The following is a 144,179-nucleotide window of genomic DNA, read 5'->3' on the forward strand; positions in this document are numbered from 1 at the left end:
GTAATTTTTGTTGATAACAACTCCCACAAAAACATTATTACTTGGTTTCTTTTTAAATTTAAGTATGATGTTAGGTTATAAGAGTATAACGTGATGGAATTTGTTTTTCATCAATTATAATAAAAAATGAATTACCTCATAAATGTATTCATTGATTGTGAGATGTGTTTCAGTTTGTAGATTATCTTTAATCTTTACTTTTAATTAAGTTATTAATGTACAGGGTGATTTTTTTAGTCCTGTTACCCAATTGTTAATGTCTGGTAATTTTTTTCTAAGAAAGGGAAATTTTGTTTTGTGACACGAAGTTGGTAGCACTACTCAACCAGTATAGAAACTGTAGTGTGAGTTGATTCTCCTTGAGCTGTGTAAACTTTTGTGCCATTTTCGGTCATGTTACGAACAAAATGTCTTTTACCATAGAACGAGTTTTCATTCTTGAACAATATTTTGCTACGAAATCGTACGCTACTGTAAACGAATAATTTCAAATTAAATTTGTTGGTGTTCCTCCACCAGAAAAAATGTCAATTTCTAGGCTAGCAAACCGATTTTGAGAGACAGGTAGTGTTTGCGACAGAAAATGTAGTGGTCGACCAACTCGCTTGACAGATGACGTTTTAGAGAATGTAAAAACAAGATTGCTCAATTCTCCACGGAAAAGTTAACGAAAACTTTCCATGCAAGTCGGTTTGTCATATTCGAGTGTTCAGAAAGCTGCTAAAAAATTGAAATTATATCCGTATAATGTATGATTAGTCCAAGAGCTTCAGCCTCGAGATTTAAACAAGCGATTGCAATATTGCCGTTGGTTTAGGTCTCTCGTAAATGATAATGGAATCAGATTTTTAAACACCGTGTTCTTTAGTGATGAAGCTTGGACATCCATCTTGATGGTTATGTGAACAGTCAAAACTGTCGAATTTGGACGGTTGAAAATCCTAACACTTTACAAAACTAATCTTTGTATACTGAAAAAATTGGTGTGTGGTGTGCGATATCTCATCATCGTATAGTCGGACCCAAATTCTTCGAACAGACAGTAAATGGTGAAGTATACAGGAATATTGTGCGCCAATTTGTGTCCCTCCGGGAACCTCAAAAACAGTATTGCTGGTTTCAGCAAGACGGTGCTACATGCAACATGTCTTGAGATACCATGGATTTTCTGCAAGAGTTCTTTGATGATTGAATAATAAGCAAGGGGTTATGGCCTCTAAGGTCCTCAGACCTCACATCTTCTGACTACATTTTGTGGGCCTATATTAAGTCTGAGGCCTTCAAAAACAATTCTGGAATAAAATTGATCTTTATTTATTAAATTTTTTTTTTCTGTTCTATAAATTATATTAGTCAAGAATTTTTGAACTTGTTCTGTGGTAGCTGATAGAAAACTGAGGATTTTTCTCCTTTGTTCAAATAATGTAGTTCTAATTGTATTTATCTACTGCAATCTTGAAAAGATTTACTGCAAACTGCTTAGAATCTATCATGTATTTGTTTAGTCTGTAAATTCTTAGTCTTGCATATTTTTGCACTTTCTACACGTTGCCTTAAAAGTGAAGATTCTTCCTTTACCATCTCTAACATCTAAGTAAAAAATGAACCTACATTTCTCCATATTTACTTTGTCTTTCATATCATCAGGAATGTCATAAGCTGTTCCATTCATGCATAATTATATGCATTATACTACATACAAATAGTATATTACAATACTGTATTTCTTTGCATGCTCTTCAATTATCCTATATTAAAGAGCAATGTTTATCATCCGCATGCCTAATGCAGTCAGATTGTGCTCATTTGAAAATCAGATGCGAATTCAAAATCAGTGCTCAGAAGTTCCCAATTTCGACTGCTAGGTGGCGAACTGTATTTTTTTTTTAGTATTTTTTTGGTGAGAGTTTTTTCATGCTGTTTCATTTTTAGCAGATTAAAACTTATTATCTCTGTTACCAGTTTTAATTTAGTATCTTAAGTTTAACCAAAAAGCAATTTTGTTTGTTTTACAGCCCATAATTTGGTTTCAAAATATATGCTTAACGATCATATTTTCTATTTGATGGTTACTCATATCTTCTAGCTTGTCTTTTTGCAAAAGATGGTTTGCTGTTGTCAGTTTATGCTTTTATAAAATGCTAAAAGTCTTATATTGTTTTTTTAGGATTTTCCTTCCCTTCGCTAATAAGTTTTTCCAATCCCCCAATTATTATTAAGTTTTCTTACCTGTTTTGAGATATCTGTAAACCTGTAGTATTGTGATAGCATACTTGTCTTTAATTGTTAGAGTTTACCTAATTAATTATTACAAGAATGCATTTTCATTTACTCTTGGTAAAGAAAACTATACTATGATTTTCAAACTTGTTGTAATATTTAAAAAATTTTAAATTAATTTGAAAATGTAAATGTAATGTTTTTTTGTTTAGGGTAATGAGTGAAAATGAAAAACTAAAAGATGATCTTTGTGAAGTTCAGTCTGAATATGAAGAAGCCAAATCTAACTGGAAAGAGCTAGAAAAAATGTTTATTGATAAAGAGACAGAAATGAAAAAAAAATTTGAATATAAATTTACTAATGTCCAAGAAAATATGGTAAGTCTATTAACCCCAAAATTTATGGTTGCAATTTAAAATTGCAAAATTTAAGGTCCAATTTGATATCTTTAACCTTTTAGAAATGCAATCAAACATTTTATTGTCATTGATGTAGTTTCTACACATATTAACTGTACATTTTTCTTGGTACAAGTTGACAAGGTGAAGTTCATGTTCATGGAGAATCACAGTACTATTGTTTGGCTACAGACAAAGATGGAGATATAACACAACAGCAAAGTCTGGGTTTAGTCCTACTGAATGAAGTGACATGCTTGTCATTCTGTTCTGAACAAGAAATGTCAATTTAAAATAGGATACTGTATTTTGTGGAACCTGTAATTTATTTTTTGATTATGGTAATAATTAAAAATATCAATTTACTGTATTCATAAATGAAGTAGATTTAACCTGTAACTAATTAAATAATTTAAGTAAACATTTTCACTAAAATGGGTATCATAGTTCACAGCATTATATTCAATGTTGATAGTAATAATTTAGACATAATAATAATTTTGAATCACAACTTGTGATTCTGTAGGCCTACAAGTTGGATATAGCTGCAGAATAAAAAACAAAATATTTTTATATTAATTTACTAAATAATTAAACAATTAATATTACCTTAATCCAGTCCCTAATCAGCTTCATCTGCAGTGTCTGTAGGATTATCTTCCGTGATAGGCCAACTACCCCTCGATTTCTGAGCTTCAGTCGGTTTCACTTTTACTTTCACCAGAATTAATTTCCCATTCATCTTCACTACCTGATGTCTCATCATCATCCATCCCATAAATTTATAATTATGCTTTCAATGGCATCTTCATTAATCCATCTGTTTTCCAGTAAGAATTCATTATCTCCTGAACTTTCGACACTGATATTTTCCAGTCTTCTACAGAAATTGACAAAATTGCATCTAATGTAATGGCTGTCAGTTCTGTTTTAGCATGTGGGACATGCATGTTTGATGCAGCTCTCCAAGATTACCTATCTAGTGCTAGTCGTTTCATTTCGGTATACCCCCTACATCCTACATCTCTAACAATTTGGTTTACATATTCCAGACGTGGTCTACCTACACAATTTTTTCCTTCTACCTGTCCCTCCAATATTAAAGCGGACTATACCAGGATGCCTTATTATGTGGCCTATAAGTCTGTCTCTTCTTTTAGCTATATTTTTTCCAAATGCTTCTTTCTTCATCTATTTGCTGTAACACCTTTTCATTTGTCACTTTATTTATGCATCTGATTTTTAACATTCTCCTATGGCACCACCTTTAAAAGCTTCTAATTTTTTCTTCTCAGATACTCCGATCGTCCACGTTTCACTTCCATATATAGCGACACTCCAAACATATACTTTCAAAAATCTTTTCTTGATGTTTAAATTAATTTTTGATGTAAACAAATTATATTTCTGACTGAAGGCTCGTTTCGCCTGTGCTATTCGGCATTTTATATCGCTCCTGCTTTGTCCATCTTGAGTAATTCTACTTCCCAAATAACAGAATTTCTTCTACCTCCATAATCTTTTCTCTTCCTATTTTCACATTCAGTGGTCCATTTTTGTTATTTCTACTACATTTAATTACTTTTGTTTTGTTCTTGTTGTTGTTGTTTTGTTTTATTCATGCGGTAGTTCTTGCGTAGGACTTCATCCATGCCATTCATTGTTTATTCTAAATCCTTTTTACTCTCAGCTAGAATTACATCATCAGCAAATCGTAGCATCTTTATCTTTTCATGTTGTACTGTTACTCTGAATCTAAATTGTTCTTTAACATCATTAACTGCTAGTTCCATGTAATGATTAAATAGTAGCAGGGATAGGGAACATCCTTGTCAGACTCCCTCTCTTATTATTATGGCTTCTTTCTTATGTTCAATTACTACTGTTGCTGTTTGGTTCCTGTAAATGTTAGCAATTGTTCTTCTATCTCTGTATTTGAACCCTAATTTTTTTTAAATGCTGAACATTTTATTCCAGTTCTTGTTATCGAATGCCTTTTCTAGGTCTATAAATGCCAAGTATGTTGATTTGTTTTTCTTTAATCTTCCTTCTACTATTAATCTGAGGCCTAAAATTGCTTCCCTTGTCCCTATACTTTTCCTGATACCAAATTGGTCTTCTCCTAACACTTCTTCCACTCTCCTCTCAATTCTTCTGTATAGAATTCTAGTTAAGACTTTTGATGCATGATTAGTTATATATATATATATATATATAAAGTCATTGTTCTATATTCTACACATTTATTTGCTTCTGCTTTCTTTGGTATCATGACTATAACACTTTTTTTGAAGTCTGACGGAACTTCCTCTTTTTTTTATAAATATTACACACCAGTTTGTATAATCTATCAATCGCTTCCTCACCTGCACTGCGCAGTAATTCTACAGGTATTCCGCCTATTCCAGGAGCCTTTCTGCCATTGAAATCTTTTAATGCTCTCTTAAATTCAGATCAGTGTTGTTTCTCCCATTTCATCCTCTTCAACTTCCTCTATAACACCATTTTCTAATTCATTTCCTCTGTATAACTCTTCAATATATTCCACCCACCTATCGACTTTACCTTTTGTATTATAAATCGGTGTACCATCTTTGTTTAACACGTTATTGGATTTTAATTTATGTACCCCAATTTCCTTAACTTTCCTTTATGCTCCGTCTATTTTACCAATGTTAATTTCTCTTTTCCCTTCTGAACACTTTTCTTTGATCTACTCTACTTTTGCTAGTTTGCATTTCCTGTTTACAGTATTATTTAACTGTCGATAGTTCCTTTTACTTTCTTCATCACTAGCATTCTTATATTTTCTATGTTCATCCATCATCTTAAATATATCGTCTGAAACCCAAGGTTTTCTACTAGTTCTCTTTGTTCCGCCTAAGTTCGCTTCTGTTGATTTAAGAATTTCCTTTTCAACATTCTCCCATTCTTCTTCTACATTTTCTACCTTATCTTTTTTACTCAGACCTCTTGCGATGTCCTCAAAAATGTTCTTTACCTCCTCTTCCTCAAGCTTCTCTAAATTCCACCGATTTATCTGACACCTTTTCTTCAGGTTTTTAAACCCCAATCTACATTTCATTAGCACTAAATTATGGTTGCTATCAATGTCTGGTCCAGGGTAAGTTTTTTAGTCAACGAGTTGATTCTAAATCTTTGCTTAACCATGATATAATCTATCTGTTATATTGCAGTATCGCCTGGCTTTTTCCAAGTGTATATTCTTCTATTATGATTTTTAAACTGGGTGTTGGCAATTGCTAAATTATACTTTGTAACTCTACAAGTCGGTCCCCTCTTACATTCCTTTTGCCCAGCCCGTATTCACCCACTATATTTCCTTTCTTGCCTTTTCCAATGCTTGCATTCCAATCTCCAACTATTATTAAATTTTCATCTCCTTTTATGTGTTTAATTGCTTCATCAATTTCTTTGTTTACACACTCTACATCATCATCATCATGGGTGCTTTGTAAGCATATAGACGTTAACAATCGTTGTCAGTTTAGGTTTTGATTTTATCCTTATTACAATGATTCTATCACTATGCATTTTGAAATACTCTACTCTCTTGGACATATTAAACGTGGGACATATTAGATTCCAAATATTTACATTGTCTATGACTAAAATACATAATTTGTTAGTAGGCCTGTGATTACTTTCTTTTCAATATATTATAGGATTTTTTTAGAGTGATAGAACTTTGAATTGAAATAAAACAGTTTAATTTGGTTTTTATCTGAAAGATAACTTTCTGACATTTAATTTTTAAAAATAATTTCCGGCATGTCTACCACGACTAGCTTTGATGAACCGGATTCGATCAGCTCAATATTGAACCACTTTTTCAAGTAATTGGGGAAGTATTGTGTTAATAACACAAGTTATGTTTGCTTTCAAAGCGTCAATTGTTGCTGGTTTATCAGCATAAATCAGACTTTACATATCTCCAAAGAAAATAATCCACTGGTGTTAAGTCACATGATCTTAGAGGCCAATTTACTGGACCATTTTGTGAAATAATTTTGCCGCTAAATTGCTGTTTCAATAAATTGATTTTCGGTAGCAGTATAAGGTGTGGCATCATCCTGTTGAAACCAAAAATTTTGCAGGTTGATGTCAAGTAAATTTGGAAACAAATAATCACTGATAATGATCTGTGACGATCACCAGTGACAGTAACATGCGCTTCAGCCTCATTTTTAAAGAAATAAGGACTGATAATGCCTCCAGCATGTAACCCACACCATACAGTGCATTTTTACACGTCTCCGATGGAGACGTGTAAATTTTTCCTGAGCCTTGGTCTTACTCCATATACAGTAATTATGCTTGTTGACATAACCATTTAATTAGAAATGAACTTTGCTAAACAAAATTTTTAGATAAAATGGATCAGTTTCCAATTGATTTAGACACCGTTAACCAAACAAATGATGCTTATTATGGTCTTGTGGCTTCAGTTCTTGCACCAATTGCATCTTGTATGGGTCTAGATTAAGATCTCCTAAGGACTTGGGATGATGAGTATGCCCAGATCTTCCTGATGAATCATTTCAAGGTTTCTTTTAAAACTGGTTTCAAAGGATGAATAAGTATTATGTGTTGTTGAAATTATTTAGAAAAATTACAAAAAATAGTCATTGCAGAATTTTCCCAGTGTCCTTTGTTACTGTATATAAACAATAAAAAAACATGAAACATGCTGATTCAGCAGCCAATTTTTGAACTTGTTGAATATGAAGATTTAACAGTACATATTAAAATGCAGCATTGTTATTTTATTAGATTTTGGATAGAAAGTGTATTGATTATGTATTAATATCCAGGCTAAAGGAAACAAAATGAAAACGTTTTGAGAAAATTACTGTTTTGTTAAAAAATATTAATTTTTATTAAAATAAAGAAAATGCTACAATATGATTACATCAATTTTTAAGATTTTGGAAAAAATTCCTTTACCTCTACTTGTTGACTTTACAACAAAAGCTTAATAATAATAATTCACTCTTGATTCAGTGTATGTAAAATATACAATGTTGAATATGTTACTCTGGCAAATCTATTGTTTTAAACTTTGTTTGGAAACAAGCCAGTGAATTTTCCAAGCCAGTCTTCAAGTTTTTTAATAGTAAACTTTTTGTTCTTTTTCGATATTCTTATCATTTTTTCATCTTTCTTCATGTGCAGTTAGTTTTATTAAAATTTTTAGTTCAGTGGATGAGTTAAGCTATTGAATTCTTCAGATTTTAGCAGAATATTTTGCACTTATGTTTTATGGCATTGTTTCTGAAATTCTTAGACTTTTAGCAATTTTTAGCATTTTTCACAATCTGTTTTTTTACTTTCTTGCTTCAATGTGTGATGCAAATAATTTTTTTACTGATGTGATCACATATTGGTTGTAATAATGATGTAGGAAGCAAGTGAACAACTTATATACTAGGATGAAAATCAACTGGCTGTTGTGGATGGCCTGGAGCATTATCTTATAAATTTCTGCATTTTTCACCTAATGGATAAAATTACAGTAAAACTATTCCTTTCCAGATTTGCAGATTACAGCTTGCATTATTCTTGTGCAATTTTACAAAGTATTTACAGAGTGCATTTTACAGATCTTGGATTATCAGCATAACATACGAAAATCATTAATATAATCCTGTTCCTTGCAGCTCTATTATCATGTATGGTTTCATTTTCTTTGGAATGTAATAATCAGACATTTTCTATTTTGTATAAAGCTCTCATTTTCAAGAATACTGGGTAATTTGACCATGGCAAAATCAGGACTACCAGCTTTATAGTTATTTTTTGATATTATGAGAAATGTAACATATTTTAAACTACTGGAACCAACCATTACTTGTAAATGTTTCATCCTTTGAACTTTCACATTTTTTTTGTCTTTGCTCTTTTTCCTGAGTGATTGTAAGTATTTTTTCCCCTACATCCCTGGGCCGGACATCCAATTAAGTATACTCGGCCCAGAGACGTGTCTTTTGACTCTAAGGCGGTCTTCCCGCCCACCGGTCTTCCCGCCCACCGGTTTTACACCCGGCACGGCAGGTCAACCGCCCCAGTACTAGATCTTTTCTTGCCTGCCTCTAATTCCCGCCGACGAGGGCAAAGCCCGACTATGCCGTTCCCCACCACTGCCGACAGAAACCGGGTCTTGGTCTTTATGCCATTTGCCTCAAACCGGCGCGACCAGCACAAGGAGCGCGCGCACCCCTAAAACCAGCCACGCTGGCCGGGTCTAGGTCTTTTAATTTTATCCCCGCAAAATCTCCCTGGAGTCCCCGTCCCCTCACCGAAACCTGCACGCCAGGGCATACAGGCTCTCAGAGACGGGGCTGTCCACCTATCCCTATTAACGATTCCTTCGTCGCGCCTCCTCTTCCTTAGTGCGAAGAACCGTACCGGCGAAATTGTTAAAAACATTCCAGTTCTGCTCCCCCCTTAGGTTCAGGTTATTGACTGCTATGAATTGTCTGTATTGTGCCCATCTTTGGCATTCGTTTCCCTACTGGGAAACGAATGCCAAAGAGTGCCGGGAGTGATCACCTTGCGGTAACGCAAGACATTCTTGAATAAGGTGCCCCGCACCGCCACAGTTGTAGCATAAGCTACCACGGTCAGGACCCTTGCAATTTCTGCTACCGTGCCCAGTAGCCCAGCATCGATAGCAGCGCTCATTTTGTGTTCTGATATACGTCTGACAGTGGACTCACCCCACCCGAAGCCTGGAGGCAACCAGCTTGGTCGCCCCTCTGCGAGTAGTGATGACCGTAGCATTTTTTGTTTCTCCATATGCACCTCTTAGAGATGTTATTCTATAGCTTTCCTCTTTGCCAAGGACCCTGTCTAGCGCCTCCTTTATTTCATTTTCCGTGGTGTCATACTCCAGATCTTTAATATGCATCACGGTTCTTCTGTCGCCTCTCGTACGAAGATCCACCTGTAGATCTCCCACTCAGTCTCTTAACATATTTGTAAATTCGCCGGCCTTCTTGGTTCCTTGGATTCGGACCTCTATTTCCTGGTTGCGGCCCTTTCTAATTGAGAGGACTTCTGCTTCCTCCCTGGAGACTCTGTCCTTGACTGTTTTTAAGAGGTCAGCATACGACTTCCCAGGTGCTCTCACCACCACTGTCTTACTCTGTCACCGGTGGGGCGGCCCTACGCACAGAAGCCGATCACGATCTGGCTCGTGTTTGATCCCCCAAATTAGGAAGGATCATTTTTGGAGGCGATTTTTTTTCTCCCGTGACAGGTAAATAACTATTTTCCTTATAAATATACCCTCCGGTCCAGGCGGTGTGACGAATACCACTTCCTCGGGTTTACTGATGACCCTCCTCATCGCCTTAATCACTTGCGCTGCGGCTGCCTTTTCTCCTTCTTCGGTGCTGTACACCACCGTGTACCTTGTATCCCTTGAGGTAACACAGTTATCCTCCAACACGGTGGAGTCCTGGATGATCATGGCCCCTGGTTTGGTGCCATGAAACTGGCTGCCGGGTCTCGTCTTGGTCAAGTTAACATAGTGGCAGCTGTCCTCCCCAGGCGTTAAGTTGGTCACCTGGGTAAGCCTGTTCATCGCCCAGGTTGACCATCTGCTTGGCAGTCTCTCTAATAGTTGGTTATCAGTAAGGTCTTGTTCTAGAATATCGTCCTCCCTGTGGGGTCTGTCTGTTTGTGTCCCCTGCGTATTTGTGTCAACACCAGCCACTTCCTCCTCTACCAGTTGAAGCTCCTTGTAAATCTCAGATAATTCCCGCTCATGCGCTTTCATAAAAGCCGGGCTGGATTTACCCCTAGGCCTTGGCGTAATTGTAGTAGGGCGTGTCCCAGTCTACATGCAATATTCTTAAGAGTTAGCGGGGCATCCTCCTCCTCGGATGAGCCCGCCCTGGCCCGTTTAATGCTCTTTGTCTCTGTAATCCTCCAAGTTTTCTTTTCCTGTGCCCTTGAAGACTCTGAGGTACTTACCTCCATCCCCTCCTCCATGGGGTTGATGGATATTAACTATTTTAGTGTTTTTGGGCTCTCTGCCCAATTCCTATTACTGTAAGACCCCACAAGGGGGGGTTCAAAATTTTCAAATTTGGGGGCCCAAAATTGGGCAAAACTTTTTGGGGGCACCAGAAGATGTACAATCTTATGATTCGTCCAGAACCGGGAGGATTTTCCTCTAGGCCCACCCAGTCAAAAGTTATTTGGGATCAGTTTCCCCAATTACTAGGCGGTTTGACAAAAAAATTTCCCAATTTGGGAAAATTTTTTTGGGGGGGCGCCAAAAGATGCACAAACTCGTGATTCGCCTAGATCCGAAAGGATTTCGTTCTAAACGCACCCGTTCAAAAAATATTAAGGTTTGAAGTTTCCCTATTAACTGAGCAGTTTGACTACGAAATATTTTCTAAGTTGTTGTTTACTTCTATTGACAGGTCTGTATTGTCCTGCCAATCGACTTAGAAAATTTTCAGCTGTATATCTTACAGCTATAACCAATGTTTAACCTATAAATTATTTTAAATATTTATAAATAATTTTCCAGTTCACCAAATCTCATGAAACTTTACGTACGTTTCTTGAACCCTTCCTCTTGAAAACTTATTAACTTCCAGAACCTGGCACCAAAAATTAACTGTTCAAAAAACACTTCTCCAGTACTTATATTCTTCTATAAGCCAAATGGCTTCGTAACCAAAAAAACGTAATAAAATTGTAATCCGTTGACCAAATCTCACAAAATTTTAAACACTTGTCCGTTAACCTTTCCACTATAATCCTATGTACTTTTTCGATAAAAAATCCGTAAAAACCAACCAAATTCAAAGTATAACGCGGAGCTACAAACACAGGTCCAAACGGCTCTAGTATCCAAACTCAACTTGATTGTAAGTCTTAAACAGAATTAACATTACTGTTGATCTTCCTACAAATGTACTTTCCACGTCCGCCATAATTGAAACTTTCCTCTTGGATTTAATAGTGTGAAGGAATTTAACTGTGAAAGGATTTTTTTTAAGTTGTTGATTTTTCATTCCTTTCTGTTTTAAATTTGTAAATTACCACTTGAATAATTATGTTCTACATCGTCAAATTATTTGTTTTAAATTCCAGTCTGTCTTCCTCTAAACATAAATATGTTAGTGATATTTACAAGGTTTATATCAAGATACCTAGTTTGATGACAAATTTCTCTTCTCTTGTAAATGTATTAAGAATTCATTTAGAATTTTATTGACCTACTTTTATTTGACCTTATTTTATTTTTACTTGACCTACTTAATTTTCAAAATTCTATTGTAACATGCTATGTTATAAGAAAATGTTTTTCCTTTTATAGTACACCTTTTAGACTACCTTTTTTTAGCATTGGAAAAGGCATGGAAGAAAAATATTATGAGCAAATACGGGCTGGGGAAAAGGAATGAAAGAGGGGATTGACTTATTGAGTTTTGCAGGAAGTATAATTTAGTAATTGCCAACACCCAGTTTAAAAATTATAATAGAAGAATTTACACATGGAAAAAGCCTGGTGATACTGCAAGGTATCAGATCAACTCTTTGATTGCAACGGATATCCTGCAACAAACATTGGTAGCGATCATAATTTAATGATACTGAAATATAGATTGGGGTTTAAAAACCTGAGAAAAGGTGAAGAAGCTTGTGGAAGAGGAGGTAAAGGTAATTTTTGAGGAGGATATTGTAAGAGGTCCGAGTAAAAACAATAAGGTAGAAAATATTGAAGAATAATAGAAGAATGTTAAAAAGGAAATCTTTAAATGAGCAGAAGGGAATTTAAGTGGAACAAAGAGAACTGATAGGAAAACTTTGATATCAGATATATTGCAGTTTATGGATGAACATAGAAAGTATAAGAATGCTAGTGATGAAGGTAAAAGGAACTATAGACATAAGAAATATTATAAGCAGGAAGTGCAAATTAGCAAAATAAGAGTAGATTAAAGAAAAGTGTTGAAATGGAAAGAGAAATGATCATTGGTCAAATACAGGGACAAGGGAAGCAATTTTAGCACCCAGATTAATAGTAGAAGGAAGATTAAAGAAAAACAAACTAACATGCATAGTATTTGTAGACTTAGAAAAGGCATTTGATAATGTAGACTGGAAAAAATTTAGGGTTCAAGTATAGAGATAGATAGATAATTAGCAATTGTTGTAATATTTACAGGAACCAAACTGCAACAGTAATAATTGAAGAACATAAGAAAGAATCCATAATAAAAAAAGGAAGTCTGACAAGGATGCTCCTTATCCCTGATACTAGCAGTTTATGATTTAAAAAACAATCTAGATCTGGAGTAACACTGCAAGATGAAAGGAATAAGATGCTATGATTTGCTGATGATATAGTAATTCTAGTTTAAAGTAATGAAATGTAGTAGAAATAATGTAGATGGACCACTGAATATAAAAGTAGAAAGAGAAAAGATTATGGGGATAGAAGAATTTTGTTATTTGGGAAGTACAATTCCTAAAGGTGGACAAAGCAGGAGCGATATAAAATGCCAAATAGCACAAGTGAAATGAGCTTTCAGTCAGAAATATAATTTGCTTACATCAAAAATTAATTTAAAAATCAGGAAAATATTTTTGAAAGTATATGTTGGGAGCATAACATTATATGGAAGTGAAACTTAAACAATCGGAGTACCTGAGAAGAAAAAATTAGAGGATTTTGAAATGTAGTGTTATAGGATAATGTTAAAAATCAGATGGGTGGATAAAGTGACAAATTAAGAGGTGATAGGTGATGGGGATATACTGAAATGAAACAACTAGCACTAGATACTGAATCACGGAGAGCTGCATCTAAACTAGTTAAATGACTGAAAACAAAAAAAAATATAGAAAAAGAAGACTACCTTAGAGTAATACAGTGTTATTCCTCATAATTGTTGTCAAGAAGTTTTCTATGATTAGATCTAATATACTTACTGCTACCAGAGTTTTGCCAAGGTACTTTTGGTGACTATCTTTTGTAATTCTACTGTATAACAGAATTTTCTAATTTCTCATGTGTAGATAATTCCTCATTATCTTCCTTTGTTATATTTCATTATCTTTAGTCATTCTTTTTTAAAATTAAATTTCTCCCAACAGTAAATCATTGCCATTCATTTCCAGCATTAAAGTAAATCATTGCTGTTTTGGTTTCCATGAAAAGAACAGGATTATCAGCGAATCTTTACAAAAGTGCTTTAAATAACCTCAAACCAATTGTTAATGTTTGTCAAATTTGGTCAGTAAAATGCTTCTACATCGTATTTAAATGATTGTTGGATTAAAATATTGTAAATTCTGCCTTTGCAATAAAGTTTTTTAGTCAAACTAATTGGTTAGATTTAGTTGATGAATTGTTTTCTTACTACAATGTACACAGTTATTTATGAGGTATTAAGCTTTCAGCTTATCTTTCATTTATCTTTTAATTTCTCCATTCAGATATAAAAATTGCTTACATTTGATGGTTAAATCAAAGCTGCATGGCTTCAATGAAATGTGGCACCGTAAATTTTGTAGTCATTCTGGAAAGGGCTGTTTGTGTTTTTCCGAGCTAGCCCTGAGAAGTGTTGTTGGGTTCGGAAGCAGGTCTTTGATAATGTTGGCTTGGCTGCAGTCAGGGAATTGCGGCTCGTCCACTGGAATAAGACTAGAGTCTCCCTCAGCTGCCGTTGGTCACTACAGCATGGCAATGTTGACCCACAAAACCTATAGTGTCAGCATCAGTCGTCTTCTTCTGCTGTTCCAGTCGAGGCAGTTCTCCACAAGAGATACCACACTGCTGGTGAGCCTGATGACCGCTGACCAGGGTGCTTGAAGGTTGGAAAATTTGGGTGGGAAGGTAGCGTTCGCATCCAGCGGCTTGCTTGGTGGACTGGCCAGGTCTGCTGCTCTAGCGGGGATGTTGGCGCCTGCTTGGAGGTCCCATGTTGGGCTGGCCATCTTCTTCCATCTTCCATCTTCTTCTGCTCCTGGTGAAGGTCCATGACGGAATAGCTCTCTCAGTACTGGTACTGCTCTTTTGTAGTCGTCTGCGAGTGATTGGGGTTGGTGTGGTGGGAGGGACGCATGTGTAGGTGTACTCTACTCTCACTGACTTCTGAAAGGCCTATCATCGCATTCGTTGATATGAAACATATGTATGGCAACAATAATGGCCTTATGAAAATTATTTTTTCTTATTTAAAAATACGTTTCTTTATTTGCTGTTTATTCACTTTATATTTGTTTTAGTTGATGGTACATACTCTACATGGTGAAGTAGTGGCTACAACTGCTGGTTGTAAGTACTCTGAATAAGCAGAGCCTGGCTTAAGCCCAACCCTAGTCCTGCTTATGCCTTTTGGAGCAAGGGTCATTATCTGAGCTTTGTGATTGCTCAGGCCAAATATTTGACTGATCCGGTAGGCTTGGTGATTGTCAGAACCAGAGTCTAGGAAGCAACCTAAGCCCAAGCAGGGTAAAATTGGTGAGGTCGCAGAGAGGAGGGCAGGTGATTTCTCTGCCTCCTCTGCTGATGATTGCTCAAGTGCAACCACCATGGATCAAAGGAAGATGTTATTGGTGATTTTTTGAAGGCCAATGGGAAGGCTGGTAGTTCTGTTCTTCTTGTGGTAGTATTTGAAGACCAATTTGAACGATTGATGGTGTTTTTAAAGAACCCTCAAAGTGCCTTTGCCAATGTTTGAAGTAGAGTCATTCCAATGATTTAGTTTAAAGCAATTATGTTAGTTTTGGCTGACAACTATAAGACCTTAGACTCTAAGCCTGCTGAGGTAAGAGAGGTTTAGTCAAGAAGATGGTTTCTGTTCCAGTTGCTGCTCCCAAGCTTGCTGTTAGTGCACAGCATAGGCATTACACCAAGGTTTTAAAGGATAAATGAGAGGCTAGCTTGTTCTGGAAGTCCAAGGTAATCTTCCTAAATAGGAAGGAGGGTTCGGCAAAAACAAACACAGAAATGAAAGATGAATTTCAGGTTGTGCCATGTAGTAAGAGGTCAAACCTAAAAATACAGAATATTAGGTAAAAAACAAAAAGGATTGGTTGTCATTGCTGATGATAAAGTGACAGTTAGGGTGATTTTGTACTATATTCGAAATGAAAGATGTGTATAAGAGTTTATTACCTGTGATATTAACAGTCATCTTGCTGAGGATAAGCTAATGGCTCTTAGAGAACAGAATACTGAGCTAGACAAGGTGACCTTTTAAGACAGGAAGGTGTATGCAGAGCACTACCACAGAGTTTTGGAGGTTAGGTCAGTTCTTAAGAGATTTATTTCTGAGTGAAGGTTATTTATTGACTTCACATCTTGCAGGATCAAAGAATATTGGATGTGCAACGGGTATTATGCTGATATAGTTCAGGTTGAATTGGGAGAGATTGCTGTTCGTAGGAGTCTTGATATTGTTCGTCTACAGCATACTTATGTAGTGATGGTGACATCCAGGATTTAGTGGTTGGCAGAAGTTTCATTGTTATCCTGGAAGAATGTCTGCTTTTTTGTGCAGAATGGAACTTTATTGCACCTTCCAGTATCTCTCTCTTCAGAACTTTCATCTTTATGTTGTAAGTTCTTAACTCCAGTATAGGCACTGGTAAAATGACATTTGTAGGTATGGGCTAAGATCCTTAGATTTTGTAGCAATAGTCTGGTTGTGTTGGGTGTAGATGTAAATGAAAAGTTTCCTATGTGGCATAGTGATTTTACTTATGACAGTGGGGAATAGGTTGAAGGATTTATTGCCCAGTATAGTTTAGAAGTAATTTTTCTGGTGAGCTGCTCACTTATGCTGGGATGGCGGATTTTAGTGGCATTAACATTGATGTCACTGTTGGCAGGGATTTCTCTGGTAGGGTTTGTAACTGATCAGTAGTTTGTTGTTTGAGGCATGCCTATAGATATAATAATGTTACTGTTCAGCAGAGGCATTTCTTGCACAGCAGGGTAGAATGGAGAAAATTTGTTGATATTATATTAATTCAACCAGACTCTGTGTCTTGGACTGGGGTTTGGAAGGCTTGGAGTTAGTAGACCTGGCAGAGAGATTATCTTGGGCATTCATCTACACTGCTGAAAGTTCCATTCCACAAAGTTCTGGTCGAGAGAGGATTGCTCCATGGTGGAATAGGGAGGTCTCTTTTGAAGCTGTCAGGAAGTTGTCTAAAGCGAGCCGTTCAGTGTGAGTGTGATCTTGGACAGTGAGCAGATTTGGTGGTTGATTATCGGGAGAACTAAGGTCTTTTTACTTTGATAAAGTTTGAAAAGCAAACATGGATTCTTGGCGTTCCTTTGTTAAAGGAACAAGGTAATAAGGATCAATGGGGGTTTTTTGTATACTGTGCATTAGGGCATAAGCGAAAAAAGGCATTCTTTTCATTGATTATGAGAGGTTGACATCGTGAATTTGTTGAAAATCACTATAGTTTTTGTTCTGGCAAGGGAATTGAGGACACAATATTATAATTAATATTGTTTGAAATAGTAATATTGGGTATTTTCTCAATTCACATATCTGGTGCCTCCAACAATCTGTGGTGGCCCTCTGCCTTATTTCAGCAACAGTGTACTAGTAATGAAATGCAGGTTATATCACATAGTTGTTCCAGTCATTGAGGTGATACTTTGTGGATGCTTATGAGGTAAGAAGACACTTCAAAGGCTTGTTCCCAGAGCAGTGTGCTAGGCCCTCTGTTGTGGGTTGTTGAGTTTGATTCTCTGATGGGGCTGAGCCTTGCCCAGCGGATGTTGTGTCATTGCTTATTTCGAAGATTGGAGGCTTATGGAATGAGGTTGAACTCAGGACAACCCGTGCCTGCAGGATACTCAGAGCTGTTGGGCCATCAACGCAAGGTGCATTCAGACCGGTCAAAACCATGATGATGCTGCTAAAAGACCAATTGGCTATGATGTGACAGGTACTATCACATCGTACAAGTACTGTACACAAGTAGTACTGACACAAGTAGGTCAAATCTACTGTAAGTAGTACTGACACAAGTAGGTCAAACCTACTGTAAGTAGGTTTAACCTGGGTGTCAGGGACCTATTTGGGTGCTCTTTCCATCAAGATCTTTGCAAAGGTGTTTGCATAGGTCTTTGCATTTGTGCCCTGGTTAACTAGATATTTGCATAATTGAATTGTTTTTTTGTGGGATTTGAAAACTCTGATGGTCTGACATTCGGTGTGGGGCTTTGTTGGCCTTGATCCCAGGGCGGTCAGGTTGGAGCAGTAAATAATAATAAGCAGTAAATTTATTTGGATATAGTGAAAATATTTGCAAACAGATCTGTAGCGTAAAATGTTGATATTTAGATGCTGGCTGTTGAAGAAAATGTTAAATTGTCAAAAGAGATTTCCATTTGGCAAGAACAGATAAAAAAACATGTGCAGCACCAGGAGACACTAATGGCAGAATTAGCTGATGTTAAACAGAGCCATAAGGTGTGTTTGGTATTATTGTACTCTTCTCTTAATTTAACTTTTTCATTAAATGGATTTTATTATTTAATACATTATGTAATGAAGTTGAATATGTTAATTGTAATAATAAAACTTAATTTGTGCTGGAATATGTTTCAAGTAAAACATGTTTATTAATTCTTAGTTAATGATTTATTAACTCTTGCCAAAGCAGTTCTATTGATTTTTTTTACTAAGTATCATTTTTTCTTGTATCCTTAACAAATAGATCAGTTGAATATAATTCTTATTAATGAAATATATTTTTTGAAATATTCACCCAGAATACAACCTTACTTTTTTTTACTTCTCAAAGCCTTTTCTTTACTTAATCAAGTCACATATTCGTGAAAACTGTTATCACTTAACATATCATGAATTTTTAAAAAAGCACTGGGATGAAACTTCTACATATTTGTAGATATTACGGAATTTAACAATTCTATTACACCAGCTTATAATTTTTCACCCTTTGAAAGGACCTTTTTTAATATATAATATATGGCAGAAATTTTACATGACTGTCTTTAACTAATGCATGTATGAATAGTTTATCTCTGATTGCTCATTACTTGATGAATCTGCTCTCATGCAAAATAAGCCTAGGTTTGATCAGCTTTTTCTATTTGTCCCATTCAAAATTTATTTTCTTGTAACTGAATTACGTGTTGGAAAAGCTAATAATTTTTCTGATAGGTGTCTGTCAAACATTGGAAAATAGATATAAATTTTCTTATTGGTAGTGTAGTAGTTTAAGCATATTAATGAAACAATGTAGCATCCTTAAATTTTTCTTCTTTTGATATTTGAAGCTCTTTGCTATTTGTGCGGTCTTTAGTTGTATAATTTCTGTGATATAACTAACCATTAGTGGTGGCTATCATATACAATATACATTGTTGGTGATTAGGGAGTAGAACAAGACTGCTGAGCAAAAATTACTATTTGGAGAATATGTTAATGGTAATTACAACTATGGGATCAGGAATGAGATGTGGAACTGTTAACAAATCCTATTACTTTTATAATGATTTGTATGATGTACAGCTAATTGTGTGTAATGAACCAGAACAATGACATGTGAAGTAGTGCTGAAAGTTATGATTGAATTGAAGGGCAAGAAGGATACAGAAGATGATTGAATTAGTAAAAAAAAATCCTAAAAGCAGGAGGAGTGGCCCTGGCAAAGATTTTATCCTCTCTTTTGATGAAATACTGATCAATGGAAGCACTTTAGGATCATGCTATTTCATAAGGACATCAGGAATAAAGTGTAGAAAATTATAGGCTTGTATTATTATCAGCATTGTGAAGACTGATAACAAGACTGCTAAATAATAAAATATTAAATGTAATAGAGTTTAATGCCAGAACAGGATGGTTTTAGGAAAGGATTTTCAACAAGAGCTTGTTTATATACTATGTCAGTTAATTATAAAGGCTGAGGAATAATTTTACTTTTTATTTATGTTTTGTTTGTTTTAGCTTCATAGTATCTCTCATAATAGCAGTAGGTCTGGAAAGTAAGTACACAAACATAATAAGAAAGTTTTATAGTAGAGAACTGTTTTATTGAGAATGAGTCTAGAGGTGAACTGTCTCTCCTGTATGTGTAAGTCCCTTTCTTATTGACTGTTTTATTATTGTAATGAAGTCCTTCAAAGGTGTAGTGACAACTAAAAAAGGAATAAATGAGAAGGGTCTTAATAACTTGAAATTTGTTGTGACATAGTGCTGAAGGTCCTACCATAGAATCCTACTGTAGACGTCAGAAACATAGCATGACAAATTACATTCAAGAAAATTCAGACTCATAGCCCTTTATGGAAAAGTTTTGGTCACTGAAGAAAAAAAGGGCCTACGTGGAAAAACCATGGTGACATAAAATGCCATTGAAAAATAAAGAAAAGTGTGGTATTTAATTATTTATTCTTCCAGTATTAATGTATGGGTGTCAAATTTGGTCTGCTACAACTTGAGTAAGAAAGAGTATGCAGAGGATATTGATTGTTAAAAGTTTGACTGTTAAAAGGTTGGGACAAAGTCAGAAGTATGATTGTAAAAGGAATTGTGCTAATAAGAGATGCCACAGGGTTTAATAGAAAAGTGAAATGGGAGTAGGCTGAACATTTGAGTAGAAAAAAAATTGTCAGTGGAGTAAGATACTGATGGAATGGACATTTCTAAAAAAAATAATTGTACAGTTTAAAATATGGCAGAATGAAATTAGAAAGGAAGGAGTAAATTTGCATTGTTTGGCAGGTTTTAGTGGATAGTGGAGGATGAAGTTCAAGGAAGTGGAAGAGTGGTGAATGTTGGATTCCCCCCAAAAAAATTAGAAGTACCTTAATGGAAGGTCTACATATTTTACCTAAAAGAAAAACGTTTTTGTAGATATCAGTCATGTAATTTTTGGGTCTTTTCTATTTTTACCCATAATAGTTTTTTTGCTTTATGATTTACATCTTAGTAATTGCTCATGTAATAATTATATACTTTAAGTATAAAATCTAACCAAACTTAACTTACACTATCTTTGCTCGCTAATCTTAACTAGCAAGTGAAGTGAGCGTAGGTTAAGTTTGGTTAGATTATATTTATAATTTCTCTGCAAATTATAATTATAACATGAGCAATTACTAATACATAACATTAAAAAAATCATTGTGGGGGAAAACAGAAAAGACAATCATTTTTTTATGTGAATGTCTGCAAGTGCTCTATTATTATTATTATTATTATTATTATTATTATTATTATACTATTTCTCGAATTTTAATAATGTCCAATTACTTTGAGCTTATTTTTAAAATATAATTATTGTGTACGAATAAAACTTATTCATGAAAGAGTACTCACTTGTCATATAATTATAAAAAACCTGCATTATAATGGAGAAATAGATAATTTATAATATTTTGTTACAGAATGATGAAATTGTTAATAAAAAACTAAGACAAGAACTTCAAGAGATGGAGAATTTATGTTCTTCAAGGCAAAGAGTAATTTTTGAAGTCACTGAAAAAAATTCTTTACTTACAGAAGAGTTACAAGCAGTTAATTGTGAGTTGTCTGGTATTATCAGGAAAACAGAAAAACTACAGAAAATAATCTCTAATAATGAGGAAGAGTTTGCCAGTTTTAATCGACAAATATTATCAAATAAAAAATTAATTACCCAACTCAATGATAGAAATTTTGCCATTATAAAAAAATTAGGTACGTTAAATTTGGGGTTATGTGACTGTATTAAGAATGCAGCAAAAGTAGAAAAAAATGTTGCTAGCAAAGAAGTAGAACTGAATGATTTACAACAACAAGAATTATTAGATGGACGAATAATTCATGATCTCAATGAAAGAAATTCTTCCCTTATTCAAAACTCAGAGTTACCTGAGAGTAGTCAGAAAACCACAGAATTAGTGAATGTTATTTATGATAATGAAATAAAACTGCCTAATTTAAATGAACAAATATCATTAAATGAAAATTTAAATGCTAATCGCAATGAAAAAAATTCTTCTCTAATAGAAAATCTAAATAAATTAAAATTTGAGTTATCTGATAGCATTAAGAAAACAGAAGAATTAGAAACAATTATTGCCAATCATGAAGTACTGTTTATCAACTTTAATACACAGATGCTATCAAATAAGAAGATAATTGAAGAACTCTATGAAAAAGATTCATTAAGCATTAAGAAAATACAAGAATTAGAGAAAGTTATCATTGATGAAGAAACCCAGTTTATGAATTTAAACACACAAATATTATCAAATGAAGAAATAATTTCTGAACTCAATCAAAGGATTTCTTCTCTTATTCAAAGTTCTGATAAATTAAAATCAGAGTTATCCAGTTGTTTTAAGGAACGAGAAGAGTTAGAAAATACTATCAATAGTAATAAAATACAATTAAATAATTTTAATGAACAGGTTTTACGTAATGCAATAACAAATGAAGAACTCAATAAAAAAATTTCTTCTCTTATTCAAAATTCAGAAAAATTAAATCTAGAATTATCCAGCAGCATTAAGAAAAGAGAAGAATTAGAAAATATTATTGCTAATAATAATGTGAAGTTGAGTAACTTAAAAAAAGAGGTATTGTCAAATCAAAAAAACCTTTCTGAAATCAAAGAACAAAATTCTTTACTTACAGAATGCTTAGACACAGTAAGATCAGAATTATTTGTCGTTGTTAAGAAAAGCTATGAACAAGAAGACATAAGTGAAAAGGAAAATAAACTGAATAATTTGTTGGACCAAATATCATCAAACGAGAACTTAATTAAGGAACACCAAGGATCTGTGAAAAGGCATGAAGATGCTTTTCAAGAAGACCTTGAAAAATGCAGTAAAACTAAAGCTTTATTGGAATTGGTCAGAGAAGAACACATGAAACTAATAGAGGATGTTCAGTCGTATGTATTTCTTATGCTAATTTTTATTATAAATGTTCTCTTTCTGAAAAAAATTTGTTTGTTTAAATGTTTCGATTCAAGAAATATTATTTTTGGACTGGTTAAAAAATTATTGTAATGGTTTTGCACATTAAATATAACCCTTAGATGACGTGCAGGTCAGGATCATGTAGCGAGCTAAGTATAATGGTTTATTTTTCATTAGTGTATCTTTCATTTATTTCTATCCTTGTGGTTATTAATAAATACTTTTATGTTGTATTATTCTTCTGAAGCTACTAAAATGATTGATAACAATAGTTTTTATGAAAAAAGCAATTTATAATTGCTTTTTTAAATAATTGCTATTTTTTAAAAAATAACATTTTTAAATGCATGTAGATAATCTATTAACTTTTAAAGTTATTTTTGGTACTTAAATCCAGGTACACTTAGCTGTGATAATTATGATAATTAAGTTCTTTAGCATCTGAAAAATGCCCAGCATGACTACTTCATACCTGCTGGATGGAAGGAAGAGATTCTACTGGAAGTTTTCCAAAATATATTCTGTTATGATAATCTGTAGTGAGTGGTAATGAAAGAATACAAATTCCAGCAACATCATTATGTATTCTAATTTTATTTCCATGATTAAAAACTTTTTTGTAAAATCATCAAATATTATTATTAAAATTGTTAGAGCCTTTCATCTGATGGTTTATTTGGAAAAACTGATCTGGCTAAACATTTTGAATTTTTCATGATTTGGGAACTAATTAACAATTGCTTGTGGTTTGTACATGTTATCAGCAGTGAAAATTGTAACAAAGTATTATTCAGTCTTAAAAATTTCTTTTATTTGAACTTTATTTGTTCATTTGATGTATTGTTGAAGTTGTAATGATCCATTGTGATAAATTATTTTTCTTTGTTTGTGTAAAATATATTAAGGTTTTAATGTGGGTGGCTGTTTGATGTTAGCGTATGTTCAACTACATAATGAATGCTATAATTTAACATTTATCAGCTGTTTCATAGAGCCAAATCATAAATCCATTGCCACTAAAATGTTACATACATACACAGAGAACTATGAAATTTTAATACACTAGTATTGTGAAATATAAAAGCACAGTATACAATATTAAAACCATGTAACAATATCTAACAACCATTCAATATCAGCCTTTTCAAACTTAAATTAATGTCTTACTCAAAAAACCTGTTAGCAGTAATATCAGCTAGATTGTAAATCAGTAGCATCAGTCACTAAGTATTGGTATGAAAGTGGTGTATGACATGAGTTGAACAAATGCTGCAATAAAATTTGTTTGGTTCAATTTGTCATTAGGAATAATAGGTTTGATTTATTCCACTTGAATATTCCACTAGAATATGACTTGCAAACTAAGTTTGTAGTTAGCAAGGATAATTTTTTATATATCAGACAACATATAATTTTTGTCTATACTTATGTTGGAGATAAGATAAAAAACATTTTTAGCTATCAGTGGTACGCAATGACTGTATATGCAAGCAACTCTTGCTTCTATCTTTCCAACATTCTGTTCACATAAAATATAATTTTATTGCCTACATTCAACAAACTTCTCAATAAACTTATTGAAAACTGTATATGTAGATAGGGAATCTTGGAGAGCTGCATCAAACCAGTCAAATGACTGAAGACAAAAAAAAATATGTAAAAAGAATCAGTTAAATTATTTATTATGAAAATATTAAAACAGTGTAAATTTTCAAACATTTCTTTGCTTAATGCCTTTGACTACTTGTTTTACATAATATACTTATGTCAACAATGGTACCATTAGCAATCTTTTCTCTGATGAAATGATATCTCATATCTATGTGTTTCATACATGTATGATTTTCAGGATTGCAACTTTAAATGCAAGACAGGATTTTCTTATATATTAAAACCACCAAAATAAATTAAAATATTTCTTAATCACGCTTCACTAGTTACTGTACTTAGTGTCACATATTCAGCTTTAGTACTTGAAAATGAAACACATTTATTAACTTTTAAAGTTATTTTTACAGAGATAATAATTTCAAGATACTAATTTACAAAAAAAATTGAAGAAGAGTAACCAGTTGTCAATCTTTTACAATCCACCCCAGTCAACATCCGCATATCTAGAATTGTATCAGTCTCAATCCGTTTATAAATTAAAACTAAATTCAAAGAACTTTTAAAGTAATAAAGAACACATTTTAGTGTTCTAGAAAATCATTCAAAACAGTAATAGCATTAGTTTCATTTGAAATCTTCATCACCATGTTTCATTACTTCCGCACAGGTCATTGGTTTGTCGTTGTGTTGACATTAAAACTTGTTTCATAATCATTCAATAATGTTAAATGATCTTAATTTAATAAAGTTACCTTGTCTTTTGTCTTCCAAGATTATTATTTTCTTCTCACATTTCTTTTTTTTTCCTTTTGGGTCGCCATCTCATTCCTCTCTTACAATATTTGTCTTTCTTCTGTTATCTCTTTCTTCTTCTGTTATCTCTTTCTTCTTCTGTTATCTCTTTCTTCTTCTGTTATCTCTTTCACTTCATCTGTATTTCCCCTCATTCTTTTCATACTGAATTTCATTGATAATTTCTGGCATTTCAATTATACTTTCAAATTCTTTTCCTTCTTTTTGTTGATAAACACAGTCTCTTGCTACTTCTATGTTATCTTGGTTTCTTATATATAAATTCTATATCCCTTGGTTTCTTCATTGTATCCCATGAATACTGAACTTTTAGCATTCCATTTCAATCTTTTTTTTTTGAGATAAATGTACATACACTTCTGAACCATAGATGCATGCTGGTTTATCTCAAGATGTTTACTAAACCATAATTCAAACTGTGTTTTTCCTTCTACTGTACTGTACTGATTCTATTTAAAATATAAGTAGTATTCATTGCTTCTGCCTTAGAACATTTCTACAGTGATTTTGCTTATAGTGTAGTTTTAGCTGCCTTCACCATGGTTCCCATCTTCCTCTCAACCTACCATTCTATTTAGGAGTATATGTTACTTTTTTGATGAACTAACATATTCCTTCTTTCAATAGTAGATGATTTTTCATTTTCATTTACAATTTCATACTGTTGTCTAATCTTAAAAACTTATCTCATTATCTGTGATGTTCTTTGATATTAAATATAATTTTAATTTTTCATATACTTCACTATTTTGTTTAAGAAAATACAGTACTTTGTAATAAGAATAATCATCTTTGATCAACATTGAAATATCTACAACCTCCAAGGTATTTTACCTTGATGAGACCATATAGATCAATAAGTGTGATCTCACATGTTTAGTTGGTTATCGTGTTGCTTGGACTGAATGAAACCATATGTTCTTTGTCTTTTATACAAGCAGTACACAAATCTTGTTCATTAGATGTAAGTTTATGGTAATTGTTTTTCAAAAATATTATGTTTTCAAAGTTTTGCAAAAATGCTCATGCCATTGTGTGTAACACTAACATTATTATTTTTTGTAAATTTCTATACATTTTGGGGTACATACGTATTAACACCACCGCAGCTACAGCTTTATTTAAAAACAAAGTAGTCAGTTGGATTTCGATGGAAAATAGGCCGATATAGAGTTTAACATAGATTCAAAACAGTCTCTTTATTAATCTTAATAAATGGTTATTTATATTTATTTATTTTATAAATATAATTTAACCAAACTTAACATATGCTTGCTTCGCTCGCTAACCTTGACTAATTAACTGTAATTTTTTGAGTATTTATTTAATAAATTCAGTAATTATTGCAATTATTTATTATTTTTTAAATAATCAAAACACTCCTGTTAATTAGTCAAGGTTAGCGAGCGTAGGTTAAGTTTGGTTAAATTATATTTATAAAATAAATAAATATAAATAACCATTTATTAAAATTAATAAAGAGGCTGTTTTGAATCTATCGACCTATTTTCCATCGAAATCCGATTGACTACTTTGTTTTTAAATAAAGTTGTAGCTGCGGTGGTGTTAGTAAGTACCCATTTTGGTCCAAAATCATATTGTATCCCATACTCAAAATACAATTCACTGAAAATTAACTTTGTATCCAATACATGCAGAACGTTATTATTTAATGATGTTTAAATCCATTCAAGATAATTGTAAATACCTATGACTTTTATTTTTGATCATCTCTTGTTACATATTTTGGAGTTTCAATTTTTTTATTATCTTTCAGTAGTTCTTGTGACTGACATGCTCATACCGCTACCCAATATTCTCCAGACAAGCCACCAAACATACTTGTATTTTTTTTCTTTTTCTAATCTAAAATGTTCATTAATCAAGAATCCTTTTTTTCTGCAATTAAAACATTTCCTTTTACTGCATTACTTGCCAAAGCAACTGCTTGTTCTGTGCTGACTATTATTCAAACATTCCTCTTCAACTAACAAGTTGACAACAAATCATTCAGTTTCTGATTTTCAGTTGGAACTGATTTCCCATGCAGATATCAAATGTTTAAAATTATCATGCAATGACATCAAAATTTTTGTTATAGTCATCTGATCTGACGCTGTTCTACCAAATTGCTTATATTGATTAACCATTTCTTCAACTTTACTAAACAATGTAACTACACCTTAACCATCATATTTATAATTTAGAAATATGTTGTAATAAGTGAATACTTCTGGTTGAATTTTGCTCAAATATAATATCCAATTTTGATATTTTTTTTGTTCTCAAAACAATTTGACTTTACATCTTTGTTTAACCATGTGATATTTTCATTTTCTGGTTTTGGTGTAGTTTTTGTCAACAACATCAAATTTATTTATCCTTTTAAATATTAGTTTTTTTTTTAAATTTCTATGTAGTTAATTACTGGCACCTTCCACTTAATAATATTAATCATTTTACTCATTCCTTGTAACATTTTGTTACAAACCAACATTAAGCATTACAACAAGCTTAATCTCATACTGACAGTTTTCTAAAAATTTTTTGTGTGACATTCTGGGTCCATAATCTATTGAAAATGAAAAAAAATGTACACAAATATTTAATGAGGTATGAACATTTGATTAATCTTCCAATAGAGAATACAATAATATAAAAAACGTTTTTAGCCATTGATCATACGCACTGATTCTACATACAAAATATATATCAGTAGATCTTGCCAAACTTAACATTATGTGTGCATTGTATATATAAATTTTATTGCAATCTTTCAACAATGAATTTCCAGTACTCTCTAGTTTGTAGAGGTTTATTAACGCACTATTAACTGTTAGAACTAGATTGACTTGAGTTTGAACAACGCCTCAGTAATTTTATGCTATATTTAAATGCAGTAGAATGATTTAAGTATGTGTAAACACTGGTACTATTTTTCAAAGATTATATAAAGTAATATAATTGTTTTAATATAGATTGATCTGTTTTAGTTTGAAAAATGATAAAGATAAACTTCAGTTAATATACAATGAAGCTGTTGAAAACTGGGAAAATTTGAAAGTAGAACTGGCTGACAATAAAAAAATAGAAATGGATTTAGAAAACCAATTGATTTTGTCTAATCAAGAAATGGTAAGTTTTATTTTAAATTATCATTTTGCAGTAAGTTGTGAGATCATTTCTGCCAAGGTAGATTATCTATTAATCATGTAGTTACTCTGGAACGTGTTATTCAAATTACCTTTTTACTTTGCCAATTTCTGGTAGGAATAATTTTCAATTTTCAAAATGTATACGACATGGCATAGAGGAGAGGAATCCTTAATATACTTCATGAATGGAATGCAATTTTGTTGCATTTATCAGGGGTTTCCTTAGTAGTTGATCCTTTTAAGTTTTGGAGAGACTGTTCCAAAATATAACACATTTAGAATCGTGGTGTAAATTGACTGGATTCATGTTTTCCCTGAAAAAAAAGTGCATTTGCTTTTCATGGTTGAAGGTAAATGTTTTTATATGGTGAACCAGTTGAAACGTGCATGTGGATTAGATTTCTAGAATTATGGTTTGACGAATGACTGATATGGGTAACACATTTGAAGGAGCCGAAGGTAAAATGTTGGACATGCTGAGAGTGATATAATACCTGTTGGGGAGCCGGTTTGTATATGCATGTTGTGCTACTACTGAGCTTTGGTCTGTTCCTGCTTAAACTATGGCTACATGGCTTATTTGTCAGAACGGGCCACTGCTCTAAAGATGCTCGATGTTCTCCATCATTCATTTATCTGTCTTGCTACAGGTGAGTTTCTCTCAAGCCCTGTGGTATGTCTGATGGTGGACAGTGGTGAGCCATCTCTTTGGAATAGATGAAAGCCAATGATATGCTCCCATGTGGCTCTCATTAAAATGCAACCTTTGATGTGGTATTCTGCAACCAGCATGTTAATCAATTTGAGGAATAGCCATCATCTACTGTTCTATTTAGCATCAGCGCTCAAATTTACAATTACCTCCAGTAGCTTTAGCTGCAACAGAAAATTGTAATTTCAGTAGAAATTGCAATTACGTAGCTCTAAATGTACAGTTACCTCCAGTTCTTACTGTTGCTTCATGTTATTTACCCCTGGCAGCTTTCTCTAGTAAATTATTGCTTTAGTCTTTGTTGCTATCATAAGTACACAAATTCGGTTAAATTACAAGAAAAATTCTGTGATGTTATAAATAGTGTGAATCAATTCGTTGGTTGTGGTTTTGTGGTTGGCAACAAAACATACATGTTTGGCCTATCCAATATCTTCAGTATTTTCAATGCGGAGCTGTGTGCTATTAATAAGGCCTTAATATAATCAGCCCAACATTTTGACATGTAATGGTCTGGTATGTTTCCATGAGTGCCTTAACAGGCGATTGGTGACATCCTATTGTTTGTGAGATTCTGCTGGATCCCCAGCTATATTGGAATTTCAGGCAATGAGTGTGCTGATAGCGCGGCAAAAGGAGCCTGAAAGAAGCCTCTTTCAGTCTCCTTTTGCTAATCACGTTGTGTTGAACTATCTTGTCTGTTTTCTGAAGAGGATGGTTTATGATGAGTGACAAAGTAAATGGAATGCTACCGTCAGTAATAAACTTCATCCAGTTAAGTACACTGTGTCACTGTGCAGCTCTTCATGTAAGAGTAACTGTCGAGAGGAGGTAACTGTACACCACATCCTTGTGGATTGTGTTTGTTATGCAGCACGGCGTTGCAAGTTTGAACTAGATGCTAACATGCTAAATATGCTAGGAAGTAATGAAATGATGTTATATCTTATGTTCTATGATTTCTTAGGGTCATCCGTTTGCATTCAGTTATTTGAATTTTCTGTAGTATGTTTCAGCTGTCTATACCAATGTTAATTTTTAATATTTATTTATTTAAAATATAAATATCATGTCTGGGCGCTGATAACAATTTGTTGTGCGCTCAGGAAAAATCATTTAACTTAACATTTGTTCAGACCATAGATCCGCAAGAGGGCTGTAGTAAACCTCTGTGCTGGATAATGTGTGTTTGTGGTGTAAACAGGTATTGTTTTGATTTAAATAGTAGTGTTTAAGTATTCATTTCTGTTTTTTAACTTTACATCTCATCAGGTAAGTGAAAATTTATTATCTGTTGTAAATCATAAATTGAAGCCTGAGTACAGATTAAAAAACTATGCTGATGGATAAATCTCCCTTTTACCTTCAAAAGTTTCATAAAAAATCTGATCAGGGTTAACCATGTTTGAACTGTTTTGCAAAGTGCTTGTAGAGTAAAATGTTTTAAAAAATAGCTTACAGGGCTGAAAATTAAAAAATTTAGGAATATGATTCTTGAAAGAGTATTTTTTCCTTTAAATTACCTAAGTCACAAAGTTGACTAATGTAAAATAAAGTATGCATTAAAGTTTAATATCTTGACATTATTAACAGTTTAAAAGATATGTAAATAAAGTACGCAAGAATCCATAAATTGGTTCATACTAATAGGGATAAGGTAATGTTTTCTAGGAATGGTTATATACATGAGACTGTACCCCCTACCAACAATTTTGCAATTAGAAATGATGTTTTGTACACCACTTCCCCGTACAAATCATTACGAATTATGAGCAGGTTGCACTGTGCCAATAATCTAGATGCATGTCCTGATGATGATAATAAACAAAATTAGGTCTAAGTAGATGCAGTAGTTTTTAATTTTAGAATGGCCTTAAACCTTGTTATGTATGTGCATTAATGAAAGTGTTACACCTTTATTGCGGCTCATTTACTTGAGGCAATATTTAAAAAATAAATGCCACAGATATGGCATAAAAGTATTTAAGATTTGTGCTAAAGATTGTTTCACTTTAGAATTCAAAATATATTGTGGTAAAGACAAGGAAAATAAATGATAGGGGATAGTTTCCAAGAGAGTACTGTTAGAACTTGTTGAACCTTACACTAACTGTGGTAGAACTGTGCACATGGACAACTGGGTATGTCAGTGTTCATTTAGCTGAAAGCCTACTAAATAGGGAAACACATTTGATTGGTACAGTTAACAAAAAAGAACATTAAATCCACCTGATGTTAGTACCCAATTTAAAACTATGGTTGTTCATCAAAATAAAAACGTCTTAAGTGGAAAGATAAGAGACATTTTAGTGCTTTCAATGAAGCATACTGACCAAATGATGAACCGTAAAAGTAAATATAATGAAGTTCTGAAGCCTCAAACTATTGTTGATATAATAAGAGGTAAGTCATTCATTAACTGATCAGGTGGGGTCTTTAGTACTCCATTAAGGAGAACCCTTAAAAGGTATAGGAAAGTTTTACTTGATTTGCTACTCACCATAACTATCATTAATGCATTAAGCATTTATAAAACTGTAACTGGAAAGAAAATAACTATTACTTAGTTCAAGGAACAGCTAGTTGAAACATTATAAATGTGAGATGCAAATACAAACTGTTGTTCCCAAAGACCACACAATAATTAAAACTCTAAAATCAATTCAGTGTAAACTACGCTAAAAAAAAAGTAACTGCTCATGATAGGTACTATGCACAAAGAAAAACCAACAGTCAAAACAAAGTGCAGTGGCTGTGAAGTCGATGTATGTGCGAGTGCTTTGGAAAAACATATTTCCAAAAGTAAAAAAGCCAACAATATTTTTACTGTTTAAAGTATTTTTAGTATTAGGGCTAATTATTAGTATAGTGAAGTTGCTAACAGTTAATTATCATAATGAGTAATCAGCATCAGATTCCTGTTTACATAGAAAATGGAGTAAGTTATTTCTAAAATGGATACTATCTTATAGGAAAGATATACTATATATACTTTTAAACATTTATTTTTTGTTATTACTTTTATTTTTTCGTAATGAAATTTGTTGGTAATACATACATGTCACAACCTATGATGTATCCTCCATCACTAAGAGATGAATTTATCTCTCTCTTTTTTCGGGATAAAATACATTTGTTAAGCACAAATTTCATACGTTATATGTAACATAAAAATACATTAATTGATAATGTAAAGATAGCAGAAATGACCAGGCTTAAATTCACCTTAGCAAGTTGGCATAGTGAAAGATAAATATATCTCTCTTTGAAGTCGAGAGTTCAATTCAAATTCTAGTAAAGACAGTTACTTTTATACGGATTTGAATACTAGATTGTACATTTTTGGTGGTTGGGTTTCAATTAACCACATATCACAGAAATGATCGACCTGAGACTGTGCAAGACTAGACTTCATTTAACTCATAGTTATCATCCTCTGAAGTAATACCTGACCGATTTCCAGAGGCTAAACAGGAAAAAATATTTCTAATGGCAGTGAACCTATTAATCATTACATAGGTTTAAATTCTATTTTAAAACAAAATTTTAAGTCATCAAAAACATGCTTAAAAAATTTTAATTAAAATATATATATATATATATATGTTTGTGTTTGCTCTTAAGTTTTTATTATCTGCTTACTGAATTCTTGTTATTAGTTCATTGAATTTGACTGTTTATTGATTGAAGGTATTGTCTCTTAAAAAGAAAGATGTATTACAACAGCAACTTTCCTCCGAGTGTGAAGTATTAAAAAAAAAATTGGAATTGTTTGATGCACTGAAGAAAGATCTACTAAATGTTGAAAAAAATTATCAGGTTTTGTTATTCATTATTATATTATCCAATATTACTATTTTTTATAAGTTTTAATGCTAAGGTTATTAGATCAAGCAGTAGGTTTATTTGTAATTATGATAAAAATTTATTTAGAATATATACCCATTATAAATTGCTTTTTTTGGCATCAATTATTTTCAGTATATTTTTGATGTTTACAGCATTCTATAAAAATATTTTTGAAATTATTAGCAAAACCAAAATGCATGTCTGACTTCAATTAAGGGACAGCCTTTTTTTTTATTGTGTGTAAAGCCAATATTTGGGGAAAAAATTAATTTTATACTATTATAAACTTTTTTTAAGTAAATTTCTCATTTATTAATGTATTTTATCGTTTGCAGTTAGTAATGAACATTAGTTTTTATCAAAGGGTGAATATTTATGATCCAACAACAAAACTTTTCTTGGAAAAACTTTCCTGATCTTGGAAAGACTTGAATTCTAAAGTAATTCTTTATTCTCAAGAACAAACTAATATTATTGAGTGTTAAAAATTTGCTCCGAAAATATAAACAATATATTTTTAGATTCTGGATCTAGTAAATAATTAAATTAAAACCATATATATAAATATATATATATATATATATATTTGTCATGCTGGTTATACTGCATATCATATGTTTAGTGTATTTTGTTATGCTTTTGATGTAGCAAGTATATGCTTTTGATGTAGTAACGTTATCTAAGAAATATCGTAAGATACATTCAATTTATACTTGGTAGTAAAAATAAAATAACATAAACTTAATATATTCTGGTAATCTAGTAGTGTAGTACTTGTAGTGTGGGAATATACAAAGGCTGCTGAAAAAAATTCTGGTGAACATTTCAGAGTTTGTGCATGTTTGTATATATTATCGGATGAATAATTAGCAGTGTGTATTTACTAGAAGTAAGTTTTTTTTACTTAAGATTCAAAATTTTTTTTTTATTTTTTGTTACAGCATGAAAAAACAAAAGCAGAGAATTTAAGTGCAGAGGTTCATAAATTGGAAAATTTACGATCCTCAGATCAAGATGTTATATCTGACATCAGTGAAAAATATTCTCTTTTAAAGAAAAACTTGGAAACTGTAAAATTTGAGTGTTCTAATAGTAACAAAAAATCAGAAAAATTAGAGAAACAAGTAGCTGATTATAAAAATGAAATGGCTAATTTAAATACTCACATATTATCAAATGAAAAAAGAATTAAAGAACTTGCTGAAATTGACAAAGAGTATAATATTCTTCTAAAATCCCACAAAAGATGTGGTGAGATTAAAGCAGAATTAGAATCTCTTGATGAGATGTATGCAAAACTGTTAGTGGAGAATGAATCGTATGTATTTGTTATTTGTGGATTTAATTTTTAAATTAATTATTTTACTATTGTATTTTTCTTCTGAATAATTATTAAAAATGGGGAAAAAATTGCTAATAAAGCATTATTTATTTTTAAAAAGATCAGTCAAAAGTTAAATTTATTATTTAACACACATGGACAGTGTTTTATTTTCATAACATTAGCTCATGAATTATGATGTTTACACATAGATGTTTGGATGGACATTAGATAACATTATAATCGAAGATAATGTTCAGTTATGATGTTTGGATACATTGGATGATAACATTGTCTGTCTATTAACACAACCTAATTTATCCACTGATGCGTTGTTTGAGTATGCATAATTGGCTTAATTTTAAAAATAATAATTTATAATTTACTCTTTTAATTCTCTATTTATTATTCTGATGCAATTGAAAATATCAAAGTTCAAATAAGATAACTGATTTAATAAATGAGGAGTATCTGGGAAAAAATTGCTGTCTGCACATATCCCTCCAGCAGTGTTGCAGCAAACATGTTTATGGGTGCATGCGAATAAAATAAATCCTTTAATGTTAAGAAATCTATCAGCCAACTTTGTGCAGAGCTGGGAGAGATTGTTATACTTTTTATCAATGTTTTAAAAAATTAATATACAAACAACAGTAGAATTGTCAACACAATACTCAACAAAATTGTTGAGATTCTGTATTTAGAGTATGCCAAAGTAACTGGTACTGATAAGGTATATCATGACATTGTCTGTAGAGGCAGTTACTGGGAGATTAAAGGGATTGTGAAGCAAATATATTTCAAACTTGCACATCCAGCTTAATGGCCAGTAGGGGGTGCTATTGCAGTTGGTAAGTAAATTTGCAAAACATACTGATATACTGATATGAGTGAGCTATGATACTGTCAGGATTGTTCTCTATCAAACAATTCTAGAAATATTTAAAAACTACCTGTACAAAATATATGGAAATGTACTTCCAGGGATTCTTTTCTACATTTTCACATCCTGATCTAAAGTAGTACCAAAATTGCTGGGTCAACCATATTGTTGATGGCTGAATTTTAAAATCACTGTGGACAGTACATACTAGAAGTTTTAACTTTCTTTTCCAACAAAGGAATAATTTATTTTTAAACCATCAAATTAATAAAAAAAACAACCTATCACTTTGTATTATTGGTACTCTGACTTCTTCAGCCAAGTATAAGTATGAAGATTTTATGTATTATGCAATATATTTTTTTATTACATATTTTTTTTGGAAACTGGTGCTTAATATTTAGCTTCTCTTATTTTATTCTATTAATATGAAAGTGCTACAAACGCTAAAAGATTATTTTTAGTAATCTATTTTACTGATGAATTATTTTTTTTTTATTAGAATGGCTGTTATATTATCAAATTTCTTTCATATTATACCTGACTTGTTGAAACCATATGAAAGGGAATTTTTTACTCTTAATTTAAGTTTGTTTTACATGTTATGACAATTTTATCCTAATTTATTAAACCAATTCCTGTTTTGTAAAATAAAGAAGCTATATTTTGTTAATGTAAATAACCCTGACACAGTGTAGTCTGAAATTGAAAATTTATATAACAAATTTTTTTCAAAAATTAGCTGACAAACAGCAGTCACTGTAAGAGAAACATTTGTATGCAAGTGAAAGTGGCTGATGCAAAAACAGAAACAAAATTTCATAGAAATACACATTTGAGCTATGCATAGGTAAATAGATATGTTTTATCTTCAATTTCAGTATCTACAAATCATATTAGAGTACACAAAATACTAAGGACGATACTATTCATTGAATTCCACATATTTTACTTGATTTATAATTGTTTACAATAACTTAATTGTTTACAATACAAACATCTGGGCTATGGATTGATATGACAAATTAAAATATTTCTGCTTAAAACAGTACCGCCATAGGACCAGAAATGTTAAAATGAGCAGCTGTCCAACATTCACTTAATTGAAAATCTTGGGGTTACAGAGAATGATGGAAAATTGCTTACTGAAAATTTCCTTTACTTGAAATAACTAATTATCCTGTTTACAGGTTTATTGACATTCTGTCAACAGATTGCTCAATAAAAGTGCACAGTTAAAATGTGTAAGTTGTAAATAATCATTTATAAAAAATGATTTTTTTATTTTTGTGTGAAAATTGCCTATTAAGTAAACTGAAATTATTAGCTTATTAATATTGTCTGTTATTAATTAATATGTATATTAGATAGTGCATTTATTTTGCATAATTCAGGTTAAGGAATGAAAATGGCACGCTAAAAGAAGATAAACATAGACAACATACAGAATTTGATGAAGCTGCCAAAAATTGGACAAATTTAGAAAAAGAGCTTACAAATAAAAATAATGAGATTAAAGTTGAGTTTGAAAAGCAGTTGGGTGTTTTGAAACTGGAAATGGTAAGTTTGTCAGCCTTGCTAAGTGCTTTTATAAAAATTGAGTTTTAGATTTTGTAATAGTAGCTATATAGTATTATAAATATTTGTTTTTGATCAGATTCACATATTTAAAATGCATAGTTATTTTAAAGTTTGGTTTTACATTTTGTTGAGGTGAACTAAATTTGCTCTGTTAGTCATTGCATCATACTTCATCCACTTCCACTCATTTTATTTCCTTTTCATATTTAATGTTTGAAAATGCAACCACAAGCTAAGTAATAAAGCAATTTTGAGGTAATAACATAATGAGTATTTTCAATTTAAAAAAAATATTTGTATGAAATTGATATTGAAGAGCTAACTTTACTGGATTTCAACCTTATGCTTTAAAACCATATCATTTTTGATGACATAATACTGAAAATTTTAAGATATTGAAAAGATAAACTCGTGTAATTTAATGCAGAGTTCAGTTAATTCTGATATATTTGCTTCTACCCTAAATGGTTTCTTTCTTTCTAATAGAAAGAATATTATGGCAGTAAAATTTCTTTCTTGATTTGTCTAGAGCAGGGGTTCTCAACCTTGTGCCTGCAGGTACACATGTGCCCTCAGAGCTAATTACATGGCGCCTGCAACAAACTGTTGAAAAAATGAAAAAATTAAATTTTTAAATTAAATAAAATAAATAAAAAGTTAATTTAGTTTTTAAAAATCTTGCTAGTGAGAAATTTTCTAAACTGGCTACACTGACCGCCTATTATAATCGTGTATTAGTAGTATGGTATTAGTTTTCACCACATGCTGTTGTAATCTTCTACTGTTGTCATCTTGCACTGTTGTCATGCCTTACTATCGATGTGTTGTTTTTTGAAGTTATACTTCTTTTACATGATTAGGGGAGAAAGTGAGAGTGAAATTTTAACATGCATATGCTCACCATCACATGAAAAACAAACCTAACAAAGTTCAGTCTGTATATACTTTAGCTAAGTTCTCTCATAAGAGGCCAAACTGATATAATATTTTATATTTTGAATATTATTGTTGATATAACCTTATTTATTTTCTCTTAATAAAATTATTCTGTACATAAATATCTAAATATCATAAATATTCATAAGTATTTTGAAATTTGAGGTTAACTCTTTGTAACTTTTATAATTACTATACAACCTGAAAATAGTAGACGTCCAGTAGTAGTTAGATATTTTTTAACAAAACTTAAATTAATATAAAAGTTAAAAATAAAGATTTTTAAAATGTCTACAACTAAAATTTTTTAATTAATTTATATTTAACTTTGTTATTTAATTTATTTATTTAAAAATTTAATATATTATCATATGTTTTGCTACTTGTATGGTCATTTATTATTATTTTTTAATTTTATTGTTTCTTAATTTGAAAGTTTTTAATATATAACTTTGTTTAAAATAAAAACAAGTCTTCGATATGGCTAAAACTAATGCTGAAACCTTTTATTCATGCCAAAGAAGTATGTATAATTTCAAACACGCTGTAAGTACTTTTTTTTATATCAGCATTTCACTCCAAAATGAGTAATCCAAGTAAAAAGTATAAGAACCTATCATTTTAACAAAAATTGGGAAGAAGACTTTATTATTGAAAATAAGGAGAAATGTGGTGTTTGCTTAATATGTAACAGTGTTGTCAGTAGCAAAAAAACATAACGTCAAACATCATTACAAAACCACTAACTGCTTCCTTCAAAATTACTTATTTTTTGGCAAAACGAAAAGAACCATTTTTAGAAAGTGAACTAATTAAGAAAGCATTTCTTATAGGAGCAAGATTCATTATTTGAAGGCTTTTCTAATAAGTGAAAAATATTTCAGCAATACAAGATTTACAGTTATCAAACGATACAAGTTCAAGAAGAATGCAAGTACAGATCAGTAAAAGTACAAATCAGAAGAATGTGAATATTTCTCATTACAATTAGATGAATCAATAAGATCAGATCAAATACAGCACAGTTGGCAGTAAAGATAAGAAAGGTGTTCAGTGATTTTAGTGTGAAAGAACTATTAAAGTTACTATGAATACAAGAGTGAACAAAGGTATTTTTATAAAATCTTTAAAAATTACTCAAAAGAAATTAATATGCCTTTGCACAAGTTATCAGAAATTATTACAGATGGTGAACCAGCAATGGTGGGCTGCAATAATGGATTTATTTTACATTGCAAGAAAGATGAATCCTTTCTGAACATTGTGTTAACACTGCATCATACATCAAGAATCATTGTGCCAAAATATTTCCCTTTGAACATGTTATGAATGTTGTTAAAATAAGCAAAATTTGAGCAAATCCATTGTCACACAGATTGTTTAAAGCCCTTTTGAAAAGGATGATTTTCCCAAGCTGGCCTTATCTTCCATATAGATATAAGATAGTTAAATAAAGGCAAAGCACTTGAATTTTTTTATGTTTTGGAAGAGTTAAAGAAATTTTTTATTTAAAAAAAAAAAACAAATTTTTCGACAATTAGATAAGCTGCTGCAATGGTTGATCGACTTATTTAACAGTTAAACCTGTATCTCCAGGTAAAAAATAAAATATTTAGCTGAAATTATTAGCTCTATAAAAACATTCATAGCCAAAGTACAGTTTTGGATAAATAATTTGTCGAAAAATTCTCTTGTACACTTTCCAAAGATGAAAAAAATGATTGAAAATAATTTTAACCTAACATTATTTATCTCTCTATCTTAAGAAATATTTACAACAGTTTAGAGTGTATTTCAGCAATTTACCATTATTAAACTAAATGCTTAGTTTCATTGAAAAAAAAATAGAGGTTTCAGTTTTATGTTTTCAGTTAGATTCTTTTGCAAAATGGATAAATTTGTGAAAAAATGCAGTAAGCCCAGATACATCCAGTGAATTGATAGGTAAATTAACAAGATTGTATAGTTATTTAAATTATGGTTTTACCTAATTGGTTGAAAAGCCACAGTGTGTTGTTTGCTTTCAAGTTCTCTCCGATGAAAACACGAAGCCATCAAAATTAATTCGACATTGGAAACTAAACATCCGGATCATAAAAGCAACCTTACAAAAGAAAACTACGTACTTTGAGAAATCAAAATGGTTATATTTGTAAATCAAGTCATACTGATAAAAATACCCTTGAAGCATCTTATCTCATGTTGAGATGTTCAAACCCCATACAATCACAGAAATCTTAATATTGTTTGCTTGAATTGGTATGTATTGATATATATTATATCTAATGACAGTATCAAGGTGAATTTATGATGAAATGGCTGTCGGGTATTTGCAACATATTTCAACAAGTGAGTTCAAGTGAAGTTTTTAGTATTCAATTTGATGAATCAAAAAATTTCTCAATTCTTGTTTTGTGAGTTATGAATGCGATAGGTACAGATAAATGAAATAAAATGTTTTGTTAATCAATACATATAATGGAACAAGGGTAATATCATTTTAATCTTTTTTATGAAGCTACTAAAAACTATAACATAGATTAGACAAAAATATATTTCAGTATGTAGTGACTGTGCAAAGGTGTAAACAAGAAAGAACAGGTAGGGTTTTGAAAAAAATTAAAAGATTGTCTTATACCAAGGGCCGAATGGACGCACTACTTCCTTCACAGACTCTTGCTGTGAAAAATATGCTAGAAAATCTCAAATTATTTTTAAAGCTGTAAAAACGATTAATTTGCTAATAGTATAAAATGGGCAAAAAGAAAAGCTTTTCCATACAAAAGTCAGATGGTTAACAAGGAAAGTGTTAACCTGGTTATTGGAATTGTGAGATGAATTAATATTTTTCCAGGATAAACAAACGCCATTCTCAATGTTTTTACAGGATAATGAGTATATATTGCTTAGTTGATATATTTTCACATTTATGTTAACTTATAAGGATGTAATGAAGACAATGTTCATGCTTTCATTAAGAAGCTTGACATCTGGATTATTTGCCTTCAAAGCAAAGAATTTCACTTACTTCTGATTATATTGAGAATATTTGGATGCGGAAGATGCTATTATTTATCACAGTTTAAAGATATATTTGTGTGAGCTAAAAATTCACTTCCTGGAAGATAAAAATGATTTCTTGAAGAGATGGGAGTAACAAATCCATTTAGTGAAAACATTGTTGCAATTACTAAGTTACCAGTAGAGATCCACATCCAGCTCAATGAAATATCTGCCAATACAATTACAATTCATATCTGAAGATTTAGATAACTTTTGGCTTGGTTGTCAAAATGAGTATGGAAAGTTAGTCACAGAAGCATTGAAAATATTAATTCCTTTCACCATGTCTTACCTCTGTGACCCCTGTGTTGTTGCGACTCCCAGATTAAGAAACATTGGTCTAGAGCATGCTGTCAGAATGTCCTATATAATTTTGCTAACATATTGTATAGTTTACCTTTGTAACTAATCCTCATTATAGAGAATGAAACAACTGTCTGATATAAATATTATGAAATAAAAAATTCCATTTTGACAGGCTTTGTTTTTAAACGGGTTCACAGGCTCAATTTTGAACCTATTCTTTATTAAATATGTTTTTGAACTTCCCAAATTGAAAAACAGTAAAGTAACTTCAACTATTTTTGCTGTTGTATTTTCAGTTGATGCTAGGATGACAGTAGTTATACTGTGTTAGTAGTCTTTCTCAGCTTTACAAACACTGGTTGAATTATTTATTTTTTGTTGCCAACAATCTTAAAAATTTTATTTTTTAATTTAGCTTAAATATAAAATCAGTAGTTACCTATCTTTAATGATTAGTTATAACCAACATAATTCTAAGAAAATGTGTAATTGTTCTAAACTTGATGTACAGACCTAAAATCCATATTTATGTGTTAGTGTGTAAGTTCCAATCATCTCTAAAAGTCAGTCCTGATATAGTTGAGTTATGAGATTGTGTTCCGTTGTTTGATTTATGGGACTGAATTTCAGGGTTTAACAGCTGGTACGCATATTGAGTAATTCTGCTCCAAAATTATAGGATGATATTCTGCTTAAAACGTAAATGAATTTTGTAAATTTTTTAAGAAAGAACTTTCTGATTGTTTACAATTTGTATTTCTATGTCTATAAGCTTAGTTATTTTATAAAAAATAAACAAATTTCAGATAGGCAGTGCTGTACAGATTGTTCTAAAAGGTTCTACAAGGTCTCAGAAGTTCTGAAAGTTTAGTTGTGATAAGTTACACAGTGATAATTTAGCTGTGTAATCTTAGTTGTTTGTTTTTTATTATATTTTTATTTTGGGTGATAACGCAAAGGTGTTTTTGTCCCTTCAAAAAAAAAAATTAGCTACCACTTGTGACAGGCTATCCTCATACTGCCCACATATGTGAGTTGTTGAATCATATAATACATAGTGTTGTTCAGCACTGCCAATTACCGAACAGTCAGAACACTTTCAGCATACCCACCTGGAGTTGTATGAATTAGCCCTCCCCACTACTGGGGCTTGATGTTGAGAGTTCTGGAGTTCAATATAGGCTTATAGCATAACAAACCCCCGTACTTTTCTATAGACTCTTCAAAGAAAAACTATACAAAGAAAAACTGATTTTTATCAATGAGCAATCAAATAAGGTTGAGTCAACATTTGTAATTTGTAATTGTTTTGGTAATTCAAATTTCCTGCCTGCCTACCTGCCCATCTGCCCTTAGGTGTCAGAGGGCCATGATTCCAAACATCATACCTTACGTGTTTGTAATTAAGTTAGCTGACAGTGAATGTTTTGATGCTACTTCCCCATCCCTGGGGTGTAATAAATGACCATGATTTCAGAAACTGGTCCATTGTTTTCACACAAGGAGTAGCAGCCTACAGGCAAGGAGTAGTATAGCTTATCTGCATGTTCCCTAAGTTTGGTCTTACATGTGACCACATATTGGGCTGCACAACCATATTCTCAGTTTTGTTTCAACCATATACTAAATGCATCTTTATGACTAAAGAAATACATTAGCTGACATGAAGGTAACAACAGTAGCACAGTGATTGAAGATGACTGTAAAGCAAACTAAAGTGTTGTGGTTTTTAGAAAATTATATTTAATTAATCTGAAATTAATCTAGAATTTTTAAGGATATTTATCTTGAGCATATTGCTTATTTATTGTCTACTTTTATTCGTTGTGATATCCCCAGAAGGCAAAAGTGTTGGCTATAAGCTATATGCTAGTTGTACATGAATATTACTGGTATTTTTATACAAATTAATTATACGTATATTAGTTTGATTATTTTTTGATTCAAGGTTTCATCTCTTGAAATGAAAGATGGATTACTGCAAAGTCTTTTCTCTGAGTGTGAGTTCCAGAAGAAACAATTGAAATTATTCGAAGCAAATCTAGAAAGTGTTCAACAAAATTATCAGGTTTTGTTATTTTTATTATAATTCTTTAAGATGTACCAATTTAATTTACAATTTTTAAAAGAATTTAAATAGATTAATTAACAAGCTTGTTAGCTTTTAATAAACTGAATGTGTAAAGCGTAAAAACTGATCTCTCATTCATTCTGATATCTCTTTTATTCTCTAACTCATCCAATCTAATATCTCCAATGAAACTGTAATATTATATTTTTAGAAAATTACACAAAAGGACTGGTCTCCAGCTGCTCTCAAACTGCTGTCTATACTCATGTTTGTAAGATGAAGAATACAACTTGGGAACAACAATCTTTTCATCTGTACACACTTTTTCTACAGGCTTAAAATAAGATTTATATTTCAAGGGCCATTCTGAATCTTCTAAATCATACCACTAACTAAAAAGGAGCCTAAGCTATATTAACAGTTCTATATATCAAGTTCAACTTATGTTTGAATCAAGTTCAAGTATATTTGAATCAAAATTTAGTTAGGTTAATTTTTAATGAAAAATAAAATAAAAAAATTGCTAATTTATAAATTTGAAATGGAATAGAATCAATTTAAAGGTAATGGATGAAAACCACACTTATTTTGTAGAATAAATTGCAAAAAAAATCTGAAGAAAACTTCACTAGTCGTAAGTCATCTACTACTCGTTAATCAATATTAAGAATAATGAGTGTTGTTGCTCAGTTTGGAATGTTTAATATTAGCATCTTCAGTGAATGCCTTGCTTAGAATATTAATTAGAGAAGTTATTTTTGGAATACAGAACAGGAAATAATTCATGAGAATGATATAAAAAAAGAAGAATTTGTTGGAAATACTTACATATTTGTTCATTTCTTATCAATATTAGGAGTTATAATATCTTATTATTGCTGTTTAAACAAGAACCTTGTTATACAATGTGTTATTTTGTAATACATTAATTTTTTTATAGACCAGTAATGATACTTGTGGCGTACTTGTTTGAAATCTTGAACAAGAAGGTCTTGTGAAGGACTTTTCTTTAACTTTTACAATTGAAAGTAGTGTTATAAAAGATATCTTTTTTTTTTTTGTTACAGCAAGAAAAAACACTTGTGGAAAGTTTAAGAACAGAAATTCATGAGTTAAAAAATATACAAACGTCAAATCAAAATGTTATATCTGAACTTCATGAAAAAAATTCTCACCTAATTCAAAACATAGAAGCTTTTAAATCGGAGCTGTGTGATAGTAACAAAAAAGTAAAAGAATTAGAAAAAAAAGTTGTCAATTATAAAAACCAATTGACTAATTTAAATGAAATAATACAATCAAAAGAAAAACGAATTGAGGAACTTATTGTAATTGATGAAGAGTATATTGATCTTTTAGAATCCCATAAAAAGTGTGATAAAGTTAAAGTTAAATTAGAATCTCTTAATGAAATACACACACAGCTACTAGTGCACAATGAATTGTATGTATTTTTATTATTTATTATTATTAATATTATCATTAATATTATATTATCTCTAAATTTTTTTAATGAGCCTTGTCAGTTTAAGATAATTATTAAAATGTTTCTAAGGTATCCTCCTTTCCTTTCAAGAAAATGATCTCTTTCTGTACTGAAATCATTTACTTGAACCGCCATTTCCACTTCCTTAGAAATTGTACATTTGTTTAATGATTAAAATAATTTCTCACAATTTTTGACTGTTTACTCATCTTTGTATCTCCCACGGCTGGGGGTAGAGGATTGTGCCTCTTATAAATTATGTTTTTTATTGTGTCTCTTATAAATTGTTTTTTGTACTGCCTTTAGCTCTTTTACAGAGATAACAGGATGTTCTACGCACTGATAAAAAGTATAAAATTTGAGCATTAGTTTCAAGTTACTAAATTTAATTCAGGTACAATTTAAATTTGTTACAAATATTCATCAAAAGAATTCAAAACACATGAAAATTATTTGCTTTAATAAATTTAATAAACAATATCTATTAAGACAACTAGTCGTTTTCAAAAAATAGCTAGATAATCATCTGAAAAAAGATTGTTATGCAACCCCTTCTAATAATAAACTGGTTTTAATAACCATAAAAAGACTAAAAGTAAAAACATTTAGATGGTCTATTTACTTTATACCTAATAATCGCCACCATCCTCATCATATCACTGTCTATCTGTGATTTAAATTTGACTTTGTTTCATGTAACTCAGTTTGAGAAACGAGAATGATGCTCTAAAGGAAGATCAACATAGACTACATGTAGAGTCTGATAAAGCTGTGAAAAATTGGGAAAATTTAGAAAAGGAACTTAAAAATAAGAACTATGAAATTAAGATTGACTTTGAAAACAAGTTGGCTGTATTAAAACAAGATATGGTAAGTTTAAATGCACTGCCAATATTATTTGTTATAATTTCCTTTGTTTGTATGATTTCATTAATAAACAATATTTTATTTTTTCAAGTTTTTCCTTTTGTAAATTTTTTTATATTTTTAAATGAAGTTTGTTTAAATGTAAAAGTGTTTAATTTTGCAGCAATCTTGCAAACTACTTTTTGCAGCAATAAACTATTTTTATTTCTGCAAAATCTTACATAAAGATTCATATAATGATATTAATTGAATAATTTGTCGGTTGATAAGCGGAGTTTTAACAAAAATATTCCTGTAGAAAAGAATAGTATATTTTCAAATAACAGCTTACCAGGGCATGGTTTAACATAAAAAAATGAATCTAACAAAAATATTTTTTGACATCTTTATATGGATTTATATTGTGATAACTCCCTCTATGAATCATGAGACCTTGCTGATGGTGAGGGGGCTTGAGTGCTCAGTGATAGAGTAACTGGGCCGAAGTTGCAACCGTATCGGAGAGGTATCTGTTGAGAACCAGACTAAGGAATGATTCCTGAAAGAGGGCAGCAGTTCTTTCAGTAGTGGTAAAGGGCGTAGGTCAGGAGGACTTAAACAGCCATATAAATATCACTCAATCTTCTGAGTACTGTGCAGCTGAAAGCAATGAAAAACTTTGGTTGTTTTTTTCCAACAAAATGTAGCTCTCTGCATTTTCATGTAACAAAGAAGGAGGCGCCTTACTTGGTAAAATATTCCAGAGATAAACTAGTACCCTGTTTGGATATCTGGGTGGGGACTACTAAGGAATGAGTCACCAGAAAATAAAAAAATTAAAACATTCTACAAGTCTGAGTATGGGATGTTAATTCTAAAAAAAGATTTGAAGGTAAAAAATTTAAAGAGGGAAATGGGTAGGTTAAATGTAGATGTAGGTAGGAATTAGTGAGGTTTGGTGGGAAGAGGAACTAAAATCCACCTGACTTTTGGTCAGGTGATTTTAGAATTAAATAAAGGGCAGGCAGAAGTACATTTTGTAATGAACAAGAAGATAAGGAAGAGAATAGAGTATTTCAAAAAGCTTAGCGTTAGAATCGTGTAAGATTGTTAATGAGGGTAGAGTGTGTATACAAAGATGAGGGTAGAGTGTGTATACAAAGAAATTGACAAAGCAAGTAAACCTATAAAAGGGGATGAAAATTTAATAATAGTTTGAGATTGGAATGCAAGCATCAGAAAATGCAAGGAAGGAAATATTGTGGGCGAGTACGGGCTGGGCAAAAGGAATGAAAGAGGGAAAGACTAGTGAGTTTAGCACGCAGTATAATTTAGTAATCACCAACATCCAGTTTAAAAATCATAATAGAAGAATATACACTTGGAAGAAGCCAGGCAATACTGCAAGGTAACAGATAGATTATATCATGGTTAAACAAAGATTTAGAAATCAACTCCTCCACTGCAAAGCACATCCAGGAGCAGACATTGATAGTGATAATGAATTGTAGATTGGTGTTTAAAAACCTGAAGAAAAGGTGTCAGATGAATCTGTACAATTTAGAGAAGCTTGAGGAAGAGTAAGAAAGATTTTTGAGGAGGAGATCGCAAGATTTTGAGTAAAAACGATAAGGTAGAAAATATAGAATGGGAGAATGTTAAAAAGGAAATTCTTAAATCAGTGGAAGTGAACTTCGCAGAATAAAGAGAACCAAAGAAAGCAGGAGCAGTTAAATCTGAAGAATACAGAACAATTAGCTTAACTACTCGCACATCAAAAATCTTGACTAGAATTCTATGTAGGAGAATTAGAGGAAAGTGGAAAATAGCGTTAGAAGATCAATTTGGATTCAGGAAAAGTACAGGGACAAGGGAAGCAATTTTAGCGCCCAGATTATTAGTAGAAGGAAGATTAAAGAAAAACAAACCAACATACAGAGCATTTATAGACCTAGAAAAGGCATTCTATGCCTTTTGGGATGTGTAAACCTGTGGTATATGGCACCGTGCTTTGTCTGCTCATGCTGTTAGGTAAGCTCTAGGAGCTATTTAGGATACTGGTCTTTAAAACTGTTCGAGGCTCAATTGCTGTTGTGGCACAGACATTTGGTCTTGAGTTTTAGGGTGACCAAATGTGGTATGGTAGGAGAAATACTAAGCACAAATATGGCATAGATGAAGTCCTATGCAAGAACTACTGCATGTAAATAAACAAGAAGAAAATGGAAGTAATTAAATGTAGTAAGTAAGTAGTAAAGTAATTGAGTTGGACCACTCAGTATAAAAATAGGAAGAGAAAAGACTATGAAGGTAGAAGAAATTCTGTTATTTGGGAAGTAGAATTATGAAAGATGGATGAAGCAGGAGCAATATAAAATGCTAAATAGCACAGTCAAAACAAGTTTTCAGTCAGAAATATAATTTACTTACAACAAAAGTTAATGTAAACATCAGGAAAACATTTTTAAAGTATATGTTTGCAGTGTAGCTTTATTTGATATTAATTAAACTCCACTGATTAATAGTAGTATTAATAGTAGAAGGAAGATTAAAGAAAAACAAACCAACATACTTGGCGTTTATAGACCTAGAAAAGGCATTCGATAACGTAGACTGGAATAAAATATTCAGCATTTAAAAAAAAATTAGGGTTCAAAAACAGAGATAGAAGAACAATTGCTAACATGTACAGGAACCAAACAGCAACAGTAACAATTGAAGAACATAAGAAAGAAGCCGTAATAAGAAAGGGAGTCCGACAAGGATGTTCCCTGTCTCAGTTACTTTTTAATCTTTACGGAACTAGCAGTTAATGATGTTAAAGAACAATTTAGATTCGGAGTAACAGTACAAGGTGAAAAGATAAAGATGCTACGATTTGCTGATGATATAGTAATTCTAGCAGAGAGTAAAAAGGATTTAGAAGAAACAATGAACGGCATAGATGAAGTCCTACGCAAAAACTATCGCATGAAAATAAACAAGAACAAAACAAAAGTAATGAAATGTAGTAGAAATAACAAAGATGGACCACTGAATGTGAAAATAGGAGGAGAAAAGATTATGGAGGTAGAAGAATATTGTTATTTGGGAAGTAGAATTACTAAAGATGGATGGACGAAGCAGGAGCGATATAAAATGCCGAATAGCACAAGCTAAACGAGCCTTCAGTAAGAAATATAATTTGTTTACATCAAAAATTAATTTAAATGTCAGGAAAAGAATTTTGAAAGTGTATGTTTGGAGTGTCGCTTTATATGGAAGTGAAACTTGGACAATCGGAGTATCTGAGAAGAAAAGATTAGAAGCTTTTGAAATGTGGTGCTATAGGAGAATGTTAAAAATCAGATGGGTGGATAAAGTGACAAATGAAGAGGTATTGCGGCAAATAGATGAAGAAAGAAGCATTTGGAAAAATATAGTTAAAAGAAGAGACAGACTTATAGGCCACATACTAAGGCATCCTGGAATAGTCACTTTAATATTGGAAGGACAGGTAGAAGGGAAAAATTGTGTAGGCAGGCCACGTTTGGAGTATGTAAAACAAATTGTTGGGGATGTAGGATGTAGAGGGTATACTGAAATGAAACGGCTAGCACTAGATAGGGAATCTTGGAGAGCTGCATCAAACCAGTCAAATGACTGAAGACAAAAAAAAAAAAAAAAAAAAAAGAAAAGATTAATGTTAGATTTTGTGAATACCAAAATTACAATAATTTAAAATTTTGCAATGCTCACTTATATGAAAGTCTAGGCTTCTAGGCCCACTGTTACAAGTAATGATGTTTGTCTACGTTTGAACACAGGCCAATATGTTTTTGGTAATAGGCGCACGCGCGCGTGTGTGTGAACTTCCAAAACATAGTAATTAGATAAGTTAAAAATAATGGTATTGTAAAATAAATGTCCTGTATTTTCAGTTTGTATATAATAATTACATTACATTCCATAAATTACATAATTACATTAAAATTCATATTTTAATTTGTTAATTTGTCTAAATTTGTTTTATGTTTTAAAAATTTTGAAATTTATTTTGAATGAATATATGTAAATTCTATACAGCATTATGGTGGTGTTTATATTTCATAATTTTTATTAACACAGTGGTCATTACATTAATGAATATATTTATATCATTTTATTGAAATAAGCTTTTTAAGATTTACATTATTCCTGTATACTGTTAAATTATATTTTAAATTTTGTAATGTAAACCAGCTAGTATGTAATACCATTTTACTATAATTTTATCATGAAAGTTAGATTAAGGTACAAAAAGTATTTATACAAATCAAATTATAATAATAATTGATCTTATGATGCAGAATTTTTTAATCAGAAACAATATGTTAATATTAATAAAAATTAAAATAGATTTAAACCTAATTTAATACATTCTCAAGAAAATTGGGATATTAACAAAAGTAATAAATTTTTGAACTTTATTTTTAATAATAATCTAATAGATACAATTCTTAGGAATAAAATGAATTTACCTCAATACATTCAGTAAAAATGGTAATAATTTAGTAAATAAATTAAATAGCCTAATTGTAAGTAAAAACACTAGAATGGTTATTTAGGACTTCAATAACATGTATTCCTAGCATACCTATAGACCATTCAATAAAAATAAATTAACCAAGAAGATAAAAATTTATTTATATGATTTATTTATTTGATCTGTGTGGAATTATTAAATTAAATGTAATTATTGTGATTGCATTTTACTAGGAAAAACAAAATAAATCCTTAAGAATAATAATTAGGTTTATCTAATATGGCAGACCATCTTATAAACAATATAAATATTAGAAATTAATAAAGATGACAAAAAATTAAATTTATTAGAAAAATATTTATTTCATAAATCATCACACAATGTTTAAGGGAGACAACCTATATAAAAACAGCAACAGATAGCAGCAGTCATGCAATAAATTAATAACCATTTTTATTATTTTAGTATTTTTTATTTAACATATAGTATTTCAATTATGATTGAGGATGGCAGGATCCTGTGAAAGTACTTTAATGAAAAATTAAGGTAAGAAATGTCTCTCAGTATTCTGTACCAGGTGGTTTATTTAATGGAATTTAAATATTGTTTAAGAGTACAAAGGAATAATATGAATCTTAAAAAGATTAATTTCAGTAAAATATATATAAATGTAAATAATGAAGGTTTTGGCTTTGTTACCACAAAATCTGTGGTTTTATAAGTATGCATTTATTCCAAATTTTTCTTCACAGTGAGCCTAATATACTTCTTTGAAAGTAATGGTTAAAAATAATACTTAGCAGTTGATTGCATGTAGTTAGTGTTATAGAAAAAAAAAATTAAAATTGTTAAATCAAAGATATATCTCAATTTATTAAGAAATATTAGTGTTTTTGGATGTTTCTTCTTTCACATTTAGAGATAATCACTATATAATCTAATTTTAAGTTAAAGATAAATTTAGGCATTTTTATATGTGTGAAAACTTATTACAATATATATACTGACAAATGTGTAAATATATATCAATATACCTTCTGACAAATTACACTACATTAATAATATGACAGTTCATGATCATGTATTGATTACAGATATCATCTCTTGAAAAGAAAGATGCATTACTTCAGGATCTTTCCTCTGAATGTGAATTACTGAGAAAGCAATTGGAAATATCTGAGACACTGCAAGCAGATTTAGAAAGTGCTCAACAAAGTTATCAGGTTTCACCATTATTGCTATAATATTTCTATATTGTTAATTTAATTAATACAAATTTGTCACCTGACATTATTTTATCTATAGTAAATCCACTTTTTGGGAACATCTTCCTAGTGTGCTTTTACCTGCTTTCTGTCACTGTACTAGTGCTTAATGAAATTTTGTTAGTAGTTTAGTATTTTTCAATGTAGCACAGTCACAGTAAATTTTTTGCTGGCCAAATAAAAAAATAACATTGTTTACAAGATTTCTCTTTTCTTTTAATGAAGTGAACATACTTATTTCTTTTTTCATATCTGTAAGTGTACATATTTGCAAAAACATGGACTTTGGGCAAAAACAGATAGGACCAATTTTAATTCTTTTATCAATTGATTATATTGACTGATTTGATACTATTTTCTATTCCTTTCTGATCTGTGCTAATTCTTTACCCTCACATATTCTCAGTTTTATATATTCCAATGTTTGTCTTCCTCTGAACTTTTTAACATTTATAGATCAAATTAACATAACATTGATGTCATGAAAAATAATCTCAAAACAAACTGGATGTCTGCAAGGTTCTGCCAAAAATTTTCTTTCTTGCCTTAAGGCCTCATCTTTATGAATTTTATCACCTACTTGATCTGATTTGTTTTAACACATTTTTATTTTCTTCTAAAAGAACAATGCTATCAGCAAATCTTATTTATCTTCTCATATACTTTTATATACTGATTTTCTTACAATAGAAGTTTTATTTTTATTTTATTTATACTATATTACATTAAAGTAAATAGAAAAATAATATATATTATGTGATCACATACAACCTAATAGTGTTCTGCAACATCACAATAAGTAAACATGGTAATTGAATGATGTGAAATAAAGAATAATACCATTTTACAAAGCTTCATTTGGTGAAACAGTTCCTATTTATGATTGATGTTGTTACTGATGTTCTTGGCATTATTTTGTAGCTCATGACCACGGAATCTGTGATTGTTAGAAGTATATACTTATTATCTTTTATTGGCTAATTAATTTTTTTGAAATGTTAATCTAAATAAGCTTAAAAGCAAACTGTTATAAACCTATTTTTATTTTGTTAAACTGAAACATCACAAAACAGAATAAACAGAAGGAAAATGTTTACAAAGAATAAAATATTTGAAATTTTGTATTATGCAACTTGAATTGTGTAAGAACTAATCTAAAAAGAGAATAATTCATATGTGATTTTTAAAACAAGTGATACATAAAATATTATGTAAATGTATGAAAACATGGAACATTCCTAATGCTTCATAGTTATAAGTCTTTGACCCATAATGCAAGAAATCCTCATAGAAACAGGACATCTATAAAAACAACTACATGTAAATTTTAAATAGTATGTCTGAAAAGTCCTCGTACTCCTAAAAAAATGTGTGTTCTGGACTATTTTGAATATTTTTATACTTTTTACTTATGAATTTTTTATCCAGTGGATTTGTCTGTGAAATACTGTGCTGAATGCACAGATACAAATGTTTCTCCACATCCTCCTTGACATATTGCGAAGTTATAGTTCTAAAGGCTTACTCTACACTTAACACAATTCTTCATTTGTTCTCATTGAAATACATAGGCCTTGATATTCCCCACAATGAGTTGTCAGGTGTGGTAAGGTCTGAGCTTCGTGGTGGTCTTTGCAGTGAAACTGGCAGTGCTTGTGAACCATGGAAAATTCAGCAGCCTGAAAATTTTTCATTTAGGAAATCACACCCTTGAAGAGAACAGTGAGTTAGATCTATTTACATTCTTCCAGTTACATTCCATTATACATTTTTCTTGGTATTGACATACTTCTAATATTTGTAAATGAGAATCACCGTTTACATCCTCTTCCTAAAAAAGACTTTCAAAACAGCAGCATATTTTGCAAAAATTGAGGGCCTGAAGATCACTGTAATGCTTTCTAGACAATTTCTATTTATTAAACAGTATTTTTATCAATGACTTTTCTTTGTACAGGGTGATTCAAAGAAACGGGAAATTTTGAAAGTTGTGTTGATAGCCGTGGGCGATTGGTACCACTTGATAAGTGGCGCCAGCCTCTCTAACCTAATCTGCCATTTGGTTGTCATGGATCCTTGGAGTGGTGCGCAACGTGCATTTGCTATCAAAGCGTTTTACAAAAACAATGACAGTGTGGAGGGAGCGCGTAGAGAATTTTGCCGTCATTTTAATCTGGGACGGCACGACCATGTTCCATCAGCACATGCAATTAAAACATGGATATCTAATTTTGAGCAAACTGGTTCGGCAATGAAAAAGAAACCTCCAGGCCGTGAGCGAACCGTCCGTACACCACAGAATGTTCAAGCTTTACGAGATGCTGTCACACGAAGTCCACATCGGTCAATCCGTCATCTCTCAGCATCTTTACAATTGCATAGTTCAAGTGTTCGAAGAATGTTAGTAAAGGACTTAGATCGTCCAGGAACTGAAACCGAACGATGCAGTTGTGCGAGCGCAATTCTGTAATGTAATGCTTCATAAGATTAATGATAACGAAGAGTTTGTTCACGAACTGTGGATGTCAGACGAAGCTCATTTCCACCTCAGTGGATTTGTTAACAAGCAAAATTTCAGATACTGGGCACAAGAAAATCATACGTAGCTACAACAGTGTCCATTGCACAGCCAGAAAGTGACGCATGTGGTGTGCTATGTCATCTTATGGTGTTATAAGCCCTTATTTTTTTGAGGATGACAACGGTCTTGCGATTACAGTGACGTCGGCTCGTTACATAGCCATGCTTGAAACCTTTGTTGTGGAACAACCAAAGAGATTTCCACCAATTCTTAACACAGCCTGGTTTCAACAAGACAGAGCAACGTCACATACTGCATGAATATTGATGGCAGCTGTACGCCGATTGTTTGGACAACGTGTCATTTCACGAAATGTGACATTTCACGAAATGTGACATTAGATGGCCTCCCAGATCGCCTGATCTCTCAGCTTGCGATTACTTTTTGTGGGGTCACCTTAAAAGCAAAGTGTTGGAAAAAAAGCAAACAATGGAAAAACTGAAGGCAAAGATCCGAGAAGCAATTGCGGAAATTCCAGTTGAGATGTTACGTCAAACCATGAACGATTTAACGAAGACACTTCGTGAGTGTTTACATAAGAAGAGGAGGTCACCTGCAAGATGTCATCTTTAAAAAATAAACTAAAATGTATGTATCCTAAAATGGCAAAATTTGTACAAGTGCATGAAATAAAATTCATTTTCTAAAAAAAATTTTTCATTAACGTTATTTAATTTTTTGAATTCCCGTTTCTTTGAATCACCCTTATAAGTATGTATTATAATGCACTTGTAACTAAATTTGTGCACTTGATGTTTGTATATTACCTCCTCAAAAATTTTATCTTTCTCTCTGGGACATGAGTGAATGCAAGATTAGTTTTAAAAATGAAATAAAAATATTTTAAAGTGTATTTAAAATATTATTATGGGACATTAATATGGGATACATATGGTGTAGCCCCATATCCTTCACATTTTTAAACAGAACATAGGTGTAATTAACAGTCTGCACAGGAAAAAATTACTAAATGAAATGCTATAAAGTATACAAAAATAATTCTTAGCAGTATATAGAAGAATTCAAGTCTGTTGCTGAGAAAAACTACAAAATGTCAATCTTAATGAACTTGTTTCTCCTCCATGCTTTGTGAATTATATAAATTGCTTATGTTATTTCAATAGCTATTTTCATACTGATTTTTAAAGCCGAACCTAGAGAATGTGTTAATAGATATTATATTTTGTTACAGCATGAAAAAACAGTCGCTGAGAGCTTAAAAGCAGAGATTCATGAGTTAGAAAATTTACATTCCTCAAACCTGAATGTTATATCTAAACTTGGTGAAAGAAATTCTACGTTAACTCAAAACATAGAAGCCTTTAAAACTGAGTTGTCTGATAGCAGTAATGAAATAGAAAAATTAGAGAAATCTATTGCTGATTACGAAACTGAATTTACTAATTTAAATGCTAAGTTAATATCAAATGAAAAAAGAATTGAGGAACTTGTTGCAATTGACAAAGAGTATAATGTTCTTCTGGAATCCCACAAAAAGTGTGATGAAATTAAAGTTAAATTAGCATCTCTTAATGAAATACATGCCCAACTGCTTCTTGATAATGAATCGTACGTATTGTTTTTGTTGCTGTTAATAAATAAATTACCGCATATTAAATTTGATGCTATTAGTTGTACAAAAACGTAGATTTTTGATCTTAAACTAAAAATGTTTATGCAAAAAATCCTTGTAAGTTTCAAATTAATTTCTATTTTTTTTTTGAATATGCATTTTGCTTTGTTATTTTTGATAATAACAAAGGAATTTTTGGGTTGACCAGCATGCTGGTGGTTTTTATCTACTCCAGCTATGTCCAACCCAAAATTGTTAATAAGCCAATAAAATACTAGGTATGGAAGGTGAGCCGCACACTGCATAGAGAGGTACAAAGGGCTGGCCGCCTGTTATAAGTAAATTAACTTATTTTATTATACAGTTTTCAGTGTAATAAAACTATTTTTCAAAAAATCAAATTTTTTTTATATATTTTTTATAATGGTGTTTATTATCAAATTCCCATCTAACTAAACTTATTTATATTTTGCATCTTACCTTATTTTTTTTTTCATTTTTATTTAAAACATCTTAAATCTTCTTAAGCGTCATAAGTTAAAAAAACTTATGTTATTAAGCAGTCATAGCCAATATACATAGATGTTCAATTACTTGTATAAAATATATTATAATTTTTGTTAGATATTTTGGTTCTTATCGGTTATCTGCCTGCCATGCATTTTTCCGTTCCAAACAGTAGGTAGTGTAATCAATTTACATGTTAACTCTGTATTATTTACTTGAGGTCATTATATTTTAAAATTAGTAAAACAATTATTACAATTTGATAATTATCTCTATTGACAGCAGCGCTTATCATTCAACTGATATTGTTTGAATTCTTCTTGTTTTTATTCTAGTTAGTATTTCACTTCAATTAGATCGGTTCAGACTTTTGTGCTTCTAATTTACACTGTACAAAATGAACATTTGGCAATTACCAAGTATGGACAGAACACTGTGCAGTTCTTTATTGAGGTTGGGGTTGTACTGAAACATTGCGTATGTCCAAAAAGTCATAAAATATCATTGTAGGTTAGGTTAGGTTAAAACATTGATTTAAACTATTGTACGTGACTGTCAGATATCTGATAAGTACTGATTTTTTTAATGCGTAAAGAAACTACCTATGTAAATTCTGTAAGAGCCATACAAAAGGAACAACTGGGCAGCAGGTTGGACACAGCTGGTCTACTCCTATGAAAACGTTAATTAAAATATAGTCTTATGGAATTATTTGTTTTTAATTAAATCTCATATTTTCAATTTGAAATATATATTGCTCACCAAAGGTTTTCTAATGACAAAAGCTTAACTAAAATGTGTTAATATTCAACATAAAAAAGAATCAATTTAATGGCAGAAAAAATGTGTAAATAAAAACATTACTGTGAGGTAAAATATATAACAATGAAGAGAAGTGCTGAGCCCATTACTTTCTGTACATGTGTATGCTACATAATGAAAATTTATTAAAATTTACAATGATTTTGTATTATGATCTTTAAATATATTTGAAGGTTAAAGTATTTTATATTTATAATATCTTGACACATTATGCATGAAGATGTTATACGTATAAACTTCAAAGACAATTGTAAAATGAAGCACCAGTTTTTCAAACTTTTTTAATCAAATAAGTTAGTGAAATCAGCCACTTTGCGCTTAATCATGAACATTTGTCCTCCTCAAAATGAAATGAGCGTTGCTCATAATATTTGGTCCAGAAACATCACAAATTTGCCTGTGAATTTCAGCTGCAGAATTGTGTTTTGCCACACTAGGTGGGATTGTTGCTAAAGCTGACTATTGATTGAAGTAACTGAGCTATATAAGCATCGTCTATTGGATGGTGCATGGCATATATCTTCTTATCAGGGTATGGGCAAATCACCTGTTTCAACCTCAAGAAATTCTTCATGAAGGCAAATCATATTTACCTTCCTCCACTCATCTGGAATTATGCATCCAAATGGTAACTAGTGATGAAGTCGCTCATTAATAATGTTCCCATATATCTTGTAGGCAGCACTTATTAAGCTTATCCCTCTTTAATTTAATTTCATAGTTCTGTCACCTTTTTTGAAGAGATAAATCACCTTTGCCTTCCTTCACTCATCTGGAATTATGCAGTCTTTCAAACACATATTCAAAAATGTAGCAATCTGAACTTGAGTATGCGCTACAGTATTTGATCAATTATGAGTTTATGCCATCCAACAAACCAGTTGCTTTTTGATTTTTCACAGATAAGATAGCTTTTTCCAGTCCTTCAATCATTAGTGATCTAATATTTCTCCTGCTTTTCTTGGTCTCAACTTCTGGGTCATACCATAACTCTTTATAATGATCGTATCTGTTGCTTTAGTAATTAAATTCAATCTCACTTCTTCCCTTTCCTCTTGATTAAAATATTTCATTATCTTGTATACAACAGTTTGGTGGTCATGTACATAATCTTCTGTGTTGCTAATAAACCTATCCCATGACTGATCTTGCATTCTACGAATAATACTTTTTGTGACATTTCATTTCTGTTTATGAATACCCAGAGCCTCTGTTGTTTGTGTAGGGAGATACTGACGATAGGCTAATTTTTTACTTTCTATTGCTTGTTTTATCTCATTCCATATTCTAAGACCTTTTTTACGCCTGTTGACTACTTTCTTACCTAGCACTTCATCCACTACTTTCACCAGAAGATTCTGTATATTATTCCACTTCTCTTTATCATCACTTGTGGGGATAGAGTTTACATATTCTGTTAACCTCATCTGAAACATGTCGAATACTTTCTTCTCAGAGCAATAGGTTTTATTAACTTCTTTTCCCTTACCCTACAACTGTCCATCTGGCAATAAGCTTTATAGGAAGCAATAGGCTTTATAAACTTATAATTTCTTTGGAGCAGTAGACTTTATAAACTTCTTTCTCTTACCTACAACTGTCCATCGAGCCCTTCTCCACTTAGTCCACAACTCAATCCTGGACATAACCGTATAATGATCACTACGTATACCTTCACCTCTATATAAATGAGGATCCTGTACACTTGTAGCCATCTTCTGTTTATTTACAGTCTCATAGTCAATCAATGATCGAAGATCTCTTGCTGACCAAGTATGTTTGTTTATTTCTTTTTTTTCCCAAAAATGTATTTGTAGCTTTGAGTAAGTTAGCATTTGCAAATTCTTTCAATTTTATACCATTCTTATTTAAATGTTCCTCTCCGAAAGTACCAATCACATTCTTTATAGGTTGTTTATCAACTCTTGCATTTATGATAACCAACTATTACTACTACATGATCTATTTTATCATATAGATCTAGTTTGTTTCTGTAACTAACAATAGAAAATGTCAGATTCTTCCTCCTTGCCACCCTCCAGAGCATATACACCTAACGCACAAAGACTAACCTCAATCGATCTTAAATCCAACAACAATAATTCTGTCATTTACCCTTTTAACTTTTGGCTTTTTTAGTTTGTTACTACTGCTATATTTATTTTATTTTCTGACAGACTGTGACACAATTCAGCTTCCTTGAAAGCTAATACCCTTACATTCCATGTTGTTAATTTTAATATTTCCATTATTCCAAAATCTTTTAATCCCTCATGAGTGGCAATGTTTTATGGTTACGGGCAGAAGACATTTTCAAAAAAAAAGTTCATGCAAAATCATGAAGTAACTTAAAACATACATTCATGCATAAAAACAACATATAACTTGTGTTTTTATTGAATTCTGCCACTAATCTGGTTATGGAACATTGTTTATTTATCTCGCAAGACAAAGCTTATGTGAAAACATTGAGGTCTTTACATGTATTATTATGAATAATAATAGCAACATTGATAGTAATATAATAATAGAAATTCTGAAGTAGTGCACCTAGACAGGGAATAATATAATATGGTTTTATAATAATAATAATATATATTTATTCATTTCTTTCTGAATTTTTGTTTTGAAAATTTTGTTTGAATTCAAACAAAGCAAGCTGAAAATGAAGTTTTGGAAGTAACAGTTTGTAAACAAATTATTTAAAAAAAGAGTGAAAAACATGAAAAAAGTAATGCACGCATCTTGTGTTACATATGCACAGTCATTGAACTCATCTGATAACTGAAGTAAAATGGATCCCAATCATATTGTATCAGGAATTCCATCTCAAAATGATTGAACATCTGCCATCTCTTGGAATTTATATGTAACTACGTGAAGACAAATAGCCGGTCACATTCACAGACTCATATATGGGTTTCTGCCCTCAGCGTAGGTACAGGTAGCCCATATAAGGGTATCCGTCTGCAAAGGGTTAATTTATTCTCTCCGTATTTGTTTCCAGCCTCCCCCAAGGGGCATGTCATATATAGGAGACAAATTCAAAACTTTACTTAAAAAACAAGCCTCGAACAATCAGGCTATTATGATATAGCTTACAATAACTGATGTCAACTTTAAATGACTGATGTGAAATCAAACAATTAGAATACACGCTTCTTATTTGTTTATATTACTATCCATAGTATCCAAAATATGTAATTCATTAGATACTGCACCCTTACTTGGAAATCCCTGTGTATCATGCTCCCCTATAAATTTCATGTTTTTAAGAAAAAATGTGTGTATCATATGCAAGTAAATACTATAATATGAATATTATTCATGAACATTTCTTATTATATCTTTGATTAAAATTAAGTTATGTATATAAGTTTTGGGTACCCTGCATCAAAAATAATAAAATATACTAAAGTTTAAAAAAAATGAATTCATTAGATTAAAAAGCAATACAATTAGAAATTATAAAAAATTATTGAAACCAGTTTAAAAATGACTAAAGGTAATTGGATGTGAAAGGTTGGTACAATCTTTGTAAGTCTAAAAATAATATGATGAATTATATATGGTGCAGATAAAATAAAGATAAGGTGTAGATTTATGGATAAATAATTGCATATGTTGTGCAATTACTAAGTAATAATTGTTTCACACAAAATGTTAATTTTATCAAATTATAAGGATTTCATTTTTGACCTGGTAAATATATTTCTATTAGAAAAATAATTGTAATTTATGATCTTTGATTTGACTAAACTTTCTGAAGACTAAATTACTTTTGTATTTATATTGTTATTTCGATATAAAAATTTAACTCTTTAAAAGAAATGCAGTATTTCTAGACTGCAAAGGATCACTTGAATTTTTTTTTTTAAAGCCCTAGGCTGTGTAAATACTAGGTGAAATAATTCCCTGATTTGTTTAATACAAAAAATCTTTCCTAACATACAGTGCAGTAGTACGTACAGACTACTTCTGAATCTATTTCTCATTCTTGTGTTTGTGTAGAAATATTAAGAAGGTAATTTTGTTATGCTTTCTGTTACAATAAATAAATTATACCCTTACAGACAAAATTGATTGTAGGAAGCTGAAAAATTAACTTTATGCTGTGATACTACATGTTACAATTATTCATTGAGGTAATATAAACTGTGAAATATTTTATGATAGTTGAGCAAACAATTAAAATTATTGTTTAAAAATGTAACTTACTACTATTATCCTGTAAAGGTAACTGTATTTCTTCATTAATAAACTGAAATTGTTTATAATATTGTTAATGGTTTTTATGTTACATTAATGTCAATGTTGTACTCTTAATTTACTTTATATTGAATAATTTTTTATAATTCAGTTTAAGGTATGAAAACAGTGCTGTGAAACAAGATCTTCATAAACTCTGTGTAGATTCTGATGAAGCTGCCAAAAATTGGGCAGATTTGGAAATCAAATTTAAAAAAGATAATATTGAAAATAAGATTGATTTTGAAAAGAGGTTGGCTGCATTAAACCAGGAAATGGTAGGTTTAGATTACCAACAATGTTGGAAATAATTTTGTCTTTTTCAATCTAACTGGTATTTGTTTTTGTGGTTTATTAACAACTAAACACCGTACAGTTTCTTTTGTATCTATTACTATCAATGATTAAAAAAAATTATCTGATATATGAAAGGGTAATAAAGGTAATATTTTTATCGTAGTTTTAATCTGGTTCCCTTGATGATAGCATAGTTTTAGCTATTATTACAGAAGACGCAAAATGACAGGAACAGCTGTAAAAGTATTTTATGAATAGTTAGATGACGTCTCTGTAGTTTCAGTTAACATTGAAAATGGAAGCAACATTTTTTCATAAATTTTTAATTCAGCAGAATTAATAAAGAAGTAAAATATATTATCAATGAATGGCATAGAACATGTGCATAATAATTTTTGTATAATAAAGATCTATTAAAAAAAATATTTTATATATCAGGTTGTACTAAATGTTAAATATGTGCTATTAATAATTTATTACAAACCTTTTCAGTTGTATATATGACATCTTCAGTAGTGCTGCTGTTCTCATCTTTGCCTCATCTGATGTTAAGTGCGAGTGGCGTTGTTTCTAGAATATGTTTGAAAAATGTGTCATTGAATTTAAATGGGCAAATGAAACTTTCTCGCTCAACTTCTCAAACCACGTAGAATATCTGCTTGACCAGCATACTCAATGACACACTCGTTTTTAAGAGTGAATATGCACATTCATACAAATGAATGAATGCACATATTTATTATCTTTTCATGGAGTATATTATTATTAACACTAACCCTTTGTAATTGTTTATTCATTCAAGGTATCATCTCTTGAGAAGAAAGATGGATTACTGCAAGATCTTTCCTCTGAGTGTGAACTACTAAGAAAGCAGTTGGAAGTGTATGAAGCACTGAAGGTTGATCTAGAAAATGTTCAAAAAAATTATCAGGTTTTGCTACTATTATTGTTTATGTATTTAATGTTATTGCTACTTTGGTAGCATTTATTACATAGAATATGATACTGTACTAAGTAGAAACCACAAGAGAATTCAATCGTTATATAATATTTTCCATTACACATAATGTTCAACACATTGGTTGTTTTATTTTGGTGAATTGAGGAAGGTAGCACTTGGCTTTATCACATATAGAATAAGTGCATGAGTTTTCAGTAGTAATTTTTCATTATAGGAAAGTGATAACAGCTATATGTTGTCATGCTTATAAATAATCCTAATGTTTATTTTAGCTGATATAAGTTGGCTTTCTTTGCAAATCACAAAATTTTTTTTCAATATATCTTCAAGTTATGAAAGGGAAAACAATATTACATAGGAAAACTGACAATATACATAGAAAATAGCTAGTTTCATTATCTTCAGTGGGTTCAATAAAAGACAGTTTTTTAAAGTTACACATTCTTCATAAGGATCTGATGTCAAAAATTAGTTGTTTTTGTATTGTAATTTACCAACACTTCAAAGTGATTATGATAGTAACATAAAATTTAAAATGCAACTTGGGATGCAACTTGTGCAATTGCATCCCTTTTATTCCGGAAAAATAACACCTATTTTCTTTTTTCCATTGCAGAATTCATTGGAATAAGCACAGATAATGAATTGTTAATATCTCTGAATATATCTAATTAATTTTTCAATTATTTGAAACTTTTATGAGGGTAAATCAAATATAAACAGGATTTTATTTAAAAAAAGTTTATTAATTGAAAAATAAAAAGACAAATATAGTTTATTTTTCTACATATTTTCCTGCTTTAGAAATACATTTTTCCCAGCGAAAAGGAAGGGTTTGTAGAATGAAGCTAGTTGCATCAGCAGCCAATTGTGCACAAATCCTCCCTCCACATCCTCATCATTGTCAAATAGTTGCCCTCCTAGAGCTTAAGCGATTGAAAGAAATGAAAATTTCAGGGCAGTAGGTCTGGGCTGTAGGGAGGATGATCAAGTTGAGTCCAGTGCATTTCTCCTAGTTTTGAGGCCGTTAGAGCTGGGGGGCCTGGTGTTGTCATGGAGGAGGATGGCCTCTTGAATCGGTTGGTCTTGTCTTTAGCAGTGATGTGCTGCCTTCACCTCATTCAACAGTTTGCAGTAGTAAGCAGCAATTATTTTACGTCACTTATGCAAAAAATCAATGAGCAAAATGCCTTGCTGATCGAAAAAATTGTTGAAAGAACCTTACCAGCTGACAGTCAAGTCTTTGGTTTTACTGGGGCTTCCTCGCCTTTCCTCCACCACTCCATACTAGCTTGTTTCAACTGGGGAGAATAGTGGTGGACCCACATTTTGTTGCAGGTGACAATCTGACCCAAAAATGCATCATCTTCTTTCGCAAACCTTGCTGTAAGCCTCTGACAGACTTCCAAACGTTTCAACTTCTGATCTGCGGTCAAAAGGTGAGGGATCCAACTAGCACACACTTTGGAAATGTAGGTCATTTATGATGATCGGTTGACAGCTCCCATAACTCATTCTGACCTGTTCTGCTATTTCAGATACTCTCACCCATTGATTGTCTTCAAGAATGTCTCTAACTGCACGAATGTTTTCATCTTTAATGCTGGTCCAAGGACAGTGATTGTGTTCCTGATTTTGCACTCATTCTCATCGTTCCTTGGCAACTCTTTATGCCAGGCAAACACAAGAGTCCTTGACATTGTTTGGTCCCCAAACTGTGCAGTCAATACAGAAAATTTCCGTCGCTTGAACACCTTCACGAGCAAGAAATTTTATAATTATGCATTGTGCAATGGAGGGTGCATCTGCTGCTGACATTGTGAACGTTACTGATGAATTGGTTGTGAGTGTGCAATGGCTGGCACTCCTCACTCCTGATGACCCCACCCAAGCATAGTAGAAGCACGGGCCCAGTCTTACCAACCGTAGTTACTCAGGAACAAAAATCCCATTTATATTTAATTTACCCTCGTATTGCATGAAAAAAGTACAATAATAAATTACAATACTTATTTAACATTTACTGATAAAAAAAATTACAACCACTTTTATATGGAAAATCCACTCTTCTTTTTTACAGCTTGAAAAAACAGTTTCAGAAAATTTAAAAGCGGAAGTTCAAGAACTTAAAAACTTAAAGGCCTCAAATGAATGTGTTATATCTGAACTCGCTGACAGAAATTCTCTGCTAACAGAAAATATAGAAACCCTAAAGTCTGAGCTCTCTATTAGCAACAAGAAATCTGCAAAATTAGGAGAAGAAATTACTAATTATAAAACTGATTTATCTAGATTAAATTCTCAGATTTTTTCAGATGTAAAAACAATTCAGGAACTGAGACTGACTGAAAAAGAGTACAACGTATTTCTAGAATCGCACAAAGACTGTGAAGAAATTAAAGCTAAATTAGAATTTCTTAATGAAATGCATGCAAAATTAGAACTGGACAACAAATGGTATGTATTATTTATGATTTTTACATAATATTTTATTAATCTGTAACTTAGGTGTAATATGGCAGTTATTAATTTAATTTTGGGATTACTTGGACTATTATGCCTAGTTATTTTAGCAACAGATCTTTAGTTTTCAGAAAAGTTTTTTATGTAAATAAATTTAAGCAGAAGATAAGTAAAACCTATTAATTGTCGCGCTGGGGTGAAGGGAGCCAGAAGAAGAAATCTTTCTATCAAAGGACAACAAAATGTAATATGGCATATGTTGAAAAGTTACATACATCTTTAAGGTAAAAACGTTACTTTTTTCTAATTGCAGCAATCCAGTATGTATGCAGTCATAATGACTGGCTTATGAAAAATAAGAGATAATAATTACTTAGCTTACTTAAAAAAACTACCAAATTTGTGTATTATTTTACATAGCATGAAGTTACTGTATCTATTTGTGTTACTTTTATAACTGCACTTATATAAACATTATTTTTATGTAAAAATTAGGTCTATGATTTGAGGAAATGATTTTACATAAGTTTATAATGAAAGTGTAATATTCAGTGAGAAAATTTTGACTGAATATTTTATTTTTGAATATTTAAAAAACATTTAGTGTGAATTAAGTGAGGAAATATATTAATTGCAGGACAATATCTATGCATTCTAGTTGCCACTAAAATAACAGTTTTTTCATATCCATAGGTTATTTCAGTAAATTTCCACCAAATTATCTGTCTTTCTACATTTAATTCTGTCAAGGAAATTATGAAAAAAAAGTTATTCTATTTATTATTCATGCTATTTTTTTCTCCTCAGAGACATTTTTTCCAAAATAAATATCTTGGAATATCGCCTGAAACTATGCCTTACATTTTTATAAGAATCTCCTAAAGCAAAGTTTTCCTTACGAAGAAGTAATACAACAAATCTGCCTCTGTCATCACGAAAGGTATTTTCAACGAAATGTTTTGCAGAAAGATTCCTCCTTGGTCGGTAAACGATTTTTGATCTCTTCAGATCTCCAAAAGGACTCTAATTGAGAGGAAAATTGTTCATTGCTAACAAAAAGTGATATTGAATCTGAATTATGTTTCCGTTTACTAGATTTCATAGGGATTTGACCAGAGACTATGAAACAAAGACGAGTTTCTTGAAGTATGGTATGATTAGAACAGGCTTAAGCAATGAAAGATAATATTGAGCGCCTAGAAAAATGTCGATTTGCCCAGGAATATTAAAATTAGGATTGGCAAGAAAAAGTTGAGAAGGAATTTCCCAGTCGGTTAAAATTTACAAAATCATTAGATAGATGCCACCTATAATAGATGGCAGTACAAATTAAAATCTTCATATCTAGAATTAATATTTAAATCAACACTTAGCTTAGATTTAGTGACAACATTACTAATACCTGTGATCGGCATTAAAACAGGTTTGATTTGAAACCCGAGTTTAGCAGCAAAACTTTCAGTACAAAATGAAATCATCCAAAGTGGAATCAAGTAAGACCCTGGCTTGGATGAAATTACCTTTTTTATCTTAACCTTTTTTAACATTAACTATTGCTGTTTCAAGTAAAACAGACTTGTTAGGTTCTGATTTTAAAGTACAATATGAACTATTAGCTGAAGGAGCTTGATTCGGCTTAGAAGATTTAATTGCTGGCTCTTGCAGCATTTTATCTAAATGAATTAGCATATGATGCTTCTGCAAGCATTTTTTACATTTGCAATTGCTTTGACACATTTCTACAATATGCTGTTTACTGATATACTAAATTTTTCTTTTCATTAACATTATAACTTAAAAATTTATTACATCGATACAATGGATGGTTGCTAGTTTTTACATAATATACACATAAAATTATTAGAATTATTTACATAAAACGCATTTTTACTAGAACTTTGTTTTTAATGATCACATTTTTTGCTGCTAAAACCTACATTAGGCGGCTGTACCTTTTCATTACATTGAATCGCGTCAGTGGATTCACGTAGTTTACGCTTTCATTCTAAGAAAGAAATGAGTTGTTCTAACTTTGGAAATTCATTATTTTCCAATGTTTTTTCCCAGTCTCTTAAAGTATTTAAATTTAAATTTTGATTAATTAACTATATTATAATAAATTCTAAATAATCAATATTTATATTCTTCAATGCATTAATATTTGAATTAATTTTATCAATGAATTTAGATAAATTTTTGGAATTTTCTTTTTTTAATGGCTTTTGATTAATAATTTCCATAGCATGTTTAGTTGCAATTAGCAGTTTCATAATTTTCAGATGTTGCTGATAAATTTTTTATTACATCTAAAGCAATTACCCCTTAAGAAATTTGTAAGGTAGTAAAATCTTTCAACATCGGAAAATTCTTTGCGGTTATGGACTGACCTATTAAAAAGATCAAAAAATTTATGTCATTCTCTCACATCACTGTGAAAGGGCTCCATTTGTGTATAGGTTTTAATGTAATTTGATTGGATTTGTCAAAAAAGATTTTCTAGGATTTATGTTTTAATTTAAGTTTATCAAAAATATTATCATATATATATATCCTTATCCTCTAAATCTTTATCTGTTGTATCTTTATGCAATTCTATTTCAGATTGAACTTCAAGAATTGTTTTTTCGTATTTAATAGTTTATTGAATTTTATAGTGAACAGATCATAATCATCTGATTCGGAATTAAAATTATTCATGAATATTTTTAATTTTGCTATGCAGTATTTCATGATACCTCCTTTCTTAATTAAATCTTTAAATTACATTTCTATTGGAATTACAATATTAACAGACATAATATTAAATTTATAAGAAATTAGGGTTCAAATACAGAGATAGAAGAACAATTGCTAACATGTACAGGAACCAAACAGCAACAGTAACAATTGAAGAACATAAGAAAGAAGCCGTAATAAGAAAGGGAGTCCGACAAGGATGTTCCCTGTCTCAGTTACTTTTTAATCTTTACATGGAACTAGCAGTTAATGATGTTAAAGAACAATTTAGATTCGGAGTAACAATACAAGGTGAAAAGATAAAGATGCCACGATTTGCTGATGATATAGTAATTCTAGCCAAGAGTAAAAAGGATTTAGAAGAAACAATGAACGGCATAGATGAAGTCCTACGCAAGAACTATCGCATGAAAATAAACAAGAACAAAACAAAAGTAATGAAATGTAGTAGAAATAACAAAGATGGACCACTGAATGTGAAAATAGGAGAAAAGATTATGGAGGTAGAAGAATTTTGTTATTTGGGAAGTAGAATTACTAAAGATGGACGAAGCAGGAGCGATACAAAATGCCGAATAGCACAAGCGAAACGAGCCTTCAGTAAGAAATATAATTTGTTTACATCAAAAATTAATTTAAATGTCAGGAAAAGATTTTTGTAAGTGTATGTTTGGAGTGTCGCTTTATATGGAAGTGAAACTTGGACGATCGGAGTATCTGAGAAGAAAAGATTAGAAGCTTTTGAAATGTGGTGCTATAGGAGATGAAAGTAATGAAAAACGTTCACACAAACTTTGGTTTGAAAATGCTTTGTTTTCGAGTAGGCTAGCCAAGATTTCAGCTCTTCTAATAAAAAGAAGCCCTACTGTAATTTTTGGGACTCAAATTAAGGAGTAAAGTTGTGGTTTCTTATGTAATCTAAGCTAAAAAATAAGATAACAGATCCCAGAACTGTTCAGTAGTTTTTAAAATATCTGAATTTTTGTGTTTTTAAAACAAAATTCAGTGTCAAACAGCAAGTGTTTTTTTTTATTAGGTTTTTAGGAAAATAATGTTCTTTCTGTAGGATGTGCCACACTTTGATTTTGACAAACCAGTGCGACATGAAAATTTGCTTTTTACTAGTGCTTGGATTACGCTGAATCACACGACTTGGCGTTCAACAGAAAACGAACATGTTGGAAATGAAGCTTTTATTTGTAAATGCTGATACACTGAAGAAAATGTTTATGTATTTGGAATCCGTCTTTGAGGAAATCTGTAACGATATTCATGTCAAGTAGCCTCAACGATATATCATAAGTGATATTTTCATTGGTTCCAGAGTTATGGCCAAATAAAATTTTAATTAATGTAATATTTGGATCTTAAAAGGGGAAGGCACATCGGTTCGAATCATTTCATCTCTTTTTAATTTAAATATATTGATTTATTAATAATTATTAACCTCTAATTGTAAAAAGATTTTTAATGAAATAAAATATTATGTACTTTTCATTTAAAAAAAATGTGTTAATGTAATTCAATAGGCATACAAGGAAGTCATGTGTTGTCCACATAAGATTTTTTATATATGTTTAATGTTGCCTATTTATTCTAAATATTTCCAAGTTTTATATGTTTATGTATTGTTTACATTTTGAATATATTTATAAATGGTTGAATTTAGCTTTTATTGTGGTTAAAATTTTCCTTAATTAAAATCTGGTCTAATGTTTTTTGTTAACCAAACGGTTCCATTTGAAAAATGTTTATTTGTACAATGTGTCTTTTCTTTTGTTCTTTCTTTGTAAATTATGTAAATGAATTCCATAGTTCACCTTTTCAGAATAGTACAGATTAATAATTTTGTGTCCTATCTTCCTTTAAGCTAATTTATAAGAAAATTATTAAACTATTTTTATTTAATTCCTATTTAAAATTGTAATTAGACATTAATTTAGAAAAAGCATACTGATATAAGCAAGTTAATTAAATAAATAACGATGTGAGGCATTTACATTCTTACAAATAACTTATTTTTCTTTTTTATTTGTGTCTATTGTGCAATTAGTTATAGATCTATATTTTTACATATGAAAGATGTAGAAAAAGAAGTAATAGAAAAAAGGTACATGTACAAGTTCATTACTTCACCAAGGAAAACTTTAGTATTTCTAGATTTGCTGTAGATGTTTTTTGTATTATTTTTTAAACTTGATTTTTTTTAAATTTCACTGTCAATCAGAAAATTTCCAGGCTGTTAATTTAGGAAATACTTGGTACCAAGCTTTAACTTTTTGGTTTTATCCTCGTTTAATTATTTGCACACTGTACGAGAGTGGTAATCCAATTTTTTTTCTTTAGAAAATATATTGCCATTCATTTTCAATCTCCTTTTTGGTTGACAACAAAATGCATTTTGTGCACTGTTAATATTTTGAATGCCACTTAAACGTGATATGAGTGAATGGTTGAGTAATCATTTTATTTTGCTTATTCATAAACATTCATGATCGGGATGCAAAACTGTTTCATTTATATTCTTTAAATGAATGTTTATTATTGTTAGGCACCTCTTGTTTCGCGTTACTAAATTTAATCCAAATTACAATCATAATGAACCTCTGTGATGTTTGGTATAAAAACAATCATCACACAATTTATATAGCATTCAAATTTACAAACAAAAATAAAATGCTTTAGTAAATTTAACAAACAATATGAAATTATAATATAGCTAATTGATTGCAAAATATAGTTTAAATAATGATCTGTAAAATATTATTATGCACCCCCTGGAAGTAAACTGTTCTAATGACAGTAAAATGACTAAAAGTAAAAACCTGACAAGTGTCATTAACTTTGTAATTACCACTATACCACCATCATTGTATCACTGTTTATCTGTGATTTAAATTTCACTTTGTTTCATGTACCTCAGTCTGAGAAGTGAGAATGATGCTCTAAAGGAGAATCAACATAGACTATATGTAGAGTCTGATAAAGCTGTGAAAAATTGGGAAAATTTGGAGAAGGAACTTAAAAATAAAAACTATGAAATTAAGATGAACTTAGAAAACAAGTTGGCTGTATTAAAACAAGATATGGTAGGTTTAAATTCATTACCAATATTGATTGTTATGATTTCCTTTGTAAGATTATATTAATAAACAATATGCTTTCTTTTTCAAAGTGTAACATTAACTGATTAACTCATGAATATGTTTTGACTTGTGTAAATTAAGTTTTACTCAAGTGAAGTTAGGTTAGACATAAAAGTTTTAAATTTCAGTTTAGAAATTTTCAGAGTTTATTACTTAAAAATCTTATATAGAGATTCTTATGATGATATTAATTGATAAATCTGCCAGTTGATAGGAGTTTATCAATCTGGAACTGTTACCAGTGTACTTCAACAAAACTTCTGTTGGAAATGGAGTTTATTTTCTCATAGTAGAAAACTATACAAAGTAAAGAAGAATCAGAAAAAGTATTAAACAAAAATCTTTTTACTGATTGTTTTATGGATTTATATTTACAATAAACCACTGGTGATATTTATATTTAGCTTGTGTTGGTACTGTTTTAAATCAATGAAATTTCTACAAAAATTAGTTAAAATTTGGTATGTAAAGTATAAAATAGTAAGTATTTGATCATTTCTTTTAAAAAGGTGATTGCATGAAATAAAGATACATAAAGTTTATAACATAACCTAACCCTGTTTGGTTGTGTGGTATCAAAATTACATTAACATAATTTATGGCAGTGCGTACTGTTTGCAAGCCTTAACTTTGTAGTACAACTACTGATGTTTGTCTTTGAGGACAAAAACCAATAAGTTTTGATTATAGGTGTGTAACAATACAAACAATGAAATTAAGATTAAATTTGAAAACAAGTTGACAGCAGTAAAACAAGATTACCAATATTGTTATATATATATATATATATATATATAGGAATTTAAGTTCTGACTTTGTTGCCATGAAATTTGTGTTGAGTATTATAAATAAGCATTTGTTCCATATTTTCCTCATGGTGACTTTAATGTACTTGTAGAAAGTAACGGCTAAAAATACTACATAGATATTGTTTTCTGTAAAATATGTTTTTCTTTGACGTTTACATATAGCTAAACAGTTGGTTACTTTGGCATTTTTATATGTATGAATACTTGACAAATTACAAATGACAATATAATTTGTCTTGACAAATTACAATATATTAATAACGTGGCAGTTTATGGTCATTTATTGGTTACAGGTGTCATCTCTTGAAAAGAAAGATACATTACTTCAGGATCTTACCTCCAAGTGTGAATTACTGAGAAAGCAGTTGGAAATATCTGAGGCATTGAAGGCAGATCTAGAAAATGTACAACAGAATTATCAGGTTTCACTATTATTGCTATATAATGTTTCTGTATTGTTATCTTAATTAAATAGTTGTTAATACAAAGTTGTCACCTGACATTATTTTATTTATAGTAAATTCATTTTTTGGGAGCATCTGCTTCATAATGTGCTGTCATCTGCTTTGTCACTGTACTTGTGCTTAATGAAATTTAGTTTGTAGTTTGTAGCAGTTACAGTAAATTTTTTGCTATCACAGTAAATTTTATTTATTTTAACAAACAAATAACATCCAATTCATAACACTGTTTAGTACATTATTCCTACTTTGTTAATGATGTAAACATTCTTGTTTCTTTTTACATAACCTTAATGTACAAGTTTACGAAAACATGGGCCGGTATATTATGTGACCTTAAGAAATTTGACTGCACCACATACACGCCCTAATGGTGTTCTGCAACATCCCAATAAGTAAACGTGGTAATTGAATGATGTGTAATAAAGTAAGTATATTATTTCCAAAGCTTCATTCAGTGAAGCAGTTACATGTATCATTGTTATTAGTGGTGCTCTTGAAATTAGTTTATAACTCATGACCGCAGAGTCAGTGCTGGTTAAAACTATATATATATATATATTTTATTTTCTCTTCTCACCTGCTTTTAATCTTTTTTTCTTAATTTTCTTAGCAATTTTAATCTGAAAAAACTTAAAACCAAATTGTTATTAAAAAGATAGTTTTTTAATTATATTTTGCCAACCTGAAACATTCCAAAAAAATGAATAAACAGCAGGGAAATATTTATGAAGCTTAAAAGATTTTAAATTTTATGTTGTAATTTGGTGCAGGAGTTTGTTGTTGAAGGGAATCCACTACATGATAACTGGTGGATTCCTTTCCAACTGTACACAAAATGAGGATTCTTGTTATCCCTGAAAAATACATTTCTGCCTCTTAAATTCTACATTCATCAGAAAGCAACACTTGATAGAAACACCACATTTGGAAATTCTGCTAATAAAACATTGCCTTCAACACATAGTTTAACATCTCCTTTCAGTAATAATTCATCAAAAATAGAATGCATTCATTATTGTGGAATTGTTTGCTCCATGCATTGTCATTCATGTATTCAAACCTGTGACCAAATGCTCCTCAACTTTGTTGAGGAGCATGTCCAGAAAGTAACTTACATTTTGAAATAAGAAACCAAACAAATAAAAAAAAGAAATTTATTATATCCATTTGAAAGGGACAATCTTATACTATTTTTCTATATAGTTGCCATTTAAATTAATGCACTTATCATAACGATGCACAAGCTTTTCAATTCCTTCTCTGCAGAAATCTGCCGCCTTAGATTTTTGGCACCCATCTTGCACAAAACTTGTGAAAACCAAGCTTCCTTGATACAATTTCATGTAGTAAACTTCGTGAAATTTGGAGGAAATGAAGTGAGAGTTCCATAATCGTAATGCGGTGATTTTCACGAATTTTATTATTGACGTTCATTGTCAATTAGTCTCAAGGCAAGGCCGACCACTGCGTTCTTCATCATGAACATTGGTGTGGCCATTTTTAATCTGAATTTACCACTACCTCACTCCACCTCACTTATTATTCCATCTCTGTAAACTTCATAAAGTTGCCAATGAATTTCAGTTGGTATGAGTGAGTTTTTTTTTGTCAGTAAAAACCTAATCACTGAACACACCTCATAACCTGTGGGATTTTCTATTGAAGCACAGATTTCAATAATTCACAACGAACAAAATAGAGAAAGCTTTATGTATACTGAGTGTAGAAACATTTTGATGCCAAAATGGCGGCTCTATCCCCCACCCATCTCCATGCTAGGCACAAACATAATTACTTTCTGGACCGCCCCCTTGTAAATCCAAAACTGACTTTAAAATCATTTCTGGCTGAAATCAATACAAAAATCTGCTTTTATGAAAACAAAAGATAAAATGTTTTTGAGCCTATAATTTAATTACTCTAATTTAATTTACTTTAAATTAATATAATTTAATTTTAGTTCTCTACTATACCAAAACAAAGTGAGTGGCATTGATATCTAGAGCAGCCTATATATGTGTATATATTAGTAAATTTTATGAATACATAACATAAATTTTTAAGTGTTTTTTCTAAAATAGTTTATTAACAAGTAGTACGTCCTGCAAATATATCTTCTTCCTAAATGTATTTTTGATAGCATATATGAAATAAATAATAAAAGTTATATGTGAGTGAAAATAAGCTTATAACATTAATTCATATTATTTACACTTGAATTTGCTTATTTTGAAAAGTTCACCCTCAGCAATTTTTGTTTACTTTAATTGAATTAACAGGTTTTGAATAGAAATAATTTCTATTTTATATATCATGGAAATTATCTTTTTTCTTCACATTTCTGTACTTAGCAATAGCATTTTGTACACAGGTAGGCTCAAATTTATTATTTTAGTTTAAAATGAGTCTGATTTTATTCATCAATCAGTCTGCCTTCATTTAATCCATTGATATATTTAGTCTGATTAATATTATTTTAATAAAATAAAATTTCACACTATGGTTAGTTATTTCATTAGAGAAGTTACTCAGTTATTTACAGAAATATCAAATAATAATAAAAATAAATAATAGTTAATAATAAAGCAATACCCATTTAAGCAGAAAAATTGTTTTATACTTGGTTAAAGTAACTCGAGGGCTCTTTTATTTTGATAAATTTATTAAAATTTCTTTGCAGCAAGTGCAAATAATATGAAGTAAATATATAATAGTTATAAAATGCTTTATCATTAACTGAGCTATGTCTGTGAATACTTTGTTAACAATGATCTTATATTTCTTTAGTTTCAGAAACAAGAATATAGTTTCTATTAGAAACTTGGTTCTCAGTGACAAATTAAAATACTGTGTACTTCCATTGAATAAGTAGAATGTAATTATATGCAAAATTAGATTTTTGTTTCTTAATAATGTTTGATGCTTTGCTTTGTATAAGTATTTTTAGTGGACTTTTGCTAAAGTTATGCCGCTGATATTTGTATAGTATTCCTAAAAAATTTTCTTTCTCTCTACTTAGTAATGAGTGAATGGAAAAATTGTTAAAAAAAGAATAAAAATGTAAATAATATATATATATATAAAATATAGAAGCCCTACATCCTTTTAATTTTTGTTATAGAACAAAAATGAGTTCATTTTCAAGAAATAAAGGTCTTTTGGTACGGAAAACTGCAAGATAGATCAATTATAATGGTGGAGAAAGAAGTCAATTGATGCTTTGAAAATTATATAAATTGCTTCTATTATTTGAATAGCTATTTATAAACTGAATTTTTAAAGTGCGAATCTTGAGAATGTTTTAATAGATATTATATTTTGTTACAGCATGAAAAAACAATTGCTGAGAATTTAAGAGAAGAGATTCAAAAGTTAGAACATTTACATTCCTCAAACCTGACTGTTATATCTGAACTCTGTGAAAGAAATTCTATGTTAACTCAAAACTTAGAAGCATTGAAATCTGAGTTGTCAGTTAGTGATAACAAAATAGAAAAATTAGAGGAAGTTATTGCTGGTTATAAAACTGAATTGATTAGTTTAAATGCAAAGTTATTATCAAATGAAAAAAGAATTGAGGAACTCATTGTAATTGAAGAAGAGTATAATGTTCTTCTAGAATCCCATAAAAATTGTGATGAGATTAAAGTTAAGTTAATATCTCTTAATGAAACACACGTCCAACTGCTTCTTGATAATGAATCGTACGTATTATTTTATTCTTTTTTTTTATTAATTAATGATTTATTTGTAAAAATACTATACGTTTTGATCTAATACTATATGTTTTGGTTGATAAGGTCTAAATGTGTAAAGCAAATCTTTTTGCTTTGTTATGATAAGAATAGTTGTTTCCTGCTGTTAACATTGCTCATTGTGAGCTTCTTGTATAAAACATCAAATTTAAATAAAACACAGAAACAAAATTTTATAAGAATAAATTTTTAATAAAAAAATAAAATAAACTTACTACGTTGGGATTTGTGAAACAGTGTACTAGGACTATGTTGCTTATGCTTCTGTCAAAAAAAAATTACAATAACTCAACACAACAAAAAATATTTCTAACAGCGATGGATAATACACATTATTTATAAAAATAAAGAAAGATGACAATAAACATATTTGACTCTGAAGTCCCATAACTAGTCTACTTAAGTTTGTAGAACCGCTATTACAACAAAATTTAACATATCTTATAATACTTAGGATACTAAGGAATTGACTATCCAAAATTAATTTTAATTACAATTTTAAACATAATTTGTCATTTTAACATGTTGCAATTTCAATAATAATATTTTGTAATGTTATAAAAAAAAATCGACAAATAAGAAATCTTCTGATAAATCCATGAATGTATTTATGGAGTGACCTTTGATATCAAATTCTCATACCTGTATTTTGTACAAATCAGTCTGTGTGAGTGTGTGTATTTACACACACTTAACTCTCTTTGTACAGAAAACGTTAGTACATTTTTCCAGTATGTCATCTTTTTTAAAATTCTCTTTTAAGAAAGAATGTAATAACAAATGAATCATGCTACTATTAATTTAACTTTTACGTTTTAACAAATATATCTTCCGTCAACGTATAAAAAATCCACATAACAAAATAGTTTAATAGAAAATAAAATATAAATGAATTGACAAATTTATGTAATGCAATTTAATTTAATTTTAAATTTAGGCCAGACTTTGTAATGGTAACATCATGTGTTTAACAAAATATTTCCTATTAGCCCTGTTGTCTTGTTTTAGCATCACTCATAACATTTGTCCTGTAAACATAACAAATTTGCCTTAAAATTTGAGGAATATGGACTCTAAAATTTGAGGAACTGAGGAATATGTATAATGAAACTGTGGGATGTCAATAAGTAAGAACATGTCATTAAACTTGTGAAAATAGTTTCTAATTTGCTGGCTTTGTCATTAACCTGTTGACTAATCATTTGAAGAGTAGTTAATTTTTTAATGTTCATGTAATCATGTATCACTTGTACCAGGTACCTGGTACCCATTAAACAGCCATCCTCGTCAAACATTAATTAGATGTGACAAAGACTCCAAATAACCATGTGAGGTTAGGTAAAACCTTTTTCTAACCTTAATTGCAGTAATACACCTTGTACACACTATTTGTGAATCTTGTTTATCGTTCCAGTGTTTGTGTAGAAATTTTTTTTTTGTCTTCAGTCATTTGACTGGTTTGATGCAGTTCTCCAAGATTCCCTATCTAGTGCTAGTCATTTCATTTCAGTATACCCTCTACATCCTACATCCCTAACAATTTGTTTTACATATTCCAAACGTGGCCTGCCTACACAATTTTTCCCTTCTACCTCTCCTTCCAGTATTAAAGCGACTATTCCAGGATGCCTTAGTATGTGGCCTATAAGTCTTGTCTCTTCTTTTAACTATATTTTTCCAAATGCTTCTTTCTTCATCTATTTGCCGCAATACCTCTTCATTTGTCACTTTATCCACCCATCTGATTTTTAACATTCTCCTATAGCACCACATTTCAAAAGCTTCTAATCTTTTCTTCTCAGATACTCCGATTGTCCAAGTTTCACTTCCATATAAAGCGACACTCCAAACATATACTTTCAAAATTCTTTTCCTGACATTTAAATTAATTTTTGATGTAAACAAATTATATTTCTTACTGAAGGCTCTTTTCGCTTGTGCTATTCGGCATTTTATATCGCTCCTGCTTCGTCCATCTTTAGTAATTCTACTTCCCAAATAACAAAATTCTTCTACCTCCATAATCTTTTCTCCTCCTATTTTCACATTCAGTGGTCCATCTTTGTTATTTCTACTTTACTTTTGTTTTGTTCTTGTTTATTTTCATGCGATAGTTTTTGCATAGGACTTCATCTATGCCGTACATTGTTTCTTCTAAATCCTTTTTACTCTCTGCTAGAATTACTATATCATCAGCAAATCGTAGCATCTTTATCTTTTCACCTTGTACTGTTACTCCGAATCTAAATTGTTCTTTAACATCATTAACTGCTAGTTCCATGTAAAGATTAAAAAGTAACGGAGATAGGGAACACCCTTGTCGGACACCCTTTCTTATGTTCTTCGATTATTACTGTTGCTGTTCGGTTCCTGTACATGTTAGCAATTGTTCTTCTATCTCTGTATTTGAACCCTAATTTTTTTAAAATGCTGAACATTTTATTCCAGTCTATGTTATTAAATGTCTTTTCTAGGTCTATAAATGACAATTATGTTGGTTTGTTTTTCTTTTATCTTCCTTCTACTATTAATCTGAAAATTGCTTCCTTTTTCCCTATACTTCTCCTGAAACCAAATTTGTCTTCTCCTAACACTTCTTCCATTCTCCTCTCAATTCTTCTGTATAGAATTCTAGTTAAGATTTTCGATGCATGACTAGTTAAACTAATTGTTCTGTATTCTTCACATTTATCTGCCCATGCTTTCTTTGGTATCATGACTATATCACTTTTTTTGAAGTCTGACAGAAATTCCCTTTTTTCATAAATATTACACACCAGTTTGTATAATCTATCAATCGCTTCCTTATCTGCACTGCGCAGTAATTTCTACAGGTATTCCGTCTAATCCAGGAACCTTTCTGCCATTTAAATCTTTTAATGCTCTCTTAAATTCAGATCTCAGTATTGTTTCTCCCATTTCATCCTCCTCAACTTCCTCTTCTTCCTCTATAACACTATTTTCTAATTCATTTCCTCTGTATAACTCTTCAATATATTCCACCCATCTATCGACTTTACCTTTCGTATTATATATTGGTGTACCATCTTTGTTTAACACATTATTAGATTTTAATTTATGTACCCCAAAATTTTCCTTAACTTTCCTGTATGCTCCGTCTATTTTACCAATGTTCATTTCTCTTTCCACTTCTGAACACTTTTCTTTAATCCACTCTTCTTTCGCCAATTTGCACTTCCTGTTTATAGCATTTCTTAATTGCTGATAGTTCCTTTTACTTTCTTCATCACTAGCATTCTTATATTTTCTACGTTCATCCATCAGCTGCAATATATCGTCTGAAACCCAAGGTTTTCTACCAGTTCTCTTTATTCCGCCTAAGTTTGCTCCTGCTGATTTAAGAATTTCCTTTTTAACACTCCCATTCTTCTTCTACATTTTCTACCTTATCTTTAAAAAAGATAAGGGTTACTCAGAATTCTTGCGATGTCCTCCTCAAAAATCTTCTTTACCTCCTCTTCCTCAAGCTTCTCTAAATTCCACTGATTCATCGAACACCTTTTCTTCAGGTTTTTAAACCCCAGTCTACATTTCATTATCACCAAATTATGGTCGCTATCAATGTATGCTCCAGGGTAAGTTTTGCAGTCAATGAGTTGATTTCTAAATCTTTGCTTAACCATGATATAATCTGATACCTTGCAGTATCGCCTGGCTTTTTCCAAGTGTATATTCTTCTATTATGATTTTTAAATTGGGTGTTGACAATTACTAAATTATACTTCGTGCAAAGCTCTATAATTCCGTCTCCTCTTTCATTCCTTTTGCCCAGCCCGTATTCACCCACTATATTTCCTTCCTTGCCTTTTCCAATGCTTGCATTCCAATCTCCAACTATTATTAAATTTTCATCTCCTTTCACGTGTTTAATTGCTTCATCAATCTCTTCGTATACACACTCTACCTCATCATCATCATGGGTGCTTGTAGGCATATAGACGTTAACAATCGTTGTCGGTTTAGGTTTTGATTTTATCCTTATTACAATGATTCTATCGCTATTAGTTTTGAAACACTCTACTCTCTTCCCTATCTTGTTCATTATGAAACCTACTCCTGCCTGCCCATTATTTGAAGCTGAGTTAATTATTCTAAAATCACCTGACCAAAAGTCGCCTTCCTGTTCCCACCGAACCTCACTAATTCCTACTACATCCACATTTATCCTATCCAAATATCCTTTTTTAATCCTTTTTTTATCCTTTTTAAATTTTCTAGCCTACCAACCTTTTTTAAACTTCTAACATTCCACGCTCTCCGACTCGAAGAATGTTATTTTTTAATTTTCTGGTGACCCCTTCCTTAGTAGTCCCCACCCGGAGATCCGAACAGGAGACTAGTTTACCTCCGGAATATTTTACCAAGGAAGGCGCCTCCATCAATGCTATATGAAATGCAGAGAGCCACATTTTCTTGGAAAAAAAGCAGCTGTAGTTTTCCATTGCTTTTAGCTGCGCAGTACTCAGAGGACTGAGTGATGTTGATATGGCCGTTTAAGTCATTCTGACTCACGCCCCTAAAAACTACTGAAAGAGCTGCTGCCCTCTTTCAGGAATCATTCCTTAGTCTGGCTCTCAACAGATACCTCTCCGATATGGGTTGCACCTTCAGTCCAGCTACTCTGTATCCCTGAGCACTCAAGCCCCCTCACCAATGGCAAGGTCTCATGATTCATAGAGGAGGTGTGTAGAAATATTAAGTGTAATTTTTTTTGCTTTGTTTTACTATAAATAAAATATTTATTTAACTGTAATAGTATATAACTGAAAAATAAATTTCATGTGGTGACTCGCAAATATCATTGTAACACTTTTTGAAATAATATATACAATGAAATATTTTTTCATGGTGGTTTAGCAAAGAATTTAAATTATTGTTTGCAGAAATTATTGTTCTACAAAAGTAACTTTACAAATAATTTCAGTTAATTAATGAATAAGTAAAATTACTTTTGTTAAAGATTTTGTCAATTTTGTACTTTTATTTCATTTTGTATTATTTAATATTAAGTTAATTTTTGTAATTCAGTGTAAGGTATGAAAACAGTGTCGTAAAACAAGATCTTCATACACTCCATGTAGATTTTGAAGAAGCTGCCAAAAATTGGGCAAATTTGGAAAAGGGACTTATAAAAGATAACAATGAAAATAAGATTGATTTTGAAAAGAAGTTGGCTGGGTTAAATCAGGAAATGGTAAGTTTAGATTTTCAGCAGTATTGGAAATAATTTTTTTCCTTATTAACCTGATTGGTATTTTTTCATGGTTTATTGATATAACACCATACAGTGTTGTATGTAGCCATTATTATGAATGAATGATTTAAAAGAAAATAATATCATTTGTGTCATTCTAAATAATGAATTAACATTGAAAATCGAAGGAAAATTCTTCATATGATAATTGGACTTGACGATCTGAAAGCTTAACCATACAGATTTAACCATCATTTCATATTCAGAAAAATTGTAAAATATATTATCAATGAATGGCACAGAACAAAGGGTTAAAAATAGGTGGGGGGTTGTAGGACATTTTAAATGTTGATGAAACATGACTGTAGGTAAGGTAATAAAGTGAAAAACATTTTTGGTCTAACTTTCTAGTTTGAGTGAAAATAAGAAATTTAAGCATGTAGGTAAATTTATAAATCTAGATTCTTTAAAAACATTATTCATTGCCAGAAAAGATATCAGTATTATAAAACTATGTAGTTTGTAACTCTGACTTCCAAGTGATTGAAATTAATGATAAAAGTAAAATTTTGTTTGTAGTCAATAATTACAGCAAATCCAGGTATTTGAGAACTGAAAATAAATAAAATATCTTGTACCAGAAACACTGACTGCAATTCTGCCGATCTCTGGTGGAGTGGTAGCAGCTCAGCCATTCATCTGGAGGTCCATTCATCACACAAAGCTTTGTTTGATCTTATATGGTTAATTAATTAATCAGGCAAAAAAATCTAATTAATACATTAAAGTTCATTTCAACAAAAAAAAAATGCTGCTGATGAGTAAGTGAAATGAAATAAAATTTAGTCTTTATAAATTCTGGATTCTTCTCATTCAGCAGTAACACTTATTTGGGTATTCTAGTTTATGACAATACCAATAGAAGAAGATTACAATCAGGACGGATTAAGCTGTTTAATGTGTGCCGCATTCTTGTGTAAATATTTGTGTTTATCAAATACATTAAGTAAGGTAGCTAGAAAGCTGAATGTAGTGTATTAATATTAAAACCAATCCTTGCTTGTGGTTTAATGAATCCAGATCAGCTACAAACTTCCAAATAAGCTTCGGGTATGACAAGACTAATTACTTAAACTTCAGAAATAAATTATAGCGTTAAAATCCTGACAATTTAAAAAAAAAAATATGAAGCTATTTGAATAAAATTATGTTTTATTTTAATAGAAAAAGGTTATCGCAATTTTTTCTAAACAACCTGATTTTTTTTAATGCCATATCAAATGTGGGGAAAACAAAACCAGTATTCTAAGATTAGTGAATTCCAATTTTCTATTTCAATGAAGCAGTAAAACAGAGTAATAAAAAACAATAGTGTTTTGTAAAGTCCAAATAAGTAACTAGGAAAATGCATAATGATTAATTTTTCTTTTAAATACAAAAGTTATTTAAAAAAATAATCAGATTTGACTAAATGTTTATATTGTTTTTAATAATTTATTCCAAACCTTTTTAGTCATACTTGTGGATCATCTTCAGTAAAGCTGCTGTTCTCACCTTTGCACAAACTGATATTAACTGTCAGTGGGGTATTTTTTTGAATGTGGTTGAAAAACGTGTCATTGAATTTAAATGGACAAATGAGACACTCCTTCACAACTTCTCAAACCATTGTTTCTTAATGTAGAATATCTGCTGCTAGAAAAATTTACTGACTAACAACACATATGCAATTTAGAAATAATATATATTTCAATATTGTGAGACATCTATCTAACTTATACAGATTGATCAGCATACTCAATGATACACTCTATACAGTTTAAATAAAATCAAAGATAAACAAAACAGAAAAAAACCTTTGTTCTAAAAAGAATCTGAAAAACAGTTAGTCGTCACAGATTAAGAACTCTGAACAGAATTTGGTTTTCAGAACAAGCCAAACAAACATACTGCTCACTGTACACTAGATATATGGAAATATTTGACAGCACAGTATTTTACATTAGTTAAATGCACCATGGACAAAAGCACAGCAATTAGCATATTGGTTTAATGTAGTTAAAAAAAACATTTTATTAAATGTTATTTCATTTCATTTTCTCTTCTCTTTATTTTACCATTTTTTTTAAAAGGCTTCTGATTTGATTTAGTTATTTTTTCTTCCATACCTAGGAGGGTGGATCAGTTAATGCATTGAACACTTTCAGAGGTTGCCTTTGCCTCTTTAACCTACTGAGACCCCACGGGACCTGGCTATGCTGTTCCCCGTGGGTATTATTCACCCAATAGGCCAGGACTCAGTCTTTTATATGCCTGCCTCTAACCATACCCTTCCCTAGGGAGGGATCCAGCTGGGTCTCAATCTTTTTTTTTCGCTTAGGTGGCGAGCTGGTCCACCTCAGTGAACCACACCCTCTCATGAGCAGAGCTGCCCCTGTAAGACCCTACTTCCAGGTTACCTCATTTCACTCAACAGCACTCATTTGTGACTAAGGTTGCTACGGCTTCCATTTACGATGTCCCTTAAACATGTATGGTATTCAGTGTCAGTCCTTGAATGGCTCATGTGTGCCTCAGTTCGTCCCACAGTATTGGCAAACCAGTTTGGGCCTTCTGCCAAAGTGGTAGAGGTAAACCCCAAACCCTCCATGCCCAGTCAACAACTGAGAGAGATGAAGCCCACCTCCCCATGATTTCTGGAGACCCAAGAGTCAATTCGTGGAATCATCCTTCTTGTCCCAACAACCGTATTTGAGGCTTGCCAGTATGTCTGCAATTCTTCCAACATTTGATTTCGGGCTTCTTTGCGTGGCACACCATGTCGTATCCTTTTCAGAATCAGGATGCGAAGATGTATGAGAGCAACTCCTGCATTCACCTCGAGTGCATTCTGTGGGATAGTTTTGTAAGCTGATATTATGCTTTTATTCATCCTACACTGTAAAGATGAGACCTGTTGAAGGTTTTGTTTTTTTATCAAAAGCCTCCGCCCAAGCCGGAACAGCATAGTATATTATTGACATGGCTATGGACAGTATCAGTTTTCTCTCAGAGTGGCTTGGTCCCCGGTGATTACTCATCAGTCTTTTTAATTTTCCGATGATAGTTTCTGCACGTTCAATCACCTTGTTCAAGTGTACAGTATGTAATCGGTTTTTATGCAACCATACGCCTAAGTATTTGACCATGTCGTTTGCACGGATGTCTGTATCATCTACTCGGACGATTATGTTTCAGAACCTACGACAGCCAGTTAATGCTGTCACTGTGGTCTTACTGGGTGCTAACATCAACCCTTTGTCTAATAGCCATGCCTGTATTTTGATAATGCCGCATTTATAATTGCGGCATTTGCATACTCCTCCACTTCTTGTTCATAATACCTTGAAACCAGTAAAGCTGTCATCCGCATAGGCCACTAGTTCCACGTCTCCATCAAATTCAATACGTAACATCCTATTGAAAGCTAAGTTTCACAGGAGTAGTCCAAGGACCGACCCCTGCGGAACTCCTCTGAATAGTTCAACTGTGATGTCTCCCTCTTCAGTACTGATGTGCATCATTCTTTGATGAATTTATAATACTTGAGATACGGACTAAAGTTTTTTTCAATCAAGGCCTGATTGATAACAGGCCAAGGGAGGCCTGTCTTTTCTAGTGCCATGTTGAATGCATCCAATATTGTTCAAGGGTGTCTGTACAGTATTTCTTTAATAATTTTGCCTGGAACTGAGTCAGGTCCTGGATACTTGTTAGGATGTAAGGTGGTTACCGTAGATTTAAGCTCATCAATAGTGAACCTATTGTTATGCACTACTGGAATCTCCCTCCATTTACTCTCTGACTGGAAATAATAGTTTCACCTTCTCAATTGCACCTTCACCAGGAAGAGGGGGGATATGTTTACCAAATCGGTCCATCACAGCCTTGTATGCTCCCCCCAAGGATCAGAATCAAGCTCAGCAATGAACTTCTCCCATGCATTTATCTTAGGTTCTCTGATAGCATGAGTTAATGCCTTTCTTGCATGACCGTATTCTCTCTTTACCTCATCCACTCGACCAGTTCTTCGTGTGTCCTGCTGCATTCTTCTCCTCAGTGCGAGTACTGATGCTGTTATTTCTGCAATTGCTGGGATCACCAGTATACCCGGCATCTACTTGGCTCATCCTGCTGTCCTGCATGTCTGCAGGCATTTTGCAAGAATTCAGAAAGATGTTCTGGGTTTATTTGTGTATTTCCGTTGAACATTTGCGAAACCTCATCAGCCACTTTTCTGGCTTCGTAGTCCATTGGCTTCCAGTGTGGGGTTCTGGTATATTTGGACCGTGTGCAAGCCACAGAAAATTTGATGGCATTGTGGTTAATAGCAAGTTCCTTCTGTCACGCGCACCAGTCAGTAATGGTTGGAATTATACTTTCTGTTGCCATCTTTATATCAACGATCGAGCCTGGACCCCGTACGATGTATGTGGGGACACAGCCCCTTTTGCATGTCACAAAACCTACTGCCGCAAACATAATGGCCATGGCATATCTGCATCTTGTTGAGATCCTACCACCCAGCTAACAACATTTAGAATTTTGATTGCCCATTAATACAATGGGTTTCCGATGTCCTCTTATAAATTCAGACAATATTGCCATTCCCGAGTTGGGGGAGATATATGTAGATATTAGTATATAACTCCACAGCAACAAATCCGTTATGTCTAGAAACACCTATCTGTGCATATCGACCTGATATGTTCAGAGTAGCAGTGTCTGTCTGCATTCCTATCAGTCTCCCAAGTGTAGGCATCCACCCTCCTTTTGTTAGGTTCCAAAACCGCTAGAAAGTTTATGTTTTCCTCAATTGCTGTTCTCCAAATCAAGTCTTACGCTAAGACACAATGTTTTGCATTGACTTGCATCAGTTTCATCTGTCAGTCTTCTTGCAGGCCTCGCTGTCAGTCCGTTGGCCAGCCTTATTACATTTTAGGCACTTTGAAGGCTCCGTACAGGCCCATTACATTGAGAGGAGTGACTCATCTCCCAGCACCTAAAGCAGTGAGTATCAGATCTTATCTGGACTCTTATAAAGTACCCATCCTATATGAATTCTCGCCTGTATAATTGCCACTATGTGTGTTGTGATAAGTGACGCATTTTGCGTATTACCGTAAGTGAGTCTTATTGAAGATATTTTAAACTCACCCTGATCGCCAATGACTTGAGCCACCACATCTCTTATTTCATTCTCAGTTGTGTCGCAGTCCAACTATCTGGTGGACCACGGTCCTGTGACTGCCTCTTGTTTTTAAATCAATCTGTAGGTCTGCGGCTTTGTCTCTGAGCACGTTTTTTAAACTTTCCGCATTCATGTTCCTTGACCCGAAGGCATAATTGCTCATCAGCACCCTTACGTAATGCTACGACTTCTCCAGCTTCTTCTCTTGTAACAGATTGTTTTACAGTTCGAAGAAGGTCAGCATATGATCTTCCTGCGGATCTTACTATTAGCATGCTACTGTCAGAAACTGCTGATGACGTTAAGCTGACTCTCTAAACAGATCCACTTTGAGCTTTTGCTGTTGTTTTTGGCAGCAACATTTTTATTTTACAAAAGTCTCCCTCTCAACGTATATATTAACATAGGTTTTATGGCCATACCGATTTTTCCTTCTGGTAAAACAAAAGTCTGTGATGGGGAATCCTCCACTACCTTCCTGATAGCCCGTAAGTTGCCGCATAGTGCATTTTCATCTTCTTCCTCCAGGTCATAGAAAATCTTATATTTTCCTTTAGAGAATTAATCAGCCTTCCTACCCATGATGGTAGCTTCTTCTTTAATAATATCCCCTTGTCTACTGTTTGGGAGCTGTACACCCGCACTTACCGAGTCCTGCCGATGTTCAAGAGTTCTGAATGTGCAGACATCTCTCTTGGCCAAACCTACATTGTCCACCAGTTGCACATGTCCAGTTAGGTCTGTTGGCCAGCGTTTTGTTGCTAACCTGATTGGTTCAGCATCAGTCAGTTTTTCATCTAGGATGTTGCGCATATCAAACATGTGTAGTTCGTCAGTCTGGGTCGCCTGTGTAGTTCGTTTAGTGGGTACAGGCAAGTCAAGCAGTTCCTGGAGATCGCTGAAGATAGCTTGCAGTTCTTTTTCATACATATTGATATAATCATGAAGTCCAGTACCGTGGATCTGTCTCAAAATGTACAGGGCAAGTCCCAGTTTGTTGGTCAAGGTTTTCAGGTTTCCTGATAGTGGATCCTCTTCATCCGTTGATGATTTTTTAACTCCCTTTGCCAGATCTAGCTGGTTTGGATGCTGATGAGCCAGTCGAGACAGAAGAGGACGAGTCGTCTTCATCCATTATGTTTTTTGGTTATTGCTGCTAATAGCAAGGTCAGAAAAATTTTTAAGTAGTACCTCTGTGTTCTACTCTTAATTCCTAGTATTTTGATGCCTCACAAGAGGGTTTCGGGGCTCCGAAAAAAGGAGGCCGGTATTTTTATGAGGGGGTAGGTAAAATGTATGAAGCTAAAAATGAGGTAAAAAAAGGATCAAAAAATTATTTTTGGGTGGTCTGAAAATGTGTTCCCCCAAAAATGAAGTCAAAAAAATGGCGGCCAGGAAGTCAAAAAAATTATGGTGGTCAGGGTGTCAGAAAGGACCTGGAATGGATGGGTCCCAGGGGTTATGGGGGTAGGAAGTACAGGAAGGGATCTATTGAGAAAAAACCGTTCCCCCTTATATTCCTGTCTCCAGACTTAAAAAAAATTAGCGGACTCACCACGGAGATTGAAGAAAATTTTCTAAGTCTATTTACAGTACTTGGTTGCTTGTCGAATCTTGTAAACAGAACAGCCTTTCAAATGTAGTCCTTAATGCTTATGGCAATAGGGTCGACATTAGAAAAAATGTCTTTAAAACACATGCATTATTATATTCACTGGTAGTTCCAATAGTCCAAAATTCTAAAAAACGTGGAGCAAAAAACAACACATCTGCTCTGTTTCAGTGCTCTTACTCAACTGACGATTAGATTCAGTTGTCTTTATGAAACATGATTGGTGGAAGTTGCGTGTATTTAAAAATTTGGTAATAGATATACAGTAACAAAGTTCTCAAACTCATATTGTTGTAGAGGAAATGATCTGATATTGACTGATGTATATTACTTTATGATCCATTAATCTATTTTTAGCAAACAAGCTAAAAATCCATTAACTAGACTTGTTTTGTGATTGATATATTTATAATATTTATTGTCTTTATGTTTATTTGAGATGTTTGAAAACAGTATGTAGAAATAATATGAATTTGAAATAAGTAAGAAAATAATATGCAAGTGAAATCCCACAACATATTTAAATAAATAAATTTGGTGAAAATATATTGCCAGTTTACAGTCATATGATGTTTTTAAGTCATAAAGTTTTTCGTTAATTGTTAAAAAATAGGATTTCTGAGGAATATTTCTCAATCCCCATTGATGTAGAAAATAAATGTGAATGTAGTTAAGTAAATTAAAGAAAAAGAATATATATATAATTTTTTTATGTTCATGTATATCTGTTGATCACAGCTTTACCTGCACTATATGGTTACACGCGTTTCCCGTAGTGCCCTATCTTTCCATTTTATTTTAGGCAGGTGCAAGCCAGTCACACAAACTGTCATGGTGGCAGTGACTGTGTTGGTTGAGGGCGGCCATATACATTTGCACCCTTTAACAAAATCAGAATTACAAAGAACCCAAAAAGTATTTGCAAGCCCAAATCTGCTGATTATCTTGTTTACTATAGTCGGGATTGGGAAAAATTACAATCATTGTTCAAAAATCGTTTTATCTTTCTTTATTCCCTTTCATGATCGAATTTCAAAAATTTAAAAATTAGTTTATTGACTTGAAGATTTCACTTGCCAAAAATTAGGTTGATTTCATTTGTTACCAAGAAATTAAAAAAATAACAGGGTTTCAAAAAAAATGTTAAAATCAATTTTAACCCTTGAAACATTGAATGAAACTCAAAAAATCTAGCAGTTTGGTTTTAAGATGTTCATCAATCAATTGAAACCCAGCTATCGCAGTGACAGACACTCATTATTGAATGTTTAATTCATTAAAGTTATTGTTTCAAGTGGCAGACCTCTACTACTACGTACATATATATTTTTTCAAAATGAATTGTATATCCAGAAACCTTCTCACATATGTCATGAAACATTGATAAAAATGTAGTAGCAATAGATCAGGTAGTTTTTTTATTTATCTTGAACAAAAAAAAACCTGCTTCTTTATATAATAACGTAGATAAAACATGCTTCACTAACGTTTTGTTATTGTTATCATAAGTATATTTCTACTTCAAAAATGAGTAACTCTGGGTATATATTTGGTACTGGATTTGAGAATGATTGAATCATGCACATAGTTTGAAATCATAGTGTGAAAATAAGTTTTTTATATATTCATATATATGCATCACAATTTTTACTGATATTTATTACCTTTTCATAAAATATGTGAGAGGTTATTTCTAAAGTAAAGAAAGTTTCATTGTAAAAAAATTTATTTTGAAAATTTTATATAGAAATTACATACCTTATACTTATTCTTTTTCCTGTTTAGCCTCCGGTAATTACCTTTCAGATAATAAATTCAGAGGATGAATGTGGATGATATGTATGAGTGTAAATGAAGTGTAGTCTTGTACAGTCTGTTCAACCATTCCTGAGATGTGTGGTTAATTGAAACCTAATCACCAAAGAACAACGGTATCCATGATCTAGTATTCAAATCCGTGTAAAAATAACTGACTTAACTAGTACTTGAATGCTGGAAATCTCGACTTTCAAATAAGGTGATTTGGGAAGACGCGTTCACCACTATACCAATCCGGTGGATTACATACTTTATACTTCTTATGTATACTATTGCCACATGAATTAAGACATTTATTATAGTGTATACCAGCTTCAATATACCCTCATCATATTCTTCAAATGGATGCCAGTCCATTTAGCCACTGATTAACAGCATTTTTAAGTTCATAGTTCCTGCAAATTTCATACCATTCAAAAATTCTTTCAATTCCCAAACAAATGATAGTCAGTAATGCTTTTCCCAATCAAGATGGTATATGAGGGGTGATCATAAACCGCCCTTCCAAATGTTCTCAGTAAATCACGTGTCAGACCACAACATGTGGACGTGCATTCTCGTGCACAGTTGGTCAACCACTCATGTCGTTGAGCTTTGCAGTAGGCTTCTGCATTTATAATCATTCCACATGGTATGAAATCAATCAGCAGTATGCCAAACAGATTCCAAAAGACTGATGCCATTAGTTTGCATCCAAATGGCTGTGGCTTGACCTTTATTGGTTTAGTTGGTGATTGAGGATAAATGCCATTCACTTGACTGCTCTCTGCCATGTAATATGAAATCCATGCTTAATCACCAGTAACAGTTTAATTAAGGGACTCGTTATCTTTTTCTGTGTCATGCATCAAAAACTCCAAAGCGGATCCCATTTGGATTTTTTTGTGACGTTCTGTTAAGACGTGCGGCACCCAATGTACACAAACCTTTCTAAAACCTAAATAATCATGAACAATATGATTATTGAGGGCCTCACTGAATGTTCATTATGCATATAAATTCTGTTATTTCTAAACTGCCTATGAATTTCAGCCGGCATAACATTTTGATTTTTTAAAAACATGACTCCACGTTTTTCATAGTCAGTTGGAACATCGATTTTTCTATTCATTTTATAACATAATAAATCAATCAAAGATACTACAATCAATAACTTACAGAAAACAATGCAGTGTGTACATTACTAGCATTGCCAACCTTAAGGAGAGAAATTTCCCAGCGGTCTTTACTTTAGAGATATCCCTCGTATTATTAACACTAACCGTTTGTAATTGTTTATTCATTCTAGGTATCAACTCTTGAGAAGAAAGATGGATTACTGCAAGATCTTTCCTATGAGTGTGAACTGCTAAGAAAGCAGCTAGAAATGTATGAATCACTGAAGATGGATCTAGAAAATGTTCAAAAAAATTATCAGGTTTTTCTGCTATTATTGTTTGTTTTTAATGTTATTGTTACTTTGGTAGATTTATTACACACATGATAATGAGACAAGTAGAATCTACAAGAGAATTCAATTATTATAAAATATTATCTGTTACACACGATGTTTTACACACTAATTATTTTGATTTTGTGGGTTGAGTGATGATAGCAATGGATATTATTGCTATCATGTATGAATGTTAATTAATTTATATTATAGGAAACACATTTCAGCTATATGCTGTCAAGCTTGTAAATGATCTCAGAGTTTATTCTTGCTGATATTTTTAATGCCTTTATCTAATTTTTTTAATGTATCTGAATGTTATTAAAGGAAAAATTATTATTAGTATCTCATGAAATTTTCAAATAATTTGATAGACATAATTTTATTTTGGGAAAATATTTTTTTTTAACCCTTGTTTATAAAATTTATTTCTACTTATGCATTCAAGATATTTTTAAAAAAACGAAAAAAGTTCACCAATGAGTTACTATAATATTACCAGTTATGTTACTGATTAAAATAAAATTAGAAAATATTCATATAACTACTCTTATATGGAAAATCTGCTTTTCTTTTTTACAGCTTGAAAAAACACTTTCAGAAAATTTAAAAGCAGAAGTTCATGAACTGAAAAACTTAAAGGCATCAAATGAATGTGTTATATCTGAACTTGCTGACAGAAATTCTCTGCTAACACAAAATATAGAAACCTTAAAGTATGAGCTGTCTATTAGTAATAAGAAATCAACTGAATTAGGAGAAGAAGTTATTAATTATAAAATTGAATTGTCTAGTTTAAATTCTCAGATATTATCAAACGAAAAAATAATTGAGGAACTGAGACTGATTGAAAAAGAGAACAATGTATTTCTGGAATCACACAAAAACTGTGAAGAAATTAAAGCTAAATTACAATTTTTGAATGAAATGTTCGCAAAATTAGAACTGGACAACAATTTGTATGTATTCCTTATGATTTTTACTAACATCTATTATTTTTTAAATTTAGTTTTAATATGAAAATTATGAATTTAATTTTGTGATTGCTATTGTGCTATTCATGAATAGTTTATTTTGCAAAAGGTCTGTGGTTATCAGAAAAGTTTTTTGCGTAAAAACATTTATTCAATTGCTGGACAATATCTCTCTCTGCATTCTACTCTTTTCTCATAGAAAATTATCTTTTTTGCCCTGTAGATTATTTCAATAAAATAACATTAAATTATGTCCTTTTCTACATTTAATTCTGTCAAGGAAATTCTGAAACCCTACTCATTCTAATTTTTCTTCTCTGAGTCTGTTATAAATTTTATCTTGTTCCCTCTTTGGAAAGTAAAAAAAAATGAATTGTCTTATTTTTGCATTTGTCTTCTAAGGATAGAGGAGGAAGCTTGTTTTAGAACTGATGCTTGGAACAAGATCTACTAGGGCTTTTCAGTTTCTACTTTTTCATTTAGGTTTGTGTAAAAATGTCATGTAAAACTGGCAGCCCTTTAAAAGTTTTTTTGTAAATTGCTATTATTAGCCTTCTATTGATAGGATGACTAGCAGGTAAAATATGTGTTTGTTATGTTTAGATTAAATCATACGATGTATACATTCTATGATAAGGCACATTCACATGAATCTCAGTGTTAATGAATGCTATCACAATTGTTATTTTTAGCCTACTCATGTATGCATGGGACAAAATCTCTTAGTGTAGCCACAAAGGAGGTGTACTACTTAGTAACTCTACCTCAAGGATCAAATGATTATTCCAATTATACATGTTTTTTAAACATTGCAGCAGAGATGACAAGCATAATCAGGAATAAGTATTTTCTGCATTGATTGTGTATAAATCTGTGGAATGAACAGTATGAGATGGGATCATGATGATGAGTTGATCTTATTACTTCTACATTTCGACCGTATCAGTTTGATTCATAGATTACGCACATATGTATTAACATTCCCAACCGGCCTCTAACATATTGCAATAAATTGATTAGTCTTATTCTTCTTAGTAGTTTTGTATACTATAGAGAATTTAAAAATGAGACCAGTATTTCAAATTACAATTCAATTGAAATTAACTTTACCGGTTGAAATTCATTTCTTGAAAGTGAAAGTGCGAAGTCTAATTCAAATTTAGACATTATTGTTTGGAGGTTATTCTTCACTCAATTTTCTGGAGTCTGTCTTTCATTGATTGTTCATTCAGGTGAAAGAGTGTTTTTTCTGCATGCCTTCTGGTTTTATAACTGTGTTGTAGTGTCTTATTTTTGCATTTATTGATGGGTATTTTTTTATTGTAAGTGTAGCAGGTTAATTTTTGAGCTTTGACCAGTTTGTTGACATGAATCAGGTTTTTCGTTTAGGTTTGTTGCTATTTCTCTGAAGTATTTAAATTGGGTTTACTATTTTGATTTTTTTATCATTTATGTTTACTTCTTTTAATTGTGATTGTCTTTTGAATTGATATTTTGAGGCCAATTTTATTTGCAATGTTTTGAAGTTTTAATATCTGTGATTTAGCTTTGTCGATGTAGTTTGCTAACAGTGAAAAGTCTGCAGCAAAACCAAAACAGTTTTGATTTTCCTGCCTATTTGTACTTAAGGGTGGCTCTTTTGAGCCATTCCCTAATTACCATTAGAACAATAGTGATGATTGGTGAGAGCCCATCACCTTGGAGCAGTCCTGTTTTGATCTGAAATGGTTCCAAGAGCTCATCTCTGAATTTTACCTTCGACTTAGTGTTTGTGAGGGTCAGTTTTATCATGTCTGTTAATTTAGTGTGTAGTTAAAGGTGTCTTAGAAGGCATCTCTGTGGATGCAGTCATAAGCTTTCTTGAAATCTACAAATGTTATCAGCATATCTCTGTTTCTTTTCCTGTTGTAATCCACTATTAGCTTGAGAATCATGATCTGGTATGGATAGCTCCTCCAGGGTCTGAAATCTCTCTGGTATTCTGCTAGTTCTCTCTCAAGTTGTGAATTGAACTGATCCTGTTGAGAATGATTTGAAAAAGAATTCTGTATTTTTGTCTAGGAGTGAGATTCCCCTGTAAATTGTTAGTGTCTGTTTTGTCTCCTTTTTTGTGTAGCAGATGAATGATGGCTGTCGGTCCAGTCTTCTGATAGTTCATTGATCCAGATATTAAGGCAGTAAGATAGTAAGGCAGTTTTTTGTAATCTTCCTACAAGTTCCCAGATCTCTGCAAAAGTCTGATTTTCTTCTGCAGCTTTGTAATTCATCATCTCGCCCAGTGCTTGGTAGACTGACTGTTTTCTGGTGGTGTTTGTGTTAAAGTTTTAAGAGTTCTTTTGGTTATTGGAAATTTAGAAGTTTCTTGAAATATTTAGCTAGGATTTCCGCTCAATCTTTATTGCAATAGGCCAATTTACCGTTTTGATTCTTTATTAGAAGGGTTGGGGTTTGCATTTTTGGAGCTGATTTTTTCATGTTTTCTAGTAGTCTCTTAACCGTGTGTTAATGAATTCTTTTTCTGTTGACTTCAGTGTGTATCTGTGTTGTTGTCTTTTTATTTTTCTTAGGGTTCAGGTGGTTTCTTTGTTTTACAAGATTTTGGGAAGGATGTTTCTGATTTTTGGGATTGGTGAAATAGCCATACTCAATGTCTTTTCCGCTGTTTTGTCACATTCACTGTTCATCATTGATTTTTTTACAGCATTTTATTGGGGCTAATTCTTAGGCGATTTGTTGAATTTATCCTTGATTTTAATTTTTTTGGGTAGGGTCCATTATTCTTTAGTTTTTTAGGGGCTTGTTTAGTTTCTTTCTTTGGGAGTAAATTTTGTTAGGTTTAAATTCAGACACTCAGCGCTGCCTATGGGCAGTTTTAGTATTAAGTACATTCTGTTATACTAGTTAGTCGGAGTTGAACAGTGTTAGGGTAATCATGCACGCCAGTACGGCCTCTGCATCATAGTAATATAGTTTAGTATTGTTAACCTTATAAATATAGTATAGTTAGTTCTCAATCAGTATGTAATTATTTATTTATAATACAGTTCATTATTCTGCTATAACGTACAGCCCGTTACATTGGTCCTCCGGGCCGGATATTTTTTATTGTGTGTGCAGAACATAGTTGCGTTTATGTTCTTTATTCTAGACTAGTGCGTAATATTATCGATAAGAAGTGCAGTTAATATCCATGTGTAATACAGTAACTACTATCAAGAGGGACAGTCTTCGCGGCGCCCGTCTAATTCGACTTGGAATGCAGACATCGACCTCGGTGCTAAGTAAACAGCTACTTCGTCATGACCTTCAAGTCAGGCTAGGTGCTGCCAGTCGCTTATCTTAATTGTTTCAGATAAGTAATAACAAATTGGGAAGTATCAGCTCCTTATTTACATTCCTTTCTTTGATATAGATTTACATTTACATTCCTTCATCATTCATATTATTATTTCTTACTTATTTATTCCATCCATATTTTTGATATTTTTAATAACTATTAGTTCCTTATTTTCCTAGAAATCTTTAATTTACGTTGATAGTTATAGGCCATATCTATAAGAATTTTATAAGAATAATCATTATGTCTCTTGAAGTAGAAATTACAACTTTGAAAAAACAAGAGTATGTACAACTCAATTAACACGCATAAAAACATTTGTCGATAAATGTAATAATGAGACACAAAAAAGTAATATTAAAGTTAGATATGATGCAATGCCAAATATTTTAGATAATTTTAATAAAACACAGAGTTTGCTAGAAGTACAGGACGAGAAAAATTACGATACGCATTTAGAAGATAGGTTAGATTTTGAAGACAATTATTATGAAATTAGGGCGCAAATGGAAGAATATTTAAAGGAAACATCATTTTCAGAAACCCAGCACTTTAAATCACACTAATTTTGCATTAACGAAAATAAACCTTCAGTGAAATTACCAACTATCAATTTACCTCGTTTTAACGGTACGTACGAAAATTGGATGCCTTATGCAGATGCATTCAATGTATTGGTTTATGACAATAAAGACGTTAGTCCAATTCAGAAATTCTACTATCTGAATTCTACACTGACACATGAAGCAGCTCAATTAATAAAAAACTTAGCTGTTACTGATGCTAATTACCCGGTTGCTTGGAAATTGTTACAAGACCGATACGAAAACAAGAGATTGATTGCATCGGCTCATGTTAGAGAAATAATTAATATTAAGTTAGTTAGTAAGGAAGACGCCAACGAATTGCGTCAGTTCATCAATACGGTGATTAGTAATTTTAATGCTCTCAATGTTCTAAATATTCAAACACCAATTCATGAAGTCAACTGTATATAGATAGATTAGATGCAAAAACCAGACGAGAATGGAAATTAAAAAATTCTACACAAGATTTTCCATCTCTCTTTTTGAATTTTTGGAAAATAAATGTCAAGCCTTGGAGGCTTTAGCCTCTTCAAGCAGTAATAAACAAAAAACAGTGGATGAACGGCAAAAATATAAACCTGTTCGACATTCTAGCTCATATGTTGCTACTAAGTCCAAAGTATGTAAATGTTGCAATCAACCTCACACTTTATACAAGTGTTCGAAGTTTAGTAATTTAAGTGTTTCTGATAAATTTAAGTTTGTTAAGGATAAGAAGTTATGTTACAATTGTCTTATATTAGGTCATTTAGTAAGGAATTGTTCCTCTGGAGGCTGTCGAATTTGCAAGGGCAAACATCACACCTCATTACGTATAAGTTGACAAAATAATTCGTTTAATTCTAATAGCAATAATGATTCAGATTTAAACCAGAAAATTTCTAGTTGTTCGCAAGACAGTCCAGCTTCACATCATAGCTCTTCTAACTTATATTGTTCGCTCAAATCAAGAGTGCAATAGAATATTCTTCTTTCTACAGCGATTGTTAAGGTCCAAGATAGTCAAGGAAGATTACAACCATGCAGATTGCTTTTAGATTCAGCTAGCCAATCAAACTTCATTACTGAAAACTTTGTTGAACGTTTAGGTTTAAGAAAAATTCGTCAGTCAGTTCCAATTATGGGTATAAATAATACTCCTACTAAAATAAATTATAGTGTAGACGTACAATTATTTTCTACTTATAACGATTTTAGTGCAATTATTTCTTGTTTAATGTTACCACAAATAACTAGCAATATGCCATGCAATGTTATCAACTACAAATCATGGAATCTGCCTTCGAATTTAAAATTATTTGATCCAGAATTTTATAAACCAGGAAGTATTGACATGTTAATAGCCGCTGAGCTATATTTCGAAATTATGAAATGTGATAAAAGGGTAAGACCAGGTGGGTTTCCAGTTATCTTTGAAACTGAATTAGGATGGATTCTATCAGGAAAATATCCATCAGAAAATAAAGTCCTCAAACCACATGTTTAACATTAACAAATGATGAACTTCAACAACAGCTCAAACAGTTTTGGGAATTAGAAGAGTTGGTTGTTCTACCCAAGGCTAAAGAACAAGACGAGTGTGAACAGTATTATCAGAACACAACAACCCGAGATTCTTCAGGTCGTCTTATCGTCAGACTTCCTCTAAAGCCAGATCATTTACCTTTAGGAGACTCATTCGATCAAGCAAGTTTGCGATTTCAAGCGTTAGAGAAAAGGCTTCAAAGGAATCATTCACTTTGTCTGGAATACTCAAAATTTCTTCAAGAATATAAGGAACTCGGTCGCATGAAGCCAGTGCCTCTTCAAGGTAGTGATTGTAAACAACAGTTCTACCTTCCTCATCATGCCGTTTTTAAGCAAAATAGTACCACAACTAAACTTCGGGTAGTGTTTGGTGGTTCAGCTGAAACATCCACGGGAACTTCTCTTAATGACATCCTAATGGTTGGTCCTACTGTACAGCAAGACTTATTTTTGATTATGGTAAGATTTAGAAGGTTGCGTTTACAGCAGACATTGAGAAAATGTACCGCCAAATTAAAATTCATCCAGAAGATTGCAGCTTACAACGCATTCTTTGGCGGGATTCACCAATTGATCAAATTCAATGCTATGAGCTTCAAACGGTTACTTATGGCACTGCCTCAGCTCCATTCTTGGCTACAAGGTCCCTACAACATCTAGCAGGAGAAGAAAACTGTCAGCATACCATGGTTAGAGTTGTGTGGTGCTTTACTGTTGTCAAAATTGTTATGAAAAACATTACCAATCCTGAATTTGTCGATTGAAAGGGTTCATCTTTGGACGGACTCCAAAATCTGCTTGGCATGGATCTCAGCTCCTGCATCGAAGGGGAAAACGTTCGAATCGAACTGCGAATCGAGTTTCGCAGATTCAAGATCTAACAGACATCAATGACTGGAAACATGTCGCTTTGTCAGACAATCCTGCTGATCTCATTTCCAGAGGTTCCAATCCAGAGAGTTTAGATAAAGGCATCTTTATTCCACCAAATGACGATTGTTTGTTAGTTTTCAAGTATTTATAGATTAACACGAGTAGTTACCCTATGCAAGAGATTTATTTATAATTGTCGTAATAAAAAGAAGAAAACAGGAGATCTTAATACTGCAGACATTCAAGATGCATTACAGACATGCATCTGGATGGTACAGCAACAAGTATATTGTCAAGAAGTTAATGATCTTCGATCAACTTCTACCATTCCTAAAAAAAGTGAGCTTCTTAATCTTCATCCTTTTTTGTCATGTCGCCAACTTATAGTGACAACGGCACCAATTTTGTTGGAGCCAACGAGTTATTGAGGAAACCTTTTCATGATAAAGAATTTAATACAGACATTGAAAATTACACTGCCAAGTCACAGCTCAAATGGCACTTCATACCAGCTAATACACCTCATTTTGGGGGCTGTGGGAAGCAGCTGTGAAGTCAATGAAATATCATCTCAAAAGAGTCATAGGTAAAACTTATCTAACTTTAGAAGAATTTTCTGCCCTTTTATCCGATATAGAAGCTCCTCAATTCTAGACCTATTTCTACTTTATCCGATGACCCTTGCGATCCATCTTACTTGACACCAGGACATTTTCCTATTGGTAATCCTTTAATAGCATTACCTGAACCAATTTGTTAGATATAAAAAGTAACAAGCTTTCCAGATGGCAGCAGCTTCAGAAGATACGACAGAGTCTTTGGTCACGATTATGTCCATGGTTTGCAGCAGCCCAGCAAGTGGAAGTCACCCTCTGAAAATCTTCGACCAGGTCTAGTAGTGCTAGTGAATGAAGACAACTTACCACCTCAATTTTGGAAAATGGCTGTAATAGACAGTTTTTCCCCAGGTAAAGATGGTCTAGTACGCGTAGTTCAGTTGAAGGTAGGCGACACTTTTTCAAGAGACCTATTAGTAAAATTGTGCTATTGCCAATAAACTGAGACAATGTAATTAATATGGATCAAAGATCAACGTGCGGGGAGTATGCTCGGTTTAAATCGACACTCAGCGCTGCCTATGGGCAGCTTTAGTATTAAGAACATTCTGTTATACTAGTTAGTCGGAGTTGAACAGTGTTAGGGTAATCATGCATGCCAGTACGGCCTCTGCATCATAGTAATATAGTTTAGTATTGTTAACCTTATAAACATAGTATATTTAGTTCTCAATCAGTGTGTAATTATTTATTTATAATACAGTTCATTATTCTGCTATAACGTACAGCCCGTTACAAATTTAATTTTAATTTTGACTGCATAGTGATCTGAGTCTTTGTCTCACTCCTCAGAGGAGTTTTATCTAGTAGTAGATCTTGTGGTGATGGTGTTTGTACATGCAGACATGTTCTAGTTGTCATTCTCCTTTTGTGTAGCCTGTTTACAAGTTTGGTTTTTTTATAACTCTTCTTGAAATATGTGGATTTTGAGATTAGGTTGTGGTTTCTACAGAGATCGATGAGTCTCTGTCCATCGTTTTCTTTTGGGTTTGGCCCTTTCTTATTTCTCTGCTTAATTGAGAATTGAAGTGTCTGATGTTTAACATGGTTTTTGGGGATGTTATTTATAGTTAGTTTGAGTAAATCCCAGACCTTTCTATTTCTTTATGGTCTTTTGGAGAGTAATTAGTGGGTACATGGGTGTTTATATATTATAGAGTAGATTTTATTAGATGTGTTTAGGGTGAGTGTAGAGTTTCTTGGGGATTGAGACTTGAATTCTTGTTTGGAGTTTATTATTTTGCAGCTGACTAAGAAGCCTGGTCCAAACTGTTGGATATTTTTCATCACTCTTTCCAGGTATACCTTTGACGACCCTACATCTATGGTTGAAGACCCTACATTCCATGGCATCGTGGTCGGTGTCTCTTATTTCCTGCAGACCCATGTTGGAAATTGTGTTGAAAATGTAGGTGATTTATATACATTTGTAATATGCAAGAGGTGTATCAGAAAATAAGTTATACCCTTGCCATGTTCTTGAACTGAAAGAGATATATGTCTAGTGGTGGCAGCACTGGTTTTGTTGTCCCATGCTCCCTCAGCAGCAATTCTGTATGACATTTATTATGTGTGTAGTGTTGTCAATATGGCATGTTCTCTAGATGTTTTGTCCAGCATAGAAGTGCGTTCAGTAGTCAGATTTTTCTGGGCAAAAAATTACAATTGTAGTGAAATTCATCGCCAAATTGTTGAGGTATACGGTGGGAAATGCAATGATCATACCCCATGATCACAAAATAGAGCCAAATGTTCAGAAACTGTAGAATAAATGTGAGTGACGAACTGTTTGGTGGGCATCCTTTAACAGCAAACACGACTTGTAACGTGAAATGCATGAATGAAATGATCTTGAGTAATCGGCTCATTAAAATTTGAGAGATTGCATGTGAACTTAACATCAGTTAAGGTAGTGTGTTTGCAATTATTCAGCTCTGTTACTATATGATATGTGCACAATGGGTGCCACATATGTTAACAGACAACTACAAACATCAATGCTTTGTGTCTGCTCTATCTTTTCTTCAACATTATTCCAAGAAATCCACAGTTTTTGAAACATATCAAAAGTGATGAGAACTCGGTACTTCATTACACTCCTGAGAGTGGTCTCATTCGCCTTAGAGCCCTATCCTAGCACCCTGGGACGACTACCACCTTTCTGGTCCTCTCAAGTGAGACCTGGCAGAGGAGCATTTTCCTAATTATGATGAACTGAAGAAAGTGGTTCTTAAGTAGTTAAAAAATTGGACAAAATTTTTGTGAGAGTGGAATTGAAAAACTTGTCACAAGGTATGAAAAGTGTTTAGAAAAACCATGTGTGTACTAACCAAGTGTGTAGAAAAAAGTGTTTAGTAGTGTGTAGTTTTTCTTTCAATAAAAAAAAATTGTCTTATAAATGTGTTTTTTCATAGAGGGGTTGTAACCTACTTTCTGATCGTCCCTCATTTATATGTGTGTGTGTATGTATACAGGAATGTATTTTTTCATAGAGGGGTTGTAACCTACTTTCTGATCGTCCCTCATTTATATGTGTGTGTGTATATATACAGGAATGTATTTTTTCATAGAGGGGTTGTAAAACCTACTTTCTGATCGTCCCTCATATGTGTGTGTATATATAAAACGCAATATGGTGTCCCATATAAAACGCAACCCAACCTTATATTGGTAGGTATTGAAATAATGGCATGCGTAAATAAATGTAAATGTAATTTTTATTGTTACCATCCAGTACCTTACATTTAGAGTAAATGTTGGAAGTGGCAGCCATCTTCTTGAATACAAGCTTCAATTCTTTTTACAGCGTTCTTTGCAACTTTTTTCAAAGTTTGTGGCTGGATATTTAATACAGCAATATTGACTTTCAATTGTTCAAGTGTTCGTGGTTTGTTGCGGTAGGCTTTTTCTTTGAGGTAATCCTGTAGAAAAAAATCCGCCGCAGTGAAATCTGGAGTTCTCGGTGGCCACAAGCCTCGACCGATAACACGATTACCAAAGAATTCCTCAACGAAATCAGAAGTTGAACCTACGTAGTGCGATATCGCATCGTCATGTTGTAGCCAGCAGTGTGTCTGTCTTCCTCTTCCAAGAGTGCAATGAACCGAAATAAAATATCCTGATATCGTTCTGCATTAATGGTGTACTCAAAAAAATAGGACAGATTATTTTCTTCCATGATATCGCGCACCTCACGCCCAACTTCTGCATGTGTAATTGTTTTTCGTGATAAACATTGGGATTTTCAGCACTCCAAATTCTACTGTTTTGGCTGTTTACATAGCCATCCAAATGAAACCATACTTTATCTCTGAAAAATAACGAATCCATAACATTAATTCCCTCATGCAGAAATCGACGGAACCATTGACAATATTGTAGCCATTTTTCTTTGTTGGGCTCAAGTTGGTGAACCGTTTGAATGCGATAAGGTCGTAATTGTAATTGTTTGGTCGCCCAATGAACAGTTGATATAGACAAATTAATTTCAGCAGACAAACATCTGATCGATTTATTTGGCAAGGCGAGTAATCGGTCTTTGATTTCAGTATCTGTATTCAACACTGACGCAGATCTTTTGTGTTCCTTGTTATTAACAGAACCAGTCTCTTGAAATTTTGCAACTAACCTTAATACTGATGTTTTGTTAGGAGCTGGTTTATCTGGGTACTTATGGCGAAACAAATCTTGCACTGCAACCACTGATTTGGTACTGAAGTACGACTCAACAATGAAAACACGTTCATCTAGCGAAAACACCAACTTGTCTGTAGCAATACACTGAACGTTATGATTGCATTGTTGTTACTGTCGGTAGTGTTCTACTGCGTCGCCGTGATGTTCAGATGTTGGACGAGTCCATTTCAGTAACGAGTAGGGGAGTAAGCTTGACTTTTGAAATTTCATGGATGAGTGATTGATGGGTTGCGTTTTATATGAGACACTCTGTATATATATATATATATATATATATTTGTACATATTTTTTATATATGTTTAATGTTGCCTATTCATTTTCAGTATTTCCAAGTATCGTATATATTGTTTTCTTTTTACACTCATTACAGTTAAAAAGAAAATTTAATACTTCATATTTACTGTTAAAGGTTTCCTTGATTAACATCTAATTAAGGAGTCTTATGTAATTTTCTTGTTAGAGTGCTCCATTTGAAAAATGTTTGTTTGTAAATTGTCTTTTTTTTATATAAATATGTAAATGAATTCAGGGTTCATCTGAATTCATTTCATTCACCTTTTCAGGGTATTATAGATTAATAATTTTGTGTCCTACTTTCCTTTTAGCCACTAATTATTTTTATTTTAATTTTATTTAACATTAATTTAGAAAATTCAGTACACAGTTAGACATGTAAACTTATAAAATAATTTTGTAAATCATTATTATTCTTCATAAATAAGTTTATTTTTGTTTTTATTTGTGTTTATTGTGTATTTGGTCATAAAGAGGTATTTGCACAACTAAGAGGTGCAGAAATTGAAGTAGTAAGAAGATGCATGTACAAGTTTTTTACTTCACTGAGAGAAATTTTAGTACTGTTAAATTATTGGCTATAGTCATTGCTGCTAATTTTTAAAAATTTTTGCCTTTGCATTAAAGTTTTTCATGAGTTTTGTAGAAACAATTCAACTGTAACCTTTTTTTTAATTAGTGTTTTTTTTTAAATTCACTAATCCTTGTTAAATTCTGTTTTTGTTAAAGTCATCATCAGATAATATTTTGTGTGTTTAATATTATAAAGAAGATATTTTTGAGAACATGTATTAATTTGCGAAATATTTGATTCCAACCTTATCTTTTTTCCTTTTTTTGATTATAGGCTGTACAAGAGTGGTACATTATAATTTTTTTTTGTTTTGAAAACATATTACCATTCATTTTTAAATTTCCTTTTGATTGAGAACTAAATACTTTGGTGCAGTGTAAATATTTTGAGTACCACATCTGTGATGTGTGTAAGTGACTTGAGTAATGATTTTATTTTGCTAGATTTTAATTTTTTTTTAATTTGTCAGAAGTTACTACATTTAATCCTTACGAATATAGTGAACCTTTTTTTATTGTGTAAAAACAGTCATCACACTATTTAAATTAACTCACAAAAATGAAATGCTGTAATAAATTTAACGAACAACAGTGATTTAATACAGCGATTGCAAAGTATAGCTTATATAATCATGTGAAAAAAAATTATTATTAGGCAATAATGACTAACAAAATTATTGTTAGATTGTAGAATGACTAAAAGTAAGACATGTTTTATTAAATTTATACCTAGTAATCACCATCACACCATCATCATTATATCACTGTATATCTGTGACTTAAATTTGACCTTGTTTCATGTAACTCAGTTTGAGAAGTGAGAATGATGCTCTAAAGGAGGATCAACATAGACTATGTGTAGAGGCTGATAAAGCTATGAAAAACTGGGAAAATTTGGAGAAGGAACTTGTAAATAAAAACTATGAAATTAAGATTGACTTAGAAAACAAGTTGGCTGTATTAAAACAAGATATGGTAAGTTTAAATGGGCTATTACCAATATTTTTGTTATGATTTCCTTTGTATGATTATAGTATTAAATGATATGCTTTCTTTTTCAAAGTTTAACATTAACTTAACTTTTGAATAAGTTTTTTTTTTTTTGTAAATTATGTGTTACTCTTAAATGAAGTTTATTTAAACATAAAAGTTTTTAATTTCGATTTAGAGATTTTCAGAATTTATTACTTCAGAATCTTATGTAGAGATTCTTATGATATTAATCAATAAATTTGCGACTTGCTAGGAGTTTATCTGTCTGGAACTGTTATCAATGTACTCTCCAACAGAAATACTTGGTGGAAATAGTGTTAAATAATACAAAAAAGTATTAATAACAAATATTTTTACTGATCTTTTAATGAGTTTATATTTTGTGATAAACCACTGGTGATATCTACATTTAGCTTGTGTTTTATTTTCTTTGTCATATTGCTACTGTTTGAAATGAATGACATTTCTACAAAAAATTAATAAAATATGGTTCGTAAAGTATAAAAAAGTAAGTAGTTCATAGTTTCTTTTAAAAATTTGATTGCATTAGATAAATGTACATTAAAAGTGAATAACACAACCTAACCTTGTTTGGTTGTGTGACACAAAGTTGGTTGTGCTCACTTATTTGCAAGCTTTGGCTCTCTGATACAACTGATGTTTGTCTATTCTTGTGGACAAAAACCAATATGTTTTTATAATGGGTGAGTAAATACATATATGTATTTGTATGTATGTATTAAAAATAAAAATAATGAAATGTTTTGATGTTCTAAATGTGTATTGTTTCAGATTTTTTCTTGTGGGTAGCCTAATGTACTTGTTTGAAAGTGATTGATAAAAATAACACTCTGAAATGTGAAAGAATACTCATTCATATTTACAGATAGCTAAACAAAATTGTTTACTCTAATTTTAAGTTAAAGATAGACATTTTTTTGTGTATGAACCCTTATTTGTCTTTGATAAATAACAATTAATTAATAACATGACAGTTTATGGTCATTTATTGGTTACAGGTGTCATCTCTTGAAAAGAAAGATAAATTACTTCAGGATCTTACCTATGAATGTGAATTACTAAGAAAGCAGTTGGATATATCTGTGGTATTGAAGGCAGATCTAGAAAATATTCAACAAAATTATCAGGTTTCGCTATTATTGCTATTATGTTTATATATTTTTATTTTAATTAACTAGCTGTTAATACAAAGTTTTGTCCTGACATTATTTTATTTATAGTAAATTCATTTTTTTGGAGCATCTGCTTCCTAGCATGCTCCAAAAAAATGAATTACCTGCTTTGTCACGGAATGGAACGCAAGGATAGCGGAAGTTTATTTTCTCCCTGCTAATTGCAGAACCTGGGCAAATGTCCTTTGCTGCTGTGTCTTTCTATTTTATCTGGCGTTCCAGTCCTTTAGACCTATGAGTAATTGACTGGGGCTGATTAGAGGACACTAAGTGTGTATGTGCTTTATACTTCTGGCAATATTCCCCTTCAGTCAAACAGGAATTTGCCTGCTGTGGGGGCCCTCGTGTTTGGAGGAAGCTTTCAGATACATGTGTGTTCAGGAAGGCTTTAGGGAGATTGCTTGGACAGTCATTGTGCTGGTTCACCTGAAACAGACATAAAAAGGAGTCATGTTCTGTATTGCAAGAAAGATATCAATTTGACAAACCTCTTATGTTTCAACCTACCTACTTATTAAATTTTTATAAAAATTAATTTTTTTTATGAAGCACGGCAAAATCGCTCTTAACATTCCCGTTCACGCATGCGTGCAAAAAATAACCCTAATAATGTTGAAAAATATTAATTAGCATAGTATGGGATTAGATTCAGATGTTTTCAATAAAATTTGAAAGTTAACAATTTATTTCATATCATTTTGAATAATTAAGTGGTCTACTAGTTGTTAACACTGGTCAGGTATAAGATATATATATAAGTAATAGTGGCTATTAATAAGTTGGGATCAACATAAGACCAAGTCATTGGATTTGGTATAAAAGGTGTAAAAGTTATTTTATTTTATTTTGTTTATTTAACTGATTTCCACTAACTTGACCGTAGACAATGAAAAGGGTCCCGGCCAGGTAGCAGTGTCTTATCTATTTACTGTTTAGGACACCTTCTGAGCATAATACAACAAAATCATGTGTTCAATTATTATTAAGCATTTGTTAGGACATTAGATTTTTTCTATATCTATATTATTGTAGGATATTGTAATAGTAGGGTAGATTAAATTAATATTGGTTCATGTATTTATTTTACATTTAATTTGAATAAAATACAATACAATTAAATGTCTAATTATTTGTTTAGCACTTGTAAGAGTGTTATATTATATTTTATAATTAAGTAGTATTGTCTGATACTGAAATGGAGTAAGTAAAATTGATTTAATTTTGGTAAAAAAAAAATGAACAAATTTACACTCAATATGAGAATTTATGCACACATCTCTTCTTAATGACCTTGCAATAAAGGCCTGCAGTCATTTGTGGGAGTTCTCTGTTGGCTTACTTGATGTAGAGGCTCCTGGCCTGGTTTATCACAAACTCTCGTCCTGCCATTTCACAGTGGTTCATCTAACATGGTGTTGGCAGATGTCCCTAAGATGGCTGTGCTTGGATACAGCCGCTCTCCCGAACAGTCTGTGCTACGCCCACATCAGACACAGTTTTTATGTCCGTGCCGTAGCAATGTGTGGTGCTCCTGACATACCAAGGTGCTCCGAAAATCGTCCGAAGCTCTACGTTTTAGACGGCTTCCAGTTTTATCTGGAATGTAGATCACAACACATCACCCCCCTCCTTGCCGGGTAGGTGTATGTCAGAATCTGTAAGACATAGAGTTTATGTATGAGTATCATAAGTCGCAAGCGGAATGGGGCTGGCTCGATTGAGCACTGGGTGTAGGGGGAAGCCTTGGCGGCCTCTGTCCTCTGGGTAACATATTTTACATGTTTCGCTGAGGTAAACCATTTATCCGCGACTACTCTTAGATATTTAACTTTTGTCTCAAAGGGTATTTTTCCCCTGAGATTTCCAGCTGTCTGGCCGGAGCGCGTCGCTTGCATGTGAATAGCACAGCCACGGACTTTTCCCGTTTGACCCTGATTCTCCACTTATCAAGCCACGGTTCAACTAAGCAAGTTTCCAGCACGGAATCTGTGCCGTGCTGGAAAAGGTCAGCACGGGGTACAGCTGAGTTCGGCCTGTTATATGCCGAGACCAGTCTGAATACTACGCTTAGATGTGGCACATGTATGCAGATCTGTTCCATGACATCGATGTGGACCTTGATCCCCATATGCGTGATTCGTCTGTAGAATAAACTAGCGGTTCCGCCGCTGTCGGGACTTAGGCGTGGTACTACCCTGACGGTTCTGTAGGTGAAATATTTTCAAAGGGTCAGTGATTTGTCTGGCTTGAGGTGCGTTTCTGCTAACAGTATCACATCAATTTGTAGGTCATCGGCCAGACGGCATAGCTCCGCCGTTTTGCCTGCTACGGAATGCGCATTCCAGTGCAGCAGTCGCAAAGTATGCCTAGCTATACCGGGTGAGTAAGGTCATGAGGCATTAAATCTAGGATTGGAGTAGGTCCCTAATAATTTCGCCTGTAATTGGCGGGGTACAGCCAAAATTTCGGGTAGGACGTTCTTTATTGACATTGCCAGAAAGTCGTTCCCGACGCTCCTTCGAGGACGCGGTTTCCGGCTTTTTCCTGTCGGGTCGGCTGGGTGTTTTTGACACCACATTTGGTGGGCGCCGAGCCTCGAGAGCTCTTGCGGGTTTTACGGCAAGAGCGTGAGTTTTGGTTATCATCCGCTGTGGCTTTCCCGAATTTCTGGCTTCTTTTGTCGTCTGTGGGGTAGTTTTAATTTTGGTTTTAGTCGGTTTTGCGGCCGCGACCACCTCGGTTACCGAAACCCGTTGAGCTTTTGCGGTGTGGGAGGAGGTGGTGGCGCCTCTTTTCCCACCGCCGGGATAGCCGCGGGCTGAACCTCTTGCAGCTGGGGTTTTGGTAACCTGGCGACCCGCGCTCAGCTACGCCTGTCAGTGATCACGGACTTTGTGGGGTGCCCTTTTGTCGGGCCAAGTGCTCTTGTAATAAGGGCATCCTCTATAATTTGCTGGGTGAGGCCCCTTGCAATTCGCACACGATGCGGGCTCTTCTTTGCGACTTTAGGCAAGACGTCATTTCATGGTTCCCACCACATTTGACACAGAGCTGTGCCCTGTGGCAATAGTTACGAGTGGCCGTACTTTTGGCATCTGTGGCATTGAGAGTGGCCCCCTCGTGACACAAATGCTGTTACTGTTATTTTACAGTAAAACATACTGTCCAGGTCATAGATGCCCCTGGTGGCTGGCATTCTTTTAAGTGCCGCAAGGCACGTAGGGGTTTCCCTACCGTCCTTTGTGGTCAGCTTTTCACTGTCGCCACGTTATAGCCTAGTGAGGAGAGCTCATTTCAACTTCTTCGCAGATGTGGGGCCACCTTCCTGGAAATCGTCTTCACTGCTTAATTGCAGCCTTACTGAGAGTCCAGTGATCTTGGCCACCAGGATCATGGAGGATATGGCTCTCACCAATGTGGGCCATTCCCTAGGGCAGTCCAACATTATCTGGAATTTTCTCCCTCTTGACCCCTGGAGGTTGTTAGGGGGGTTTCCCCTGTAACTTCCATGGTGGTGGCTGCAGTTTCCAGCAGCAATGTCCATGGCTACCAAGGCCTTGCACTTAACCCTCTTCTGGGTTTCCAAGGTTTAGAAACTCTGCACCAGGAATTTCCAGGGATGGAGAATGAGGTGGAGGGATGATTAGTCGCCATTAGCCTAAAATTATATCTAAATTTTAACACTAGTATAAGTTTAAACTCACAAAAATAATAAATTAACATATTTAAAAAAAATAAAAATTAAGTGGATAACAGCCTACATTAGCCAATACAAGGGGGGGTGGTTTAACGTGGAAAAGTCTTTCAGTGAATGACTAAATAAAATTTAAGTAAAAATGATTTACTTATTACTAATCACTACTTAATCTATAAAATAGTTCGAAAGTAATAGAATTACTTTGTTGTAAACCTAAAAATAAAATTATGTTTAACTAATCATACATATTTAACTAATTGTTAGACACTGGTAGAAAAACAGAAGAACTTATTTAAAATAAAATAAAATAAAAGTAAACTATGATAAAATTTATCGGGTTTGACTGGAAGGTCAAACAAAATATATAATGCTATAGCTGGCTGGACTGGGCATCCTAACTGTATGTTAGTGCGAGATTGGTAATGTTATTCAGGTACACACATGCAACACAGATAACTAGAAAATACCTCCTTTCACAACCACTGCTAGACAGATTTTCACTTTGTCACTGTACTTGATTTTGGTGAAATTTAGTTAGTATTTTAGTGCTTTTCAATGTTGGAGAGACAATAATTTTTTTGCTAGCCAAATAAATTACATCCAGTTCATAACATTGTTTACAAAATATTTCCTTCTACATTAATGATGTAAACATTTCCTTCATTTTACATCTCCTTGATGAAGAAATTTACGAAACATGGGCTGGTGTTTTATGTGATCTAAATAAGAAATTTAACTATATCACATAAAACTTAATGCTGTTCTGCAACATTCCAATAAATAAACATGGTAATAGAATGATGTGTAATAAAGTAAGAATATTATCATTTTCCAAAGCTTAATTCAGTGATTCAGTTTTATACTGAATCTATACTGAATATACTGAATCATATATATATCATATATATGCTGAATATATTGAATATACTGAATCTATACTGAATCATGAGTGTCATCACTCATGACCACGGAGTCAGTGCTGGTTAAAACTATACATCTATTATCTTTTATTCTCTCTTCTTACCTGCTTTGAATTTTTTTTTCTTAATTAATAATTCTAATTTTGCAAACCTGAAACAACACGAAAAATGAATAAACAGTAGAGAAATATTTTCAAAGCATAAAAGAATTGAAATTTTATGTTGTCATTTTGTACAGAAGTTTGAAGGGAAGCCACTACGTGATAAGTGGTGGATTCCTTTTGATCTGTGCACAAAATGAGGATTCTTGTTACCTTTAAAAATACATTCCTGCCTCATAAATTCCACATTCATCAGAAAGCAACACTTGAGCAGAAACACCATGTTTGGAAATTCTGCTAATACAACACAGCCTTCAACACATTGTTTCATATTGTTTCTTCTTTCAATAATAATTCAACCATAATAGTGCATTAGAATGCATTCATTATTTGTGGAATTGTTTTCTACATACATTGACATTCATGCATTCCAAACCTATGACAAGCTTTTCAACTTTATAAATACACCAAAGTCGTCATATTAGTCATGGAAGAAAGCGAGAGAGTCATTTTTGTGACTTTGAGAGCAGTGATACCAATGACGGTAAAGGAATTATTTTTTCAGAACTTAATAACACATCTTACAAAACTGCAGCAAATTAATTGCAAAGAAATATATTAGGTCTATTCCTCAAATTAAGAGTGCTAAATTTACTAAGATGGCTTATGGTAAGGATTGTTACAGTAAAGCCAAATACTTTACTGAAGATTCAGTGGGTTTTTGAAGCCATTAATAAGTTAATACATAAAAAATAAATCCAATACTGATATTAAATAATTTTTTGCTGGCATAAAATTTATTGAAATCTTGTTTTGAGGATTAATACAGAATCTGTTTTTAGGAAAACAGAGGACACGAAGATACTTTTAACAGAGTATCAAAAAGATAAATTTTTAAAAGCTACTTTTTAAATATAAACGTCAGTCTTCACAGGAAAAATTACTGTACTAAGTGAAACAGAAATATTCCAAATTGTACAAAAAGAATTCTGAACAGTATGTGTAAGAAATCAAGGTCTGTTGCTATGAAAAACTGCAGGATATCTATCGTAAGGGTGAAGAAAGCAGTCACTCATTGATGCTTTCCAAATTGTGTAAATTGTTTCTATTATTTGAATAGCTACTTACATATTAAATCTTTAAAGCCTGAATGTGTTATTAGATATATTTTTGTTACAGCATGAAAAAACAATTGCTGAGAATTTAAGAAAAGAAATTCACGAGTTGGAACATTTACATTCCTCAAACCTGACTGTTATATCTGAACTCGGTGAAAGAAATTCTATGTTAACTCAAAACTTAGAAGCCTTGAAACCTGAGTTGTCTGTTAGCAATAACAAAATAGAAAAATTAGAGGAAGCTATTACTGGTTATAAAACTGAATTGATTAGTTTAAATGCAAAGTTATTGTCAAATGAAAAAAGAATTGAGGAACTTGTTGTAATTGACAAAGAGTATAATGTTCTTCTAGAATCCCACAAAAAATGTAATGAGATTAAAGTTAAATTAATATCTCTTAATGAAACACATGCCCAACTGCTTCTTGATAATGAATCGTACGTATTGTTTTTATTCTTTTTTTTTTATTAATTTATTTGTAATAAGATTTAATACTATATGCTTAGGTTGATTAAGATCTAAATCTGTAAAGGAAATCTCTTTGCTTTGTTGCAATACAAATAGTTGTTTCTTGCTGTTAACTTTGCTCTTGTGGTTTAACAAAGTATTTCTTATTGGCCTACTGTCTGTTTTGGCATTAGAGAGCGAGCATTGCCATGCTAAAACAAAATCCCTCAGGATAGCATCACTCATCATTTGTATTTTATATCTCTTCTAAGAATTTTCAATATTTCACAAATATATCAGCATTCACAGTAGTCCTATGATCACTAAATTCAGCAGGCAAGACACAATTTTAGGCTTAAAAAACATTAGCTGTTAGATGTTTTATTTGACGTTTGAACTTGTTACATTTACTGCTACTTTGTCTTTCAGATAAGCACCTTCAGTAACAATGTAATAAACCAATTCCTTCATTTACATAAAAAGCAAGATGCGTTTCCTTGAATATGTAAGTTACAATCTTCAGCAGCCTTTTTATAGCCCAATTTTTTCAGGAAAAGGTTTATAAATCCAAGATTGTGAAAGTTCAAAGACAATTGTATGTGGTGAGGAACTGATTTTTCATCAGTTTTTTCTTTTTTTTTTCAGTTAAATCTCCTATCACAGACGCCCAGTCATGAAAGTTTGTCCTTCATGAAGTGTACTTGTCTTTTGTTAGTATCAATCATAATATTTGGCCTGTAAACATAACAAATTTATTTGAATTTCAGCTGCAGAATTTGTTTTTGTCATCAAAAATCAGATTATATTCCTTGTTCTTCAATTTTGGTGGGATGATGAATTGTAGAGTCATTACAAATGGATTTATATAAAAACTAACCACAAATGACTGAACTGTTGCTGTTAATAATTGATTGATTTAAATAACAGGTCTCTGTGAGCTCTGTTTGTTTACATTATGTATATAGGTGACTCATTCAAAATTCAAAAATATTTATATTGGTGTCAAAAGACACGTCTTTTAATTAAAAGATTATTTAAATGAATTTTATTTAAATACGACATTATATTAATGTAATCTTTACTTCTTTCCATCCATTTAGTTGTGTCTTTAGGCCTAATTTTTCTTTAAATAATGATAAATAATGCATTTTCTTCTTTTACCGGATTATAAGATTGTTGTAGCTTTGATTATAAAATATCCATATATTTAAGATTTGGGTACCCTGCACCATTAACAATGAAACAATTTTTTTTCTTAAATGAATGTGACTGGCCTTGTAAAAATGTGATAGAAATGTGTTTAGTGTTTATGCAATATAACACTCTGAGCTCGAACTTTTTTTCAAACAAAAAATTGTAGTTCTACCACACAAGAACTTACTGATGAATATGTATACTGAAACTATGGAATCAGTAATTAAGAACATCTCATTAAACTTGTTAAAATAGTTTCTAATATGCTCACTTAGTCATTAACCTCTTGACTCATCATCTGAAGAATAGATATTTTTATTCATGTAATCATATATGACTTTCAAGAAAACAGTTTCCCATTAAATAGCCATCTTCGTCAAAAATTAATTAGATATAACACGGACTCTGAATAATCATGTTTTGCTAGAAAAACCTTTTCCTAATATCAAGTGCAGTAATACACGTTGTACACACTTTTTGTGAATGTGTTTATTGTTCCAGTGTTTGTGTAGAAATATTAAGAGGGTAATTTTTTTGTTTTATTACAATAAATAAATATATTATACTGTAATTTTATAAATCTGAAAAATAAACTTCATGTGGTGACTCGCAAACTTCATGGCACAATTGCTTTTTGAAATATGTTACTATGAAATATTTTTTCATGGTAGATTAGCAAACAATCTAAATTATTATTTGCAGAAATGTCTATAATTCTGCAAAAGTAACTTTGCTTATGGATTAATAAAAATTATTTGTATTATTGTTAATGATCTTAATGTCAATTTTTTATTTATTTCATTTTGTGTTATTCGGTATTAAAACTTAATTTTTATAATTCAGTGTAAGGTATGAAAACAGTGTCATAAAACAAGATCTTCATACCCTCCATATAGATTTTGAAGAAGCTGCCAAAAATTGGGCAAATTTGGAAAAGGAACATATAAAAGATAACAACGAAAATAAGATTGACTTTGAAAAGAAGTTGGCTGGGTTAAATCAGGAAATGGTAAGTTTAGATTATCAGCAGTTTGGAAATAATTAGTTTTTTATGTAGCCATTATTATGAATGAATGATTTAAAAGAAATTAATATCAAATTAATTTGAAATTTATTTCAAATTCAGCAAAATTAATAACAAAGTAAATATATTGTTATCAGTGATTGGCACAGAACAAAGGGTTAAAAATATGTGGGGGTTATATGACCTTTCTAATGTTGATGAAGTGGGACTTCTCTAGATTAGACAAAAAGATTTAAAACACTTTTATTAGAAATTATCGAAAGAATACGTAACCATTCTAGTTTGAGCAAAAATAAGTAATTATCAGTTTAGGTAAATTTGTAAATTTAAAAACATTGCCAGCAAAGTATTAGTATTATAAAGCCTGTGTGTTGGTAACTTAGTATCTTGTATCTGACAACACTGACTGCATTTCTGCCGATCTCTGTGTTGGAGCTGTAGCAACTCAGCTATTCATCTGGAGGTCCTGGGTTAGAATTTCTATCAGCCATGGAATTTTCATAACTATGAAAATTCCATTTTCAAATTTTTACACGTAAGCTTTGATCTTATATGGTGAATTAATGAGGCAATAAAAATCTAATTAATTCAACAGATAAATGTTACTTAAGAGTAAGTGAAATGAAATAAAATTTAGTCTATATAAATTCTGGATTCTTCATAGAGAATTGGAACTAGTTCTCATTCAGCAGTAATACTTATTTAGGTATTCTAGTTTGATAAAACCAGTAGTTGAAGATTACAATCAGGAAGGATTAAACTGTTTAATGTGTGCCATTGTTGAGTAAATATGTGTTTATCAAATACTTTAAATAAGATAGCTAGCCGAATGTAGTGATAATATTATTAAAAGTATATCCTTGCTTGTGATACAAAGAATCCAAATCACCTAAGCGGATTCCAAATATGCTTTGGATGTGACAAGGCTGGTACATAAATTTGTTATATTCCATTTTATTGACTTTTGTTTGCAGTTGTTTTTGCTGACGAGTTAATGCAGGTGAGTGTGTATTATTAATGAAAAAAATATCAATGGAAAATATATGCTAGTTTTGTAACATGTGTTTCAGAATGGATATTGGAGTTTTAAAATTATGTAATGTTTATTAAGTTTTACTAACAGTTTATAAGTGTTCAGTGTAAGCACCAAAGAAAGTCTTAGTCACAATGCATCATTTCATCTGCAAAGCTACTATGCAAACCATAATTTCTAGACTTTAGAGCTCACACAGATAAAACTGAGTTTTCTTTAATTTCATGTATAATAATTAATCAGTGTACTGAAACTTGAAAAATATTTCATAGCTTTAAAATCCCAAACAGTTTTTAAAAAAGTAGTAATTGCAAAAAGCCAAAAATATAAAGCCATTTCAATAAAATTATTAAATTAAAAAATAAATTTTGTTAAATTAATTATAAAATTGTTAATTAAAAAAATAATGAGGTTGTAGTAAATGTTATAATGCTTTTAATAATTTATTCCAAACCTTTTCAGTCATAGACGTGACAATTTTCAATAGTGCTGCTGTTCTCACCTTTGCATCAACTAATGTTAAATGCCAGTGGTTTTTTAGAATGTGGTTGAAAATGGTATCATTGATTTTAAATGGATAAATGAGACATGCTTGTTCACAACTTCTCAAACCATGGTTTCTTATGTATAATATTTGCTGCTAGAAAAATTTACTGACTAATCAACACATATATGCAATTTAGAAATCACATATATTTCAATATTGTAAGACATCTTATACAAATAGATTGACCAGCATTCTCAATGACACACTTTGAGAAAAAACCTTGACACTCTCAGAAAAAACATTTGTTGTAAAGATTCTGAAAAAAATTATAACGTAAAAAAAAATCTGAACAGAATTTGGTTTCCAGAACAACAAACCAAACAAACATACAGCTCACCATAATTTAGATGTATGGAAGTATTTGACAGCACAGTATATTCTACATTTGCTGTCTATCCTAACAGTTTATGAATAAAATTTATTACATTATTTCTTTCACTTTTAGTTTTATATTAACTTATCGATTGTATTTCTTGTTTACTGGAATTACTCATGGTATCACCTTAATCAATAGTAAACTTTAATTCATACTGGATATTCGCTCCCTTACTGTCCTCCCCACAGAATGCTCTTGTTGGACTGGTTCGAAGAACTCAGCCCTCACACAACTTGCTACCTGTATTTGTTGAACTGACGTCATAACATTTTGCAGACTCACATCTTGCATTTCCCAGGGAATATTTATACTTCTAGCCTCTTTACTTGCCAGACCAGACTCAAGATGAAAGCATGAGGAACAATGCTTTCGTTTCCATGAATTCTATAACATGGTGTGGTAGCTTTTCTCACGTAGAACAGGTGTCCATTGTGTGTGTCAGCGGACAGTATAAAAAAAGATGATTGTTAAGCAGACTTTTACCTTACAAAAAGGGTTTACCTTTTTGGCCTTTTTTGGATTCCTTCAATTATTATATTTTCTAATACTTTAAAATAATTGGTAGGAATCCATTACTCAGGCCTGCTATACCGGTCGTCGCAGCTTCACTTCTGCTATATGGTTTCATGCGTTTCTTGTAGCGACTGTTTTTTTTATTTTATGTTTATTGGTCAAGTAATCAGATGGGTGCAGCCAGTCACCCATACACTAATACAGCCAGTCACTCATACAGTAATGGTAGCAGTGGCTGTGTTCGTTGAGCTACAGTGCCATATACCTTCACATCCATTAAAAAAATCGGGATTTAAAAAACCCAATTATTTGCAAGCGCATATTTACTGAATATCTCTTTGTATATATCATTGTTCAAAACTCTTTACTTTTCTTCATATCCTTTTAAGGTCGAATTTAAAAAATTTAGCCATTGCTTTATTGATTTGAAGATACATTCACCAAAAATCAGGTTGATTTCATTGGTTACAGGGAAAATAAAATTAAAAAACCATGAAACTCAAAAAATTCAGAAATTGGTTTTTAAATGTTTATAATCAGTTCAAACCCAGCTCACAGTGAGACATTCTCAGTTCACAATTCATTAAAGTTTTTGATTCAAGTGGAAAAGCTCTATATGTATAATATACGAGGTACGACAATAAAGTAATGAGACTGATTTTTCTTTGCAAGATGTGGCAACCCTGCAGCTTGCGTAGGCACACCATCTTTGACCTTGGTCTATAAGCTACTTCTAATCCAAGCGGCACATGATGCAACTGCTCAGTCGTGAGTTGTGCTGTAATAAGTGAACACGTGTGTGTGTCTCTCGTCACAGAAATGAAACCGCAAAATATTGCTCAATGGTATGCCATTTCTTTTTGCATTAAATTGGGTGAAAACGCGACAACTTATGGTAAGCTTCAGAAGGCTTTTGGAGAGTTTTTTGGTGGCATAAAATTTTTAGTGAAGGCAGAACGAGTGTTGAAGATGAAGACCGCAGTGGACGACCATCAACCTCACGGACAGATGTCAACTTGACCAGGGTGCGTGAAATCATACGATCTGATCGAAGATTATCTGTGAAAATGATTGCAGAAGAACTCAACATCAATCGAGAAACGGTTCGTCTAATATTAACTGAAGATCTTTGTATGAGAAAGATTTGTGTAAAAATGATCCCCAAAAATCTCACACAACAACAGCGAGAAACTGTCCTCTGCTTACAGCTTGTTTGTCAGTCTTCTTCAATTGTTGCACAGTTGTTATGCAGTTTGATTTCAATTTTAATTCATGAAGAATTTTAAAAGATTTTTATTAACACCAGATTGTTGAGATAACTTACATAGTGATTTTTTTGGACTGGCAGGTAATTTTTCTTTCAATATTGCCAACGGCTTATGTAATTCTAATGGAAGATAGCCTATTTCATTTTGCATTTGAAACCAAACCTGTTGTACGCCATTTTTGAACTAAATTGTGAATGCTACTCTTTGCTGAGACACAGGCATTCAGAAATCTTTCTACAAATACCTGACGTGATTCTTAGAGTGAATCTAAGAATTAAACTATAGCCTCAACTATAGCTATCCTCACCTGGCTTAAATAAGGCATTTTACACTAACACAACTGCACTCACAATACTGCACTGCAAGGAAACATATAGTGCACTGACACATAGCCACCTGACAAACGGCCGCAACAATCAGCAATAACATATATATCCACTAGTCGCACTAGTTAATCATTGATAAATAGAGTTGGGTAGCAGTTTCATTGTTGGTTTGGATTTATGATGCTCACCTCTGTATAATAGTGTAGATATAACATGATTTGCCAACATTAAGTTAGCATATTAGGAGTAAAAAATGTACAAATGATATTAAGTTATTAACTATTAAGAGTTATTAACTATTCCACATAGTTAATAACTCTGGTTATATTTGGTACTCAGTTTGTGATTGAATGAACCATGCTCATAGCTAAGAGAAAATAAGTTTTTTGTGTATATATATATATATATCTATGTATCATAATTATTACTGATATTTGTTATGTTGTCGTGGAATATATTATTAACACTGTCCATTTGTAATTGTTTATTCATTATAGATATCATCTCTTGAGAAGAAAGATGGGATACTACAAGATCTTTCCTCTGAGTGCAAACTACTAAGAAATCAACTGGAAATGTACAAAGCACTGAAGATGGACCTAGAAAATGTTCAAAAAAATTATCAGGTTTTGCTGCTATTCTTCAGTTTAGTCTAATGTTATTGCTACTTTGGTATGATCTATTTCACACAACATGATTACTGAACCTCCTACTTGGCACATCAATTATTTTGATTTTGTGGGTTGAGTTAGAATAGCACCTGAGTTTAACATGTGTGAATTTTGCAGATTAACTTTACATTACAGGAAACTGATATCAGGTATAGCTTATTTACAAGCTGGACAGCGTCCAGTTTGTAAGTGAGCTCAAGGTTTTATTCTAGCTGATATTTTTAATGGCTTAGCATTAGTTTGTTTTTTTGATGAATCTGAATGTTATGAAAGTAAAAATTATTATTAGTATCGTACTAAATTTGGAAATAATCTGATAACATAATTTTATTTTGAGAAAATACTTTTTAATCCTAGTTTATAAAATTAATTTCTAACTTATAAATTAATAAATTAGTTTATAAATTAATTTCTATGGGTTCAGGATATTTTTAAAAATGAAAAAAAAATTCAATAATGAGTTACAATAATATTAAACGGTTATATTTACTGATTAAAATAAAAATTACAAAATAATCATATAACCACTCTTATATAGAAAATCTGCTTTTCTTTTTTATAGCTTGAAAAAACAGTTTCAGAAAGTTTAAAAGTCGAAGTTCAAGAACTGAAAAACTTAAAGACCTCAAATGAATGTGTTATATCTGAACTTGCTGACAGAAATTCTCTGCTAACACAAAATATAGAAACCTTAAAGTATGAGCTGTCTATTAGTAACAAGAAATCGACAGAATTAGGAGAAGAAATTACCGATTATCAAACTGAATTGTCTAATTTAAATTCTCAGATATTATCAGACAAAAAAACAATTGAGGAACTGAGACTGATTGAAAAAGAGCACTACATATATCTAGAATCACACAAAAACTGTGAAGAAATTAAAGCTAAATTAAAATTTTTTAATGAAATGAATGCAAAATTAGAACTGGACAACAAATTGTATGTATTCCTTGTGATTTTTACCTAACATAAATTAATTTTTAACTTAGTTTTAATGCGACAGTTATTATACATTTAAGTTTGAAATTACTATTGCGCTATTCATATGTAGTTTATTTTGCAAGAGGTCTTCAGTTAACAGAAAATGTTTTGTGTTAATACATTTATTCAGAAGATAAGTGAAACCTATGAATTGAATTATGTCTGGTTGTGAGTAGGGGAGGCAGAAGGAGGAATCTTTGTAATAAATAACAAATGTATTATGTCACATGTTAGAAAGCTACATCTACAAATTAAAAATTCACACTTTTCCAATTTGTCATGTAGTTAGTATGCAATTATAATGGCTGCATATGAAAAATAAGTGATATATAATGTATTAATTCACTTTAATCTACAGACTACTTTGCAAAACTAACACTTTTATTTATTATTTTACATAGGATAAAAGTTAAAATATGATTAATGAAAAGTTAATTGTTTTTACTTGTGTTTTCTGAACTGTTATTTAGCTTGGGGGGGGGGGACATGTGAGTATTGTACTATCTAACCAGATGGCATTACGTAATTGCTAACAACAGGACACATTTGTATATATAAAATACAAGCACAGCAGACTATTACAAAAAAAGGGACAAACTTTCGGTTTATGTATTGTAGGTCACATAATGTAAATATATGATATAATTATTTGTCTAGTATTGTTTATTTATACGTTACAAATTATGTTTACAAAGTTAAACAATAAAAAATGTGCTAATAAAGTGGAATATAGGAGCTTAAAATGCTAACTATATGTTGAAAAATACAAAACTATATGTTAGGAAACAAAAATTATGTATCAGTGTAATCATACAGATTCATATAATTTATACAATTTTTGTGAGATTTATAAAAAAAATGTAATGTTTATGATCACATACACACACACACACACACACGCACACATGCATGTGTGTGTGTATGTGTGTGTGTGTGTGTGTATATATATATATATATATATATATATATATATATGTAATAGTGTTTTTAAAGCCAGTTTTCTTGACTATTCTAGACACTATAAAAATAAAAAGTTGGGTTTCTCTAATGTTGCTGACAATCTTGTTAACATTCTATATATAATTAACATTCTATTTTGATTTTGAAACTAATTTGGAAATAGAAATTAAAAATGGAGGATAAAAATAATAAAAATCATTTGTGAAAAAAAAATTTATATATATATATATATATATATATATATAACTTAGACGGCAGCACAATTTCAGATAAAGATAATGATAATACATAAGTTTTAAAATTATTCATACAGTACTATAGTATTGGCTGGCCAAACAATTGTATTTTTGGTTTTATAATATTTAATTTTATTTTATCATAATTGATGTCATATACATAACATTAAATTTCAGTAATTTTAATTAATATTATTAATTTTTAACAATTTTTATATTTCTTTTTAAAAATTATAAATTAAAAATTTTTAAACTTAAATTTCACTTTAAATTTTTAACTTAATCTTAATTTAATTTTTAAATCATACTTATCATACAAGTCGGTCTCCTGGGCCGGACCTACTTGTTAGTATTAGCCACCCAGGGGAGTGTCTTTATACTAAATAGGCCTTCCCGCCTACCAGCTATATACTGGCATGGCAGGTCGGTCTACCGGTAGCTCTTTTTGAGAGTAATCTTTTATTTTATATGCCCCTTTCAGACACCACGCAATACCTGGAGTGTCATGACGTGGTGTCAAGGTCTTTTCTCTATCTGTTTTATTATTCCCTAAACTAAACTATATCCCCAGGAGTCCCCAGCGACTCATTGGAACCGACACACCTCGGCATGCCGGCCCTCCCCGCTGAGGCTGTCCTCCCTTCCCTAACCTAAATCAAAAACCCTGTCTCCGTTCGTCAATGTTTTTCTGCGATAAGATCTGTCTGGTGTAACACGCTATTTTCTTTCAGTTGGATTCCCGACTAGTCATAAGGTACTATAGCTTCGGGAGTCATCCCATCGATCGCCATGTCAAATCTGAGGGCGGCCCATCTTTCACATATGAAGAAAGTATGTTCTGCATCGTCCATCTCTTCGCAATACATGCAGATTGCCTCTGTTCTCCTTCCTACTTTATTTAAGTAATTATTAAATGAGCCATGCCCGGTGAAAAATTGCGTTAAAAAGTGATCCATCTCGCTAAAACCTCTTCTTATCCATGGTTCGATGTCCGGGATGAGTTGTCTTGTCCAGCGACCCACACTGCTTTTAGTCCACCTCTCCTGCCAGGTAGTATTGACTTCATCTTTGGCCTCTTGATTTGCTCTGCCCTTCAATCTTTCGACTCTATATCTCGTGATGAGTTCTATCAGCAGTACTCCGGCGAGAACACAAAGGGCTTCATAGGACACTGTCCTATACGCGGCCACCACACCTAGGAGCCCTCTCCTATGCACCCTCGCTAACTTCTCTTGTTACACCTGATATCTATAGCGTGACTCCATGCGGGAACAGCATACATCGAGGATACTATCGTTGACACCAGCAATCTGCGTTTTGATGCTCTAGGGGCATTCTGCGTTGTCATTATTTAATGGTAAAGAGTATCTTTACCATTGCTTTAGCTTTTCTACATATGTTACTTATATGGTCAGTGTATCTATAATTCCTCTGGAAGGTAACTCCTAAGTATTTCAAACTATGCACCTTTTCTATAACTTTTCCATTGATGAAAATAGTAATAGGATCTAGTGCTCTTCTTCCAGTAAAGGCGATGCACCTACATTTTTCCAATGACAACTGCTGACCCCTAGAAATCATCTACTCATTAATGATATGAGTGGCCGCGTTCGCCCTCTCTTGGACCTCAATTACCGTCCTGCCCTCAACTAGTACCGTGAGATCATCTGCATATGCCAAAACATTCTGTGCAGGAGATCATCTATAACTAGCAACCATAGCAGCGGCCCCAAGGACCGATCCCTGTGGCACCCCACCGTGCGTCTCAAAATGAGTTCTTCCTTCCTGGGCTTCAATCAAACATCTTCTATCGGAAAGATAGTCTTCAATCTGCCTATATATATAGGAGCTCAATCCCTTTGTGGCCATTGCCCTGTTTATGTGACTCCAACTGATTGAGCCAAAGGCATTCCTTACATCAAGTGAAATCATTAATGGAATGCATCTTGTGCGCTATGTGCCTCTTCTGACTTCATTAGCCCAGTCCGAAATCCTACAGATGGCCTTCACAGTGAACCGCCCCTGCCAGAAACCATACTGGTTTGGGCTAATCCCGACTCCCTGTTCTAGTTACCGAATAATACGGCCCACCAGCATTTTTTCCATGAGTTTCCCCATGGTATTCAAGAGGCTCAGGGGTCTGTAAGTGGCGTCGTCCTCCATGGGTGCACCTTTAGGAAGGAGCACCACCCGGGGAAAACTCTTCTCTCCAAACCGTAACTGGCAACCTCTAATACTTCCCAGGGAGTCTTCTGGACTAAACCTTTGATCACCGCAGCAGGGATTCTGTACGGTCCAGGGCACTTATCATACTTAACTGGAACTGATCCAGTTAAGTATGATTTCTGAAAGTATTCTGAATGTTGTGTCTAGGAGTGAGATTCCCCTATAATTGTTAGGGTCAGATTATCCTTTTTTTGTGTAGCGGAAGGATGAGGGCTGTCGGTCCAGTGGTCTGGTAGTTCTTCTTTGATCCAGATGTTGACAAGTTGTTGATGAAGGGCAGTTTTGGCTGATCTTGCTACATGTTTCAAGATGTTTCAAATTCTTATTTTCTTCTGCAGCTGTAATTCTTCATCTTGTCCAGTGCTTGGTAGACTTCTTTTATTATGGGAGGGTTGATGTTTTCTGGTGGTGGTGTTATTGGGATGATAGGTTTGAACATTAAGAATTCTGCCAGTATTTTGCCATTCAGGAGTTTTTATTTAGCTAGGATTTTCACGTTGTCTTTTATTGTGATGGGCCAATTTACAGTTTTCATTCTTTATTAGAAGGGGTTGGAGGTTCGTATTTTTGGAGCTGGTTTTTTAAAGTTTTGTAGTAGTCTCTCGACTGTTCTTCTTCTATTGTCTCTATGGTGTGTTGTCTTTTTCTTCTTAGGGTTCGGGTAGTTTCTTTGTTTTAAGAGATTTCGGAAGAATTTTATCTGATTCTTGGGATTGACGAAATAGCAATGCCTTATGTCTTTTCTCCAACGTTTGTCACATTCACTTTTCCAGCATTGATGTTTTTTACAAGATTTTATTGGACTAATTCTTAGGCGATTTGTTTAAGGTTGTTGACTAGATCTTTGAATTTATCCTTGATTATTTTTTTGGTTGCCTTTTGGTAATTTTCATTCTTGATTAGTGGGGTAGGGTCCATTTTTCTTTAGTTTTAAGGGCTTTGTTTTATTGCTTTCTTGTGGGAGTGAATTTAAATGTAATTTTGACAATATGTGATCTGATCCTGTGTCTCACTCCTCGGAGAACTTTTACGATGTATATCTCCTAGTGGTGGGGTTTGTACATGTAGTCAAGTTTTGAGTTTTAGATGTTTCTTCTTGAATTATGTGGATTTTGAGATTAGGTTGTCGTTTCTACAGAGATGGATGAGTCTGTCTGTTTTTTTTTTTTTTTTTGATTTTGTCATTTTCTGCTGATGTGCAGTATCTTCTTTCTCTGCCTGAATGAACATTGAAGTCTCAGATTAATTATTTATCAGGGTTTTTTTGGGGATTTTTTTATTAGGTCGAGTAAATCCAAGAACCTCTCTGTTTCTTTATGGTCTTTTGGAGAGTTATTTTTTTCATTAGTGGGTTCATGGGCGTTTAATATATTATTAAACATATTATTAAATGTATAACATCATATTATTAGATGTTTTTGTGTGAGTGTTGAGATAGATTCTTAGGGATTAAGACTTGAATTCTTGTATGAAGTTATTATTGCATCACTCTACCTGGGAAGGTGATTTATATATATATATATATATATACACCTACATTTCAAACACAAAATTCTCATCGTTGGTCTGCAGGACCCATGATGAGAATTACGGTTTAAATGAATTTTAACACTTTACAAATTTACAGTAAAAATTTTTCTTGATTAAAATCTAATTAGGGAGTCTAATGTAATTTTCTTGTTTAACCAGTGCTCCATTTGAAATGTGTAGTACAGATTATTTTATTTAACATTAATTTAGAAAAATACAGTTATTAAGCAAGTAAGCTTATGAAATAAATGTGTAAGGTGTTTTTATTCTTTATTGTTTACTGTGAATTTAGTCATTCATCTATATTTGCACAAGTATGGGGTGCATAAAATGAAGTAGTAAGAAGATACCATGTACAATTTCTTTACTTCACAGAGAGAAACCCTTAGTATTGCTAGATTATTTGCTATAGTCATTGTTGCTGATTTTTTATATTGTAACCAATTCTATTGTAACCTTTTTCAAACTAGTTTTTTTTTTAAATTTCACTGTTTCATTTTTGGAATTCCAAAGCTGTCATCAGATAATATTCTGAGTGTTTAATATTATAAAGAAGATATTTTTGGGAATGTGTATTAATCTGGGAAATATTTTATTCTAACCTTAACTTTTTTATTTTTATTGATTGTAGGCTGTACAAGAGTGATGCCTAATATTTTTTTCCTTTGAAATTATATTACCATTCATTTTTAAATCTCCTTTCAGACGAGAACTAAATACTTTGGTGCACTGTTAATATTTTGAATGCCACATAATAGTGATGTGTACAAGTGACTGTGTAATGATTTTATTTTGCTTATCAACAAATATTCATGATCAGGGTGCAAAAGTAATCCAGTTTATCCTTTAAATTGTTCATTATTATTAGGTACCTAATATATAAATTGCTTCTATTTATATTCTTTTCACTCCTCAACCGCCTTTATTTCTTCTTCAGAAATAATAGGATTTACTAAGAGATTGATAAAAGTTTTAAAATTTAAGCATTTGTCCCAAGTTATTAAATTAATCCTTACCAATATAATGAACTTATATTATTTTTCTTATAAAAACATCGTCATGCTATTATTAACCCACAAAAAATGAAATTCTGTAATAAATTTAATGAACAATATTGAATTATAATACGGATAGCTCATTGCAAAGTATAGCTTATATAATCATGTGAAAAAAATTGTTATGCAACCATTGACTGTAAACTGTTCAGAAAACTGTAGAATGACTAAAACTAAATATGTTGGCATGTTTTATTAACTTTATACCTAGTAATCACCACCACACCCCATCATCATATCACTGTTTATCTGTGATTTAAATTTGACTTTGTTTCATGTAACTCAGTTTGAGAAGTGAGAATGATGCTCTTAAGGAGGATCAAAATAGACTACATGTAGAGGCTGATAAAGCTGTGAAAAATTGGGAAAATTTGGAGAAGGAGCTTGTAAATAAAAACTGTGAAATTAAGATTGACTGGGAAAACAAGTTGGCTGTATTAAAACAAGATATGGTAAGTTTGGATTACCAATATTGTTTGCATTATATATGTAATGTAGATATAGAATGCAAGTTCTGGGATTGTTGTTGTCATGAAATTTGTATTTGCTGTTATAAATAGTATAGTTCAGTCTTTTATTCTGGACATAGCTGTGCAGATCGTAAAATTACCTCCTTCACAAACCCAGTTATGGAATAAAATGCAAATGTGCTACTTCTGTTAACCTTTAACAAATACCTTAAAGCAAACTCTCTGTAACCTTGCGCAGGGGTATGTCTATAATCGAGTTGCCAAAAACAAACAGCTGAACTCTATTTGTTTCAGATTTTCCCCATGGCAAGCCTGATGTTCTTGTTTGAAAGTAATGGCTGAAAATAATACTCTGAAATATGAAAGAATACTCTTTCACATTTACACATAAACAAAAATTGATTACTTTAATTTTAAGTTTAAGATTGAGATATTATTATGTATGAATACTTATTTATCTTCTGTCAAATTACAATATATTACTAACATGACAGTTTACGGTCATTTATTGGTTACAGGTGTCATCTATTGAAAAGAAAGATACATTACTTCAGGATCTTAGCTCTGAGTGTGAATTAATGAGAAAGCAGTTGGAAATATCTGAGGCATTGAAGGCAGATCTAGAAAATGTTCAACAAAATTATCAGGTTTCGCTGTTATTGCTATAATAATTCTATATTTTTATTTTAATTAAATAACTGGTAATAGTGTTGTCACCTGACATTATTATTTTATCTTTATAAAATTAATTTTTTTAAGGCATCTGCTTCCTATCATGCTTTTACCTGCTTTGTCACTGTACTTGTAACAGTGTACTTGACACTGTACTTGTCTAATGACAATTCATTAGTAGTAGAAATCTTCATTTCAATTAGTAGTTCAGAGCTTTTCAATGGACAATCATAATTTTTTTTGGTTGGCAAACAAATAACATCCAGCTCATAACATTGTTTACAAAATTTTTCTTATATATTAATGATGTAAACACTTGTTTCATTTTATATATCCTTAATAAACACGTTTATGAAAACATGGGGTGGTATATTATGTGATCTTAATAAGAAATTAAATTGCATCACGTATAATCTTATGATGTTCTGCAACATGCCAATAAGTAAACATGGTAATTGAATGATGTGCAATAAAGTAAGTATATTATAATTTCCAAAGCTTCATTCAGTGAACACATCACTGACACATCATTGACATGTTAGTGATATGTAGAACTGCCATTGATTAAATTTAATTCATAAAAAATAAATCCAATACTGTTGTCAAATAATTTTTGGCTGGGATAAAATTTATTAAAATCTTGTTTTGAGGATCAATACAAAATTTGTTTTTATGAAAACTATAAAGATACTTAAGATATTTCTAGCAGAGGATCAGAAACATTCATTTTTAAACGATAGTTTTTAACCAGAGCATCAAATATAACTGACAGTGTGCACAGGAAAAATTACTCTAATAAATGAAAAGGGAAATATTCCAGTGTACAAAAAAATTTTGAACAGTATGTGGAAGTAATCAAAGTCAGTTGGTATGGTAAATTGCAGCATATCCATCTTAATGGTGGAGAAAGAAGTCCATTGATGCTTTGCAAATTATAAAAATGGCTTCTATTATTTGATTAGCTATTTACTTAACTGAATCTTTAAATCATAAATCTAGAGAAAAATGTGTTAATAGATATTATATTTTTTGTTACAGCATGAAAAAACAATTGCTGAGAATTTAAGAGCTGAGATTCAAGAGTTGGAAAATTTACATTCCTCAAACCTGACTGTTATATCTAAACTCGGTGAAAGAAATTCTACGTTAACTCAAAACTTAGAAGCATTGAAATCTGAGTTGTCTGTTAGCGATAACAAAATAGAAAAATTGGAGGAAGTTATTGCTAGTTATAAAAATGAATTAATTAGTTTAAATGCAAAGTTATTATCAAATGAAAACAGAATAGAGGAACTTGTTTTAATTGATGAAGAGTATAATGTTCTTCTAGAATCCCACAAAAAATGTAATGAGATTAAAGTTAAATTAATAACTCTTAATGAAACACATGCCCAACTGCTTGTTGATAATGAATTGTACGTATTGTTTTTATTTTTTTATTAATAAGATCTAATACTATATGTTTTGGTTGAATAAGGTCTAAATGTGTAAAGCAAATCTGTTTTTTTTGCGATAACGAATAGTTGTTTCCTGCTGTTAACTTTGCTCATGTGTTGGCCCACTGTCTGTTTTGGTCTCTTCCAATTTTTTATGTCTCTTCCAAGAATTTTCAATATTTCACAAATGTATCAGCATTCACAGTGGTCTGTCCCATGGTCAGTAAATTCACCAAGCAAGACACCATTTTTTTTCTTAAAGAAACATTAGCAGTAAGCTTCTTTTTTCAACATTCTTGTTTGAACTTTGGTCAATGAGATAATAAATGCTGCAATTGCATTTACTGCTTCTTTGTTTCATCTTTCAGATAAGCATTCCCAGTAACAACGTATCTTACAAATTCCTTCCTTTACCTTCATTTTCGTAACACAGCAAGGTGCGTTTCCTTGGAATACATAAGTTACCATCTTCAGCAATCTTTTTATAGCCCAACCTTTTCAGGAAAAGGTTTATAAATCAAAGATTGTGAATCATCAAAAACAATTGTGGTGTGGTGAAGAACTAATTTTCTCAGATTTTTCATCAGTTTTTTTCAGTTAAATTGTCAGCTATTACAAACACCCAGATGTGAAAGTTTGTCCTTCTCAAAGTGCATTTGTGTCTTGTTTACTGTCATTCATAATATTTGACCTGTAAACATTTGTTTTAATTTCAGTTGCAGAGTTGTTTTTTATCATCAAAAATCACATTATTCCTTGTATTTCACTCTTGGTGGGTTGATGAATTGTAGTCATTACAAATGAATGAATATAAAAAACTAACTACAAATGACTGACTGTTGTTAATGGTTGATTGATTTAAATAATAGTTCTATGTGAGCTATTCAAAACAATCTTTACTTAAAGGACACATCTTTTAATTAAAAGATTATTTAAATGAATTTTAGTGAATGTAATAAATAACTTAGATTTAAAACAATGTTATTATAAAATATCCATATAAGCAAAATTTAGGTACCCTGCACCATTAACAATAAAGCAGTTTTTTTCTTAAATGAATGTGACTGGCTTTGTACAAATGTGATAGAAATGTTTAGTGTTTATGCAATATAACACTATGAGCTCAAACAAATTTTAAAACAAAAAAATTATTGTAGCTCTATCACACAAGAACTTACTGATGAATATGTATACTGAAAGTATGGGACATCATTATGTAAGAACACCTCTTTAACCTTGTTAAAATGGTTTCTAATTTACTCACTTAGTCATTAACCTCTAGACTAATCATCTGAAGAGGAGTTAGATTTTTAATGTTCATGTAATCCTGTATGATTTTCAAGGTACCAAGTACCCGTTAAATAGCCATCTTCATAAAACATTAATTAGATGTAACAGGGACTCCAAATAACCATGTTTTGTTACAAAAATCTTTTCCTAACATGAAGTGCAGTATTACACCTTGTACAGACTACTTGTGAATCTGTTTATCAGATTCACAATTAGGGTAATTCTATTTTTGCTCTGTTACATATTAAATAAAACATACTATAATTGTATAAAGCTGAAGTAACTTTACTTAGTCATTAATAGATTGAAATTATTTTTGTTATTTTCAAGGATTTTAATGTCAATTTTGTGTACTTTTATTTCATTTTCTATTATTTGGTAATTAATTTTATTTTTGTAATTTAGTGTAAGGTATGAAAACAGTGTCATAAAACAAGATCTTCATACACTCCGTGTAGATTTTCAAGAAGCCACCAAAAATTGGGCAAATTTGAAAAAGGAACTTATAAAAGATAACAATGAAAATAAGATTGATTTTGAAAAGAAGTTGGCAGAGTTAAATCAGGAAATGGTAAGTTTAAATTATCAGCAATGTTGGAAATAATTTTTTTCTTATCAATCTAATTGGTATTCGTTTTCATGGTTTATTGACAACTAAACACCGTACAGTTTTTTATGTAATCTCATTAATATGAATGACTGATTTAAAAGAAGTTAATATCACTTGCGTCATTCCAAATAATGGATTAACATTGAAAATGGAAATAAAATTCTTCATTTGACAGTCGGACTCAATGATATGAAAGCTACCCATACAGAATTTGACTATCATTCAAATTCAGCAAAATTAACAAAGTAAAATATATTGTCATCAGTGAATGGCACAGAACAAAGGGTTAAAAATATGTGGGGGTTATAGGACATTTTTAATGCTGATTAAAAATTTTTAATGCTGATGTTCAGCATTTAAAGCAATAGGATGTTTCACTAGTACTGCAGTATTGCAGTCTGCCACCTACATGTAGTAAGCCTGAATTATCCAGAAATGGATCAAAAGATATAAATTTGCTTTCTTTTTAAGATTATTTAATTCATCACTAAAATGAATGTGTTGTGATTGTTCAATAAAAAAGGTAAGAGTTTGGTTTTAGTTCCTGAGTAGTTAAAGAATCAGAAATTCATTCTGATTGTTTTGATTTGGCATTATAAATAAATCTAATTAAAAGTGCGATTTAAAGTATGTAGTTTTATGTAATCAAAAACAGTAGATACGAATGATGTTGTAATATGATTGTGTTTTTCTATTCAGTACTTATGAGTATTAAAAGTAATGTCAATTTCTTTGACAACCAGTGAGGACTATGCCACAAAAGTGACATACTAATTTATTAACTTAATAACAATAATTAATTTATTAACTGGTAAACAACCTCTTGACAATACGTCGGCTGGATTATCAGAGGATTTGATGTAATGCCACTTAGCGTTTGTGGTAATTTGTTGAATTTCAGAAATCCTATTGTTGATGAATACTTTCCATGTAGATGGTTGTCCATGAATCCAATGTAGAACTATCGTAGAATCAGTGTATAAAGGATTTCGTCAAATTGTATGTTTAAGGCATTGATTACACTGGTAAACATAATTTTTATTTCCTAACATGCGATTCATGATTTTAATCAATTCATGATTCAGGAAGCATGTTTTTTGATGCTGAAAAAGAATATGAACTCAAAATCTTTGTCACCCACCATTTTTTAAAAAAATTTTAAATTTTAATTAAAGAATTTTTTCAGTTTTCAATGTATAGTTAGCATTTTAAGCTCCTACATTGTATTTTGTTAGCTCATTTTTTATTGCTTAACTTTGTTAACATAATTTGTAAGCTATAAATAAACAATACTATACAAAGAATTAAATCATATCATAGTCACATATTATGACATCATATCTAATACTGAAGAGTGAGCCTTCATGAGCAAGATTAATAATGTCTGTGCAGGTCAAAACATAGCTGAAAACACAGCTGTGTTATTATTATCAGTCTTATTGCTGTCTTAAGTTTATAAACAGTGCAGTTTCATAATGCCTCGAAATTATGTAAATGATGTGGATGCCTTTTGTTATGTATTTGGTGAGTTTACTGTAAAATCAAATAGAAAAAACATTACACTATTAATTAAAAAAGCATATGATTTGTACTTTCAGTGTTAACACTGGTGATCAGGAAAAGATGTGGGCTCCTCATATAGTATGTACTAATTGCTCTGTTTATTTAAGAGGGTGGCTGAAAGGTACGTGGAAGGCTTCGCCATTTGGTGTACCTATGGTTTGGAGTGAACTAATCATGTAACTGATTTTTACTTTTGTTTAACAAGTGTGTCTGGAATTTCTAAAAAATCTAAACATACTGTAAATTATCCTTCATTGCAATCTGGAATCAGGGCTGTACCTCACAGTGAAATTATTTCAGTTCCTGAGCCACCTTGTGAATGTATGTTTTGAAAGCAGCGATGAAGAATCAGGCAGTACTGAAGAAAAGACAATGATTCTGATTTTGAATTATCTTCCAATAAACCACATCTTTTATCACAAGATGAATTAAATGACTTTAAGGATTTCAATTTATCAAAAAATCAAGCTTAACTCAAAAAATCAACGCAAGGTTGGAATTTACTTCAAAAAATACAAAACTTTCAGTCTTTCAAAGCTGACAAAAAGAACCTTCTCAGTACTTTATTGATGAAAATAATTTGGTTTATTGCACAAATATTGATGAGATTATGTTTATTCAAGTAAAAGTGGTTCTACTACACAATGGTAACAAATATCCTTTGATATTTGTTATCCTTTATATTTTTACCAATTGCTGATGGTAATCATTTGAAAGAGACATACAATGTGATGAAAGATGTTCTTAAAGAAATAAATTATAAAAATCATTGCTGGAACATATGTGTCAATTTGAAAGTTATAGCTATTTTGTTAGGCATGCAGTTAGACTATTTTGTTAGGCATGCTATTTTGGGTCAGCCAAGCTAGGTATAAACAATTATGTTATCAAAGAGTGGAGGAAACGAGACAAATTAACTCCAAATGGGAAAAATATTACATTATTCATGAGCTCTTACTTGAACCCAAAAAAATAATTTTACCCCCTCTCCATATCAAGCTAGGACTAATGAAAAATTTTGTAAAAGCAACAAAGAAGGATAGTTCTGGATTTTTATACATCAGGCAGAAATTTTCAAATGTAAGTGAAGGAAAAATTAAAGAAGGAATATTTGTTGGTCCTGAAATAAGAGAGTTGTTCAAAGATGATGTATTGACTCATTGTAGAAAAGTACTAATACTATTATTAAAAGTACTATTATTATTAGTAATAATAATGTAGAAAGTGCAGCTTGGGCTTCATTTAAAGATGTTTGCAAAACTTTTTTCAGCAAACAAAAATCCAACAATTACGATATTAAACTTTTTACTTCATACAAAGCTATGGGATGTAATGTCTTTGAAAGTAAATTTCCTCCACTCACATGGAGACATAAGTGATTAACACAGTGAACGTTTCCACCAAGACATTTCGGTGATGGAAAAAAATTGAAACTAACATGCTAGCCAATTACTGTGTAACATTAATTCAGGATGTGCCTGAGGCTATTTATTAAAGAAAAGTCAGCAAAATTATTCTAACATAGGTATGGCCATGCAAAATTATAAATTTTACAGATTTTATCTGTATTTTTCCTTTTTTTTTTTTTGAAGCGTAATTTATTTAAAACTAAGTAAGGAAAAATTGTATTTGCAGATCTGTAATGTATGCAACAAAGCAATTCAAGAAATGGTTTCACACTTAGAGAAACATTAAAAAATTTTTTTTTTTTGTCTATCAGTGTTACCTTAAATAATAAATGACTAAAATAGTAAAGTACCACAAAGTTCAAGTCTTGGAAGTGTAATTTTTTTTCAGGGTGCCAATTTTGACATAGAACAAAGTAATTTAGAAGAAATTGTAATATTAATGTATACAATTTTTATGTAAATACAAGAGCCATAGCCCTTGATGGAGCTATCGGAAAATCCATGTATTTGAAAGAATTAATTCTATCAATATTGGGTTTGATGGAACGACTTATTTTAATGGATTCAGTTAAATGCAGCTGGTTGTATAAATTGAGCCATTGTGTTAGTAATGTATTGATGGTAATGTTTGGTCCTAATTAATTTCAAGTTGCCACAATAATTGCATAAAATGTTTAGGTGAGAAAACAATAGGACCAATGAGTCCTAAAGGATCAAGTTCACCTGCTAAGATTGAGAGAATATTTCTTTTAGTGTATTTTTTAGAACCAATGGAATGAGTAGTTTGGAGAAGTAATTTGACTTGAGGTATTATACCATAGAACTCCTAACGTACGGAAGTTCTGTTTTTGATTTGAAGGAATAGAAGTATTGTGCTCATGTGTAGAAATGATGTTATTGGAAAACCATTTATGGAGAGGAAAACCATATTGTTGAATTAATTTAGCGATATCAATTTTTAACTGAATAACTTCATCAAAGTTGTCTGAACCAGTTATGAGATCAACATAAAAATCATTTCAAATGGACTTACATGCAAGTAGAAATTCATTTTCATTTGCAATTTGAATTAAACACTGTGTGGCCAAATGCGTAGCGTTTTATCTACTGATCTGGAGAATCAATCCAGAGTATACATTGTCAATTAGAATCACTTGATTTAACTAATATCTGACGATACATTTTAGCTATGTCAGAAGTAATGACTGAATAGTCCTTTTTGAGGTTGGAATTGTTGCTTAGCTTTCTTTCCAAAGATTCAAATCTATTCTTAGCACTGATTAAGGAATCACCTATCTGAATGTTATTATTTTTGTGTGGTAACATGACAAATTTGCCGTGATTGTTTCAAGTAGTACTGTTTTGAAAATGTTTTTCACATGTTGAGGTTTCGTTTCCTGAAGCATCAGAAGTAATTTCTTCGATTTTCCAAAATTGTTCAAGTATGTTTGATAGATTTTTATGATCGTTTCGTACAAGAAAAGATGTGACATTATTGTTGCCTTTAATGTTATTAGGAAGGCAACTGGTATTTATATATCGCAATTTATTTTCCTGTAAAAGATATCTGAAACTACGAATGAATTTCCCAGAAAGGATAAGACTCAAGTAGAATTGAGCTCCAATCAGCAAGTCAATATTATTTGCTATATTGAATTTGGGATCTGCTAAAAATGTATTATGAGGAAGATTAAGATGCAAAATGTAAGTTTTGGAATGTTAAATGCAAGTTGATGGAAGGCAGTCAAATATATCAGGTAAAACAGCACATTTTACCTTTAATGAAACATTCTTTTATCGAGTGTGTAATGTGTTACATTGTATTTGGATTGAGAAAATGAGTTATTTATGCCTGAAATTGATAGATCATTTTTATTAAGTTTGATTAATTTTCGGCCTAATTTATACGTGCAAAAATTTGCCTGGCTACCAGAATCTAATAAGATTCTACATGAATAATGATTACCATATATGTCATTAGTATTACATAACACCTGTTGACAGAACTATATTTTCGATTGATTGATTTTTAAATGAACAATAAATTATACTTTGGCTTTCTGTCTTAGAATGATTAATTTTGTCCATATGAATGAATCTATTGTGTTTCTTTCCACAAATCTTGCACAGACTTTTTGTATAACATTGATTAATAGAATGGCCCTCACATAAACCATTAAAACAATAATTATTTGCCAAAAAGTTTTTACGATCATCAATAGACAAATTTAAAAATATCTCACATTGAAGTATGTAATGATTTGCATTATACAAAATGAACATTGATTAAAATTGGATTTTGTATAGTAACTAATATTATGTCTTTTGTCTTGTTTAGTAGGATTTAAATTAAAACGTTTGGTTAAAGATTGGGTTGTATTTTTATGACATTATTATTTTGGTTTCGTTATCTTTACTCAATTGTGTGTTTGATGTGGATGGATTAATATTTTCTAAAAGTTGTTTAGAATTTCGAAATTCTATAAAATCTTTAAAAGTAGGAAATCTTTGATTTGACTACCTTTCCTTCCATAATCTTGAAGTATTATAGTCCAATTTTGATGTTAGAAATTGGATGACAATAATTTCATGTGTTAATAGGAAGTTGTATTGCTTCAAGTGAATTTACATATATTTCATTAATAAATTATTTACGGATTCTTTTTTTATAGAATCTTATAATGCACTCAGCATTATGACATACAATTATATATTTGTTGTCAACTCGTATTTTTAACAATTCTAATTCTAATTCTCACTGGTAAATTTTTAATGATAGCTAAAGCTTCATCCTTCAAATATGAATGTAAGTAGTGTAATTTTTTTATATTATTCAAGTCATCTCTTTTATGAACTAAATCAATAAGTATATTAAAATTGTGCTGCCACTCTTAACACATTACCTTTAAGTACAGGCATATTAATTGGCTGTAATTTTGTTTAATTGATATAATTGGTCTAACTTCTTGATAGATTTTTTCTGATTTTATAGTACACAAATCTTCTTCAATTTGTATATGATCAGATTCTACAACCTAGTCAATAAGAAGATTCCTTAACTTAATTTATAAGATGGCAATATCACCTTGTATAGGATCATAATTGTGAGTAAATGTTCCAATCCTAGTTATTGAGGCCTTAACTAATCATCTTTAATTAATTTCTCCATTTCCAAAATAGTATTAAATTAATGTAAATTATTGATAATTTGAAATAATTAAATGATATGATAATAATGATGCAACAATGGAAATTAAATGTAATAATAAATTAAAAGATATTACGATAAATAATGTTGTGTAGATATAATTGTTGCCATCCCTGGTTGTATGAAGTTTTTTGAAGATTCTTGAAAGATTGTAGATTATATCCGTAATGCCAGAAGACCAAAGTTGGTAATTCTTGAATGATTTTTTTGTTTTAAATTGTCCGCAGTTCTTGTAGATTGAAAAAAATGTAGAATTCTTAAAAATGTTGATATGATTGATGTATATCCGGCCCAGAGAACCAAAAAATGATGTATGATGAAAAGTGGTGCTGGTTTAAGTTATTATATATATTTTATTGCGATTGAAATATTATTTATACATATAACATTAATTGTTTGAATGTGATTAAAATATAACATTAATTTTAACCGTTTCATTACAGCTGTAAATATTTTTGTACGTGAAATGAACTGAATATTAGAACTGGAACTGAACTGGTGTAGAACTGGACAATAATGTAGTGAAGAGCTTACTTATGTAATGTTGGTGGAGCTGCTGATTTGTCAGGAGCGGAGTGCATCTGAACAGTCTAAAGATTGGAGTGAATCTGACCAAAGCCAAAGATCTTTAAAAAGTCCTATATTAAATAAAAATTAAAGTTCCAACTTTTAAAAAGGAGCAACAAAAAATTGAACATTTATAAGAGTATTTAAAAATTAAATAAGTACTTTAAATAACACTGAGTCTTAACAAAAATTGAGTTAAGACTCTATTCTGTTTGCCAAAAACACAGCCAAATTCTATTTGTTCCAGATTTTTCCTCATGGCAAGCCTAATGTACATGTTTGAAAGTAATGGCTAAAAATAATACTCTGAAATGTGAATGAATACCCTTTCACATTTACAGATAGCTAAAATTGTTTACTTTAATTAAGTTTTTTAAATTGGCATTTTTTTTAACTATGAATACGAATGTCTTCTGACAAATTGGAATATATTAATAACGTGACAGTTTATGGCATTTATTATTGGTTACAGGCGTCATCTCTTAAAAAGAAAGATATGTTACTTCAGGACCTTACCTCAGAGTGTGAATTACTGAGAAAGCAGTTGGAAATATCTGAGGCATTGAAGGCAGATCTAGAAAATGTTCAACAAAATTATCAGGTTTCGCTATTATTGCTATATTGTTTCTGTATTGTTATCCTAATTAAATAGCTGTTAATACAAAGTTGTCACCTGACATTATTTTATCTATAGTAAATTCATTTTTTGGGAGCATCTGCTTCGTAATGTGCTTTTACCTGCTTTTTCACTGTACTTGTGCTTAATGAAATTTTGTTAGTAGTTTTATTAAATGTATAATTTTGTTAAGTGTTTTTCAATGTATTAAATCTTTTGCTGGCCAAACAAACAAATAACATCCAACTCATAACATTAACAAAATTTTTTCTACTGTATTAATGATGTAAACACACTTGTTTCTTTTTAAACATCCTTAATGTACAACTTTCCAAAAACATGGGCTTAATAAGAAATTTAACTGCATCACATACAACCCAATGGTGTTCTGCAACCTCCAAATAAGTAAACATGGTAATTGAATGATTTGAAATAAAGAATAGTATCATTTCCAAAGCTTCACTGAATGAAGCTTTTTGTGCCTATGTCAGCTGTGAAGAGGCAAGCATATTGAAATATAGCTTATAGAACAATTTCTGTAATTGTGCTGTTCATCTTTACTTTTTAATTTTTAACTAATATTATTATATATACTATATTATTTTAACTTTGGTGGATACTTTTCTATGAGGTGAGGTGTTTTTGATTTGTATATTATTTTTTTTTTTATAAAATTCATTTTAACAGAAAATTCAGTTATAGCTCAGTCAATCTAGACAAAATGAGTGAAATAAAATCCTGGGCATTTTGAAAATTGGCACAGTTTGTTCCATGGTACTGAAGTTTTAAAAAAAATAATCCTGATTGGTAGGGGTGAGCTAGAAGAAGGAAATATTATAGGACATTTTTTCAGCTTTAATTTTTATGTATACAATTTTTCATTACAAGTGAAATAGGAGATAGGAGCAAAAAACTAAAAAAAGTCACCTTTAAACCTCACCCCTCATGCTCACTCGCCACTCATCTTTATTCTATTTTCTTCAAACTCTAACAAGGAACAACTGTTCTAATTTTCAAATCTCCAGGATTTATTTCTCTTGATTGACCTTTTTGTGTCTAATTTGACTGGGCTATTAATAATTGGGTAATATTGTATAGTTATTGGTAAATTTTACGAATATAACATAAACTTTTAAGTGTTTTTTCTAAAATAATTTATTAACAAGTTTAAAATAAATCTCAATAATAAAAACAACCTGCAAATATGACTTTTTTCCTAAATATGTTTTTGATAGCCTATATGAAATAAATAATAAAAGTAATATTCATTATCTTTAACAACATGCAAGTGAAAATAAGCTTATAATGAATTCATATTTTACTGCATTTACTTAGAAAAGAAGTTCACCTTTCAAGTACCTTATCAATTTTTTTTGTTTAGTTTGATTGTTTGATTCTTATTTCATCAATCTTTTTATTAAACCTTTATTTATTATAAACCTTTTTATTTTTAATCAATTGACATATTTATCCTGAGTATTATTATTTTAGTAAAATAATAATAAATTTCATACTATGGCTAGTTATTTCCTTAGAGAAGTTACTCAAAAATATCAAATAATAATAAATCTATGTATAAAACAATATCCACATAAGCAGCAAAATTGTTTTTGGTTGATTAAAATAATTCGAGCCCTTTTCAGAAAAGTCAGTTTTTAGAAATTGAAGTATATAGTTTCTATTAGAAACTATCAGTTCTCACTGAAAAATTAAAGTACTATCTATTTCTATGAAATAAGTAGAAAAATTGTATGGAAAATTAGATTTTTGTTCCCTATTAATAACAGTTTTTATCTGTTTACTGTTCTTTGTATAAGTATGTTTAGTGGAGCCCACTAGGTTGGTCTAGTGGTGAATGCGTCTTCGCAAATCAGCTGATTTCGAAGTCAAGAGCTCCAAAATTCAAATCCTAGAAAATGCAGTTACTTTTATATGGATTTGAATACTAGATCGTGGATACTGGTGTTCTTTGGTGGTTGGTTTTGAATTAACCACCAATCTCAGAATTGGTCGACCTGAGACTGTACAAGACTATACTTCATTAACACTTATCATCCTTACACTTATCAATACATATCATCCTTATTTATCCTCTGAAGTAATACCTGACAGTGATTCCCAGAGGCTAAACAGGAAAAAATTATATTTAGTGCTATTGTAAAGCCCTATATCCTTTTAATTTTTGATATGCTGGCGTTCATTTTTAAACAGAGAATTGGCAATCTGTACAGGAAAAACTACTAAATGAAAAGGAAATATTCTAAAGTGTATAAAAAAATTCTGAACAGTATGTGGAAGAAATCAAGGTCTGCTGCTATGGAAAACTGGAGGATATCAATAATAAGGGTGGAGAAAGCAAGTTCATTGATGCTTTGCAAATTATATAAATTGCTTTTATTATTTAAATAGCTATTTACATACTGAATTTTTAAAGCTTGATCTAGAAAATGTGTTAATAGATATTATATTTTTTGTTAACAGCATGAAAAAACAATTTGTGGGAGTTTAAGAGCAGAGATTCACGAGCTGGAACATTTACATAACTCAAACCTGACTGTTATATCTGAACTTGGTGAAAGAAATTCTACATTAACTCAAAACTTAGAAGCATTGAAATCTGGGTTGTCTGTTAGCAATAACAAAATAGAAAAATTAGAGGAAGCTATTGCTGGTTATAAAAATGAATTAATTAGTTTAAACGCAAAGTTATTATTAAACGAAAAAAGAATTGAGGAACTTGTTGTAATAGAAGAAGAATATAATGTTCTTCTAGATTCCCACAAAAAATGTGATAAGATTAAAGTTAAATTAATATCTCTTAATGAAACACATGCCCAACTGCTTGTTGATAATGAATTGTACGTATTGTTTTTATTTTTTTATTAATTAATGATTTATTTATAATAAGATCTAATACTATATGTTTTGGTTGAATAAGGTCTAAATGTGTAAAGCAAATTTTTTTTTGCGATACGGAATAGTTGTTTCCTGCTGTTAACTTTGCTCATGTATTGGCCCACTGTCTGTTTTGGTATGATAGAGCGAGTGTTGTCATGCTAAAACAAAATCGCTCAGGGTAGCATCCCTCATAATTTATTTTTTATGTCTCTTCCAAGAATTTTCAATATTTCACAAATGTATCAACATTCTTGATAATGAATCGTACATATTGTTTTTTTTTTTTTTTTTATTTATTTGTAATAAGATCTAAATACTACATGTTTTGGTTGATTAAGGTCAAAATTCAACAAGCAAGACACCATTTTTGGCTTAAAAAACATTATCCATAAGCTTCTTTATTTGATGTTCTTGTTTGAACTTTGGTCAATGAGGTAATAATTGTTGCAATTGTATTTACTGATACTTTGTCTCATCATTCAGATAATCGTCTCAAGTAACAATGCAATTAACCAATTACTTCCTTTACCATAACGTAACAAGGTGTGTTTCCTTGAATATGTAAGTTACAATCTTCAGCTGCCTTTTTATAGCCCAACCTTTTCAGGAAAAAGTTTGTAAATCAAAGATTGTGAAACATCAAAAACAGTTGTGACATGGTGAGGAACTAGTTTTCTCAGATTTTTCGTCTGTTTTTTTCAATTAAATCATTAGCTACCACAGACACCCAGTCATAAAAGTTTGCCCTTCACGAAGCTTTTGTCTTGTTTTAGTGTCACTTATAATATTTGCCTTTAAATTTCAGCTACAGAGTAGGTTTTTTCAGAAAAAATCACATTACTCCTTGTACTTTACTCTTTGTGGGATGATGAATTGTAGTCATTACAAATGGATGAATATAAAAAACTAACCACAAATAACTGAACTGTTGTTGTTAACAGTTGGTTGATTTAAATAACAGGTTTATGCAAGCTCTGTTTGTTTACATTGTGTATATAGGTGACAAATTCAAAATTCACCAATGAGTGTACATTGATGTCGAAAGACACCGCCTATAGTCTTTTAATTAAAAGATTATTTAAATGAATTTTATCTTTAGGCCAATTATTATTTAAATAATGTAATTTCTTCTTTACCAAATTTTAACATTGTTATAACTTCAATTTAAAACAATGTTATTATAAAATATCCATATAAGTAAGATTTGGGTATGCTGCACCATTAACAATAAAAATTTTTTTTTCTAAATAAATGTGACTGGCCTTGTACAAATGCGATAGAAATGATTAGTGTTTATGCAATATAACACTATGAGCTCAAATAAAAAACTGTAGCTCTACCGTACAAGGACTTACTGATGAATGTATATACTGAAACTAGGGGAATTCAGTAAGATCTCATTAAATTTGTTAAAATGGTTTCTAATTTGCTCACAGTGATTAACCTCTTGAATCACCTGAAGAGGAGTTAGATTGTTAAGGATTTTTATGTCAATTTTGTGTACTTTTATTTCATTTTCTGTTATTTGGTAATTAACTTAATTTTTGTAATTTAGTGTAAGGTATGAAAACAGTGTCGTAAAACAAGATCTTCATACACTCCGTGTAGATTTTCAAGAAGCCACCAAAAATTGGGCAAATTTGGAAAAGGAACTTATAAAAGATAACAATGAAAATAAGATTGATTTTGAAAAGAAGTTGGCAGAGTTAAATCAGGAAATGGTAAGTTTAAATTATCAGCAATGTTGGAAATAATTTTTTTCTTATCAATCTAATTGGTATTCGTTTTCATGGTTTATTGACAACTAAACACTGTACAGTTTTTTATATATTCTCATTTATATGAATGACTGATTTAAAAGAAGTTAATATCACTTGTGTCATTCCAAATAATGGATTAACATTGAAAATGGAAATAAAATTATTCATTTGACAGTCTGACTCAGTGTTATGAAAGCTACCCATACAGATTTGACTACATTCAAATTCAGCAAAACTAACAACGTAAAATATATTGTCAGTGAATGTCACAGAACAAAATATTAAAAATATTTTAACATATAAACTTTTAACAATATGTTAAAAGTCAAAAGAACATGTATCTATTCTGGTTTGAGTGAAAATAATAATTATTAATCTTGGTAAATTTATAAATCTATTTCCTTTATAATCATTTACTCATTGTCAGCAAAGTATCAGTCTTATAAAAGTATGTAGTTGGTAACTCATACCTTTAAGTGATTGAAGTTAATGATAAAAGTAAATTTTTTTGCTAGTCAATAATTACAGCAAATCCAGGAATTATTTAAATACTGATAACTATTTTGTATCAGGCAACGCTGACTCCAATTCTGTCGATCTCTGTGGTGGAGTGGTAGCAACTCAACCATTCATCTGGAGGTCATGGGTTAGAATTTTGATCAGCCATGGAATTTTCATAACTACAAAGATTCCATGTTCATATTTCCACACATAAGATTTGATCTTATATGATGAATTAATGTGACAAAAAAAATCTAATAGTTCATTTCAACAGAAAAATGCTACTTAAGAGTAAGTGAAATAAAATAAAATTTAGTCTATATAATTTCTGCATTCTTCATGGATCATTGGAACTAGTTCTCATTCTGCAGTAATACTTATTTAGGTATTTTAGGTTATTACAAAACCAGTAGTTGAAGATTACAATCAGGAAGGATTAAGCTGTGTAATGTGCCGCATTGTTGAGTAAATATCTGTGTTACTTTAAAATACTTTAAATAAAATAGCTAGCTGAATGTAGTGATAATATTATTAAAAGTAATCCTAGCTTGTGATACAAAGGATCCAGATCACTTACCGACTTCCAAATATACTTTGGATGTGACAAGTCTGGTACATAAATTTGTTATATTCCATTTTATTGACTTTTGTTTGCAGTGGTTTTTGCTGACTAGAGTTAATGCAGGTGAATGTGTATTATTAATGAAAAAAAAAGATCAATGGGAAATATATGCTAGTTTTGTACAATGGGAAATATATGCTAGTTTTGTACTATGTGTTTCAGAATGGATATTTGGGGTTTTAAAGTTACAAGGGCTATTCAGAAAGTAAGGAACGTTTTGGAATTTTAAAAAACCAAATACAAGAAAATCTTTTTATTATATACATGTGAAAGAGGGACTAAAATACTACTTTTCAACATAATCACCATACAAATTCAGGCACTTATCATAGCGGTGGACAAGCTTTGAAATTCCTGCGTCATAGAATTCTGCTGCCTGTGATCTCAACCACTCAGTGACGCGTACTTGGAGCTCCTCATTGTCGTCAAAATGCTGTGTTGCTAGCCAGGTCTTCATTTTCGGGAACAAGTGAAAATCACTTGCAGCAAGATCTGGACTGTAGGGGGAATGAGGAAAAACTTCCCAGGGAACAAGTTCGAGTTCTTGCGTACAGTTTGCCGTGTGAGGTCGGGCATTGTCATGCAAAAGCTAAATTTTGGATGACAATTTTCCTCGGCGCTTGTTTTGGACAGCTCTCCTAAGGTTTTGCAATGTTTGGCAGTACCGCTCACAAGTTTATTGTTGCACCACGCTCGAGAAAATCAATAAGAACACCTTGCCGTCCCAGAACACTGTTGCCATGATCTTCCTTGCCGACAAAGTTTGCAGACATTTCCTTGGTTTTTTAGGGGAACTTGTGTGCCCCCACTCCATGGACTGTAATTTTGTCTCACAATTCACATGTTTCACCCAGGTTTCGTCTCCTGTTACGATTCGATCCAGTAGTGCATCTCCCTGACTGTGGTAGACCTCCAAAAACGTCAAAGCTGCCCCCATTCGTTGTTTTTATGGTGATCTGTAAGCATTTTTGCCACCCATCTTGCACAAAATTTGTGGTAGCCTAGCTTCTGTGAA

At 31.7% G+C, this 144,179-nt stretch overlaps 1 protein-coding gene across 1 annotated transcript; it reads left to right on the plus strand.

Moving 5' to 3' along the window:
* The first annotated feature begins 17,984 nt into the window (after positions 1-17,984).
* On the plus strand, positions 17,985-80,594 carry LOC142317606 (uncharacterized). The gene is made up of 18 exons (XM_075354163.1): positions 17,985-18,113; positions 19,617-19,654; positions 21,700-22,554; positions 28,000-28,141; positions 32,564-32,692; positions 33,664-34,040; positions 36,321-36,486; positions 42,761-42,880; positions 43,951-44,327; positions 45,074-45,239; positions 50,814-50,942; positions 54,758-54,981; positions 60,828-60,993; positions 64,054-64,430; positions 69,226-69,322; positions 71,421-71,549; positions 74,919-75,295; positions 80,396-80,594. Exons 1-18 carry the CDS (start codon positions 17,985-17,987, stop codon positions 80,592-80,594), a joined length of 4,197 nt encoding a protein of 1,398 aa, XP_075210278.1.
* Positions 80,595-144,179: the final 63,585 nt, after the last annotated feature.

This window comes from Lycorma delicatula, chromosome 1 (assembly GCF_047948215.1).
Source record: "Lycorma delicatula isolate Av1 chromosome 1, ASM4794821v1, whole genome shotgun sequence".
Lineage (NCBI taxonomy): Eukaryota > Metazoa > Arthropoda > Insecta > Hemiptera > Fulgoridae > Lycorma > Lycorma delicatula.

Bases quoted from the DNA above. Each gene is read 5' to 3' on its own strand.
- LOC142317606 (XM_075354163.1), top strand. From the start codon at position 17,985: ATGCTGGCTGTTGAAGAAAATGTTAAATTGTCAAAAGAGATTTCCATT. The intron at 18,114-19,616 runs GTGTGTTTGGTA...TGTTTGTTTTAG, and splicing joins ATGTTAAACAGAGCCATAAG to CTTCATAGTATCTCTCATAA. The intron at 19,655-21,699 runs GTAAGTACACAA...GTTATCTGATAG, and splicing joins AATAGCAGTAGGTCTGGAAA to CATTAAGAAAACAGAAGAAT.